The sequence below is a fragment of the Candoia aspera genome, chromosome 4, assembly GCF_035149785.1.
Source record: "Candoia aspera isolate rCanAsp1 chromosome 4, rCanAsp1.hap2, whole genome shotgun sequence".
In the NCBI taxonomy this organism is placed as follows: domain Eukaryota; kingdom Metazoa; phylum Chordata; class Lepidosauria; order Squamata; family Boidae; genus Candoia; species Candoia aspera.
Window position 1 is genome coordinate 38,103,818 of NC_086156.1, and position 144,179 is coordinate 38,247,996.

The following is a 144,179-nucleotide window of genomic DNA, read 5'->3' on the forward strand; positions in this document are numbered from 1 at the left end:
TCTTAGTCACTAAGAGTCAACACTGACTTAATGGCATATAATCAAACAATTATGACATCAGTGTTACTACAACATAAATAGAGCAAGATGCCAATCTATTGTTATCACAAAAGCTACCTGTCACTGTATTACTGTTAATTGTTTACAGGAAGTACTTAGCTGCATGATGTTGACAATTTGAGCTCTTTTCCTCTTCAAAGTTTTATATAATAGTTATCTTGATTTTAAACAAATAGCACAAAATGTATGTAGCATACTGCCTGAATACTTCAAAATGAAGCATAAATTTGCTTCTGAATATCTGAAATATTTGGAAATATATTTTGTGAAACAGATTCTCCTTCCCTGATAATGTTTCCTTTAAAATTAAAGGGTTTAAAAATAAGGTATGGTAACAACTACACAGAACAGGAGGGGTGTTGAATCATGAATAAACTTTTATATCTATTTAAACATGCTTTGTATTACCAAATGTAGCAGATACTTCTAAGTACTACATTGTCAAAAGCAACAGAATAAATCAGGTTTAGAAAAGAAAACAAGGATATTCTGACTTGGGAAGATATCACTAAATATGCAATCCTTTATTTATTTATTTATTTATTTATCTATCTATCTATATTTATTTATTTATTTTCTATCCTGCCTTTATTGTTTTTATAAATAACTCAAGGCAGCAAACATACCTAATACTCCTTCCTCCTCCTATTTCCCCCACAACAAAAACCCTGTGAGGTGAGTTGGACTGAGTGAGAGTGACTGGACCAAGGTCACCCAGCCAGCTTTCACGTCTATGGCAGGACTAGAACTCTCAGTCTCCTGGTTTCTAGCCCGTTGCCTTAACCACTGCACTTTGGGCTTATGCAAGTTCTATTATATTTATTTATGTACTGTATTTATACTGGTAGTTCTTGAGTTTCCCCAGAGTACAGTAAAAAAGGCAGAGGCTATGATTTGTCTTTTGAGGACCAAAATCCTTGCTGATATATTGAGAATTAGTTGGTTCAGTCTGATTCTATATACTCCTGATGACATAGATCATAGAATCTCCATGACTGCTAACTAGTATAATGTGTTATGCAAATCTCTAGGGATTTGCATTCATCAACAAATGCTTTCTTTTGTTTTAAATCAGTTACATCACTAGACTCTTCTGTGGCATATGCTATGAAAACATGAAATTGACGATTGCGTTTTGTCTCTATAGCAGATGAACAACCTCTTCCTTCCTTCCCTCCTTTCTCCCTCCCCCATTTTATATTTGGTTGTTCTGAAGGAACTAGTCCAAAATACCTTGCTTATTTCATAACAGTCCGTCCATTACTGATGCCCTTGTCTTTCAAAGTCTGAAAAAAGGATACACTAAGTTGGCGGAGGTACCCAATTTCAATTCTAAGCTTGTACTAAGTGGTCACAGTGATAATCATTTTATAACACAAACCCTTTCATAAGCACTGTGGAACATCATGCCCCATGGAGGTTAGTTTGGCCCTGACCCTACTGGCCTTTCACAAGGCCAACATGATCGCGACACCAGGTGAGGGGATCTGGATGCATAGCAGAGCCCATATATTGGTTCTGTTAACTGTGGATTGTTTTAGACCCTGGCTGTGGATTTTGTTGATTTCATTTGTATTTGTTTTTTTTTATTAGTTTGACTGAATTGTTCCTTGTATTTTTAAATTGTTGTAATCTGCCCAGAGTTGCTGTTGCTGTTATTATTTATTAAACTTGTATGCTGCCCAACTTTCAAGGACTCTGGGAAGCTCACAACCATGGAAGAAATTATAATAATGTCATGCAGTTGAGATGGGCGGCTATATAAATCAGATCAGATCAATAAATAAGAGACTAGCTCTGAAATGTCAATGCTAAAATGTGAAGGCTCAGAGTAGAAATTTTGCTGTATCTCCGTTGGTCACATCTGACACTGCAACAGGATCCATAACCGATTTTTTGCCACGGCTCCCGCCTCCCACAATTCCCAGCGCGAGTCGTCTGCTTCACAGAAAACACCCTTCGCTCAGGTCTCGATCTGTAACAACGGCCCGACTAGCACGTGACTATGTAAAGCGGAAGTGGTATGAGGACGGGTGCGGTGACGTGGCAAGAGGCGGCGGCAAGGCCAGAGGAAATTGCGTGTTTGTGTTTTGGTCCGGGAGTAGAAGGAGGAGGGAAAGACGGAAGTTGGAGGCCGCCTTCACCCCATCGTGAGACACGGAAGAGCCCCGGTTCCTTGTCCCCTGTGCCATAAACTACAGGACCAGGCGTTCGGCGGCACCCTTTCTTTTCTCAAGGATTCGCTCGCGAGGAACGGAAGTGGCGAAGAGGCCCCGGCTTTCCGTCACAGCCAGGTAACGATACATCAAAGCCGGACCTAATGGGGGAGGGGAAGAGGCCGGGGCTCGAACAAAACGGGTAGGCGCCTGCGCTGCACGCGCTCTCCCACCCCCCTTTCTTTTTGAGCTGCGTCCACATGCCTCGAATCGGCGTGGAAGTGGAAGGAGATGCGGCAAAGACGAAGAAGTGAGCCGTTTTCCATTTCACCCTCAAAATGGCGCCCCCACTTCTCCCACTTCCTCTTATTCCTGGGGCAGGGCTGCTGAACAACTGGAGAAATACATGGAGAAAGGCGATGTCCTAGCGCAGAGGGGATTTTGGAATGCGGGGAGGGCATCTTTTCGAAGACGGGATGAAACGCGAAAGCCAAGGATAGCTACGGGCTTCTATTTATCTTGGGGCTCCCATAATATAATTGTCTTTCTTTGATGAGGGAGGTTAGAAGGGCTGTTGGTATGCAAAATGCCCTAAAGGAAAAGGCATTATTCATGAGTTTAGGCTCCCTACGTTTGCAGCAAGGATGTTCTAAATGTGACATGGAATTATATGCAGGTAGAGAGGTAGGGTAAGAATGTTGCTCGTCGACTCGACATGCGCATTGATGTGGTTTTTTTCATCTAAGTGGCCTGTGGAACTGATGTGCGATTCAGACGATTGGAAATGGAAGGATTTATTTAATTCTTAAAAAAAACAACTACTGATTCTTTCATTGCTAGTCTCTAATTGCTAGTGCATTGCTAGTAACTTCTGTAGTAGATTAGAAGATGAATGTTTTAACTTCTGTAATATATATGCAAGAATAATGGTTTCAGATTATCTTTCTACACTTCAGGTGATACTGTATTTCTGTTTAAAACAGGCAAATTGCTATTTTAATTCAAGCAGTTAAAATACACTGAATTCTGTATTAATTTTTTTAAAATTCTTGTTACAACTACCTACCTAATTATTACTCAGTAGTTTTTTTTTAGTTGGAAATACTTTCCAGTGAATAAAAGAAAGGATTGCTAAATATAGGGTGGTATCCAGTTAATTTCTCCTTTCAGGTGAATGGTTAGTGTCAATATAGTGGCTGAAAATGGAGCTGTTTTAAAATAAAAGTCTCCATTTATTGTAAAATTTGCTATGCAGGTGCTTGGATGCATTGATGTAAAGTAAGAGAAAAGAACTGTTGAAATGGGATGGCTAGCGCCCTAAGTGATTTTGAGGGGCCTATTACACTCACGGACTGATTAAAATCTTTTGCCACTTAGATTTTATTATATTTTTATTTTATTTTATTGTATTGGAATGGTTTTAAATCTTAATTTTATTGTAAACCACCCAGAGTCCCCCATGAGGCAGAGATGGGTGGTTGGTTGTTAGGTAGGTAGGTAGATAGATAGATAGATAAATAAATGTTCTCATGCATAGGATGGTCCTTATAGTGTTGGTATTTGCATGCCAATCTTAAAATTAGAACATCCCTTTCTGGCATGAATTCATGTATTATATTCATTTTTTCACATAAGAACTTATTTGATAGGTGTTGTAATTGAAAAGCACCTTACATTGTGTTGATTTGATATATCTTATGATATATCAGTCAACTAAATGTCTAAGTCTCATTATTCCTAAATTGTTATGATATTTCAAGGTTGAATTAATTGTACATAAGGGTAAAAAGTGATTTTGATAAGTTATAAGAATCTTGGGGCACTTTACAATTTAAACTGCCACTAGTTTTTTTTTGATATTGTTCTATAATCAGGTTATATAAAATTAGGCACAAGAAATGCTGCACATCTGAAAATTCAAGATTTATTTACTTTGATTTTAATGAGGTATTGTTATCCTAAAAATAATTAAAATGTAGTATAATATTTACATTCTGTTTTAATATTTGTATCTCATTACATATTAGTTCAGATCAGTTTCCTGAGAATGTGCTTTTTTGCCTCAAAGGTTTCATAATCTTAATTTAGTTTATTAAATTAAGCAGGTTTAGTAGTTTATTAATACTTAACCTTTTTCTCAAGGTACAACTAAGACAACGTATGCATATTCTAGTTTCTTTCATTTTCCTTGCTTTTATTTCTGGATTACAAACAAAAGAACATGAAAAGACAGGAGAGAGGTCTCAATTTTTCCTTTCTATGAAGAATGAAAACCCAGGCAAAGTAGTAGAGTAGATGATGTTGATAGTTGTGCTTGTTCAAGTTCTGTCCATAATGAAATTGGTTCTAAGTAGCACTTGGGGTGGGGGAGGGGGGAGAGGCTAGTGAAAATGTAAGTACAGCATATTTGAGAATGGCGCTTACTAGCATAAATTAATGGAGTTAACAAATCTTTTGTATGCATTTAATGATGGTACAACTGTGCTTTAAATTTTAAAGAACTTTGTGAATATGTTTAGTATCTAGACTAATCAGTTTGTAACCTTTAGAACATCTAGCACAACTTTATAGTAAGATATCTGTTATAAGTAATAGTAATTTTTAAAACTGTATTTTCCTCAAACTTTTTATTTTTCTTGTTTTCAAGTGAAATTTACAAATGCAAACAATTGTCATAGAAATATATTTAAAATGATTCTTAGTAATCTCAATATAGCTGCAGTTATCCATTAAAAATATATCCATGCCTCTGTAGAATAGTTGTGTTTACTTGAGTAAGTGTGATCTCATGGGAGCATTGAACAACTGCTTTAAGAAGCTGATTCTTAAAGCAGCAACATCTTTTTTCAGGCAAAGAGGTTCTGTCTTTGCACAAGTCACAAAGACTTTCTACTCTATAATTGCAGTAAAAAAAAGGAGAAAAATGCATTTTGTTTGCTGATACTTGGGTATAATTAATTTATATTAGGATAACACTTGTATTATTAATTTCTTAATACTTTTGTTTGTGATTTAAGCCTTAAATATTCTTCTTAAGAAGGCTATGGAAAAAGGAAGCTAAACCATCTGATTTTAATTATTCTCTATTTTGCCTGTTTTTAACATTTATAAAGAAGAAATTAATAAATCAATACTTTTTAAACAGTAAGACCAGCAGAGGTCTTAATTCAAATTTAGAAGCATAAATAGCAAATCTAAGAATTAGCTTTTTGTGATCTGTTTTCAGTGCTGAGGTAGCAGTTTAAGAGATCCTTAACTTTTCATAGTAATTTTTAATAGCTTTTGTACAGTAGTATATATGTATATTAATAAGGCAGGAATAAACAATCTGGTGTGTTCAGATATTTATGGAATACTGTTTCTCTTTATAGGAAAATCCCGAGATTCAGAAAACAATGTAATTCTTTGTAAATTGCAAATGGCCATTACAGTAAGTGGGGAAACAACCAGAGTCATGTTACACCCATACGTGCAGTGCGGTATCAGTTTCATTTTACTCAGGATACAGAAGGTGGTGTTGAGCTGAGTAAGAATTGTTTAGTATATAACAGGATGTGAAGTAGTTGATGATCCAATGAAGTACTGAGTAATTGTCTGACTACCAAAGCAGCTAAACTGGATTTGCAGTGCAATATACATGTTTACTTAGGAATAAATTCCACAGTATTCCATGATCTTATCTTTGAAATGTGCTTAGGACTGAGCCCTAGTGCTAAACTATGTTCTAACATTAAATATGTGATCATGATAATCATATATTTATATTCTTAAAGTCAACCAGAAGTATTTTTATGCTTAAGATCAAGGGGCAACATTTTCTTCTTTCTTTGCTCTTCCAAAATATTGCAACTTGGAACTTCATCTCCTTCAGTATGGTTTTAAATTTATGAAGTTGTTGAATTTCTCTTTAAAAACCTGCAGTTATTAAAAATCCGTATGTTATATGTGATTATTCATTTTTTTCCACTAATACTACAGCAAAACATTTTGGAGGAGAGGAAGCCAGCACATCCAGATTATAGTCATCTTGCTTACTTGCTGTTGTGGAATGGAGGGAGGTCTGGGGACAAGGTAGGCAGCAAAATCATAATTTTTCAAACAAAATGAAAACTAGAGTAACTTAGGAAGTTACAGTTTGTTTATTTCAGGAGTGTCTTGGATTTTGGAACGCATGGGATTGCAGTTTCAAGCTAGAGCAGCTTTGCTTGATTTTCATAGCTGCAAAGAGATGTGAAGACTCAATGTGGTGTAGGTTAAGGTGTTGGACTAGAACTTGGGAGAGGAAGTTTTGAGTCTACCCTCAGATATGGAAACTCACCAGGCAGCTTTCAGTTAGCTGTGCTCAGCCCAATCTATCTCACTGGAGGTTTTGTAGGGATAAAACACAGAAAGATCCAACATAAAATGCCTTAAGTATCTGGGGAAGAAGTGGGATATACATCTAAAAATTATGATCATGGGAATTTGAGATAGATGAAAGCTAGCCTTTTCCTTAACACAGGATACAGTTTGACCAACAGCAAAATAAGTACCATATGTAATGTAAATAACAGAAGTTGTGGATCATTGTATTTAGAAAGATGGTGTCACGAGTATGGATGGTGAGCAGGAGGCCCCAGGGGGGAAAACACATGTGTAGTTTGAGCTACCATTCAAAGAAACCCAGAACAGACCCACCTTGAGGTTGGGGTTTATCTGTCTGGGTTTCCCACGCTTCTTCAGTTTGGTGGGATTTTCTGTCTACAATAGCAGTAGTAAAACACTAGAGACTTTCTCCTCATCTTGGCATGGTCTTTGCTTAGTCAGGACAGATGGTTCCTCTATTATTATTCTTCCATGATAGGTTTGGCTTTCTGTAACAAAATGCATTTAGGGGCTAGTGTAAATTAAGTATTATATTTTGGTTTTGTAGTATGCTTATATGTAAGCCTATACCAAATAAAAATGCTATATGCTGAAAAAGTGAATTACAAATAAACCCAAAGACACTGGATCTTATATAGGTTTCATTGGAAACCAGATACTGTAGGCCAGGCTTGCACAACTTGTAGAGGGGAAAGGACCACATTGGTACCTTAAAAATAATTGCAGGCCACAAAAAACAACTGGCAAGCCAATCAGCTGTTTGGTAGCTGATGGTAGCACTGGAACTGGCAGTGTTGGTGAGGCTTGGAGGCACTTGGTAATGTGTCTTTTGGGGCAAGGTGGCTGCTAAAAACTAGGTGGTGGTGACATTTGGCAGCAGTGGATTTGTTTAATTTTCAAAAAATGCCAGTGGGCTGCATAGGGGTGCTTGGCAGGCCCCATGCTGTGCGGGCCTGCTCTAGACAAAACGGCACCCACACCCTGAGACTACACCACAGAAGTTCAGTAGCAGAATATTTAAGGTTTGCCAGATAACTATCCTTCCTTCCATTCATCCATAAGAGTGGAATAGGAGCAGCATGCTTCTTAGAGGAAAACTTACCTGATTTCAGCTTTATTCCTTGCTTTTACTCATTTATAAATGTTACAATTTTAATTATTAGTGCATGTTTTGACTGATTGATTGAAACCATGCTATCAATAACTGATTGTGCACAATCTTGTACTGTACCTACTTATCTGGCTGTAAGTCCAATGAAATTCAAGGAGAAGTTTGCTTCTATTGTCCTTCCCATGCTTCCATGTAACCCATATCTGCTCTAGAAACTCTCCAGATTTGAAGCTGCAGTGAAAAAAGCAACTATTCTGCCAGCAAAATTATGCCATTATCATTGGATACAACCTATATAAAGATAATACTACAATATTTATTTATTCTTCAAACTTCTATGTGGATTGTTCTGTAGTAGTTGCTATATACAGCAAGTAACATTTAAAAAGAATATTGTAGAATAAAAATCCAGGAGACTTTGCAGTAATATGCAAGGGAGTAGATGGAATGATTAAAGAAAGAATCAGTCGTTTTATTCCTACATTTCCAAGTCATATCACAATATGTCTTCAGCAATGGACCACACTGGGAGAATGGTCAGATTTAGTAGTGCTGTAGTCAATTTACTCATTGCATGAATTTGTGAGGATAATATATATAGAAACAGGCCCTGAGCAAGGCAGCACTGTTGAATCAGCTTACCAAGAGATCTGAAAAATGTTATTGCTTAGGAAGTTCAGCTGAACTGCACATTTGAGTGTGGGAAGAGGATTAGGTTAAAAGACGCCTAGAGCGCCGCTGGAGGAAGACAAAAACCGAACACAAGTGAGAGCCGCGATTAAGGCCTACCTTGTGGCAGTAAGAGCGGCGAAGCGCCAGTATTTCTCCGCTCTTATTGCGTCTGCAGAATGCTGCCTGGCGGCCCTGTTTAAGATTACGATCCCTTTTAGGGAAAGGGGAGTCAGAAATCCATCTACAGGGCCGTGCGGAGAAATTTTCGGGGCACCTGCAGGATAGAATTGCTCGGATCTGGATCAAGTTGGACTCCAAGCATGAGACAGAGTCGGAGGAGATACCCAGGGAATGTACTTACCAGGTTATCTGGGACCAGTTCGATCCTGTTGAACCCGAGGAAGTAGACAGGATCCTTCAGACTGTAAATGCTACCATGTGCCAATTAGACCCATGCCCCTCCTGGCTGGTGAAAGCAGCGCGGGAGGTGACATGTGGCTGGGTCCAGGTGATGGTAAACACATCCTTGAGAAAGGGGGTGTTCCCAGCAGCCTTTAAGGAAGTGCTGGTGCGCCCCCTCCTCAAGAAACCATCACTGGACCCTACTATGCTGGACAATTTTCGCCCAGTCTCCCACCTCCCCTTCTTGGGGAAGGTGGTTGAGAAAGTGGTGGCTTTGCAGCTGCAGAGGATTCTGGATGAAATGGATTATCTAGATCCCTTTCAGTCAGGTCTCAGGCCTGGTTATGGGATGGAAATGGCATTGGTCGCACTTATGGATGACCTCTGGCGGGAGCGAGATGGAAGCAGTGCATCCATCCTTGCTCTTCTTGACCTCTCAGCGGCATTTGATACCATCGACCATGGTATCCTTCTGGACCGACTTAGGGAGTTGGGGGTGGGCGGCATGGTTCTATGCTGGTTCACCGCCTTCATCCAGGGTCGGTGTTGATAGGGAGCGAGAGATCCGGCCCGCGGCCCCTTCTTTGTGGGGTGCTGCAGGGTTTGGTACTCTCTCCGCTCCTTTTTAACATCTACATGACACCACTGGGCGAGATCATCCGTCACTACAGGGTGAGGTATCATCAATATGCAGATGATACCCAATTATACATCTCCATCCCAGGTGAAGTAAGTGATGCTGTGGCCACCCTTTCCGAGTGCCTGGGGGCTGTGGGGGCCTGGATGGGGGACAACAGGTTGTGGCTGAACCCCAGGAAGACGGAGTGGCTGTGGATTAATGGCTCCTCAATTTCTGGGAAATTGTCATCTTTAGTTCTGGATGGGGTTGCACTGCCCCAGACAGACCCGGTGCGTAACTTGGGGATCCTCCTGGACTCACGGCTCCTGCTCGAAGAGTAGGTGGCAGCCGTGGCTAGGAGGGCCTTTGTGAAACTTTGTGTTGTGCACCAGTTACGCCCCTTCCTGGAGCAAGAGGCCCTTTGAACAGTCACTCATGCCCTGGTTATCTCCCATATAGACTACTGCAATGCGCTCTACATGGGGCTACCCTGGAAGAGTATCTGGAAGCTACAGCTGGGGCAAAATGCAGCTGCATGGGTGATCTTGGGTTTCCCAAGATCAGCACACGTCACCCTTTTGCTCCGCGAGCTGCATTGGTTGCCAGTATGCTTCCGGGTCCAATTCAAGGTGTTGGTTATCACCTTTAAAGCCCTACATGGCACAGGTCCAGGTTACCTAAGGGACCGTCTTCTCCCCATCACATCAACCCGTCCCACCCGGTCATGCAGAGAGGGCATGCTACGGACCCCGTCTGCAAGAGAATTCCATCTGGCGGGGTCCAGGAGGTGGGCCTTCTCTGCAATGGCCCCTGCCCTTTGGAATATCCTTCCCCCAGAAGTGAGATTGGCTCCCTCCCTCCTGGACTTTAGGAAACAGCTAAAGACCTGGTTCTGTAATTATGCCTGGGGCGGGAGAGAGCGTAGCCATTCCTGGGGGTGGTTAGTTTCTTAGAAGGACCCTGCTCTGCTTGTAAATCATAAAGAACTTCCAGCCATCAAGGTTTTTATTATGTTTATTGTATTATGTATTATAGTGTTTTACAGTTTTATATATTTATTTATGCTTTATTGTAAACCACCCAGAGTCCCTTTTGGGAGATGGACAGTGATAAATTTAATAAATAAATTAGCCTGACATCCATATTTTTCCAGTTCATATTTTCCACACATTCTAAAAGTTATGGATCCCCTGCATGGAAGTTTTCTTGGAACATGGTTCTTTTTCTGAGAATTGATTAAATTTCACTTTTGCTTGTGACATTGTATTGAAAATAATATAAATAATACAATTATATAAATTGTAATTTATTCGGATGGCTATATTTTATAACTTAGGAACTCAGATGATCATTGAAAACAAGCTTATGTATCCTTGTGGACTGAGAACCATCCTTGTCCTTTGAACTGTATATTGGGTACTGAGGGAAAGTCAGGATAAAGCCTAAATTTGGTCTCAGGTTACATTTAATTGAAATGATGTATACTTAATATGATTATTCTCCATTGATGTATTTACTAATTTTCTCATTCTGTTACATTAAAAACTGCTATGTGTAACAATGTTTGGCGATTCTAGTGTGATGCTCACAACAATTTCACCATGTATGTCAACTATACATAATTAGAAATGTGAAAAAATAAAGGTCTTGAGTAATATGAAAGGAAACCAAAGGCAGTCACTCCTGAATGGAGAAAGGAAAGTAGGTAGTGGGATTTGTCTTCACCATTTACCTCATACTCTTCTCAGCTACAAAGTTACAAGGAAGAGTAGATGTTATTTAGACACTGAACTACCAAGAAACATGGAGCACTTTAGCACTGGATTGAAGAGACAAGCCAATCCCCTTTTCAAATGTAAATACAGCCAGTCCTCATTTAGTGACTGTAGTCCATTCCAACAAAATGGTTGCTAAGCGAACCACTTGACAGACACTGCAAAGATAGCTAGTTGCTGCTGTCCCGTTCAGATAAAGTCTCATGCAGCAATGCCAGAACTACTCTCACTTTGGTGTGTGGTGTTGTCAGGGGCAGAAATTTGGTCATAAGTGTGCACATTGGTTGGAAAATGATATTTTATTACCATTGTATTTGTGAACAGTCGCTAACTGAGGTAGTCGCTAAACAAGGACTGGCTGTATTGCTGGAGTCAGCGTTGGCCACTGCACTGGTGAGACATCTGGATTACTAATGCAGGGCTAAAGCCATATTTTTCCACTGCTGTTTTCAGTTGTATACCTCGTCATGACTTGGATTAGCGGTTTTAAAATGGATATGGTTGTGGTAATCACAAGATTTAGCATGGTTAAATTACCACAGCCAGCTGAATATTTCCCTTCTGCTTAAAAGTGTTCACTACATATTTTACAGATCTTCACGATAGAATGTTGTGAAATGAGGGACTCAAGGTATTTCCTCTCTATAAGGGTAGTGAAAGCATTAGTCATCAAAAAAAAGGTGATGGTAGTTTCTGAAACAGGGAAACAAATAATTACTTAGACCTTTCAGTTCTAACATTTCTGCTTGCTTGTTACTGACTTGATTAACATTTTGTAAGGCTTTCAATATAAACAGATTGTGATTAGCATAGCATTACCATACAGAGATTAATTATTTTGAATTGTGTAGTATAGTACTACTTGGGTCTCTAGTGTTAATTCTTTGGAGGATATTCTTGGAAATACATTAGTGTCCAGTTACATTTCCCTGTCCCTGTTATATATGTAAATGTGATTTGCTGTAATTCACTGCTGGTCTATCTGCTATCAAATATAAGTATTGTGTTTTGAAAACCAACGCACCCTATAAAGATAACTATAAATTTTAGTATGATTGTGCCCGAGATCTTTTCTAAAATGTGAATGCTGTTTTATATTACAGGCTGCCTTGAGGTGAAGGCACACTGAGATTCACATCCTGGAATCTTCTTTTTAAGAATCTGAAACAAGGGACTCCTTTCTAGTTTGGACATGGCCAACCGAGGAGCAACTAGACCCAATGGGCCCAATGCTGGGAATAAAATATGTCAGTTCAAGTTAGTTCTTCTTGGTGAATCTGCAGTTGGAAAATCAAGTCTGGTACTTCGTTTTGTAAAAGGCCAGTTTCATGAGTTCCAAGAGAGTACAATTGGAGGTGAGAAATCTTACAATTTGAAGTTTAATGCTTTATGCTTTTGAATCAGTAATGTGTGTCAAGGTAAACAAATTATGGCTTAATTGCATCACTGTCACAGGCTTATTACGTTATTTGTCTTGTGTAATTTTAAAATGATTTTGGATTCTTCTATTCACTGAAGTTTTTAAAGTATTTGGCTTAAAACTCCAGGTGACAAATTTTAGTGAAAGTTCTTTAAATAAGATACAGTTAACTGTAGATATTTTATAGCCTGCTGTATCTTACAGTTAAGAGCCAGTTTGGTTTAGTGGTTAAGGCATCAGGCTAGAAACCAGGAGTCTGAGTTCTACTCCCGCCTTAGGCACAAAGCCAACTGGGTGACCTTGGGCCAGTCACTTTCTCTCAGCCCTAGGAAAGAGGCAATGGCAAGCCACTTCTGAAAAACCTTGCCAAGAAAACTGCAGGGACTTGTCCAGGCAGTCTCTGAGGATCGGACATGATTGAATGGATAAAAAAAAATCTTATAGTTAAGTTACAGGTAGTCCTCACCAATCATTTGTTCAGCAACTGTTGGAAGTTATGAAGGTGTGAAAAAACAAATTTACAGCTCATTTATGACCTTCGCAGTGTCCCTCAGTCACAAGATCGCCGTTATAGTCAGTATACATTGTCCTGTGCCTGACCTCTGATTTTTTTCTCCCCCTCCCTGCTTGCAGAACAGAGAGATTGGAGAGAAAGGGATTGCAAGAGGGTAAGCTGTTTGCTCTTATATACATCAAAAGCAATGTGATCACGCTGACAGCCTGCGGTTGAGAGCAGTGGGAAGCTGTGCAAGCAGCTTATAGTACTCTCTTGAAATCTCTTTCTTTCCAGTTTCTTCGCTTTGCAAGAGGGGTGAGGAGGGAAAAAGCAAATGATTTCTGTAGGCAGTCTCCTTTCCCTGAACCTTTCCCACCGCTGGCATAATTGCATTGCTCTCGATGTGTAGAAGAACAAACAGCTTACTCTCTTGAAAGCTCTTCTTCTCCAAACTCTCTGCTGTACGGGGGAGGCATTTAGGTAGTGAGGGAGTTGAAGCACCCCTGCGGGTAGGCTGTCAGGTGCCTGAATTTTGACTGCATGACCATGTGGGCACTGCAACAGCTGTAACTTTGGGGACCAGGTGTAAGTATGTTCATTCAGTGCCGCTGTAACTTTGAATGGACGCTGAGTGAATGGCCGTTAAGCGAGTGCTACCTGTATTAGTATGCCACCATAGAGAAGACTCTATCTCATATGATATATGTTGACTAATGATAGAAAAATCAGACTAGCTTAATCAGATGTAAGAATGAGACAAACTACCAGGTCAAGGCAGGACTTCTTAAAAGTGGGTACATTACATTATGACTATCATAATCTATCCTCTTTAAGACAAGTATTACCTACTTCCTGAGCCCACTAGGAAGTGAAAGGCAAAAGTGGTTTGCAGATTGCTGCAAGTGGAATCAGTCCAATTTGATTGTTAATGTGCTTTTGGATCAGAATGGCATAAAACTGGAGAGAAGGCATTCGTTGTGATACCAGTGATGTTGTTTATGAGAAAAATTAACATGCTGGTAGTTCATGGTGTTACTGTTACCACTCTGTAATAGCTGCAGGGAGAGGTCCTGGAACAGGATCTAGGTGTACTATTGATACCATTTAAGAAAAGATGTTGTCTATGACCACAGGTTGAGGCACAATTTAAAACATGCTAGCTGTGTTATATTAGCAGTTTAATGCTTTTAATTCTAACTAGCAAATGAGTCTCTGTGTCATCTTTGCACTAACCTTAAGCAGTATATTGATGTTAATTCATGACTCCATGGTTGGGAGTCACTGTGTAGTCCATCAGTGTTGTGCACGAATACCTATCATTCTTGGTAAGGACCAGAAGTCTTCCTTTGGCCATGATGGTGAATGAGCTCTTATGTAGAAAGTAGGGCAAAACCTTCCTCCATTGTAGATGTACAACAGTGATTATCAACACTGCTAATCAATAGCCATTATACAGAAATGTAATACAGAATGTTACATTCTTTTTACAGACGCACAGACACACACAGAGTAATGGAATGTGGGAATGACCTTGGGAGACGGGGAAGAGATGCTGCCAAGGGAACGATCAGATAAGAGGGGGTGTAGCCCGCAACTGCATAATGGACAGAGAAAGAAGCTCAGAAAGGAACCTCCCTAACTTACCAGGCAGTAAAAGGGATGACAGGAGACTTGTACTTTCAGACCTGTAGGATTCTGTTAATGTAGCCTTACAGTAAAGTAGAACTGGCTCATCTGGTCTTGTTTTGGTCTGGTCTACCTGGGAAGACTGACACATACAGAGCCAAATTACCCTTTCTTTTTGAATAACAGTATCGTATGATCAAAACTCTAGTGTTTAATACACAGATTTATGATTATGTAGAGCAGGAAAGCAGTTAGTTTTCCAATTTTGAGTGGGCATCAAGGACTGGGTGGCAACATTCAACATTCAGCCTTCCTTCATGAGCTGGAATTTTTTATTAAATCTGTTTTAACAGTAAATGGATGTAAGACATCCTGCAAACAAGGAATTGGGTCCCTCGAGCCTTAAGATCTGATCTAGCTGAGGAGCAATACTCTGGCTATATATACAATAGTGGGATGAAAACATACAACCTGTTACTCTAGGACATTGCCAAATACCTACCATGGTGAAGGTTGCCTTGTGAGGTATCAGGCAGTAATCTTTGCATGTGGTAACCAATAAAGTTAGGGTTACCAGATGTGAACTGCAAAAAACTGGGCAACTAGTAGATGGTAGCAAAGAGATTTCTCTTTGCTGCCATCTTGTGGTTATGTAGACATTTGTAGTCTACATCTGGTTGCCCTAAAAGAAGTTGAGAGCCTCGTGTGGCGCAGAGGGGTAGGCGGCAGTATTGCAACTGAAGCTCTCCCCATGACCCAAGTTCGATCCCAGCAGAAGCTAGATTCTTGGGTAGCCGGCTCAGGTCGATTCAGCCTTCCATCCTTCCGAGGTTGGTAAAATGAGCACCCAGCTTGCTGGGGAAGGTGACAGCTGGGGAAGGCAATGGCAAACTACCCCGCTCTATAGTCTGCCAAGAAAACGTCGTGAAGGCGGCGTCCCCCCAAAGGGTCAGACATGACTCGGTGCTTGCACAGGGGACCTTTCACCACAAAAAAGGTTGAGGTCAGTTTTGTCCCAGGATAGAAGCGTATGCACAATATAACATGGATATTGTTTATTTCAATTTCCTGGGTCTTTTTAGTTTTGTCTGTTGCATTAGAGGCTACTGATATAAGCTGAAAAAGAAATACTTCATACAGTGTTTGGGTTTGCACAGTCTGCTAAATCATCATATCACTTGCTTCAGATTTCTTGCAATAAAAAACACAAGATAGCCATTGTGGTTTGTAAATCAATCAGAATTGCAGTTTATTCAATGAACTATGGGCAAAATAATAATAGTAATTTATTAAACTGATATGCCTCCTGACTCCCAGCAACTATGTCATAGAAAATACATCATAGGGCACTGTGTGCGAGGAAATAGTGTTACATGTAAACTAGACCACAGTGATGTATCAATTATTGGAATAATGCTCGAAGTTCTACATATATCCTGTTCTTTATATTCCAAATTTATAAAAACCATTGGATCTAATTTGTACCTTCCCAGGAATATGAAGTCTACCCAATAGACTTTATCTCTCATGATACTTCTCAGAATTAAAGCTTGTTCTCATGTGTTTTGTACAGTTACTCCTTTCTTTGTTACATAGTGCATAGCTGTAGCAATCTATTACCTCTACTTTGCTTTGGTTCTACTTGTTCTTCCCAGAATATCATATACCTGGATATAATAATTTTGTCTCTGCACTGAAATCATCTTTAAGAAAGAGATAATTTGCAGTAATAACTAAGAAAATAGAAAAAAAGTTGGAATTGATTGTTTAATTTTAGAAACTTGGGGCATGGCAAAGTGTCTCATAGGAAGTAAGGAAATAATATAGAACAAAGATCAGTTTTCTTTCCAAATAAAGGTAAAGTCTTTTAAGTCAAGCTCAGTGCCTGGTGATTCCATAGACAAGTTATTAAATGAATCTTCCCCAAATATATGGGAATGCAGATCTTATCATTAATAAGCTCTGCCCCTTATAGTTTGGATTTAGATAAGTGTCATTAGTACAAGATTAGGGAAAATAGATTAAACAAAGTTCTACTTGCTATATGAGAGATTGTCCAGTTAGGAATTGAATTTAGACTTGGCCTTACAGTATATATAGTGATACCAGTAGTCAACTCTAAAATGCAGCCTTGTGTCTATAACCCATTAAAATAAAGCATTGTTGTTATCATGGAATTTTTAATGGATTGTGGCAGGAAAGATTGTTCTAAGCCAATGGGACATGTGGAGAATCCCAATTTCTGTTCCTTTCTCTTTTTCTTTAGCTGCTTTTTTAACACAAACGGTATGTCTTGATGATACAACAGTAAAATTTGAAATTTGGGATACAGCTGGTCAAGAACGGTACCACAGTTTGGCGCCAATGTATTACAGAGGAGCACAGGCAGCTATAGTTGTATATGATATTACCAATGAGGTAGGTAAAGTTAATGTGATAGTTGGAATCTTGGTTCTAAATAGAAAATGTTGATATAGTATTTATTTATAAAATATAAATATTTTTCTTTTTGCATCACAACAAATATTTTTGCCTTCTTTTAACATTTAATGGCAGTTGTTCAATAACATAGTTTACTTAAGTTCAAACAATTTAGGGTATCATAATAGAGAATTTTTACCTCTTCTCTCTGCCACATCCCTAAGTATTAGGGGTTTTGAATATAGAATAGATTTCAGGAAATCATCATGTGCTATATATTGCCCTTAAAATTGGTGTTGTTTTTTCAGTTTTTAAAGCTGTTTGCATTGTGTGTTCCCAAATTCTGTTGTTACTTTGCAAAATATTGCAAAGGTCTGTTCTATATCATAGAACATGAAATATTGTGGTTTTGAACAGCCCAAGCTCTTCAAAGGGTGAAAAACATTGTTATGAGGCTATAGCACAAAAAACACATTTTGGAATTTTGTCCTTCAAAATTCATGAAGACAATTTCATATTTTTTATAATATTTCTGCATCTTTTGTGGGTTCTTGCCGTGTTTCCTTGTCCAAATTTTTATTCATGTGTCCGTTTTATGTTAAGATAATGAGAGAACATCTACATTATGTCTTGTTCTTTCCATGCTTTGCTTTAAGATATTAAAATTCTAAAATAAACTTTATGGACTGTAGTCGTATTTCATCACATGTATGGAGAATAAGATAAGAGGATATATAGGCAAGATATGGTGGAGTGAAATAAAAAAATTGTCAAAGGAAAAGGAAATGTAGGAGTGGTAGTTTGTGATAAGCCATATAGATAGCTGCTATTTGCAAAACATTTTCCTTTGCCTACATCAGGCGAATAACTTGGCTATTTTGTAGATTAGTTTGTAATTCTAAACAAATTTCCATTGATATTAAGAATTTTGTAGCAGTTTACAGTTATAGGAGTTTGTGAAATTAGGAGTTTATGTAACAAAAGGGTAGACAGAATTAAGTTAAAATGTAGTTTTTGGCATTGGATATCCAGCCATATCCTTTTATTGACATCTTATAAAATGGAAAAAGAAATGAGTTTTTTCTTTAAATACTTGACAGGAATCCTTTGCAAGAGCAAAAAACTGGGTAAAAGAACTCCAGAGGCAAGCAAGTCCCAACATTGTAATAGCTTTAGCAGGAAATAAGGCTGATCTAGCTAACAAAAGGGCTGTAGATTTTCAGGTAAGTTTTAGTTCTAATATTTGATCTGAAATTGTAGCTTTGATTAAATAATATATAGAAATGTGAAAACCTATAGTCGTATTATTACTTTGGTAGGATTCTGCTAGTTAGATCTTTATTTTGTGATTCATATTGTGACTATTCTTAAGTCATCACTCACTTCCCAAAACATCTAAATCCATTTACCAATGTAAAAATAAAATCTGGAATGGCAATGGCAGGGAAGCAAATGATTATAATCATTTATACCATCATAGTAGTACAAAAAGAACTATCAGTTCTTTCCCCCTCCTTATTAAGCAACATGTTCATATTTGTTACAATAATTGCAATTGATTACAACTGTCAGATGAAATTGAAGGGTGTAACTCATGTTATGCTATCACTACATAATTCTAAAGAGAAAGCTAAAAAAAATGTAGTCTTAGATGGTGTCAGAAGTTCTCTGCCAACATGTACACTATATTAGTTTACCTAACATGTATTAGTTAATATGTTTGAATAGATAGAATATTGCATTTGGACTATGGAGGCCATAATTTAAATTGTGACCCAGTTTTGGGGTACATGGGATGATTTTGGCCAATCCTTAAACTACTTAACAGGTTTATTGCAAGATGAAATGTGAGAAAATATATGCATACTTCTTTAACAGACAGGCAGAGATCTTAATTAGTGATAGCTATGGATAAAGATAGGACCAATCCGGAATATTAAGTGCCCTGAATAGTGCAGTTCTTTGCACATGAACACTGTTAGTGAAAGCATCTGATGTAAAAGGGTGGATTTGAATTGGAAAGAAAAATTAGAAGTGCTTCCATGTGCTTGTCAAAGTTTTCAGCAAAGCACACTCTTTCTTCAAGCCTAGTGTTACTATTTATATTGCATTCCCTTTAAAGTAAGGATGAATAACTTACTGCTAAGAGAATCCTCAGCAATAGGTTAACACATGTAAGTGCTGATGTGAGTATATCACAAATTTATAATATTTTACACATTTCCTTGGAATCTCAGCTATTACTGTCACCAGAGATTCAGTTGTATTCATTCTACAGTATTTTCAAAAATTAAGACCTTAAATGTCATGGTTGCTTGGTATTTATTTGTAGTGGGATTTTTTACCTATTTGAAAACTTCTTACCTTCTATCCCATTTCTGAATCTATTTGAAGGCCCATAAATCAGAACCATGACTTCAAGTTTGCATAAATTCCTGTATTTGCCCAATATTTGCATAATGCTAAATATTTAGCATTAGCATGTTTATCATTACACTATATTTTAGCAAGCACCAACCCAAATTGTATATAAAGTGCATTGGAGATTTAGAGATGAGTTCTGAGCTTAAACGTAAAGATAAACAAGCCCTTGAGTTGATCTTGATTCCTGGTAACTTGTCAACAATGAAGAAATGGTTTGTTATTCCCTTCTTCCAGAATATTTTTTAAATTTCTGGGTGTAGCCTGAAAACTAACTCTAAATGAATTCTAACAATGTCTGTAACTTCTAACAATTTTCCTTGGTAACGCTTGTGTCTTCTGATAAATATATATTCTAATACCCTAATTAGAATCTAAATTTCTTTCTCCTTCAATCATCAACTTTCAGATTTTAGCTTTGGAATAGTGAGCATTTATAGGTTCTGAGAAGAAATCATTCAGCAGCTTCATATTTCATTTTCTATTCCACCCAGTTAAAGTAGTGCTTTCTTAGCTAATTTGTATGCATTCTTGGTCATTTGCATAGGTGCCACCGCAAACCTTTAAAAATACTAGCTTTTGCTGAGGACAGTGATCTAACTAAACTAGACAGGTTAAAATTTGATCTTTAAAACACTGTTTTAGCTCGAGTCAATACTAACATTTTATATAACACAGAACTACCCAAGAAAAATAAATGGGCATTTTAAATTTACAGGAAGCACAGTCTTACGCAGATGACAACAGTTTATTGTTCATGGAGACATCAGCTAAAACATCAATGAATGTAAATGAAATATTCATGGCAATTGGTAAGTGAACTATTATTTAAAGGAACAGTTTAACAACATTTTTGTGATGCACATTTAAGAGAGAGCATTCACCAGAATCATCAGAATACAGTGGCAAACAACCTGAGCTCTGATTTCTGCTTGAAAGTAATAATTCGCTATTCTTAATCATAAAATGTAAAGCAGTTTTATACAATGTGCAGCTATTTACAAATTCATAAACTCTTTAAAAAGTATTGATGGAATGTAGAATGTTGAAATAAAGAGATTAACAAAGATAAAGTTCACTTTGAACATGTAACTTGATTTATCTTTAATGGAACACTTTCGTTTCTAGGTGAAAATACAATATTGATAACATATGATAATACAATATGATAATGCTGTGGTGGGCAGTTTATCGCCCCATGAATCATGATAACTTGAGGAAAATTGAGATTTATTAGGTAGAGCCCAGTAGAATGAGGCCTAAAGTAAAACCTTAATCTGGTGTTTCTTACTCCTTAGGCCTATTGAGACAAGCCTGTTGAATATGACTAAGCCCAAATCCAAACTTATATTTAATTCCAGTATCTGAGAATACAAGTTAGCTTAGCATTTATGGTGACAAATTCAACCTATTCCAATGTTTACTGGGTTTTGTTCAGTTGATGGAAGCTATATCCTGTTTGCTATTATGTTCAGTTGACATTTTTTTCATTCTTTTAAGTAAGGGCCTGTTGGAAAGCATTCCAGCAAAGCATCTACTTTAAAACTTGCCCTAAGTAGTCTTCAGTAGTGAGCTGTCTTTTACATTTTGCTGTGTGTATTTCAGAAGCGGTGCAATCCTATATTATTGAAAGTTAGAAAAGAAAATTAGAACTAAAAGTAACCCTGAAGGTTAAGATTTTATGAAACAGAGAAATCAATTTGAATGGGATTTAAGCCAAGCATAAACTATTATTTTATTCCCATGAAACCACATTAATTTATTTTCCAATTTTGCAGCATTATTCTACCATGTTTCCAGGGATCTCAGCAGTTTGCATAGAAAGACTCATTGAACACACTGTGCTAAGCCATGATTTTTTTCAACATTGTTTTTTAAACAAGCCACAGTGAACCATAATGGGCAAGTTTGATCTTAACACACACAAGCCATATTAAAGTAGCTCCATAATCTTTCAGGATCACTGCCAGCTTGATGTCTGAATGATATTTTTGAGATCTTCTCAGGTCTCTTTCCAGGTTTTAAGCACTATTTCGTACCTATTGTAGCAACGTTTGTTTTTGTAAGCAGACTACAAGGATTTTTGAGGATCTTTTGAAGAAGAAATTTATGTCTGCTGCCTACAAAAATAAATATGGTATGAAATATACGGTATAGTTATTAGAGCTACCTGCCAGTAGAGCCAAGTTAAAATACGGCGTTGTCCAGAAGCAGCATGTGAGGACCAGGTAAACCTCATCAACTTATGTGGAAGGTTAGCCAGATGAAAAACAGTTGAATATGCTGTACAGTTCTGCTATCTATGAATATACACAGGAAATGCTCTTTAAAAAAAAATACTATTTTTGCTATCTTTTTTATAGCTAAAAAATTGCCGAAGAATGAACCACAGAATGCAGGAGCTAACTCTGGTAGAGGAAGAGGAGGAGTAGATCTTACTGAACCAACACAACCAACTAAGAGTCAATGTTGTAGCAACTAAACTTTCAGCTGCTTTAAACTGTCTTGAATATTCTTCCGCTTCCTAACTTGTTAACAACAATGGCATTTGGAGTGTTTAACCTGGCCCAATACAGCTTCCAAAATCGAAGAGACTTATGAAATAGTTGTTTCTAATACAGAATGATTTTGTCTTAATTTTTAATAACATGCATGTATCACTGGCTGTTATGTTTCAACAACAGGGGGTGGGGTGGGAAAGGAAGCTAGATAAACCTGCTTCAGTTGAGAGGTTTATAACTGGATCACATGTCATTAGGAATAGAGACTGAACTACTCCATGGATCTGCAGCTAACCAGTTAGTTCCTCAAGTGTTGGATATTGGTTACTGTTAAAGTGTAATGAATAGAATTTGGATTCTCCATTTGTGGTATGGCAGAAAAAAAAGACTAATATACCTTCTGAATTTCCTATAAGCTTATTCACAGTATTTATGCAAAATGTTTATGTGGGTAACTACCATTTAAATATACATTCCACAGTTTCATAATTTAAGTGAAATATGTGCAACATTAACAATTTTATTGATCCTGTGCTTGCAGAACAATTGGTTTTCTTTAGTTGTTACACTATATATAAATTTGTCAAAACCCAGTTTAAAAAAAAAAAAAATCAAGCTTCACACATTTTTTCCTGCTTATAAAATGTCACAACCAATGAATTCAACTTCTAATGCAATGAAACATCTTTCCTAACAAACTGTTAAGGCATATCTTACAAAAACTAGGTAGCTGATTTTGATTTTAATCAGTGTTGACCATTAACACAATTACCTTTTCCCTAAGGATAAAATTGGTCAGAGCACTAACAATTATGTACATTCAACTTGATTTTAAATTGGGATATTAATGTACTGTAAATAGGGTACTGCATTGTAGTCTACATCTGTTTAATACTCTGTACTATTTAAGAGTTGCTTAAAAGTATACAATATGTACAGTTACTTTAAAGAGCTAACATTTTGTTTTCCCCAGACTGAGAGGGGGATTAAGTTCTTCCTTCATGGCTAGAACAGTAATAAATGATGCTCCTGTACCTGTGACATAAGTACTACTGTCTGTCTGTAATGAATTCTGCAACGTTGTTTTCCAAAGTCCATTTTATTTTGATCTGTCCAGTATATTGCACTAATTCTTTAGTTATTTTCATTATATGAAATCCACCAAGTGTCAGAAAAGATGATTTAATCTATTTAAATGTTGAACTGCTAGCAAAAACTTACATGTGCAGATGTAAATTTGCAGTAATTCGGGTTTAGCAAAGGAAATGACAGTTCACCAGTGTTTAGTTTTATATTGAGGTGCTCAGGTTTGAATAAAGTGGTATAAAAAGGAAATCATGGTAATCATTCTTGTTAAACAAGTGTTTATTTTTTGTGTATTATGTCAGTTTCTTACTCAGTTTTCCCCCATAAGCATACCATCAGTGCTAAATAAAAGTGGGTATGTTATCACATCCATTTAAGAGAGCTAGCAGAACAGAAACATTATTTCTAGAACCTGCTTTAAGAGCAGCTTTTACTAGGTGTTTAGTAATATACTTTGCTGCAAGACTATAAAATGTCCCAGAATCTGTTTCTGAATCTTCAGATGTCTGTAAAAATTCATGACTTTCAGATACCATTTCCTCTGCATTTTTGCTATTTTCTTTTTGAGTTTCTTCAGTACCTGCTGAAGTGTTTTCTTCTGAAGATGTAGCAACAGTAAAAAGTGATTCTGAAGAGTTTTCTGATGTTTGCTCTTCTGTAGAAATAGTACTTGACTGAAGTACTACTTTCTCTTCTGTGCCACTGTTAATTGGGAGCCTCAGCTGAAAACTTGGTTCAGTTTCATTTTTGTTGTCTAAATCTGATTCAGGAAAAAAATCACGATTCATATACCATGAATAGAATTTATTTTCCAAAGATACCTTTGAAGCTTTGGGTATGCGACTTTTCATCAATTGGGCATGTTGATATTTTGCCAAATAAGCAGAAAATAAAGTTAATGTTAATAGCACAACCTCACTTTTATCCAAAACTTCCCAAAGTCCATTAGTTGCTATAATAAGAAATTGACATGAGTTATCAACAGAGAAAGAGATTGTATGTGGTACGGGAATAACAGTTTTCTTCATCTTTGGGTTTCCATGATGGCCAAGGCCACGACTAGTTTTTATTAGTCCTTCTATTAGTCCTTTAGGCTCATTACTGCTGATAGATCCACCATTCTGAAGAATGCGTGCCCTTTCCTCTTTACAGTAAGTGGAGTGTTCTTTAGTAAGCCAATAGCTCTTTCCATTTTTGCATAAAACTGCATGAACATTACCTAAAATTTAAAAAATTCATTGTATAATTTTGAAGACAATTTAGCCAAGAGATTTTGATTTCAGGTATTGCTTTTACTGTACCAGTTATCTCTGTAATAGGACAGATAATGCTATTCCACATGTGATAAGGCATCATTTTGGATGTAGCAGTATAGATGTGTAACAAGCTGAATACAGCACTGTAGCGCTAAACCTCAGTGTGTGTTTGGGTGCCGGGTTTGTGTAACATCCTCCCATGGTTCGAAGTCAAAAGCTGATTTTTAAAAGCCATTTCAACTTTTCTAAAAGTCTGCACTAGACCCTAAGAAAATGTGTGGTTGCTGTTGAAAAAGGTGTCATGCAAAGGATCTTTGTTTATATGAGGAAATGCACTTTGCCAACAGGACTGGAACAAAAATAAGGGAACTAAAAGGAGGGTGAAGTATCAACATGCTTCAGTGAGTCACAGGTGTATAAATACAAAGCCGAATAAAATTATGGTGGTTGGCAGTACAATAAAACTACATTTAAAAAAACAACCCTAAGCCTGATTAGTGCCCTGTAATGGTTTTGAAAAGCCAGAAGCACTGGGGAGAAAGCAACAAAGAAAAGCAGGGGTGGTAGGACAGGTCCTTCAGCCCTTACAGTAATATAACTTCATTGATTAGCTGACGATATCAAAAGCAGCCCTTATAATTTAGTGTCTTGATACAGAACAGTGTTCCAGGTAGGAGTTGAAGTCCACACATCTTAAAGTTGCCAAGTTTGAGAAACACTGATACAGAACAACCTTTCTCAGATTGAGATCTGTGAAATATTTTGGAACTGCAACTGCAAATTCTCAGGCAGTTTGGGCAACACATTAGGTGCTACCTGGATGGGGAAGCCTTATATTCCTTAGTATAACTACTACTAAGGTACTACTGTGCTGTTAAATTCTCTGCTCTGAAACAGTGCTGTTTGGCCAGGTTGAGCATACATTACTCTGTTGTCATTATGTTGCATAATGCTTATCTGGCTAGTGTTTCTCAAATGCTACTGTGCCCCAAATAAGGGAAACTTATGCTTGTGCATAAAGTGAAAAAAAAAATGGTTTGAATCCAGGACAAATCCTTGGGTTCCAGAAGTTCTGTGGAACCATTTCAGCTCAGCTGTGATTCAGAAGAAATAAAGCCAAAAGTGCTTTGTTTGTCCCAGGCTTTGATCAAAATAAAATCTCGGGGAAGCCCAGAGTGATTTTACAAGATGGGCATGACAAGGCTGTGTATCACTCGTTTCCCTTGAGCAGTTTTCAGTGCAGTATATCCCAACAGCCTGCCTGCCCAGCTGATCTTCCCAACCTCCTGGTGGGTATACTGACCTGTGCACCTGTTACTTACTGTGACATAAAGAACAGGCTCCTAGCATGATTTATCTCACTGCCGCACCCAGCTCTGATTTTCCCAGTGCTTCTCTACTGCTGCTGCCCTTTTTTCCTACTCTCACCCCAGTCACAAACCACTTCTGCCTGGGACAGCTGTTTTTTATTCTCTGTACAAACCAAAACACTCGGGCCCAGACAACCTAAAAACAGCTGTTCTGGGCACAGAATGGCTCCTGCATGGAATGTTTTGCACATCCTTATTCAAAACTTAGCTGGTACTTACTGCAGTAGTTAAGCAAAAGTATTTGAAGCACAATGCACCCCAGGTGCTGAAACATAGCAATCTTTCAACAAAATATGCTCAGAACTTAGCAGGTAGGGTCAATTAGATCCCATTTTTAAAAGTTTTTACAACAAAAATTATATAGCATTTATTAATTTACCACTGTCACATACATATTCGCAGTGGGATATAAATGACTCTTGGCAGGATGTAAAGGTCTAGCATTGCAAGAGTAATAGATGGGATACATAGAAGGTACAGCCAATTCAACAATCCAGGTAGGCAAGATGGAAAATTCCTGGGGGCATCTGACTGAAAAACAGTATTCCGATTAGAGTTTGGAGGGAGTGCCTTCCTACCAGAGACTTGCCTACATTCACATTCAAGTTCAAATCTTTATTACAACTTGCCTATTTTTTTCTGTTTAAAATCCTGTCTATATCCTGGGCAACCAGGTTTTTATAACTACCCATACGGTAGGATTATATTGATGTGTCTAGTTCCATTTTTTTAAAATATTTTTTTACCAAATCCTTGTTTTCTAATGGCTCAATTTTCCAAAAAAATACCTTTGGCTAATACATTGCTAGTCTAAGGTAAATATGACTTGTTACAGTCTAATTGGGATCACTGATCAGTTCAAATTATGATTTGCCCAGAGAAACCAAAGATTTACACTAACCAGAGTTAGTTCTCATATGATGTAACTGAACTGAACTAACTATATATATTTGGAAAAAGAAACCCTCATAGATTAAAATATTAGGGAAATTATGCTGAAAAATTCAGGTTGGAACAATATATACAATAAATGACTATTCTAGAATTACTCCCTATTGCATTCTACAAGTATTTCACCTGCTAAAAGTCCAATACAGAATTCAGTGGTTAACGGTGGTGTACCATCCAGAGAAACAAAATGGGAGAGAGACAGTGGGGAACACAATATCCTGGATTTTATACATACCAATGTTAGCAATATGCATTAGTCCAACAATTTCATCTGAATTCTGATTGTTTTCAATCCAACCTGCTTCCTGGATCTCATCTTTACTATTTGCCAGCTGCTCATTATCTTCTGGCTCTATGATGCTCTTTTTCATTCCATCATTTATTCTTCTAAGTTGCTCTTCTTGTGGATGTCCTGTGAAAGAATTTGCCTCTTGTTCTGGGCTGTTCTCCTCTTTCCCATCATTCATTCTTGCAAGCAGCTCCTCTTGGTGCAGTTCCGTAACAGAGCCTTCCTCTTGTTCTGGGCTGTTCTGTTCCTTTCCATCACTTACTCTTCCAAGAGGCTCCCTTTGATGCTGTTCTGCAACAGAGCCTTCCTCTTGTTCTGGGCTGTTCTCTTCTTTCCCATCATTCATTCTTGCAAATGGCTCCTCTTGATGCTGTTCTGCAACAGAGCCTTCCTCTTGTTCTGGGCTGTTCTCTTCTTTCCCATCATTCATTCTTGCAAATGGCTCCTTTTGATGCTGTTCTGCAACAGAGCCTTCCTCTTGTTCTGGGCTGTTCTCTTCTTTCCCATCATTCATTCTTGCAAATGGCTCCTCTTGATGCTGTTCTGTAACAGAGCCTTCCTCTTGTTCTGGGCTGTTCTCTTCTTTCCCATCATTCGTTCTTGCAAGTGGCTCCTCTTGGTGCAGTTCTGTAACAGAGCCTTCCTCTTGTTCCGGGCTGTTCTGTTCCTTTCCATCACTTACTCTTCTAAGAGGCTTCTCTTCCTGCTGTTCCATAATTTTGCTTGCTTCTTGTTCTATGATGCTTCTTGTCTTTATTCTGTTTGTTTCAGGCAGCTCCTCCTCAAGTTCCATGAAGTTCTGCTCCTCATTATCATTTATTGTTTTAACTTCTTCCCCTTCTTGTTCTACTTGGTTTTGTTTTATGTTTCTTACTGTTTCTACTAAACATATGGCAGTTGTACAGCTACTCCAGCGAACTTTGGAAACTTCACCTCGTCCAAGACGTAAAAGCCTGTCCATTCTCCAAAAAGCTTTTGCACATGCTCTGTGAATCCATTCATAGTTGTTTGGCTGTGCATTTTGGCTTCTGACTCTTCTAATAGCAAAAATTTTCTCCCTTATTTTATAATCTGTCTTAAAGATTGTGTGAAAAGAACGAAGCATGTTTTTTTCAGCATCACTAATCTGATAAGAGGGATCACTGTGAGAAAGCTGGTCAAGAAGTAGAAGAGGAAGTTCATCTGAAGATAACTGAGCAGCAGAAATTCCATTGCTTCCATCAAAGAGTCCAAGTAAGCAAGTATCTTTCCTGTGTCCATAATTATCTAATACAATACATACATCTTCCAAATCTGTGTGCCAAACAGCATTTTTGTCTTGACAAATTGCTATGGCTTTAATCAGTGGATTGCTTACTTCTTTAATATACACCGAACTTTGAGCAACATTATCAATGCAGATGTATGGAGCCATTTTGATGCTCTCCTTAAGAAGATCAATTGAACAACCAATCTTTTCTATTTCTCGTTCAGGATACTGAGCAGTTTTTTGCAGCCTTAAAATGAGTTGCTTTCGCCGAAGAACCATTTTTTTAATATTTATAGGCTCCACCCATGGCCACTGATAATCCAGTACAGCTTGAGCTTGATGGACTTTTTTGTGATGAAAAAGTTGGGTAATGTGTACCATTTCTTCACAAATGGAACATGGAATTCTAATGTCTAGGCTTTCAATTTTCTTGAAATCAATGTTAATTACCTTTGTTAAATCTTGTTTCTCTGTGCCAGTTTCATAGTTTTGTAGTTCTGTTTGGTATGTCATTCTATGGGAGAGATTAAAAAAAATGTGTTTTAATTATAATTATAAAACAAATCTAAAAAATATAGGCTGGGATCCAAGAAGTCTCAAAACTAGTTCTGAAACACAGGGGTGTTTCCAAAAAGTCTGATATGGATGAGGCAGGGAAGAAATCTACTATTTAAAGGAGCTAGGGACCCCGCAAATTCTAAGTCAATTTCCTTGTAACTGAAAACAGCCATTTAGATTACAGCTCCTATTTTATATAACCTGTTTGGCAACCTATTGTGGATTCCAGAGTAATTATGAGTAACTCTTACAACTTTGTTATTATTTATAGTGAATTGTCACAGAATACTGCAAAACATAACTTCAAATACAAGTGCTGAAGATTAATCTTTTACCTATACTTAAACACTTTGTGTATAGTTCATAAAAAATGTATAGACTTGATCTGCAAATGCAAAGAATGGATTTTTAAAATCATTTATTATTATTATTGTAATGCAGGGAAAAAGCTGATACAAATACATATCCTTGCAGCTTTTATAATATACAATGCCAGTTCAGTGTATTTTGAAGAAATATGTGATTTGGTGAAATTAAAAAAAACAAAACAAAAACACAGGTTGAAATGGGATTGTGACTTTCAGCATTTGTTCCATTCTACAATGAATTAATTTCCAATATTGTTGAGCTTTGCAACATTACCACCATATACTGTATGGAAGAAAGATCGAATCTGTTAACTGCATTTCCAGCATTTTGAGGGAAAGGAGCCATTCATGATTGGGGCAACGTACCAGTGATAAAACATCTTATAGCAGTTATAACGTTACAGGTGAATTTAATATTCTTTTGCCACTGAAATTCCCACTGTTCCATTTCTATAACTGTATTGAAATTTTACATCAGTTTAATCATGCAAGTTTTAACTTGTAAAGGATCTGAATTGTATTTCACTAATCAGTGGCCCAGCTGATCAGAGGAAAAACAAAAACTTTTCCGAAAGACTGGAAACCTTATATGGAATTTTGCTGAAAGAAAGAAATGAAATGATGATTTATGGATCTGAAGATTAAGAAAGAAATTTAGTTTCTTTTTCTCTTTTTTATTTCTTGCACTTTTTTTTCTTTCTCTTTCTTTCCTTTTTTTCTTTCAATTTTCTTTTATTCTATGAAAAATTCTTAATAAATATAAATGAAAAAATATATCAATGGGCCCAGCAAATGTTAAGTATTACAGATTACAACATTTTCAAATTCAGTCAAATGCTTCAGCGTTCCTCCTCGTTGCTGTGCTACCTATTTGAATATTGGAATCAACTGAGTATGGAAGAGCACTGTATAGCAAAAGACTCAAGATATCTTAATTTTGTCCTATTAATAATACAATCTTGCAATTTAAACAGATTGTTGTCTTTCAGTTGAGCAAATTTCTTAGTATTTTCTTCATAATGAAATAGGCATTCAGCAAGAAAGCAAGAGGAGGAAATGTGGACATCGTTTTTTCTATATTTATCCCAGATGTTCAGTAAATTGCTTAATATTAGATAGTTTCTAAAAATTGTATATTGTTCATTGATATGACCGAAATGTATCAATGTAGCCCCTGTGGAAGGTCTGCCCCTCAGAGAGAAGGGTCCCCCCCCCCCCCCAAAGCATGATGAACCTTGTCCAGGAAATGAGGCCTTCACAGAAATTGACAAGCGTTCAATAATTCTGCGATATGGTGGTTAGTGACAAAGACGTTGCAAGACATTTAAGCTCCAGATTTTCTTGACTGGATAAAACTGCACCTGGCTCTACGTCAGCAAATCAGGATTCTTACCCATTTAAAGTTTGAGAATAGGTTGACATTGTTTCAGCCCCAAACCTCCAACCAGATTACAATTTCCTCTTTGTTATGATGGTTACTGATCAGATGTTATTGAGACACAATTTCTCAGCCTAACTTAGTTCACCTTGCCTGTGTACAAACGACAGGACAATTGGTAAGGTGTAATTTATCCATTCTGAAAATGTTCTAAACCCCCCTCAGCTATCCTTAAGTTATTTTTCAAACATCTGACAAAAGTAGCAAGTCATTAACTCAGTGATGGCTGGTTAGATGAGGGGATTGCCCCCAAACTCTAAATTTCTTTTGTCTAAATAAGCATAGAAATATCTAAGTTCTTATTTAAGCAGTAGTTACATGTTTTTATTAGCTATGGCAATTGCTAAATTGGAAGCACCATGTTTGCATATCTCAACTTCTACAATTCTAAATTCTACAAGTGAATTATTGGGTGAAGAAAATTATTGTTTCAATTTATGTATTGTTATTATTGCTACTATTAAAGTCTGTCATAAATTGATTGCCAGTCAATGTCATGTGGTAACCTACAATTATAATATTTTAAGAGATAAAAGGGTATGTCTCATCCATACTTAGTTGTCTCATCATATTATCATCTGGTCTTAAAGTAGTCTTCCTCAAACTGGAACTATTTAGGTATATTAGATCAAATCTCCAAATTCCTATACAGTTGAGGTAATGGCAACTGAACTATCACATATCTGAAGTACATTAGGAAGTGGAAGGCTACCTTAAGAAACGGGTAATTAGAATGGTTAAGCTTCCTGCATCATTTTCAGTTTTACTCTTTCAGAGAAAACAAGCAAATCTGTAAAAAGTACTTCAGATGTAGCCACAACATGCATTTACCAAAAGTTATTACAAAACTGTGCTTGTATTTTCACTTTTTCACCTAATAATTCTTAGAACTGATTTTTCTCGCATGGTCAGAACACACAGATTTGATATTTTCAGTGGATTATTTATGTAATCCCAATATTTTATGATGGATATATTCAAAATCTGGGAAGTTTGCTTTGTTGTGTTTTTTGTTTAATTCCTATTTGCTAACTTGCTGCACAGCTACTCCATTTGCAATAATCCCTTGAAGCTCTTTATATTATCTTTTGGTTTTCACCATCCTCAGTGCTATGAATTTCACCTGCAGTGTTCTTGAATACAAACCTCTGAGAGTTTTGAAGCCCAGAATTTTTTATCTTTCATGGAGAAATCATCTAAAAATTTAAATTTACTGTATGTAAGTAGGTAGAATCCAGAATCCATCCATCCCTCTCTCTCTCTCTCTCTCTCTCTCTCTATATATATATATATATGCTGGTACTTCACATTAGGATCATAGGCAGTCCTCACCATGAATTTAAAGTATTTTTGGATGTTTTCAGTGTGTATATTTATTTAAAAGTAAGCACAGGAACATGATACTTGAAACTTATTTTTGAAACTGAAATCTAAAAAGATGTTAACTAAATTGTAGAAGAAATTAAAAGCCTAACTGCTAAGGAGCTGCACAGTCTATATTTTTAAAAGTCTTTATTTAGTGCTGAACAATATCGCACCACAAAAGTAAAACTTTAGCTGAGTTGGATGTGCCCAATGAGAATCAGTGTGTGGCAACACCTGAGATTTCCTATCCACAGCCCTAGGACCAAAAAAAGGCTTTCATCATATATAGAAGATACTAGTGTCAACAGTCTCATCAAAGCTTTGTTTAGGAATAGATAATTAATGGCCTGACCTTGGACTAGTTAGCTGTTGTATGTGCTAACAGAGATTAAAATGCTCAACCTCCTGACTCATAGCAATTTAAGACAAGAAAAATAGCTATTTCAAGAAGATTATGTAAGACCGCAGCCATATGGAATGTTTCACTTACTTTCTAGTATGAGAAAACTTAAGCATTATGTTCTCTATGTTTCTAGATTATTAGCAATAAAACAAAAGTTACCATAAAAGTTATACTCTTATCCACAAAAGTTAATGTACTTAGAGCACTATCAGTATGTTATATTGCACAATGCAATGAACCAAAGATGTACTCAGGTACTATTTAGTTTAGCCTAGCACACAAGATTAAAAATAAAATAAACAGGCAAAACATCAAAAGAAAATAAAAAGTCCATTAAAAAGGTGGGGCAACACTATTTTTATAGTGTAGCAGAATTTGTTGTTTGATTGCTTTTATACTAATACAATCACTCCCCTTAACAATCTTAACAGCCTTTCCTACAAAATTAAAATAAAGAATAATAGTTAGGGAGAAATAATTTTGCACCAGTTGAGCATATTAATATCAAAGCAGAACTCTTTAATAAAAGACAGATACTATTTGCAATGAGAGCAAAACTGTTTACTTTAGATCCTAAATATAGTGTTAAGAAATGATCAACACCGTAATTCTATATACAGTTACGTCTACTTAAAAGTAAACTATTCAGTAGGGATTACTCTTGTCTAACTGGGAATAGCATTGTATTGTAAATTGTTTTTGCTTTGAATACAGGAAGAAGGTTTGAATATTAAGAACCAGAATATTGAGCATAATTAACTTTTTTCAGTATGATCAGGGAAAAGAGCCTTTAGGCCATCTCACACATAATTATACAGTAAAGGGTGCTTACATTTACACATCATGCTAGGTCCATGGTTTGCTAAACAAGCCACAATTACTAGGTTCAACAAACTATCAAAAAACTGGTTATGATTTAAAAAAAACAAAGGCTAGATTTATATGCTGCACTAAGACAAGAACAAACAAAATTCATTATGGCTAAGAGATACCTTGGGGATAATCCCTTTTATGGAAACTTGGCTTGACATGGAGATAAAGTATATCATATGAATAGCTGTGGAATGGGTTGCCTAATAGAACCCAGAAAATTACACCTTGAAAAGCAGATGTGCAAAGACTTATTCTGGACCGAAAGATATACTTCATTATAAATATTGCAGGACTCATTACTTTAATTCTATGTATGAAAGAAGGAAAGCCTCTTAAAATGCGCTTGCCCTTTTAAAGTATTTGAATTATATTTTAAATTTATTAGAAACCATCTTAGTTGAATAAAAGGATTTTTAAAGCAATTGACTTAGCTGATTAAACATTCTTGTCCTGGAGAACATGAGGAACAAACATGAAAATTCAGTAGGCAACAGGCAAAATATTAATGTACGATGGTTGTTTTTAAATAGAACAGCACTGATACTATTTAAGAAGCATGAAAAAACATTAAAAAAACAATAATTAAGTAGGGACAGTTTTATAAACTAGATGAAAAATGCATTGGAGCTAGATCTTCTTGGTGGACAATTGGCTAAAACTATTTTATTCTTAATCTGTGTTTTTGCCACAGAAGTGCAGGGAAAAATCGTTACAAAATAGGAATTTTAGAAAATTATGTGGACTTATGGATCAGATGTGGGGAGGCGGGGCAGAGAGGAATCAAGTTTACAAATCATGTAAAGGGGCCCAGTGTGAGTGTCCAAAGTCACCCAATGAACTTCATGGCAAGTTGAAAGTCAAACCCAGGTTGCTACATCGAATAAAATGTATTTCAGTCCCATTATACAGTTTGAGCAAGTGTTTCCATCTCATATCTCATATTATAAGGACATTGTGATAATGTCCTTATAATACACATTTAGAAGCTCAATTAAATCCTTTTAAAGGATTCTGATTTCAGTCTTAACACATGTAAGAATAAAAAGTGATGTAGTTCAATGTCACCTCAAAATACTATTTTTAAAAATAAACCTACTGAAATCTACTGTTTATTTCTGATTTGTCTTGTCCACTGTTACAGGAATATATGATTGTCTTTTGGCATACAGAGGCCTATCCAATGAGACTGGTTTTGTATATCTTCCCTATTTGCTTTTTTCTGCGAATGTGTTCAGTCTATATCTCTCTCTATCCAATCACAGCTTTCTTGAATTTATGCTTTTCACTCTGTGAAAATCTGTAAATCAGTACCTTAAGCTTCTAGAAAGTCGTATGTTCTTTGGAATTCCTTTCTCTGATACTGTTGCACATTAATACTGGACTAGTAGTTAAGTCCAGTGTTTACAATTATTACTATAGTAACCGTATCCTTAGCCACTGAGATATTGTTCTGATTTGTCTGTTATGTAGCAAGGCTAAAATTGGTGCTTCCTGTTTTGTTTTAGGCTTCTCCATTTCTATTTTTCTTAGAGGATATAAATCAAAATCAAAAAATATCCTTGATATTTGGACTTGAGATATGACTAGCTAATACTTATGCTATATTGTCTCTTCAACAGATTCTGCTGATAAATGCACAAAAAATGAAAGCTTAGAAATAAAATCCATCCACAAGTTTGGTTTGTCTTGATTTTCAGCATAAGCATATTGCAGCAATCTGCTCATTACTAAGAAAGTATTTGTGTTAATAGGATATATTACATCCAGCTTAAACCATTCTTTGAGGAGATCTATTAACACCAGTGGGATGTCAAAGGGCTTACAACTGCCAAATGTGCTGATTAGTGTTGGATTTAGGCTGGGGAGACTGAGGTTCAAGTCCCTACTCAATCATGGAGTTTAATAAATGATTTGAGCCAATCGCTTTCTGGTTCAGGCAATCGCCAGAAGTCAATACTGACTTGAAGGTGCGAACGCGCGCGCGCACACACACACACAAATTAGGGATGTTGTGAGGAAAAATTAAGCACCATGTTAGCTGCTTAGAGTTCTCTCTCCCCCTCTCTCAAAAAGGTGGCATAAAGATGCAAAAATATGTAAGATTAAGGTTTGTATTCCATACACGATGTGTTTTATATTAGATCACAGCAAAACTCTTTTCTTCTGTAGCTTTAGCTATAAAGCAGTAAACAACAGCCTAATCAAGGACCTACCAAGGAGAGAAGAACACCGCTACCAAAACTGTCAGGGCAAGCTACTGTATATAAACAGAGGGCAAACCCCACTCCCTTCTAGCACTGGAGATGTTGCCTAGTCGGGCAACAAAACATCTGCAAGCAAACAACCAAGCTCAGAGAGCACCAAGGACTCCACACTTAGCAATACGAATGTCATTTTCTCCCCCATGCCTGCCTATTGAGTAAACTAATTTCAAGTAGATTATTTATTATAGACCAGCCTTTCTTAACTTTTTGACCCTGGAGAAACCCTTGAAACATTCACACTCAAATATAAGCCAGAAGTTACAAAACTATTAATTTCATGTGTAGGCCTATATATATGCATTAACAGTGTTCTTAAACTAAAAATAAAGAATGAAACTTTCCACTTTAATGTGAAGTTGCCCAAATTTGAAATAAATTTTTAAATAAATCATGATCTCCCAGGGAACCCCTAGTGACCTCTTGCGGAACCCTAGGTCTCCACGGAACCCCGGTTGAGAAACCCTGCTATAGACATAACCACACAGTGTATAAGGTTATGACTGTTCCTTTTTGAACCTATTACAGTAATGGTTAAAATTATTGCCTTTGAGTCATCCTCAACTCCTAGTGACTGCCTGGACTAGTCCCTACAGTTTTGTTGGCAAGATTTCTGGCAGTGGTTTGCCCTTGCCTTCTTCCTCCAAGGGCTGAGAGTGAGTGACTGGCCCAAAGTGGCCCAGCTGGCTTTATGCCTAAGTGGGGGCTAGAATTCAGTCTCCTGGTTTCTAGCCCAGTGCCTTAAAATGCAATTCAAAGGGCTGGAGTCCACTTTTAGGAATGTTTGCTTTGGTACAAACCTGTCTTTTCTCATTGGAGACAAAGTGAATGGCAACCCCCCAAAAAAGTTTTTCAGTTGTGCCATCTCTTAGGATTATTTTTTCCTAAAAAAATGGACAAATACCACAATCGTTTGATCTCATGTGGAAAGTTTTTCGTAGTATTATTTTAAAGTATTATAGTTGATTACATTTAATTTACATACACAAAAATATTTACTTTTTGTAAATTGCCTTGGAAGTGTTAAAATACGGTATATAAATTTTAAATAAAAAAAACAGTACAAGACAGTTTTTCCTGTGTTACAGCCCTATTCCTTTTATATATACTTCAGTAAAACTCTACACATAAAATAAACATAAAAACACATTACAGAAACATATATAGAAACATAAACCCGCAAATACAGAACTAAACCTCTGACGTAAAAAACATATACAGCCCTCCTATTCTAAAATGAATTACAAGGCCATCCTACTCTAGATGTATTTTCAACTAATGTAAAGCCTGTCTCTTCAGGCCCTACACTTACAGTCCTGGGGCACCTTGAAGACTATTTTGACATAAGCCATCATGGACCAAAGTTTATAGCTGCATGGATTATCATCTGGGAAGTACATCAGCCCATCCCATTCGATCTAGCAGGCAAGGCATGTTACGGATTCCATCTACCAGGGACTTGTATTTAGTGGGTCCCAGGAGATGGAGCCTTCTCTGCCGTGGTGCCCTCCTTGTGGAGCAGTCTCCCCCCTGAAATTAGGCTTGCTCCTTCCCTGCTATCGTTTGGGAAGTCCCTCAAGACCTGGTTATGTTGTCAGGCCTGGGGGGTCTTTGGGAACAGGAGACATTCTTAGACGGCTCCACTGTGACTGACATTCTTGCTCTCTCTTGTGGGGTTGGTATATTTTAAAAATTTGTGATAATATTCTTTTTAATAATCATTTTATCTTTTTATAATTATTGTCTCTTATTTATTCACTGTTTTTATCTCGTTGTACGCAGCCCAAAGTCGCCTTGTGTGAGGTGGGCAGCCGTATAAATGTGAGCAATAAACAAAGCAACAAACCACTGGTAGGGCAAAGTGAAATAGAAAACAATGAGCCAAGAAGTCAGTGAAATGGACCATCAACCAACAAGAGCTAGTTTAGTTCTCATCTCAATGCCATCTCCTCCAGCAATTCATTTCAGGGAATGGCAACCTTTGTGTTAACAGGGGAGCTGGTGCTCTCTCCAATATACACATCCTTCCCGCTCTCTCTCTCCCTCGTGATTTTAAGAAAGTTCATCTGGAGGAAGGAAAAGTAAGGCTTTGCATTACCAGCTACCAGTTTTCCCTCCCTGCAATTTTAACCTGTTTGACTTCTTTAATTCAAACCAAGGTAGTAATACTGTTGAAGCTCCGCTCCGGTGTCTCTTCAGCGTTTATCTTCAACAGGTCTGCGAGCTCGCTTCCTACCGCAACAACTTTTTCGAAAATTAACAAAGGAAGATAACGAAAGAACGAGGGTTTCTTTTTATGCTAAAGACATTGCTCTTCAGAAGCACGGGAACGGCGGCGAAGTAACTTAGGTAGGCGGGGGCGCATGCTTGGCTGTGGCCACTACAGTGCTTGGCGCGCGCCCAAAGGTGGGAACGTGCGCGAGACAACTGTCCATCATCGGAGGGCCTCAGACGAGCGCTCCGGAGGACCTCGGAGTGTGCTGCGGGCCAGGATTGCCCCTCAGGCCTTCTACTTTTTGAGGAAGTGGCGCGCGCTGAGAGAACTTACCACTTTCGTTTCCGAGTGGTAGTTTGTTTACACAGCAAACACCCGTGCACGCACGCACGCCCTCACGAGCTGTGTGACATGGTATAAAGGCCGGGGATTTATTCGGCATAAACTGGGGTCTTGCAGCCCATCTACAGTACTCGTCTTCACGATACCAGAAGACTTATTTCCTGACAAATTGGAGAAGCCTGGATTCTCTAACGGAGGGGCTTTCGCAAACCCGACTCCCCACCCCGTCATCATAGCGCCGTTCTCCGCAAGACAATCTCTGGGCGTGGACGCAAGCGAGCAGGACGTAGAAAAGTATTATGCCCGGCCTGAGGTGCAAAAATGGGCTGTCGAAGATTACATGGCCATGAATGTGCTGCTAAGCGAGGACTGTTGGAGGCGCCGCTCTGCCACTGTTTTAGCTCCTGGGCGAGGGAGGCCCGGGCCGTGTTGGCAGTGGGACCTTTCCGCCAAGAGCGACAACCACGCCAAGCTCCCAACATGTCCGTCTTTCTCCCCCTGCTATCTCCTTAACGGGCGCCTCCGCCTTCTCTTCCCTTCCCCGGCAGGACCCGCCCGCGGTGCGGCCTGTCCCCTCCCTCCTTGGGAGCAGCCGGCGGCTGCAAAGCGGGGAAAGGGGAGGGTCCAGAGCGCTCGACGGGCGCGCTGAGCCGGGCACGGAGCAAGGCTGGCGTCGGTCACAACAGAGCAGAGCCTCCGGCCGCCCGCGCTGCTGCGGCATGTCTGAGGCTGGCGCGGCCGGGCTTGGCGCTGCCGCGGCAGCAGGAGCAAGCCTTGGGGGCAACGGTGGCGGCGGCGCCGGAGCGCTGCAGCAGGGCTCCCCGTCCGCTGGAGGGTTGCCTGCTTGTGGACCCGCCCGAGCTGTTATCGCTGCAGCCGCAGCTGCTACTGCTGAGAGCCCTGCAGGAGGAGGCAGTGGAGGTGGTAGTAGTAGCAGTGGCGGCAGTGGGGGGCTCGGCTCGGCTCGTATCGCGGGGAAGAAGGCACAGCTCCGCTCTGCACCCCGCGCCAAGAAGCTAGAGAAGCTGGGAGTTTACTCTGCCTGCAAGGTACCCAGCCAGCCCGGGGGTTGGGGAGGAAAAACGGGCAAGATTAAGGGATTGCATCGACGTCCAGCACAGAGGTCGCCGCACTTGCTGCTGCCCTTAGGGGGCGCCCAAAGATGTTGCTGTTGCAGTTTGCAGTTTGCAGTTGCCGTCAGAAGGGGAGGTGCGGGAGTGGTTTGCTGGGCTGCAGCCGACGCTTTTAGAAAGCGGAACAAATAGGCCCTAAAACGGAACGGCAGGGCCGGTGGTTTGTTTGAGCGTACGCGTGTGCGCTTTCCCGCTGGCCTTCCTATTTGTGCTTGCCATGGCAATTGTTTTCTCGTTGGAAGGTAGTGATTTGCTGAATTACTCCTGTTTGCGTGTGTGTTTTATAAAGAGCAATTAATTCCGATTAGTTATTCCTCTTTGCACATATCCATGGCTCTAATTTCCATTACAAAATTAGTGGTTTTAGTTCTGGTGTATCAGCTGGGTCAATTAGAATTCCATGTGCAAAATACAACATGTGCATTAAAAATATCAGGTGTCAAATACCAAATCACTTGAAAATGAAACTGCCGTGGAAATGGTTGTGTGGAACAACTGTGAATATTTAGGGTAAAAACTTTTTAGTGCTAGCCTTGGTTAGATCTTGACTTCATCTGTCCCAACTCTGGGATGATGACGCAAAACATGCTAAAATCTAGTCCTTATAACAATTGCCAGAGATATTTCCCAGTTTCCCCCTTCCTCTCCTTTGTTCAGTGGAGACACCTTTAGCTACCTCTCCGGAATCTCTGCACAGTAGTATTTTGCAGTTTACCTTTCCCTGTCTTTGTTTTTTTATCCTTACTTTGCAAAGCTTAGCTCAGTTTCTCCAGGGAATCATTTGTCATCATTCCATGTGACTCATTTCTATTCTGCTGCCCTTGAATAGGTTTCCCCCATCTGGTGTCCTCCAAGTGAGCTCTGATTATTACAGTTACCGTGGCCCTGACAATAATGGAAATTGCAGTCCAACAAATCTGGATGGCACCAGGCTGGGGAATGGGTCACCTGCTCCACTCTGTTTTGTGTCTTTAACACTCTGTTGATTGCTTTCAGAGTTTTTTTCCTCTTTGTTTGGTGATGGGATTGCAAGCTCTTTGCAATGTGATATTTTTTAAAGTTTCAGGTGCATCCTTTAACATGCACATTCCTAGTGTATGATATTTTGAAAGAAGTGTTTTTAGCTACTAGAAGTGTTCTCAGAGATGGAGTGTTTGAAGAGTTCTGCTCCAGTTCTTTGCGGTAGTAAGAAAAGAAACTGTTTTGGCAGCAGTCGGAAAAAGATACACCCCTGAGACAAAGCAGAACATCAGTGCAAAGTAACATGGAGAGACAAGAAAACTCAAGCCCAGCAGGCTATGCCAGCTTTTGTTTTCATTGTGTTACTTGCTTGGTAAAGTGCTGCCGCAACTGCTTCTCATGTAAACATAAAATTAGGCAGAGAACCAAAGTCTGCTTTAAGCAGCCACTGTATTTGTTCAGAGATAAACAATCCTGCTTTTTTTTTTTGCAGCAGGGGGAGGTTTGCAAGAAAGCCATTCCAGCACTCCCAATCCAGTTGTGTGTAGTGAGAGAGAGGAGAGTAAAGGAGATGCTTGGATTGGAGACAGCAGTTACAGCTCCTCCTGCTCACCCACCTCCTTCCTTCTGCCAGATCTTGGCAACAGAGCCTTTGTTTTGACAGGATGGTAGCAGAAGGAGGTGGAGATTGTGGCTTGTTCCTTCTGCAGCCTATGGCGGACAAGAACTCTGACACACACAAACAAAAGTGGATTACCAATTGTGTGAGCTTAGAAAGAGCTCAGCAGCCTGGAAGCACATTGAAAGGATATTTTTCCCTCTGTTTATATCAATGTTATTACTGCAGAAGGAAGCTAGGTCAAATAAATAAAGCCATACAGAGCTTTATTTATCCTATTATAGTTTTCAAGAAATTTTGCTCATTGCATGCATTCCTCCCTTTCCTCATTTTAATCTTATAGTAACCATGTAATGTGGGGCTGAGTGGTGGTGACAGGCGTAATACTGTCAAGACAGCTCAGTGTTGTGTGGGGATTTGAATTTTTATCTTCCGAGGCCCTAGTTTTCCACTCACGTTCCCTGTCTTTGAACAGATTTTATGTAATACTTTAATGTATTTTTTTATTTCAAAAAATGCATAAAATAGCATTAAAAGATGAAAACAGTCTCAAAAATGGTCAGTGTAACAATTAAGGAAAAAAATGGTCTAGAAACTATGTTATAAATAGAACAACTTCAAGAACTTTGACCTTGTTGCTGAAAAAGTCATATTCCTTGTAAAAAAAAAGACGAAATGCCGACAAACCTTAGTATCAACAACACATATGTACTGCTGTAAATCAGGGAAGGTTTCTCCTTCCTTTGTTGTATTATAATTTGTTTAACCAACTCTTTGCCTGGAAAATCCACAATCGCTGGTGTTTTGATAGATTCCAAATACTAGGCATATAGCCAAGGAGGAGAAAATATGTGTCTTTCACATAATGTGATTGACACAGAGTCTTGTCATCAGTGCTCTTGATATCAGCCTAAAATGCAACAAAAATAGAAGACCAGTCCATATAGGTTAATGTTTCAACTCCTGACTTACATCTCCAACAGCAGATGATTGTAAGTAATCTTTACTGAACATTCTAAGAGGCATCCAGTATGCCCAAAGCAAATTCTTGTATTAATCTCTTTTTAAAGTCATAGGAAATTAATTTCACATTGCTTAGTCCAACCCACCAGTGGTTTACCAAGACAGGGCATCCAAGCTCATTATTCTGAGGTCATATAACAAGCTAATACCAATTTCACCAGTTTCCTTCAATTGTCTAACGAAGAATCTCTGGCTTAGAAACTGGAGATAATTCCTCTAAACCTTTCACTACTGTGGAACAATAGAAGTAGCAAACACAACTGGAGCAGGTAAACTAACATATGATTAAATTGAATATACTGCCAAGGAACACTTAGGTTGCACTTAATAACGTAGGAATGAATTTGTAAATACAGCATTTTTTTGGAAGATAAGATTAGCAGCAGTTCTTGATAAATATTTAAATGGCAAATGATTGGTTTTTGCTACATAATGATTGATTTATGGAATGCAAAGACTGCATACAATATAACTATCTAAAACTTAGCCATTTCTAAATGTCTTTTTTAGCAGAACATTGATAAGTGTATCACAAATTGCTTGAAATAACTTGTACCAACACAGAAATCTAATTCTGATTACTTAGGACCACAAGAAATTTCCTTAAAAGTAGCTGCCTGATCATTATACTCAGTAAAGAAAAGTAACAAATGCAGAGAGAAGACATTTTGTTTTTTGTTTTTAATTTCTAAACTAACAATATAATTGTCTTGCTTGGTTAGTAAAAGTGACACAGATATTAGAAGTTAAATTGGCAGAATTACACAATTTGAAAAATATAGTGCATGCATAGTTCCTTGATACTTGATTTGGGCACAAGGAACTTAATCTAAAATTTAACTCTAGGGAAGCTTTAGGGAGAAGGAGAAAGTGGAGGCAGAGGTGAATTAGGAAGCAATATGTCCACTTAACTGCATATGCTTAGACTTAATTATTAACTGAGTTACATTAGGACATACAAGTATAAAAATAGATATTCTGTTTTAATCCCATTCACATATGCTTATGGAAACAAACTTTTTTTCTTTTGTTGACGAGTTACATTCATTCTTTTCAGGGATGTATATTATTTCTTTTCATTTCTCTAGGTAGACAAGCAGGATGTCCGTATTATGTTTAAATCAATGATACTCTAATAATCAGACTCTATTTTCATTTATTATAACCCAGTAGAGCTGGGCTATTGTGAGATTATATGGTTGGGTATTTTGGAGAAGTAAATTTTACTTTGCTTTCTTTATGATTGAAGAATACAGCTCTAATTGTTGGGCATCCCTTTGCTTCCAGCGTACATATACTAGGCATACCTTTTTCCTTTTGAAATCTTCTTTAAAATACACAAATTGCTGTTTGACCTCAGGATTCTTTAGAGCAAAGGAAAGTGACTTGTGGTTTGTGGAGTTTGTAGAAACTTTTGATAAGCCTACAGATTTCTTTTGAGATTGGCTGTATGCAGAACTTGCTGCGCTGGAGAACACCAACAGATTCCATTTTCCTTCCAGACTGGGCTGATACAGCCAGCCCCAGGAGTGTGAAGCTGCTCCACCCCCTTCTGCCCCTCTCTAACCCCTTAACCCATGTGTGTATGTGCATATGTATAAAGTAAAAAAGCAATGAGGGGAAATTCCCAGAGCAATCCCATTTCTGTGTGGCTGCTATAGGATTTCATCTTTGTGCCTGCAGCAGGAAAAAGTTATGATTCTTACCAATCCTCTCATCCCTTTTGGATGACACTGGCCCGGAGTTCCAGAACAAACAAGCAGTGTGCAATTTGACACTAGGAAGTGATCAGAAAAGGTATATCACTTGGGAAAAAATGGCAATTCTACCGATAAACACAGTTGTCAATATAAATGTACATACAGTACTTTAAGTACTTTTACCAAGTCCCTCTCTATTAGTTGTATTAGCATTCATTTAGCTTTGTAGTATAATGCAAAGAAGATATGTAAGAGGCTGGCAGTATTAATAAATATTAATAGAATAAACTCAATTGCTTGGTTGCTTACTGCTTTGTAGGCATAATCACATGAACTTGAATGAACATAAAAATATTTATAACCTTTTTAAGCAGTAAATGTCACTCAATTATTCAAGCAAGAATAGAAAAAAATATTCAGTTATTGCCCATCAAACTTTTAATAAAGAGAAGGAACAAAGCTGTCACATTTTTGTATGTTTCATTACAGAATAAAAGACTCAATGAGTTCTTAAAATCAAAGCTTTAAAAATTAATATTAATGTATAGCACATCCTAAAAGCTGGAAACTCTTTTCATACATAATTGCTAAGATTTTTTCACATTATGTGGCAACAAATTCTCCAGGGTCTGGTTCAGACAATCATATTAGATCTTGGGTCCCCAACATGGGGCTGTGGGCCCCGGTGGGCCTGCCAATATTTCCCTTGACACTTTCCAGGTTCTGTGCCTCACCTGATTTCATTTTATTCTTAAAAATAAATTAAATTTTAAATAAGGTGTCTGGTGTGGTCGTAAACAGGAGGTTGAAAGCTTTATTAGTCACATTTAAACTAACCTGTATTCTTTGTTATATCTAAATTCAGAGTCAGTTTAAATTAGTCAAACAGTAATTAGAAACAGGCTGCAGTATACCAAGTCCATCTAGCTCATTGGTCCTCCTAATTTAATACAAGTCTGCATCAATCTTTCCTAATTCATGTGCTCCAAATATTCTGGACTACTGTTCTTACCATCTCCTCTGACCATTGTCCATAGTGACTTGGGATTGTAGTTGCAGTTCAGAGCATTTTAAGAATATCAATTTGGTGATTGCTGTTCTACATGGATTCTTTGTGGCTTTGCAGAGTTTAAGATAGGCAACTTTTCTACCTGAAGATAACAGGGATTGAATAGGGATCTTTTGCATTGATATATTATCATTTTCTGATATCAGCTAGTTTACAAACTATATGTTTAGCCCAAATTTCCCAAGATCAGATGCAACTCAAATTTCTGGTTTTCAAAGCAGTTACATGTAGAAAACTGTGCTTTATCCCAACTCTTAATTAGAATAGGATCAAATTACAGTTTTTTAATTAATTGATTAGGATAAATTACAATTTTATGAGTTTGTGCATAATAGATAACTTTTTTTCTGAATCTATGGAAGAGGAGTGGAAAGGATGTTTGTATAAAGTAATTTTACTATGGCTTTGTGTGATAACCTTAGGAATAGGCAAATTCCTGATTTTTTAAATTATAGCTCCCTCAGTTCCTTATCTTTGACCATGCTGCTTGAAACTGATGGGGATTGAAGTAAAAAATACTTGTGGGGCAGCACAAGCTTAATTAGATAATTAAGCATAATTTGGTAGTTTTCAGATTATGAGCCATAGTCATGAAACACATTTCTCTTTTGTGTACTTATTCCAACAGGAACTAAAATTGTCACAAATCTTTCTTGATCTAACTCATGTACATTGTAAAAAATAGATACATAATTTATGCCAAAGAAGTAAAACTTCTTTAGAAGATTTTGTTTCACACTTACTCCCATGACTGAAATGCCACTTTGGGGTTGTCTCACTAATTCATTTTAAAATGTGCTAGATCTTGAGCAACGTAGCAAGCAATTTGGCTCCTAATTTGGGCAGTGTATCAAGCGATATGGTTCCTAATTCTGTGTTTTCAGAATTTGATTCACACCTTGATGGACCAAAGCCAATATGTTAATACTATGCATTCTAATTATTAACCCTTCATTGCACAATATTGATTTAAAGAATGAACAGTAAATAAAATGTGCTAACTGTATAGATTAATCATGATGATCTTTGAGGGCAGTAATTTAAATATACTTTACAACTGATGCTCTGAATTAAAAGAAAACAGCAGAAAATGTTCATCATGAAACAAATGCATAATAATTTCTTTTTCAGTGTGTGTTAGTCATAAGAGCCTCATTAATAAACGTTTCAGCTTAGTGAATGGAGTAACACAAAGTTTACATAATATTGAAGTTACCAGCTACATTATAAAAGACAGGAATATGCCCAATAGTAGATTTTATTCTGGTTTACAGTGTGGATGTACGATGCTCCTACATTTACCATGTCCACTGGTGACTGAGATGTGAGTCTAAAATGGAGTAGCTAGAAGTGACAGTTTAGAGTGGGAGCAGACAGATAATAGCTGGATGAGATTCACAGCAGAGAATTGGAATTTGAATTCAAATTCTCTGCTGTGAATTTCAGCCAGATATTATCTGTCAACCTAATCTATACCACAAGTTTAATACAAGAATTGCATGTACAGGTTGGTGTGCATATACAGTAAATAGACAGGCACGCAAACATAGATCTATAGGTATAGATACAAATATCTGGTAATGCTGTTCCCAAGTAATATGCACTAGGAATTTATGTAAAAAGACAAACTAAAATATGACATACTGTAATTTTCAAATAGATTTCCAGTCATTCTAACATATGCTTCTGGGTTAATCCGTATGTAACTTTGACATTACGTCTATGTGAATACCGAATTATTTCATAATTACTTACGGAAAAAATCAAAACTGATTTTAAAAAGAAATGTTAAAAACCTGGCTAATTCCTCCCTAGTTGTGCATCTGTAGATAGTATTAGAGGCTAACACTATTGGAAGATACTGCAATAACATAGTGGTAATATAGGGATAGCTAAATAGTGTGTGTCTGTGTGTTCCCTCTTTTTTAATCCATAACTGTCCATCAAATGCAGCATCACAGCATTTCTAAATTTCTGTTGCTGGCTTGTTTGGTTTACCAATCTGAGAAGATTTTCAGTGATAAGATTTCCAATTCAAAATGAAACAGCTACCCAATATTAAAAATTATGATTGTGTGTTTCATTAAGTATTTATAACACACAAAATTTAGAATACTGTAATGAAGCTTGATTTAGTAAGAGTTTTGTTTTTTGCTTTATTAATCAGCACTAATGTCTCCAACTTATAGCGCAATGGGAGGGCCAAGGATGCGGCCTCTGAAAACCTTTGATACAGGCCCCAGCACCCCTCAAAAAATCTGCACTGAATTGAAATTTGTAATGTGATGGAAGAGAACATTGGTTAAACATTTAGGGAACAGTCATATTCTGTGTTTAATTTTATTTTAATCACAGTGAAATGTAAATGCAATTGAATTAATTTTCGGTTTAATTTTTATCATGGCCCTGCCTACTTTTTCAAGAACACATTGTCACAGCATGCCTCTGCAAGGCCAAATGTAACAGGAATGGGTAACTTGACATTTCAGGGTCATATGTCGCCTCTAAACCTCCTTTTTTGTGCCCCATGGAACCCTCTTTAATCACGTTCGCTCAAAATTGGTAGTTTGGTTGGCCACTACTCTAAGAAGGAAATGCATGCTATGGTGTATAGTAAAGTCTTGCACAGGACTTCAGGTGATTTACAGTCAGATCAAATAATAAAAAGCAAAAGATTATACAATCTGAAGAGAAAACAGAATAGAAATAAATAAAATAAATAAAACACGTTCAATCCCCTTGGCCCATTCATGTGCACAACCTGTTTGCTTTGCCTCATTATGTCTACTGAAACTTGTCCCCAAAGTAACTGCAGTCCCTGACCATCAAAAGATTGCCTAACACCATCCTTTTGTGAAACCTGGCTGTGGACAGGTTACTTTTCTGCTGTATCTGAAGGAATCTAGATAGCTTTTTAAACCTTGTTTTCTGTGGTCCTCAAAATTACTGTCTGTGTTAGATGGAAGGCAAAGAAAAGCACTTCGCCGTGATATCCTATATGGCTGAACATATCAAATAATATATCAGGAATAGACTTAAGATAAATAAGTTCCATTGTTAGCTGAATGGTTTGGATAGAAAAGATTACTGAATCCAGACTTTAACGATAGCAATAACAAAATCTCTTCCCCTTTATATTAATAAGGATTAGGAAAAATTCATTTCTCCTAATGAAAAAATTGTGAAAGTATAAAAAAAAATTAGAATTAAATTCTTACACAGGAGGAAAAAAATTTAGAACAAACATCCAGAGATTAGATGTTCTCTTATAGAGGACACTTGATGCTTCTGAATTACTATTTTGCAACTGTGCCAGCTAGAAGTTTCCAATAAACTACAGCCTGATTTTTTTTTTCTGTCTATGATCTAGTTCTACAGCTTGCTACAGTCTATAAGCTAATTAACCTGGAACAGGCATAATATTTTTGCCTAAAACTGGCCAGTCACACTCTCACCCCAACTCACCTCACAGGGTGGTTGTGGGGAAAATAGGAGGAGGAAGGAGTATTAGGTATGCTCACCGCCTTGAGTTATTTATAAAAATAATAAAGGTGGGATAAATAACTAAATAAACTGGATTTAAACCAAGCCTTTTAGTGTAGTGAAATTTGCAATCTGAATTCTGATGGACAAACAATGCATTACTCTTAAGATATGACTACAACCCAAAGATGCTGTGTTCAGTTCCCCTGTTGTTTCTTATTTTACATATAACTTGAAATGATGCAGCACAGTGCTGTCTGTTCCAAGACACTGATTCTTTTAGGTGCTTCCTAATATCCTCACAACGCTTTCACAAGATAATTTCATGCATCCCTTTCTAATTAAAAGTAGAACAGTGATATTTTATTAAAACCCAGAAGAAAAACCCAGAAAAGACTCAGAGTGCTCAACGGGATGTCATTTAAGCTTCTGAAGAGGAAAGTGCTCACCATTGAGTAGAAAATATATTGGTTGCTGGAGTGAATAATCAAAGGGATACTTTTTCCGGCAGATCATTGTGTTTGAAGGTTACTTGCTGTCTTTGAAGAAAGTTTGAAAACTTTTGCATTAATTAATGAGAGGTGATGTGAACATGGTGCCAACCCTGCTAATGTAAGTGCAGTAGTTCCCAGTTGTTTTCAAATATAGTTCAAAGTACTTACTTTAATCTTTAAATGACCTGGATCTGCACTACAGTTAAAGTTCATAAGCTTCCCTTTGTCCTGAAGTTGGCAAAAAAAGGCCTCAATATGAGTTCTTACTCTGCCTGATTTGTTGTTTTAAAAGAACGTAGAAATAAAGTTGGGAACATTTAAAATATAGCCACTTTTTTTTAAAAAAAAACTTTCTCTATGCCTGTAGGAGAAGGGTTGGTATTCATTTTTGGCAGTTGAGCACTGACAATGACAATATTGCTACATCTGTTTGTTTTCATCTCTTAAGCTAATTATTGTGCAATACTACATTTTTCTGTAGGTACTTGGTCTTCATAGTTCGTAGATTATGGGATAATTATGCTACAAAATAATTTTTTGTATCTGAATAAAATTGTGTGTCTACACCTCATAAAGGCTTCTAATTTGTTTTTAGCAGCAATTGATTGTTTATAGACCTTGAAAGTCATACTCTCCATGTTTTTCTAACATTCATACTTGGGAAGAGCAAACAATCTGTGGGCATACTGTTCACCTAGAAGGGAGATAAGTATTTGAACTCATTGTATTTGCCAAATTTGTCAAGGTACAGATGCAGGGGGGTGGAGGGAGAAAACACTATTGCATTAATACAATTCCCAGATGAGTTCTATTCTGGAAAACTGCCATTGCAAGTGCTGTTTAGTAATAACTTCTAAACTGGGTGACCAAAAAAAAAAAAAATGGAGGTCAGGAACATACCTGATGTCTCAAAATGAGAATTATTTATCTTACCCCATTCATAGAATTTTATAAGGTTCAGACATTTTTTTCAACTTGTGATCCTCCTGTTTTCCTGCTTCTCTTTTATCTTTTTTATCTGTCCTACATCCCTCAAAATCCTGTTACAGATGCAAAAAAAGAGGGATTGGCTGTGCATTGCCATTTGATGGTAGGATGGGGAGACTTCCATCTGGGAGAAACCATGAAAATGCTTATTCTGAGGCTAAAATCGTTAAAAACATAGTACCTAGTTATTGCTGTAATGAAATTAGTAGATGCATCCAGTAGATGCACTAGTGGAAGACATCAAATTCTGCATGTAATTTATATGTTTTATTAGTAAAATATACTAAATTAGTTTTGTATGTTTTATATATTTATTATAGAGATAATCATGATGGAACTCAAGTTAAAATTCAAGGACTAATGCTAGCAATTATGGAGACTGCCATATTGAGAGTCAAGGGGAACTAGAAATTCACAGTGTCTATCATTCAAGAAAAACAGTGACTTTTAACATCCATACTGGGTTGGCTTTCCCAATCTGGTGCTCTTTAGGTATATTGGGCCTTCAACTCTATGAAGGGGTATAAATTGGGAAAGACTGCCATAGGTGAGTGGTTAAGTGAGCCCACCTACTCAGATATCGTAGCTTTTGAGTTATTAGAATAAAACCTTTAAAAACCTATTTTTTTCATTATTATTTCATCATCATTCAGACAATTTGGTGTCTACCTCTGAAAGACTGTTCCTAATGTGTAATAGTCATAATAATATGCATGTGTGGATAATTTGGTGCTTTTCAGGTCTTTGTGATTAAATCTGTCCAAACTAGTATGGTGAATTTTCCAGAATTACAGGGTTTGTAATCCAAAACATCTGCAGGGCATTGCATGGCCTCTCAATTATGTAATGTATGTATGTCTGTAATGGGTTAGATTAGCCATTTTCTGAGTAGGAGAGCTGCAATCCAGCTGACACACTTACTTTTGGGTGGGGAAAGGAGGGAGTTTTCGCTCCAACCTTTAAAGCCTTCACTTTTAGTAGTCAGAGGGATTTACAACACTTTGAATTGGGGTGAAGGAAGCTGCAAGGAGACTCAGAGAAATTCATATTTATCTTTCTGTGAACTGGAACATCGTAGGTAAAAGATAAGTTTCAGGTCTCTAAATCCCACTCAATTTTCACAATTAGCATAATATGTGTATGGGTATACGTGCATACATATTCATTGGTGGTAAGATAAAATGAGCAATGAGAGGAAGAAACACCTAATTTTTCAAAATGAGAACACTTTATCATATCTCATTCCTCACATTTTATGTGGTCCAAACATTGTCATCTTTCCCTGAAACCATCTTTAAGGGCAGTTCATCATGATTATAGAATAAAGGTAAATAGTGTTGTTATTGAATTATAAACATTTCACTATCATGTTTCTAGAAATATGCTAACAATTTGTATTATTCAAATCTGTATAATTTCCATCTGTCTTCTTTTTCTATTTTTTTAAATTATAGGCAGAGGATTCTTGTAAATGTAATGGCTGGAAAAACCCTAACCCACCTCCTACTCCACCCAGGGTAGATCTGCAGCAGGCTGTTGTGAGCCTTACTGAAACATGTCGTAGTTGTAATCATGCACTAGGTAAGTTTCATACTCCTTTAAAAAAATATTTTTGTGAGTATTATAGCATATAGCAGAGTTTCCCAAACTATGAGGTGTACCTCCTTTGGGGAGATGCAGACAGAGTCCAGGGGAGGTGTGAAGAACCTTTCAGTTACATTGTTACAATAAATCCACCGTTCCCAAAGTTTCATTGTATTGTTTTCATTGTTCATTTGTGTTCATTTTGGTGTTTGGATTTTTAGGGGAGGTTTATACATTAAGATTACACTAAAGGGAGGTATGAGGCAAAAAGTTAAGGAACCCCTGGCATAAAGAGTGTATTGGGGTATGTGGGTATATATGTATACATATAATGTTATTTTACTTATTTCTACAAATAGCTACCTAAGTGGTATAACTAAAAATATGCTGCAGCTAAAAATAGTACACTAAAAAAAAAGACTGGGTAAGCAATCATTCTTTCCCTTTCCCAATATGGTGCCATCCAGATATGTTCTACTTCAACTTCCAGAATCCTCAGATAACATCACAAACACTCCTATATGAGTAAATCCAGATGGTGTAGATTATAATGTCTTTCATTTTGCTGTATTCATGTGTACTTTGGGAAGATGAAGTTGCATTTATAGGTAATTCTAGATAAGCCATCAGTCCTGCCTCAAGCCTTGTTATTTATGACCAGTATGCTCTTATACACCGCCCAGTCATTTATGCTTTGTTCCTGTCTTCACACAGGGAAGGAGATAAAACAGAAAGTCATAATTACACATAGGTTTCCATTATGTCCAAAGACTATGTTTAATTGCTTTCCAAAAAAAAAAAAAAAAGAAAAGCAGCTTTTCAACCAAGGTTTGTAAAATCAAGATTCATAGTCTAACTTCAAATTCTTGTTTCAAGATAGTTTTCAACTCTGACTACTGTGGGAGCAATAAACCATGGTTATTAGTATAACAGGAACCTATGTCATACCATCACTTGGCTTACAAACCTTGCCAAAATGGAGTAAAGCCTGGACAAGGGGTTGTGTAACTAGCATTCTATTGCACATCATGCTTTAATAGGCTAAGATTCACAGCTTGTCATGTGTGAAAGTGGCTAGTGACATTTGTTATAATAAAAGTCCCTGGATTTTAATTATAATTAGCTTTGCAAGGACAAAAAGACTTTGGTGTTTTTACAAGCAAGTAGTCTCTGACAACTTCTGTTTTAAGGCAAAAAGATAAACTACTGAAGATAAGAACTCATGACAGAAGACTCTTCAGAGTTCCAACTGTGTTAATATAATGACAGCTTAACTAATTTCCTAATTAGCGTCCTGCTGTTACATGATTATAACTGCCATTTATTAAGCTTTTAAGACAAGAGCATTGTTTTGTTTAAGTTATCAGGGACATAGTTTGTATTAGTAAATATTCCCCCTCCCAAATTGAATGAGTTATTAATAAACAGCACTTAGGCATTGTCAGAAGACCTTGGTAGAATTTAGTAGAATTTTTCATTCCAAAATTATTGTAGAGACTACGGATCCTTGGTTAGTATCTGAAATAAAATTGTATCAGAGGAGGAAATCTGTAAGAAATCTTAGATTATCAGTATCATTTAAAGCAAATGAAGTAACTCCTTCCATTTCTAAACTGTTAACCAAAACATTCTCCTAGTAGCAGTCATATAATAAAAGATCAATCCCTTATCTCACTATTATAAGCTTGATTCAGTATAGTAGAAGAACAGTGTTTCCTCCTACAAATAAAGCTTTCATCAACCAAACAGGGAGAAGATCTAAAATAATGGTTTAGATAACGGTTGTAAACAGCCTGTTCGGTGGAAAAGAATGCAACAGTAATTTTCAGAGCCTCAACAGGCTTCACCACATGTTGGTTCCAGTGTGGTATAAATAAGTTTGACTATTGCTAATTTAAGACTGGCATTGTGTTGTTAGGCTCCTCAAACCTATGATTTCCCCCAGCTGAATTGAAGCCTCTGCATATAAAGAAGGAATAGGTCAGGAATGACTGCATTATGTATTTCCAGTAGCTTGACATTTTCCTTGAAAGCCTTAGATTTCCTTGTTTGTTTTAGCTGCTCACGTTTCCCATTTGGAGAATGTCTCAGAAGAAGAAATGAACAGGCTGTTGGGAATTGTGTTGGATGTTGAGTATCTCTTCACCTGTGTTCACAAAGAAGAAGATGCAGATACCAAGCAGGTTTATTTCTACTTATTCAAGGTAAATTGAATACTGCTCTGCTTAGAAAGTACATTGTAGGTTGCAACTGTGACCACAAATGCAGTCATTCTAGCCACACAGACGTCTTATGTTGGCAGATACAAATGTTATTTTTTTTTTTTAAAGTATGAAATTGTCATGTTTCATTATCCTTTTTCAATTTCTTTTCAACAGCTTTTGAGGAAGTGTATATTACAGATGGGGAAACCTGTTGTAGAAGGATCTTTGGAAAGTCCCCCATTTGAGAAACCCAGTATTGAACAGGTAAAGTACATATGTAGGAATCTGTTATTATGATTTTACTTTTATCTAATAGTTCTTTAAAAAATGACAAGAGTCTCTGGCAATACAAAAATATGATTTCCTTATGTTGATCAGGAAAGAAAGCTGTCAACATAAAGGTTCACATTAGGATAGTGTTCTCCTTTTCTTATGCTAGTAGGCATTGTAAATCTATTGCATGTATTTTAGAATTCAACTTGCACTTTCATCTGTATGTATAATGATGATCTTTAGTTTAAGTAGTACTCTTCTTAATGTATTCTTTTGTACATGTCTGCAGAGAGGCCTTTGTTTTTTAGTTCAGTGCCCCTGGAAATTGGATGGAAAAAGCATCTTGTAAATTGGAAAATCCACCATTAGCAATACAAAAGAGGATGTTTAAAAGGAATCCAGTAGATGATACAATTTGTATCACTACAAAACCCTAGGTAGGTAGCTGATATTTTTAGAAACCAAGGTCCTGATTCAGGAAGGTAACTATTGTTATTAGCTGTTATTACTATATAAGCATTTGTTGAATGTTAAGCATATAAAAAAGCTTATTATGCTAGGATGAAGTGTAAAATTGTATAGGAATATTGGTTGTTTCAAGCACCCGTTTGTGTTTGAGAAGATTCATAATGTCTTCCAACATGAACAAATATGAATATATAGATTAATTACATCAGATTATTTTGACTGAAGCTACCTTGACAAATGCAGTTTGGATTTATATACAAAACTGGAGCTTTCCTGGTATTTACTACAGACAGGGAAGATTCACTGAAATGCTCTGGCATGGACAGTAGTGGGAGCTACAGGCCCATAGATGCTATTTGAATCTGCAGTGATTAAATGAGATCTCCCCTCCCCTCCCTGTACTTTTCTACACATTGGAAGGGAGATCTTAAAACTTCAGATGCAATAAAAGAAACTACACTTACAGACTTTAGCTGCTGGCTCCAGAGTTACTAGATTTAAATACTGTGGGTATGTTTTGTAAAATTGGGTATGTGTTAAGAGCACCCTAGCCTTTGGATGCTAATATTCTCTTAAAAACAACTGAAAGGCATTCCTGAACATTGCAGTTTATTATACAGAAATTGCCTACCTGATTATTGATCATTGGTTTGTATACCAGCATAAAATCACTGTTAGTTTTTATGGTCTAAAGTTCATATTTAAGCATATATTGTGGACTAAGAGTAATTAGTGATGTGCCATGGTGACTAGTCAAACTATATATTATAAAGGTGATTTGGTCTTTTTCCTAAGAAAACAAAGAACAGAATATATTTCCAACAGCATTCATGCCTTAAAAATGAAATATGAATGAGACCTAAGCTAGTCAGTAAAGATGCAGTGAAATTTTCAATAGATAGTATTTATTAGGAAACGATTTCTCCACTGATTTTATATTAGGTTTTCACAACTCCTCTCCTTTCTGTTTCTTCTTTAAGGGAGTTAATAATTTTGTGCAATACAAATTTAGTCATCTACCATCAAAAGAGAGACAAACAATAGTAGAATTGGCTAAAATGTTTCTAAATCGCATCAATTACTGGCACTTGGAAACACCTTCTCAGTGGCGACTAAGGTCACCTAATGATGACATTGCTGGCTATAAAGTAAACTATACAAGGTAACTATCTTTTTTAGTTTTTTACTTGTATCTTGAGATAGTTCATAGTAGATAGCAGATGCTAATGACTCCTTGCATATCATGTGATACAGAAGGTAAACACACTGGAATAAAAATGTTTCTGCCTTTACATGGTGGCTTTAGAATGATTAAACTATGTGAAGAGCATGTCTCTTAGTAGATTTAAACCATAATTCTTAAAAGCTGAACCTTTATATTCAGATGCAGTGTAACTGACAAATAGAAACTAGGAAATGGCAGCGGACATAGGGTACCGCTCCATTTCTGCCAACTGAAGGTCCAGCTTTTAACTAAACCAGAAAGTCCAGTGGCATATTCTTCATCAAATGGCAGTTAGCAGTTACTTTATTTATGTATTTCTCACATTTATATAGCTGCCCATCTCAGTACGTGACTCTGGGCGGCTCAGAAACAGTTAAAAACAATATAAAACCAGCAAAACAATACAATTTAAAACAATAAAAACAATATAAAACCATATAAAATCCATATCACAAAATTCATAGCTGAGGTGAGTACATCCATCCATAACAGTCAATACAGCCACTGCATGGGCTGTACCATGCTCCCAGGTCCCCATGCCCATTGGTAGAACCATGTTTTCAGGGCCTTGTGAAAAGCCAGTGGGTTTGGGGCCACTCTGATCTCCAGGTAGATGATGTTCCACAGGGTAGGAGCCACGACAGAAAAGGCTGTCCTCCTGGGAACTGCCAGACAACAGTCCTTAGCTAACAGGACCCAGACCATGCCCCTCCTGCCGAGCCTGATGGAATGTGTAGATGTAATTGGGGAGAGGCAGTCTCTCAGAAAATCTGGGCCCATGTCAAGAACGGCTTTATAGATCATCACCAATACCTTGAATTGCACTAGGAAGCAAACTGGCAACCAATGCAGCCCACAGAGCAGAGGTGTAACATGTGCCGATGGAGGGGCACATATAACTGCTTGTAAAGCCATATTTCGCACCAGCTGAAGTTTCTGAATACTCAGCCCCATGTAGAGCGCACTGCAGTAATCCGTATGAGAAGTGACCAAGGCTTGAGTGACAGTGAGTAGGGTCTCTCAGTGCAGGAACTGATGCAATACATAGTTGAGCAGAGGCCCTCCTGGCCACAGCTGCCACTTTTTCCTTGAACATGAGCCATGACTCCAGAAGGACTCCCAAATTGTGCACAGGTTCTATTTTGGGCAGTGCAACCCCATCTATTACAAGAGATGGAAAGTCCCAGAACCAGGGGGCCCCAACACCCAAAGCCACTCAGTCTTGCTTGGGTTTAGCTGAAGCCTGTTGTTCTCCACCCAAACCCCCATAGACTCCAGACACCAAGACAGGACCTCCACACCATCACTTAATTGCAGATGTAAAGCTGGATATCAACAGCATACTGCTGGTACTTCACCCAGTGCCATTGGATAACCTCAACCAGTAGCTTCCTATAGATTTTAAACAGGAGCAGAGAAAGTACCAAACTCTGTAGCACCCCACAAAGCAAGGGCTGAGGATGGGGCCTCTCCTCCCTGATCAACACTGACTGGAACCAGCCCAGGAGGAAGTAAAAGAACCAACGCAATACACTGGTGCCCACTCCCAATCCCTGGAGCGGATCCAGAAGGATTTAATTTATTTAATTTATTATTTAATTAAATTTATATCACCACCCATCTCCCCCAATGGGGGACTCTGGGCGCTTTACAATAAAATAGAGGTAAAAACATATCCACCTAAGTTATAGTTAAAAATATAAATAGGAAAATAAATATAAAATCTAAGCGGATGTAGAACCATAAGAAGGGGTGCTATGGCGCCAGCCACCCCCCGGTGGAACTATTACTCTCCCCATCCCATGCAAGGCAGCAGAACCAGGTCTTCAATTTCTTCTGGAAGTCTGGGAGTGAAGAGACCCATCTCAACTCCAGGGGCAAGATATTCCAAAGGGCGGGCACCACTGCAGAGAAGGCTCACCTCCTGGACCCTGCTAGATGAAATCCCTTTGCTGATGGGGTCCGTAGCATGCCCTCCCTGCCTGACTGGGTGGGACGGGTCGATGTTATGGGGATGAGACGGTCCCTCAAGTACCCTGGTCCCATGCCATGTAGGGCTTTAAAGGTCATAACCAACATCTTGAATTGGACCCGGAAGCAAACTGGTACTCAATGCAGCTTGCGTAACGGTGTCACATGGGCTGATTTTGCAGCACCGATGACTGTCCGCGCAGCTGCACTCTGGATCAGCTGAAGCTTCCGAATACTCTTCAAGGGTAGCCCCATGTAGAGCGCATTGCGGTAGTCTTTGTGGGAGATGACAAGGGCATGAGAGACTGTTCGGAGGGCATTTCTGAACAGTCACTCATGTTCAGATACCAAGGATACCATGGTCAGTGGTGTTGAAAGCTGCCAAAAGCTCATGAAGAACAAAGATGGAGGTATCCAAAAGCACGACCAATCCCATACCGAGACCTGAATCATAACTGAAAGTGGTCCAGATAATCTGTTTCCTCCAGGATCCTCATAAGCTGCTCTTCAACCACCACCTAAAAAGGGAAGGTTGGAGACTGGACAGAAATTGTCCAGAACTGTTGCATCTAGTGATGGCTTCTTGAGGAGGGGGCAGATACCAGCTCTTTAAGAGGAGTTGGGACAACCTCCTCAAAGAAGAATTTACCATCGCCAGCACCCAACCACACATCACATCCCAGGAGGCCTTAGCCAGTCAGGATGGACATGGATACGGGTGGCTGAGCTAACAGCCATGAGGACCCTGTCCACTTGCTCAGGTCCAACAGGATTAAACTCCTCCTAGCTAACAGAGTAAGAGTGCCCCAATCACCTCCACAGGACCTGCACAGGAGTCTAAATGGGAGCAGTTCCGAGCACTTTTTTCTGACAGATGCCCAGCAAATTCTTCTGAACGGTACTTCTGAGCCCACTCAACCCAAGAGAGCTGGAGACACCCTAAACAAGGCTGCCAGGCAGCTATACCCAGATGCAATAAGGGCAGAGAAATACTGCCATTTTGCTACCCTTAGTGCCACGAGGTAGACCTTAATAACGGCTTTAATCTGTGTTTGATCAGGTTCATTCCTCATCACCCTCCAGCAGCGCTTCATCCGTTTCATCTCCCTCAACTCCTTGGTAAAGCAAGGAGAATGACAGGTTCCACAGTAGGAGAGAGGCCACAGGGGTGCAATCTGATCCATGTCCCCACCACCCTCTCACTGCAGGAAGCAACCAGGGCCTCGGTTGAACCATGGAACAGACCATCAGGAACAACCCCAAGCTCCCCCTGAAACCCAAATGGGTCCATTGGTTGCTTGGGCTGGACTGATCAAATAGCTCCAGCCTCCCTGCAGCAGGGACCAGTGTCAGAGAACTCCATGGCTACCAAGGAATGATCAGACCATGATGGGAGCAGCTGAGATCTCCCCTGGATCCAGATCATACTGCCAGTGCTCTGACAGCAAAACCAGATCAGGCGTATGACCACAGTCACATGTTGGACCCTGGATTACCTGGGATAGGCCTACAGCTACCTTGGTGCCAGCTATTATAGGTTGGGGAAGGAAGGGGTCATGCCATGAACTTCCAAGCTGCCTCTGACCCCGATCCAAGAGGAGGCAGATTGAAGTTTCCCAGGATCGTAAACCTGGGAAGCTCCACTGCCAGCCCAGTTGTGGAGTCAAGGAGCCCAGGCAGGTAGGTTGCTACGCAGCAAGGAGGCTGGTACAGAAGCAACAGTCCCAAAACATCCCTGAGCCCAACTTAAGGAATATGGTCTTGCATCTGGTAATCTGGGGCACTGCCCCAAAAGCGATCAGAGACTCTTGGATTACGCTTGCCACTTCCTCATTCCTGCCCTGAGGTCTTGGCTCATTCCACACCTGAAACCCAGCTAGGCAAAGCTGCAAGAGGGCCCCTGAGCCCGGCCAGATCTTGGTAACACATGCTAGGTGAGCCCTCTCATCTGATTTGATCACAGATGAGGGCAGCCTTATTATAGTCTGACTTGGCATTAACAGCACCAGTCAAAAGCCTGGGCATCTGAAGGTCTGCTGACTGGGAACGGGGGTAGAATCCAGACTGCTATAATCCATGGCCAGGGCAGCCCCATGTCTCCTATCATACCTCCCCTACCCATCATCACTGTGATGTTCTGACCCACCCCTAGACCCCCAGAAACCCCTTCTTCCCCCAACCTATACTGGCTGGCCCCAAAAGTGGAGGATCCCCACGCCATCAATCATATACCTAACACCCCCCTGGGGGGGTATCTGAATCCTTGGAGCAGCTCAGCTCACACTCTCAGTACCCCATTATCCCCAATGGTCCCCCAGTCCAAACAGCAACCAGTCCCCTTCAGGCACCCCCAGCCAGAGTCTTCTCACAAGCTTGGCAGGGAATCTGGTTTATAATCTTCTACTATCTGGTTCATCTAGTAGATTTTAAGGAGTCCTCTAGGCTATACAAATCTGCAGAATTTAAATGTGATCTGTAATTCAGTTAACAACATACAAAATAAATATTTGGAAGATCATTAAATGATCTGCTTGTTTAGAAGATTAAGTAAAGCATTTTGTAAAGTAAACCATTTAAGTGAGTTTGATTGAAATACATTGCATAGTAGTTCGGGTTAATTGAGTTCATATTTTGTTTTTTCCTTTGCAGATGGTTGTGTTACTGCAATGTCCCCCAGTTTTGTGACAGTCTACCTCAGTATGAAACCACACAAATTTTTGGGAGAACACTGTTGCGCTCAGTCTTTACTGTTATGAGACGACAACTTCTTGAACATGCAAGACAGGAAAAAGACAAACTTCCTCTTGAGAAACGAACACTAATCCTAACACATTTTCCCAAGTAATTTCTTTTAAAAATTATCAACTTTCTGATTAATTTGAAAAATACGTATTCCTCTTATAGTTACCAGGTTTGGGCTGAAAAATACCGGATAACCACTTGATGGTAGATAGAGAGAAATATAGGAAATTCTCTTGGTTATCATCTAGTGCTATCCATGGTTTTGCAGTCCAGATCTGGTAGATTTGCTCTTTCAGTATGATCACTGACTTGTTAACTGAAATAGTCTCTCCTTACTGCAAAGTCTGACGGGGAATACATCAGATTTTACTTAACATGGAGAGCTGGATCAAGAGGAATTGCCTTTAACAAAGAGTTAAATCACTATAGAATGACTCTGGAAGAATGTCCTGTGTTAAACTTCCAGAACCATTCTGTAGTGATTTAACTCTTTGTTCTGGTTAATTTTATAAAATGGGATCCTCATACTAAGCCATAATGTGGTTGCTTGGTTTTGGCTTAACATGCTGTTTGAACTCAGCTAACTGTGGTTTATTCAGTAAGCTGTGGCTTTCTGTGAAGTGTGAATTTCATCATAAAATATGAACCACAAATAATTGTATATCTTTAACAAAGGAATTTAAGTTCTTGCTATCTTGAACTTGGATCTGAAACACTGGAAATCTCTTGGTGTTGTCTGAAGCTATCCAAAGAACTCTGTGTGTGCAAATGAATGCTGTGGATTTAGAGCTTGTAAATGTAAATTCTCATAAGTGGGGAGAAAAGGCTGTTCAGTAGACATGGATCAAAAAAAGCAAAATGGCAGAAGCATCATCATGATGCAGGCCTCCCTCACCCCCTTTGTACATGCATGTGAAGCATTTTTTTTAACCCCTCCTGGTAGAACCCAGTGCTATTCAGTATCTTGATCTTAGGTCTGCATTTGCCTAGGAATTAGTCTGATTCACCTCAGTGCTACTTGCATCTGAGTAAATATGTATAGACTAGCAGAGTACTGTAGGGGTGTTTGTAGCTTATCAAGGCAAAATTGCTCAGAATAAAAAGCTCAGCATCATCAACTAAGGGTAGGGTTGATCTTGCTGCAAAGGTAGATTGCTGCTCTAAGTTCTAATTTGTCAGGATATTTTATATATAAACATGTAAGTTAATACAGCGGAAAAATGCTCATATATCTGAAGTAATGTGTGCATCTATACCAGCCTGCCTGTGTATTAAGGTATTACAGGTATTCTTCTCAAAGTATCTACCAGTCAGGTCAATTATAGTTTAATCTGGATTCTACTAATGAAATACGGTTAAAAAAAACCCTTAATGCATCTCAGATTTTCATAACCAATGATAAAAAATTGGCTTGGGCTGGGATCCTGTGTTTTTACATTTCAAGGGAAGACTTTCTGATTACAGAAGAATTTAGTTTTTGAAAATGTTTTTTCAGAATATGAATCTTTCCATAACCTGGTTCTACAAGAATTTTGTGGGTGAATCAGCAATATTTTGAGGAAGAATCACTGTTGAGGAGGGTGATGAGTCCACTTTTCCCTGATACTTTGGTTTCTGGGACAGCATGATTGCTCTCTTGTTCTGGGTGCTTGGAATGTACCACCTTGCAGTTAATCCAGGAAAAGAACAGTGACCAATGAAGCTACTACTGATTCAGCTTCTTTGTTGTTTGTGGATACTCCCGATAATGGTGGTCATTCCGTATTTCTATGGGATTTTGTGCTCCTTCTAGAAGGTATCTCCAAGTCTTAAAAGCTACCTTGATTTCTAATTTCTTATCACAGATGGAACAGTGTTGTTAGCTTTCTAAAATAATAGGCACAAGGGTATAAAGTATGGCAGTTTTCTGCAGCTTGCAGCAAAATGCCCCCATAGTAGCATCTGAAGCATCCATTTTAGTGAGAAATGATTGGATATTGCAGGATAAGCTGAATAGAGAGAACTTCCTTTAGCTTTTCAAAAGCTTTCTGAGCCAGTGTGTCCCCAATAAATAGTGTTTGCTTATATAGTACATTAAAGGGGCTCTGAGCTTAGCAAAACCTGGAATGTGAAGGAGCAATAATAGTTTACAAAACTCATTAGCCTGTGAATGCTCTTGACTTTCTGGGGAGGTTGCCAGATTGGATAGCTTCTACTTTGTTAGGATCCATCTGGTTCTGTGTTGGTGAGATACAATATCCCAGAAAATCTGAGGGGGTGCTTCAAATTCACATTTCTGAAACTTAACATGGAGGTGATGCTCTTGGACATGCTGCAAGACTACTCGTACATGAGTTTCACATTCTGTAGGGGAAGATAAATGATTAGAATGCCTTCAAGATAGATTATATAAATTGATTCATAAAGTCCTGGAAAATGTTATTTATCAGATGCTGGAAAACTACAGGTACATAGCATAACCTAGATAGCATCACTGTGTGTTAAAGGTAATTGTCCCGGGTTTGGAAAGAAATTTTCCATTCACCACCACCTTGGATGTGGAGCAAATTGTAAGCACCACGGAGGCTCAACTTAGTGAAGAAGCATGTCTTTTGCAAATGCTCCAAAAGTTCAGTGACTGGGGCAGAGAATATCTATTCCAGATAGTGATCTAGTTGACAGCCTGATAATTGTTGCAGTTTCACAGTTCCCATTATTTATTTATTTTTTTACAAGCAGAACATTGGCAGGAGCAGGTGAAGTAGAGAGATAGATGAATTCTCTGTTAAGGTTCTTGTTGATAAAGTCATAAAAGCCCCAGTTCCAGCTCCAAAAGGGGTAGATCTGCCCCATTGGGCAGGAATCGGGTCAGTCAGTCAGTTATAAGGCCAGTTAGATGGTAGCTGAACAGCCTCCTGCTTGCTGAAATCTATGAAGTTAGCATACTAATTAGAAAGGGTTGGTGAGCTCTCTCCACCTACATCAGCTGCAGGATGCGTAGCTGGTATATGCCCCACACAATTAAAGGAGCTGAAACAGGGTTGCCTTTGGTCAGATGATGTGGGTCATGGGTTGGTACCAAGGTAAGACCTAGGGCCACAGGAAAAAGTGAAATACAGGAAGAATTTGAGGTTTTCCAATGCTTTGCCAACTCCATTGCAACTAACTTTAGTCCAGGCAACAGGTCCAGGTAACACAGGCCTGTCTTTGGATTCCACTTGGAATGGAGCTGTACTGGACATCTTGTGGATCTCTGTGAAGTACTGGTCCGTGAATTGCCGGTGGATCCAGAATCAATTATGGCCTGGGATTATAAGGTTGGGAAACTAGAGATCTGGATTATCACCAGTACTACCAGGTGTTTGCTGAGCATTGGTTCAAGAGCTGGGGCTGCATAGATGGTCTTGTCCTGGTTCAGGAGCCCCTCTAAACCAGGGCCATCTATTTCTCTGATACAAAAGAGTACAAGTATACACTAGGGTGCTTTCATTTGCCTTCTCTTCAGGTGACAGATCAGGTCTGGCTGTTTGTAGGTCCAGCTGATGTTTTAGGCATTTGGTGCTTGAGGCTGGATGGCACTGTGCTTGTCATTGGTCCAGATGCTCATGAATTTGCAAGCACAGATGAATTAATTCTTGCAACATGGAAGGGCATTCCACTCTGGCTAACTTATCCAGGATGCCATCTGCAAGCCCCTCCTGGAACTGGGTGTATCTGAGCAGCCTCATTCTATTTTAGTTCTTGCATGCCAAGAGCCTGAGTCAATTGCATATTCAGCCACTGTTCAGCCTTCTAGCCATAGCTCTCTAATGTGATGGCTTGCCATGGTGGATTTAGTAGGATCTTCAAACGTGAACATGAAGCACCTGATCGACTTACTGTAAAGGGAGTAGCCCATTTAGCAGCTGAGCCTGAAAACAGGCTGATAATGAACCTGACTTTAAACTGCTCTATATCGAAATCTGCAGGCCAAGGGTTCACACTCAGTTCCCCAAAGCAAGAGCTTGGTCAAGAATGCCATCAAAATTTTCAGGTGCTGAGACAGGATATTTAGGACATGGTATTGCCATCTGTATTGGCAATTCTGCCAGCTGAGCTTTGAGTTACTCATTTTTAGCCAGCAACTGCTCCATAATGTTGGCTACAGTTGAGGGAAGGAGTCAGCAAACAGTCCTGTGCCAGCAGTTACAAGTTCAGGAGGTCATACTTGGATCAGAGTTCTTTATGGCAGCTATAAATCTTACCACAGTGCAGAAATGCAGAAGCTCAGGAAAAACAAGCAAGATTATGTAAGAAGCGAAGGTTCCATGCAGACAAGTCCAAGATTCAAAGTTGAGAGTTGTCTTGTATCAATCCAAGGATCAGAAACAGCACATTCAAGAAGTCAGATTCAAGGTTGGAAAGTTACTTGTCAACAGAAATTTGACTCCCAAGCCTTCTTTTATAGCACTGACTCGGATGTGCCTGTTTTCCTAAGTCACCTCTTCCTTTACAGGAGCCTCACTGGACATCTGTTTTACTTACTTGATCTTACTTCATATATGAAGGCTTAGGATCTTTTTCTGCTCAGATTGACCCCTAAGTCAGATGTTGTTGTGTTTTTGCAACAGATATATAAGACTTCCCTCGTCTAAGGACAGAAATCTGAGAGCCTACCAGCTCCTGAGTTGCAAATCAGAATCTCTCAAGCCTTGCACTTCCACTTCAGACTCTGATTCATCAGGCAGGGCCATAACAGAATTGCTCTGGCTGGCCAACACCATCCTCCTGTCCTTCCGATTTGTTGAACTCCAGCTCCCATGGGCTTCAGTTCCCAGAATTCCCAACTAGCGTGGCTGAGACAACACTTCTGGAAGGTATGAAGTTGGAGGAAGGCTGAGCTACATGCTTAAGGAGTATGCTTAGTGGTTAGTTTCATTAGGCAGTTAATCACATGACTGATGTAACGTTAAGGAATCTTAACACCTCTTCCTTGGAACAATAGCTTTGAATGTCAAGCATTGTCCAAATTTGGTTTGTCCATATTTGTCTTTTTTCTTGAGCTGACAGTATCTCTTACCAAGAACGTTCAAGGTGCAATAAGAGAGTCGATATCCTAGAATAGCGGTCTTCGACATAATGAGCCGTTTTATGGATTTATGCAAAAAATTAGCACCGTTCTATATAGGTTTATTTAAAACTGACCAATTGAGTACAGTAGATCTTCTTCCAAGGACAGTGGCTTTAGCAGTACCAGCCTTACAGTATAAAGCTAAACATGTGTAATCGGAATTAAATCCCAGGTAGATCAGTAGATCACTCCCTTGTGTGTAGGATAGCAGTCTTAAAATGAAATTTCATAGTGTTGCTCAAAAGTAGGTTGCATTATGTTTAGTGGGTTTAATTCCCAGAATAATACACATAGCTAATATACATATTCCAGCTGTATGGGAGCTTTTGAGTGGGAGGCATCCTCTCTTTTGCATCAGCACAATGTAAGAAGAATACATTTTTAATATTTATTCCTGCAGCGATTAATGTTATTACGCTGCTTTACTAAAGGAGCTGGCTGTGTTGGTGGAACTGCCATTTAGAATTCTGGGTGGGTTCTTATTTTTCAAAGCAGAGTCTTCAACAGACAACCAAGGAAGGAATGAAACAGGCATGCTTTAAAGTAGTGTCGAGGTGCAATATCACTTTCAAAAGTTGTAAGATTTAAATATCAATTTAAAAAGTTGGAAGAGTAACGGCTGCCATTTTGGTATGTCAGTGGAAGCTCAACCAGTCTCCAAAATGGTTCTGTTACTTGTCGTGTCCTGTGGTATCAGCTAATACTTGTTTTCAGAGCTTGTTAAGATTAGAAGACCAAAAACAAAGCTTTCAGGGTGAGCCTCAGTTTATGGTTGGTTTGTTTATTTGTACAAGTGGTTTTATTTCTGGTTTGTTCCTGAAGCATTTTCATTCTTCCAGATTTTGCCATTTCTTCACTGGTATCATCCTTTGGGGATTTACTCTGGATTGTTTGATGTGGCTTAATTTCTCTTAGCTATCTTGTTGCATTCCTGTAGAGAAAAAAAAATGCATGGATGTCTTTGAAAATACTTATATATGAAACCACAATATTAAAACTGTTTAGTAATTTTGGCTATGAAATTTGTACTTGTGGTTTATTTCTCTACTTCCTTTGTTCCAAAATAAAATTCATGAAACTCTAAACGCATATTTAAGCAATAAAATATAACTTACACTGATTTAGGGTAACAGTTGTTTAATAATGTCTTTGGGAAAAACAAATATCCTTAAAATTCAGACAAATTCTCTGCTGAAAAGCAAAATCTAATGGTTTGCTGGGATTCCACCTAGGGGTGCTTTTGCTGCCATCTAGTGGTCCTCTGGATGTCTGCACCACAAATATATAGCCCTAGCTTCCATTCATCTCTGAGAAGAGCAACCATATTCTCCTCCCAGGTCATTGACCTCTGGGCCACCACATTCTAATCAGTCATTGCTTATAAAAATGTCTAAGTACAGGGATTTGTTAGATGCAGATAGAGGAAAAAACCTTATAGTCCGAAAGACAGTCCTTTTCATCTGTTACAGATGAATGCACTGGACATGTAACATTATAGTGTAATTGTGCTTGTTTTCTTCCATTGAACACAGTGATTTAATTGTTATTTTATATTTTGTTTGGGATGGGAGAGTGTTAAGGAATTAGCAAAGTGGTGCTGTGGCTCCGTCATGTACCTAAGCACAGCCGATGTAAGTAACAGGGAAGTTTAATTTATTTATTTATTATCCCACCTTTATTGTTTTTATAAATAACTCAAGGTGGCGAACGCACCTAATACTCCTCCTCCCTCCTATTTCCCCCACAACAACAACCCTGTGAGGTGGGTTGGGCTAAGAGAGAGACTGGCCCAAGGTCACCCAGCCAGCTTTCGTGCCTAAGGCAGGACTAGAACTCTCAGTCTCTTGGATTCTAGCTCATTGCATTAACCACTAGACCAAACTAATTTACTTCTATTATTATTAAATTCTTAAATTTATTTATGGTCCCAGGAATATGGATTTACTTCAAAGTAAACTCCTTGGAATTAAACAGGACCTATTCTTACATAACTATTTATAGGACTGCATTTCTAAGCATAGTTATTTAGAATTCAGTAGTATCTGTTCTTCACGTTAATCTTTCATTCAGCTTCCGTGACAGTGGAAGGCAAAAGGATTTCCTTTATCTGTTTTTTTTGGAAGAATAGTTGTAATCATAGAATCATAGGGTTGGAAGGGACTTTGAAGGCCATCTAGTCCAATCCTCTGCCCTGTGCAAGAACCCTTATACCAGTTACTTAAGGGAAGTACAGAGTGTGGCATTGCTATGATGTATCTATAGTTCGGTTACTTAAAAGAACGATAAACTTGGGGAACACAGCCCATATAATACTGGCAAGCAGTTCAGAATTGAAATTGGAAAGGCTACTCTGATCCCATAGATAATCTTTCTGTGTATAACTAAGGTGTGTTTAGAAAAGACAGGACTTTTTTAAAAAGTTGATATAAGTACCTCTAATTTAGCTCTTAGTCTGGAGCCCCCATATACACCATTCATGCATACATACAGTACATAAAAATATGAAAGCCAGCATGTGTAGTAGTTAAGGTGCTAGACTAGAAGCAAAGAATCTCATGTTCTAGTCCTTCCCTTAGGCATGGAGGCCAGCTGATGACTTTAGCCAATCAATCACTCTCAGTCCTAGACTGGGAAGTCAAAAAACATCTATCTACCAATCCACATGGTGGATTATAGTCCATAACCTTCAATAAAGACACCTTCATCCCACAGTAGATTGGTTTGGGCTGATAATATATATTCACATGGATGGATGGATGGATGGATTATGTGCCATATACGCCATCAAATCAGTGTCAACTCTTAGCATAGATAGATTTTCTCCATGATGATCTGTCCCTATCCTGGTATTTCAAGTCTTCCATTGCCACTGAATTCATCCACCTTGCTGCTGGTCATCTGCTGCTGCTTCTACCTTGCTCAGCATTAGAGCCCTCTCTAGAGAGCTAGGTCTTTGCAAGATAAGTAGGATAATTTGAGCCTAGTCATTTGTGCCTCAAGTGAGAACTCTGGCTTGATTTGTTGATGATCCACTTGCTTGTTTTCTTGGCTGTCCATGGTATTCTTAGGAGTTTTCTCTAACACCAAATTTTCAAAAGCATCAATACTCTTTCTATTCTGCTTCTTCAAAGTTGAACATTCACTTCCATAGAGAGTCACAGAGAATATCATTGCTTGCACTATTCTGATACTTCTAGGTATAGATGTATCACAGCATCTGAAAGTCTTTTCCAAGGCCTTCATGGTTATTCTATTAAGTTCTGGTCTGTGGCATATTTCTTGATTGCTTGTTCCTTATACTCCTTCCATCTTTGTTTGACCTTCTTTGAGTTGGTTACTATCTCTCCATTGATATCCTTTAGCATACCAGTTCAGGGTTGGAACACCCGCCTCCATGATGAGACAGCACAGCAGGACTTGGTGAGGAGAATATATTCACATATATGTACTATATGTATATGCATACGTATGCGTAGCATATGCGTACACACATATACAGACATACACACACACGTTTATCCCTTCCTTCTAGAGTCTGTGCATTACTCAGGGCAGCTTACAACAAGTTGAAGTAAGTAAGGCTGGTCTGTCCACTTTTTATATGTAGCTATTATGTAATTTTGGTCTAGCATTTGGATCCTAAAATGCCCATAACTTTGGAACCATTATTATCAGAGCAGGTATTTCATAAAAAAATATTCCAATTAACCCACCTTGAATTGCTGCATGTTGTCAGAATGGGGAAAACAAAAATAGTAATCTTCGAAAAGAAAAGAAAGAAATTGCAATACTAACTAATAAAATAACTTTACTTTTTTAATACATTAAGGTACTCCAGGGAATGAAGCCAAATAGGGACTGTACTCTTCTATGGTTTCCATTTTTAGTCATTAAAAAATAAGCTAATTTGACTATACTGTTTTATGTCACAGAATATGTTTCTGCTTTGTTATCTTTCTGCAGTTATCTCTGTAATAGAACAAGACTCTGGGTAGATTAGACTCTATATGCTAATAGTGCTTTGCCTTCTGTGTTAAGGTTCCTGTCCATGCTGGAGGAAGAAGTGTACAGTCAAAGTTCTCCTATCTGGGATCCAGATTTCATAACTTCCTCTTCTCGAAGCAGCCAACTAGGCATCCAAACAGGTAAGTGTAATATAATGCAAAACAAGATGAGGACCAAAACAGATGTTATATCAATTGCATGAATGCATTTAACTTTATTTGCAGTAGAAGGGCAGTTTTGTGCCACTTATGAATGCACAAACATTGTCTTGTAAATTACACTGAATATCATTTACACAGGCCTTTACAATTATGATTCTTGTGTTTTGCTGTAATTTTTGTCTGGATAAAATTTTGTAGAGTAGTTCTCGTTTAATAACAAACAGACAAGAGAACATATAACTAGATTTTTATTTAAATTTTTTCTATAGAAGCAGAGAAACATTTAATTGAATTTACAAAATACTAATACAGGAGAATATATATAGCTCCATTTTGAGCTGTGGGTTCTTGGTTCTCTGAGCTTGGTTGTTTTCTTGCAGATGGCTTACTACTAGGCTAGGTAACATCAGTGTGAAGGAAAGTGGGCTTTGCTGTTTATATGTAGTAGCTTGTGTTGCCAGTTTTGGGAGGAGCGTGGCTTCCTCCTCAGTGGTTCCTTGATTAGGGTATTGTTTCGTCCCTGATAGTTTATTTGGTGCTGTTTTCTATATCTGGATGTTGGCTGCAGGAGAATATGTGTTCTAGGCTGTTGGTTTCCCTTCTAGGCTTTTGATTGTGTCTTTTAAATGGTATGTAAATGGGGTTTGTGTCTACGTGTCTTTTGATAGCTGATTTGTCTGAAAGCCAGACTTCCAGGAATTCCCTAGCGGTTTTTGATTTGGCTTGATCTATAATGTTAACAGTTTCCCAGTTGAAACTGTAGCTGAGTCTGTCCATGTGTTGTAAGATTAGGGAGTTTTTGTCATGTCTTATGACTGCCAGTTGATGTTCATGGATGCAGTCTCCTAGTCTTCTGTCTGTCCTACATAGTGGCTGTTACAATCCATACATTGTATGTTGCAGATGGCTCCTATTCTTCTTTGGCTGCTAGGTCTTTTGGTTCACTTAAGATGTTTTGGAGGTTTTCTGTTGCTTACTGTGCTACAGTGATGCTGAGTGGTTGTAGTAATCTGTTCATTGTCTCAGCGATGTTTCTGATGTATGGGAGCGTTATTCTTTTTGTAGGCGGTAATGGTTGGGCAGTGTAGTTTGGCACTTTTTGATGAAGTTGCTGAGTATCCGTTGTGTTGGAAGATGCTCTATAGGTGATCTGTTTCCCCTTTTTGGTATTCTGGATTACTGCAGTGAGTTTGTGCTCTCTGAATAACATTCTTATATAGCTGCTCTTACCGATGGTTGGGTGGTTGTTTTGGTAGGGAAGCACTAACGTGAGTTGTGTTTCAATGAATGTGGGTCTCTAATTTGCCATCGTTTCCTCTGCTGATGAGGATACCCAGAAAGGATAGTGTGCTGCTTTCTAATTCTCTTGTAAACTTTATTCTTTTGAAGATGTTAATTGTCTCATGTATCTTTTCTAATTGTTCCTTTTTTGTTATGAAGAAGGTGTCATTTAAGCAATAAACAGCACCAGGTAAACAGTCAGGGAGGAAACAATAACAGACACAAGGAACCATCAAGAAGGTAGCCACTCCCCCACCAAGATTGGCAGGGCAAGCTACTATATATAAACAGCCATCAAACCCCACTCTAAGCAAACTAATGCCCTGGTAATGAAACATCTGCAAGAAAACCAAGTTCAGACAGCATCAAGAACCCAACAATTTACTAAGTACAATAGTTGGCCTGACAAACTACTGGAAGCTGCTATAATGGCTCCTTTTAAATAAGCAACCATTTGTTAATACTAATAATTAGCAATATGTACAATTTAGGTAACAGTTCCCTCAAGAGCCTGAATCATTGTGTTGTGATTCTGCCTGTAATTCTTCAGTTCAGAGCTTCACTTGCTTTCATTAGGATAATTCTCAAATATTCGGATTGTCTCAATTTAATTCAAGGCATGATACCTGAAAAACAACAACTCTAAATTCAAAATGAAAACTGGACTAAGTTAAAAAGAAAGAATGTAAAGACTTAAAAGCAATTTCTAAATTGTAGATATGGACAAGTAGGATGGTATCCAGTAAACATATTCATTCAGATTGGCTGAAAAGCCTGTTCATCTGGAGGAATCAGACGTATTGAAATCACTATGGATTGGATTTTGGACAAAACCACTAGACAGATGTTTCTAGTCACCTTCAGCAGTACTGAGCAGACGGACCGATTTGCTAGATAGCCCTTTTGCGGTGGAGGGTCACCTCTTAACATATATCTTATGAATAGATATTCAGATTTTGGGATTTCTGGTTAATATTTTCAGGTGGAAGACCCGGGAATTATTTTGCCTGAGATCTTACTTTAAAAGGGCTGCTAATCAAGATTTTCCATACTGATGGTTGGTTAGACTCTTACCTCATCCTGGAATTATTGTTATATGTATCATCCTTTGAAGTTATTTGATGCTGCATTGGCGTTGGATCTTGTTTCGAGTGCCTTAACTCTATCCTTCTTTCTCTGTGATCTTAGTTATTACCCGTCCTCCTGTGGTAAGATCTGTTTCATATAGTTCAAGTCCTTCATCTTTAGAACAACCCAGTGGAGGAACTATGAGTCCTGCTTGCAAGACTGCTTCTGGCCTGGACCCAAACCTAGGTAGTGTAAATAGCAAAGGACTTTTATCTGTTTTGCTTACCTTAAACATTATGGACTTTTCTGCAAAATCAACTCCAATACAATACATACAAAGTGAATAAGAATAGAGCTGTGGATGGCTGTTCCCCATATTGCTATGTCAATATGAGTTTGTGGTAATAAACTACTTACACAATTCCTGTAGATGAATGAGGTATAGAGTTATGATGAAGCAACTATAAATGTCTTAGTGATTGTGCAGAACGGTGTCTCACATTGCCTTCAGGAAGATCTGTGGCTTACTTACATATGGAAACAAGCCAGCTATCAGTTAAAGCTAGGACAACAATACCATCATGAAATATCTTAAATAGATTAATATGCTAATGAATAGTGTTTACTGAAATTATGGGGTAGCCAGGAAAATACTAATGCAAACAAGACCACATTGTGTGTAACTGATTCATATCAGTTTAGTTTTCTTACTAAATAAGAATGCTAGATAATATGGCTACAAGCTATACTGAGGGCCAATAATTCTGTGGAATGACTAATGTTTTGTAAATGGGGAATTACTATGATCAACTATGTGAATGCTAAGCTGAATGATAATTATGGTATTGCTCTGTTATTCTCTGAAAAGTTTTAGTGGTTTGGATTCCAGATTCAGTTATACTTAAAAGTAGCTCCTTGAAATCAAGATTTAAGTTTGACATGTCTAACTTCAGTCTCACTGATTTTAGTCAGTCTGCTATAAATAAGACTAAACGTGGGTCCAGCTCAGTGTGTTTCAGTACAGCGGCTTCATGCTGAGATTTTAGTGAACTAAATTTGAACCAGGGAGTAGTGTGGTTTGTTCTGGAACTAGCTTCTTTGAGTGCATGTTTGCCCTTGAGTGGAAGCAGGATACTTCTTTCTCAGAACCAACCCATATATACATAAGATATAAAAGCCCTCTTATATTAGGTATCTAAAATTAAGAAAGAAACTTTCCCCAGGCATGCATATTTTAGTTCTAGAACTAGTCCTGGTATAGCACTGGCTTAAATCAGCACTGTCTTGAATCTCCCCATCCTTAACAATAACTCAAAAGGGCCTGCTGAGTGCCCCCTTTACAACCTTGTAAAGGCTACCGACCTTCTTTGTTGTGGTCCCTGTGCTCTGGAACTCCCTACCTCCAGAGGTTTGTGTAGCTCCCTCCCAGCCTTTTGTAATATGTTGGGGGCTGAACCCTGATGAGGTGGTAAATATACCTGACTTCTGAGTAGCTTTTACCTGTGTCATAAGAAGTTGTTGCTGGATGTAATTTGTTTGCTACTGAAGTTCATAGTTTATTTGCTTCAACGATCAATCATTTTTCACAGCAGGGAGTAATGTAATTTGATATTTTCTGTTCTGATAATGTAGAACATTCGGCTTTTGTTATTTGTTAAATAAATCTTTTGTTGCAACTTCATTATTCAGGAGAAAAAAGAAAAATTAATGAATGTTATTCTGTGGAGAGTGCTAAGAAGCCACGGGTTGTAGGAGATATTCCTATTGAACTGATCAATGAAGTGATGTCAACTATTACAGATCCAGCAGCAATGCTTGGTCCAGAGGTGAGAGATATACTTTTCACAATTAATTAATGTCAAATATGAGGATAGCACATTAACTTTACTAACTACAGGTTATCAGTAGCTTTACTGTCATACTAAGATACTTTTTTAATTTCAAGAGTATTGGGGCTGATTTTCATTTGAAGGCAATTTTTCACTATTAATACAATTCACAGAATTCAACATAAATAGGTGCCTCATATTTCTGGGACTTCAGTTCCAAGAATTCTCACCCAATATGACCATTGCTAAGAATTCTGGGAGTAAATCTATCTGGAAGCTTCACAAATTGGGAAGGCTTCTCTAAGCAATGTCTCTGTAATATCATTAAAAAAACCCACCTTCTTTATTGAAATTAATAAAATGTATCAAAATGCATCAAGCTGCTAGTATTTTTACATATACAAAATATAAGTACTGTACATATACGCTAGACAATGACAAGTTGAAAAAAAATAAGTTAAAGGATTTTGTTTTTTTAATGGCATGGCTGGCATGTAGTTAGTTTAATTCAAACATTTTGTCGTCTTGGATAAGACTCAATTTTAGGATTTTTCTAAAAAAATGTGCTATATTTAGAAGGGGAATTGTTCATATGCATTATATTTTATCTCCAATCATATGAAGAAAATTAGTCAAAATAAAGTCCCATCTCAAGCAAATTGGTTTTCATGGATTTAGAGTAGATTTATTTAATTTATAGGCTGCCCAACTGCTGAACAATTCTGGGCGGCTTGCAGCTAAAAATCCGGCATATAATAAGAGTACCAGAAGAGCAAAATACAAAAATAAAACAAATCAGACCAAAATAGAACAAAACAAAAAGGGACTCCACACCCTGTCCCCAAAGCCTATAAATTGTCCTGTAGTATGGCTTATCATCTATATTGCCATTAGATTATCTTGAGGATTTGTGGGTATCAAACTGCCCTCTTCATCTATTTGATTTAGATCCTTTTTTCTTCTTTTCCCCTCTATTTCCACTCATCATCTTCCATTCAGCATAGTTAAGCATTTTCTTTTACCTGTAGTCTTTTGGCTCATTTCTACTGAAAACCTGCTCCCTAATTGTGGATTATAGGAGGAGGAGAAATATCTGAAGAAATATAGACAGTGGATCACAAGGTTTTCCTACTGCTTCTAGGCATTATCAAGAAATGGAGAGAAAATGTGACCCATGTACCCATCACTAGATCTTTGTGTCCCAGTGACCTTCAAGACATAGCAGAGTTGTGAGAAAGGAGGAAGGGACAGTATTTATGTGTTTGCCACTTTTGTATGAAGGTAGTCAGCTGAGTTGTCAAAGAAGGCATAATTTGGGTAGTTCTGCTAGTTCTCTAAATCTTTAGAACATCTATTTGTCCATGTCATAATTGTTAACATTCTGTGGTTGATAACAAAGTAATTCAGTGGTGTTCTTTCAAATGTAAAACAATCAACTGGCTGCTGGTTATTTAATACTAGTTAGAGTTACGGATGTAAGGAGATGTATTAAAGGACCCACACAATGTTGAATGATTTTTTAAAATTTTTGAAGTAGGAGTTGTGTGACCTTTTTCAATTTTTTTTAAGTATTGGGTGTAAGCTGATGGACAGAATTATTTCCTTCTATAACAACAGCCTATAATGGCTTTTTAAAACTTTTTTCATATGGTAAACATCTAGCCAATTAGCAGCTATTAAATATTTAGTCTGAATTGCTTAATATTTTTCAGACATGTTGCTTACTCAGTTAGAGATGCAACCTTAAACAGAAGTATGTGCCATCAAAACAAATGGGGAAGATTTCCAAGTCTATTTACTGACATACATCTTGACTATATGTAAAAAAAAAAAAAAAGAAGGATCCTCAAATAAATACTGAACCTTTTTTCATTCTTTTTTTTCATAAAGCAGACTAGTTTTCTATCTGCACACTCAGCCCGGGATGAAGCTGCAAGGTTGGAAGAGCGTAGGGGAGTGATTGAATTTCATGTGGTTGGAAATTCCTTAAATCAAAAACCAAATAAAAAGATTATGATGTGGCTGGTTGGCCTACAGAATGTATTCTCACATCAGCTACCCAGAATGCCAAAAGAGTATATTACTCGTCTAGTCTTTGATCCGTGAGTATCATCTCTCTTTTTTTCCCAAAGGGGAAGGAAGAACAAGAAGGGGATAATATTGATTGAATGGGTTCATTTTTAGAAGCTGAAAGCAGGCGTTTAAATCCATGGTCTGTGGATTTGAGACTTGGAACAACAATAGTAACAAAAAGGAAGATGAAAAGTTAGGTGGCTAAACAGATTCCCATTTGACGAAGTATAATTGTTGTAATATATGGCATTCTTTGTGAGAATTCTGACCAAGTTTGGACAGGCTAAAAGATGGAGCTAAACATCAGGATTTGCATTCATTGACTCACTGGAAAGTTTGTTCCAAATAATGAGAAATAGGCATTAGTTAATCTTTCACAGATGGAGACATTTAGCATTGGAACAGGAAGGAGGACAGTTTTGGCAATTCTTGCTCCCCTCCAGAATGTTCTCTGGAAGGTTGGTGTAGGAGTTGCAGGTGAAGGTGCCTTCTATTGTGAGAAAGACACCACCCGGTAGTAATATTACTGTTTGGCTCTTCAAAATTACCAGTCAATAAAACGTCGGTAATATTGTAAAACCCTTTTTAACTACTTAGCAACTATACTTGTTTTTAATTAAATATAAAGCCCTTCAAGATGCAAGACTGGGTTATTTGTAAGGATTGCCTGCCTCCAGTTGTCTCTGCTTCTGATCCAGCAGGATGGGCATGCTTCAGGTTCCTTCTGTGAAACAATGTCACCTATTGGGATCTAGGAAGTATCTTCTCTGTGACAGGATTTGGGCTTATCTTTGGAACAAGAATGCCCATGACCTTTAGATGGCCCTTACCCTGTTGGCCTTACATAAGGCCTTGGAAATCTGTTTTTTCCCTTGGGCATTTGGTCAGAGTATTGTAGAACCTCATCCTGAAATTACTTTGAATTGTAATATATTGTGGTTTGGCCTTGATTATCCTGTATTGTGGTGTTTTGTGTATTATGTTACTGTTTTTAATGTTTTTAACCATATGCAAGCTGCCCAGAGTCATTATTTGCAAGTTAGGTACCCATATAAATAATCTAAATAAATAAATATCTTCACTAAGGAACCACCAAAACTATCATACATTCATCTTTTAAACAAAATAAAAACTTAAATTCATATTTTTAATAAAATAAAAGAGAAACAGTGAGCCAACATTTCTCAAAATTTTCATACTTTAAACAATCCTGGCTATAGATCCTGTAAGAATGGCCCTAAGATGGAACCTGTTACCTTCTAGATATTGTTGAAAATTCTTCTGTGAGTCCCGGCAGGCATGGTCAATAGTCAGGGATAATGGGAGTAGTCCAACTGCTGCTACGTTAAACTATTTGCTAATTACTAGAGAGGAAATCATTACAAAGGTTTGTCTCATATGTTTCAAAAGATTTGAAACATTTTCAAGATAATTGTTTTTGTGGTTGAAAATTTATTTAGTAGAAAAATTGTGTAGAAAAGATTGGCAACGAAGGAGATCTGGCAGAAGCTTAATTCAATCAGCCAGGGAGAGGGATTCTTCCCTCTTCTGCCAAACTACCAGAGGACTAGGAAAACCGCTAGCCCCCTCACTCAGTCAAGTACCAATTCAAGCCTGGAAGGAATATTTTAGAAGGTTGTACATGGACCCTGCTAGTAACATAAATGAGAGTGAGATCGACCTGAACCAAGTTCAGAATTGGCCCCCTGTCTCTGTGTGAGAATAACTGGATTGATTGAATCCCTTAAGGTGAACAAGGCTCCTGGTGTTGATTATTTTTCCTGGAATAATTAAAAAGAATCCCAGCTGGTGGGCCTTTCTGCTAGCATCCCTATTTACATTAATAGACCAGACTAGTTATGTTCCAAAAGATTGGGGGCTGGCAATAATAGTCCCAATTTATGAAAAGGGCAATAGGAATGATCCATGCAATTACAAGTTTATCAGCCTTTTGAGTGTTGTTAGCAAATTATATGCTAAACATTTAAATCACAAGCTCTGAGACCAGATAAAGACAGAGGACATAATCCAAGATGAGCAGGCAGGATTCAGAAATGGGAGGTGAACAGCAGACCACATTCTGGTGCTCTGCCACCTTGCACAAAAATATACTCATAAAAAGAAATCCTCCCTCTTTGTGGTCTTTCTAGATTTTAAACATGCCTTTGACTCAATTTCCAGGAATGCCTTTTGGGAAAAATAAAAAAACACACAACTATTAACAGGCACCTCCTCTTTCCGATTCAGAAGTTATACTCCAACACTACCTTAAGAGTGAGGTGCAATCCCCAGGGGTCCTTCTCTGCCACAGTAAGTGTTCAGAAGAGTACAACTGGGATGTATTCTTGCTCCCTCTCTTTTCAACTTGTACATCAATTCAGTGGTAGTCCTTCTTCATAATCCAGATTTCCACACACCTAAACTAGCATGACACAAAATCCCTATACTCCTCTACACTGCTGCTGCTGCCATAATTTCACAAACCCCTGTTGGGCTGAAAAGAGCAATAGCAGCAATATTTTGGTACTGCATACTAAGTCACCTGGTTCTTAATTTTGATAAATCTAAAATTCTGGTCTTTGCTAAGACAGCCACCCAACAATCCTGGAGAGTAGAAGTGCACAAATTGGAGTAGGTTACTGCATTTAAATGCCTTGGGGTGGTTTTCCACTCTAAAGGCACCTGGAACACGCACCAGAATCACATTAGTGCAGCTAGCTCTTAGGTCTACAAGTGCTATTAAGCGCTTCTTTTATACAAACAGAGGACAATTAATCCCTGCAGTATTTAAACATTTTGAGGCCAAGCCACTGGCCCAAGTGCTTTATGGGGCACAAGTAGGAATTTATGTGAAGAAGGATGCACTGGAAGCAGTGCAAACAAAATTTTTGAGATCAATCCTTGCTGCACTCATTAGAATAGCAAACACCCAGTCAAGGCTTGAGACAGGAATGCCTGCAATCCAGGTAAGGGCTTGAAGGAGGATGATAAACTACTGGCTGAAAATCCAATTCTTCCCAATCGGACTGACCCCTTTAGTTTTAATAGATAATTTTTCTTCTCCATGGAAACAGGCCATAGAGCAGAAGTTGGCATTATGGGCTTATTCAGTAAAGCTGTTTCCATCTTGAAGAAATTAGTTATTATTCTAATATAGTAAGATGGGACAGGAGATAATCAGAATATTTTATGTTGGTAAACTACCAGTTTTCTGGGCACTTTCTTCCCTTTTTGAAAATCATATCAAATCTAGTATCAAATCTATGCAAAAGTGCTTTTATTTATAATTACTATGGCTATGAAGGCACCAGTGATGCTCACCATTAATGGGTGTATCCTTCATATGACAAATGTTTGTAACTACAGGAAACACAAGACCCTTGCATTAATAAAGGATGGTCGTGTGATTGGTGGTATCTGTTTCCGGATGTTCCCATCTCAAGGATTTACGGAAATAGTTTTCTGTGCTGTGACATCTAATGAACAAGTCAAGGTAAAACCAATATCAGTGGCATTATAAGACAAATGTATTGTATAATATGCAGGTATAGTTGGATTTTGTGTGGCCCCATAGTCCTGAACTTGATCAAATAGAGAAAATTGTTCTTCTGCCCAAAGTGCATTGTATTCTTCTACAGAAGGCTCATTACTAAAATTAATTGCATCCAGATGCAGAACAGAATTCTTGTTGCAAGTGTAGAATGACTGCTACGTTAAAAAGCCCTTGAAAATATAGTTCATTAAAAATAATATTCATTGCATTTTTGTCACCGTTTTGTCATGGGTACGAAGTCACGGCCAAAGACAGTGCGAAATGGCACCTGACCAGTACTCTGATGCACTGCATTGTTATAGGCGACTTCAGCAAAGGGGAGAAGATCGACCCAATTATCCTGCTGATAATTAACAAAAGCATGTAAATATTGCTCCAACGTAGAATTAAGAGCCTCTGTGGCTCCGTCAGTCTCAGGATGCGACGCAGTGGATAGGGCTTGTTTAGTGCCCACCAATTTCATAAAAGCCCGCCAAAAGTGTGAAGTAAATTGTGTGCTTCTGTCAGTCACCAAACGGGAGGGGCATCCGTGGAGCCTGTACACGTGTACAAAGAAAAGCTGGGCAAGCTGCTGTGCTGAGGGAATGGAAGCACATGGAATGAAATGGGCTTGCTTTGAGAAAAAGTATTTGACAACCCAAATCACAGTTTTTCTCTGACTTGGAGGCAGATCCCCGATAAAATCCATAGAGATTTCCTCCCAGGGGTGAGAGGGACTGGCTACTGGTTGGAGCAAACCTTGAGGCTTACCCACCTTCCGTTTGGAAGCAGCGCAAACAGGACAGGAGGCAACATAGTCCTTAACATCCCGCCTTATTGTGGGCCACCAAAATTGGCGCCTAACCAAATGAAGTGTTTTAACAAACCCAAAATGCCCCGCTAGTTTGTCATCATGGCAACGGAGCAAAATGTCTTTGCGCAAAACTTCAGGCACATAGAGGCGATCATTCTTCCAAGCAAAATCCTTGTCAAAAGTAACATTGTGTACATTTGCTTGTAACCAAGTGTCAGATTTCAGCTGGGAAAGAAACTGTTGTTGCAAATCTGAGGGAACTGGCAACCGTCCCAGACGGGGTGAACCTGAAGCGTCTGGGCGCTGTGCACGAGTCTGGCTGCGAGTGACCGCTGCCAGACTCAATTGCGGTTCCGTCCAGAGAGTCCCTATTACATCCGGCACAGTGCTGGAGTCCTGGGGTCTGCGGGACAGCGCATCAGCCAGAAAGTTTTTCTTCCCTGGAATACATTTCAACTTGAAATTAAAACGGCTGAAGAATTGTGCCCATCTGATTTGCTTTGGGTTAAGCTTACGAGGAGCACTGAGTGCTTCGAGGTTTTTGTGATCAGTCCAAACCTCGAACGGATGAGTAGCTCCCTCCAACAGATGGCGCCAAGTGTCTAAAGCAGCTTTAACAGCAAAAGCCTCTTTTTCCCAAACGTGCCAGCGCCTTTCAGTCTCAGTGAATTTACGAGAGAGATAAGCACAAGGCTTTAGGCACCCGGATTCATCTGCTTGCAGGAGGAGAGCTCCAATGGAAAAATCAGAGGCATCCACTTGCACCATAAATGGTTTGTTCGGATCTGGATGCTGCAAAATGGGTTCTGCTGTGAACAGTTTTTTAAGCTTGTCAAAAGCCAGCTGGCATGCAGGCGTCCATTTCAATAATGCCCCCGGATTCTTTGATCTCCGGGTGTCCCCCTGCCCCTTGGTTTTAAGCAACTCAGTGAGGGGGAGGGCGGTGTCTGCGAACCCCTGTATGAAGGACCTATAAAAATTCGCAAAACCCAGAAAACTTTGGAGTTGTCTCCGTGTACGTGGTACCTCCCATGCCAAAATGGCCTCAATCTTAGCTGAATCCATTTCAATACCTTTGTCTGAAATTCTATAACCCAAATAGTCAATTTGAGATTTATGAAAAGCACATTTAGGCAATTTCGCGTACAATTCAGCTTTTCTCAGTTTGCTGAGCACCTGTCTGACCAGCTTTACATGCTCTTCCATTGTTTCAGTATAGATTAATACATCATCCAAATATACTAATACACCTTTGAACAAATGGTCATGCAAGACCTCATTAATCAATTGCATAAAAACCCCTGGCGCTCCCGCCAACCCAAAAGGTAACACCTTATATTGAAAAGAGCCTAGGGGGCAATTGAAAGCAGTTTTCCATTCATCCCCCTCCCTAATGCGAATGCGGAAATATGCCTCCCTCAGATCCAACTTAGAGAATATTTTCCCTTTTGACAGGTGTGATAACATATCTTTGATTAATGGGACTGGATATTTATTGATACTGCATTCAGCCCACGGAAATCCGTACATAGTCTCAAAGTTCCATCCTTCTTTGGTCTGAATAGGACAGGCGCCCCTACTGGGGAATTTGCTGGTTCTATAAAACCTCTAGCCAGATTTTTATCCACAAACTCCCTTAGCATTTCCAGCTCTTTCTGGGTCATAGCATAAATTTTTGGCTTAGGCAACTTTGCATTAGGGAGAAAGTCTATGGCACAGTCAGTCTTTCGGTGTGGCGGTAGCTGATCCGCTTCCTTTTCACCAAATACATCTGCAAAGTCCTGATATTGCTCCGGCAACCCTTCTAACAGAGCGGTAGGGCGGTGCGGAGCAGCCACTGCTGCCCTCCCCACGTCCCCGCTGTCCAATTCATCCCCCTCCGGGGCTTTATAAAATCCATCTGCAAAAGTCACAGTCCTGTGCACCCAGTTTATATGCGGGTTCTGTTGCACAAACCAAGGCATCCCCAAAACAACAAACGGACCCCCCACAGGCGCTACCACAAAAGGCAGCTTTTCCCAGTGACTTCCCACTTGCAATGCCACCATCCCTGTGGAGTGAGTTGCCGGTTCTCCTCCCACCGTAGAGCCATCCAATTGGGTAAAGATCATGGGGCGTTTCAACGGAAACGTGGGAAGCTCCAAGGTAGCCACCACGTCCGGGTGCATTAAACACCGCGAACACCCTGAATCCATCATCGCCCACAGTTCAACAGTTCGTGTGCGGGACCCCAATTTCACCTTCACTGTCAGCGTAGGGAAATTTCCACTCACCGAAGCGTGATCGCGCCCCTCCTCTACCACCTGCCCAGTGGCGCCTCTTAGGGCAGGTGGCTGGCGTTTCCCACCGGCTGAGACGGCTCGAGGTCCCCTTCGTCCTCATAGAAAGGAATGCTCTCCGGCTCCGTTTCAGCCATCGCTGCCTTCATCTTCCTGTGCACAGAGGGGGATTTTCCCGACGGCTTTGCCGGGCGCTCTTCAGACTTCTTCTGCGGGCACGTCGCTGCTCGGTGTCCCTCTTTCCCACATCGCAGGCATTGCCCTTTTGCAAACTGGCTCTCTTTTTCCTCCTGCCAGGCCGTCCTTCCCGCTCTGCCAGTGGTCCCAGGTGCCTTGCCCATCTTTGTCATGGCCATCTGCTTAGGGCCCCTCCTGGTTTGCGCGAACTTAGCCTGGGCTTGCTCGACATTCGCCGCCAGCTGTATCCAGTCGTATAGCGTGCCCGGGTCCGCCCTTCCTAACGCCCATCTCAGTAACTCAGGTCTCTGTCCATCTTTGAATATCTCTATTAGCGTAGTTGGTGACCAATCGTCCACTTTCACCGCTAGGGCTTGGAATTCGAGGGCATAATCAGCCACGGACTTCGACCCCTGGAATAGCTCCCGCAGGGCCACCTTTGCTTTCTCCTTTGCTAACGGATCAGCAAAGTGCATTTTTAGCGCCCATAAAAAGTCTCTGAAATCATCCAATTCCATCTCGGCTAATTGGACAAACCAATCAGCTGCCCTCCCCTCCAGTTGGGTAGCTACAGCGTTTATCTTCACCCTCTCCGAAGGGAACAGCCTCCCAAATTCCTCCATATAGCTTTTTGCATTAGTCAGGAAGAAGGACAGTTTTGTGGGATCCCCATCAAACTTAACATTGAAATCCCTATACCTGGCTCTTTGTGGGCTGCTCTTCCTCTCTTTCCCCCCAGCTCTCCTCCTGGGCTCTGGAGACCTCTTCTCTCGAGGGGGAGGGGGACTCGCAACTCCGACTTTGGGACTTTTCTTCCAATCCCTGCTTCGTCCCCTCCCTGCATTTTCCGCCCGCCGTGGGGGCGATGGGGACGCCCGCCTGGGACTGCGCGGTGGCGATCCCCCCCAGTACCTCCTCCGGTCTTTCCTCCTCACGCTCGGGGAGGAGGAGGGAGAGACAGATGGGGACGACCGTCTGTAGCGATGTTCCCTTCTTCCTCTGTCCTGACTGCCCCTCGCAAATGACATTCTTTCCATCATCTCTTCCAAGGACTTTACTCTGGCTTCTAGCCTCTGGGATTTCTCACTGGCCTTGGAGCCGTCCGAATCACTCCTCTCCCTTATGGCCACGTCTGGGGACAGCGGATACTTTGCCTTCACAGGTGCCTGGGGCGCTCCGGATAGGGTTCCCTCATCCTTTCTGACCACCTTGGACTTTACCGCTTTCGCCGTGGCTGAGCTGGCATCCGAGGCTTCCGACAGTTCCTCCGATTCAGGGGTGAGGGTCCTTTCCCTTCTTTGCCTCATGGAATCCGTCTCCCCCATGCTGGAATCCTCACTCTCTCCCGAGCGGGAAGTAGGTTCAGTCATCACTAACTTTATTTCCTCACAGTAGCACTGGAAGGAGGTTAGTGGTAAGGGTTTTATGATTCTCAGCTTTATGTAACGATTGCCTATTCTGACATACTCAGCCTCACAAGCAGGTTCTTAATGAAAACTGATTTATTGAAAGAATAGTATGCAAATACGAAGGAAGCTGAGAATGAGCAAAAGCGCGCCAAATACAAACTAAAAACCCTCGCTTCAAAACCAGCCCCGCCCTTCCTCCCTCCTAGCAACCACCCCCTCCCAGGTGTTAGCAACCGTTACCCACCTCGGCCTGAGAAAGTGACCTTGAACAGAGTCACTAACCCAAACATACATTCCACAGTTGCAGTAAGAAGATTAGAGCCTGGCATGGCTGGAAATTTCCACCCCGCAAACACGGGGTAGAAAAGTGACATGCGAAACGTTACGATGTATACAGAACATTGAAACGATGAACATGACACATGAGTGCAGTCTGCTTTTTAAAAAGGAACCAGAAGGCTGAATAAATACATGCCAAAGTAGCATTTTCTTGTGACTTATTCCACTTACAACTCACAGAGGAAATTATGCTTTCTGTGCCAGCGGTAAATGTAGTATCTGTATAAATCTTCCATCTTCTTTCCCGTTCAGTCCCAATGCAAATAACAAAAGAGGGAAATAAGGTAAAAGGGACTAGGTAGGAAAACACAATTAGAATAATTTTTATCTCTGCAGATCATGATTGAAGTATACCTGAAGTCACAACCTATTGCAAGGAGGGTGGGTAGTATTATAATAATGTGAATTATAATGCTGGAAAATCTCTGATGACAATAAACTATTACCCAACTTATAGCCTCTATCTATAATAATGGACTGATAAAACATTTAGTTCTATCAGGAAGATACATGATAACTATTGATCATTCAAAAAGTACTATACGTTCAAAGGGCAGAACATCTAACCATTAAATAATAAACTTTGAATGAACCTTGTTTATTCATTTAGTTGCTTCCGACTCTTCGTGACTTCATGGACCAGCCCACGCCAGAGCTTCCTGTCGGTCGTCAACACCCCCAGCTCCCCCAGGGACAAGTCTGTCACCTCTAGAATATCATCGATCCATCTTGCCCTTGGTCGGCCCCTCTTCCTTTTGCCTTCCACTCTCCCTAGCATCAGCATCTTCTCCAGGGTGTCCTGTCTTCTCATGATGTGGCCAGAGTATTTCAGTTTTGCCTTTAATATCATTCCCTCAAGTGAGCAGTCTGGCTTTATTTCCTGGAGGATGGACTGGTTTGATCTTCTTGCAGTCCAAGGCACTCTCAGAATTTTCCTCCAACACCGCAGTTCCAAAGCATCGATCTTCCTTCTCTCAGCCTTCCTTACGGTCCAGCTCTCGCAGCCATATGTTACTACAGGGAACACCATTGCTTTAACTATGCGGACCTTTGTTGTCAGTGTGATGTCTCTGCTCTTAACTATTTTATCATGATTTGTCATTGCTCTTCTCCCAAGGATTAAGCGTCTTCTGATTTCCTGACTGCAGTCAGCATCTGCAGTAATCTTCACACCTAGAAATACAAAGTCTTTCACTGCCCCTACGTTTTCTCCCTCTATTTGCCAGTTATCAATCAAGCTGGTTGCCATAATCTTGGTTTTTTTCAGGTTTAGCTGCAAGCCAGCTTTTGCACTTTTTTCTTTCACCTTGATCATAAGGCTCCTCAGTTCCTCTTTGCTTTCAGCCATCAAAGTGGTATCATCTGCATATCTGAGATTGTTAATGTTTCCTCCAGCGATTTTAACTCCAGCCTTGGATTCCTCAAGCCCAGCATGTTGCATGATGTGTTCTGCATACAAGTTGAATAGGTAGGGTGAGAGTATACAGCCCTCCTGTACTCCTTTCCCAATCTTAAACCAGTCCGTTGTTCCGTGGTCTGTTCTTACTGTTGCTACTTGGTCGTTATACAGATTCTTCAGGAGGCAGACAAGATGACTTGGTATCCCCATACCGCTAAGAACTTGCCACAATTTGTTATGGTCCACACAGTCAAAGGCTTTAGAATAGTCAATAAAACAGAAATAGATGTTTTTCTGAAACTCCCTGGCTTTTTCCATGATCCAGCGGATATTGGCAATTTGGTCCCGAGTTCCTCTGCCTTTTCTAAACCCAGCTTGTACATCTGGCAATTCTCGCTCCATGAATTGCTGAAGTCTACTTTGCAGGATCTTGAGCATTACCTTACTGGCATGTGAAATGAGTGCCACCATTAAATAGTTTGAACATTCTTTAGTGTTTCCCTTTTTTGGTATGGGGATATAAGTTGATTTTTTCCAATCTGTTGGCCATTCTTGTGTTTTCCAAATTTGCTGGCATATAGCATGCATTACCTTGACAGCATTATCTTGCAAGATTTGAATTTAAGAATGAACCTTAATGCTGATCTATCCTTGCTTATTGCAGGACGCTATTCTATCCTGAAATGGTGTGTCTGATTTTCTGGTTGCTTATGCTGGTTGCTTAATCAGCAACTTAACCAAACAGAACAAACAAGCAAACTTAAACTCAACAGTAGGCTAAGTCTAGTGCCTCAGCAGTCTAAGCAAATAGAGGGCAAAAAGTCCAAAATCAAGAAGAAGAAAGCTTTGGGCTAAGGCAGGTGAACCAGTAATGAAACTTACACACACACGGACACACAAACACTAATGATACAGGAAAGAAACAAAACATGGGGGAAAGAGCAGGTTGAATCAAGTGCCTCAACAAAGGCAGAAGAAAAAAAACAAAAGCGAAGCAGTGGGGAAATCCTTCCAGTAAGTTACAAAGTGAGCTCAGATACACATTCACCATTTGCCTGCAGGTTCCCTTATTTATTCTCTCTCAGGAAAAAGGTGCTAGTTATAACTTCCTGCTTTAGTTAGATTTGGCTGCAGACTATTACTTTGAAAGTAGTTTTTGGAAGCAGGATTTAATATGGCACATGCAATTGGAAATGAAAGCTTGGTAACCACTCTTTCTGCCAGTAGACAAAAATTCTGTTCTCACACATGTTTCTCAGGAACTCACAGTATTTCTGTATTTAAATTGTTTTATAACTGCAAACCCTTGAGCAGCAAGATTTTAATACGTTGCAATCCTCATATGATAAACTGTCGTCATAATTCCTTTGCAGGGTTATGGAACACATTTAATGAATCATCTGAAAGAGTATCACATTAAGCATAATATTCTCAACTTCCTTACGTATGCTGATGAATATGCAATTGGCTACTTCAAGAAACAAGTAAGTAGAACTTTGGGAGCAATTTTCAATCTGTGCAGCGAACTGAAGTTTGAATAACTGTTAGAAGCATACCGAAGACATTTAGAGTGACCTTAATATCTGAGGGAAAATATAGCTATTCTTTGAATTTAAAGACTATTATTTATAAACACCTGACCTCCTAAAAAAGGGCTTCTGGCATTTTAGGCTAATCAATTTTATTATCGTATAAGCTTTTGTTATCATATAAGCTTAAATATTAATCTTTAAGATGCCACATGATTTTCGTTTTGCTACAAAAGATGAACTGGGCCGCTAAAGAAACTAAAGTTTTGTTTTGTTTTGAAATTCTGGCTGTTTCTATGTAATGACAGTTGATTCCTGGGTTGTATTTTCTACTGCTGCTATGTGACTCCTCTGTATAATATATTTTTCTCCCTCTTTTTGTTTTTGAGAGTTTCATGACAGTTGCTACAGGAGTTGTAATTATTTCTGTGATAGTAACTGCTGATGAATTACATGGTGACCTTGAAAAAAATTATATTGTGTATCCTGTTTCTATGATGCATAGTGTGATTTTGTCATGAACTTAAATTAAGGGTGGTGGTGACTGATATGTCTGGTTGCAGAGTTGCAGCCTCAAAATACATGAAGGAAAATATCACTAATTTAAAAAAATCACAATGACTTCAGTAAGCAAGTAAAAGTACATTGGTTCTTCTTTCCTTAGGGGTTTTCAAAAGATATTAAAGTACCAAAAGCAAAATATGTAGGCTATATTAAGGACTATGAAGGAGCAACTTTAATGGGATGTGAATTGAATCCAAGGATTCCTTACACTGAATTTTCAGTCATCATTAAGAAACAAAAAGAGGTAAAAAGTGATTTTTTTTAAAAAAAAATGCTAATCAAGTGTTGTTTTTAATCCATTCATTAACACCTGCAAAGTTTCTTAAGAATAAGGATTATTCTACATTATTTTTTGCTTCCAGGGACACAGTACAAAATGATACTGTGCTTTTTTTATGGGTGTGGAAAACTCCTAAAAGAAATTCATTGGCTTGAAACAAATGTAGAAGGATGACTCTGTATTTCTCTCTTGTAAGTTTTCTGAGTGTCAGTTGTAAAACAACATTTAATGATAACATCACAATGGATTTTTTACTACAGCTTGGATATCATTACAGGTAGTCCTCGTTTAATGACTGCCTTGGACAGCAACCATTCACAGTTGATGAAAAAGTAACTTTGCAATCAATGCCCACATTTACGACCTTCACAGGGTCTTTCTCTCTCGTCACATGTTCACCATTACAGTTAGTACGCGTTGTCCTCTGCCTGACATGTTTTTTTTCTTCCCTCCCCCTTGCACAGCGGAGAGATTGCCTAAGGAATCTATCTCTTCCTGAGCTGCTTTTGTCCCCAGTGCAGCTCATCCCTAAAAAGTGCTAACTGCAAGTTAACAAGTTCAGCCCTGTGACCTTAATTAGTTGACAAGAACCTCCAGCTGGCTTGCACTGCTGCCTGAAACTGACAAGACCCTAATTAATTTGAAGGCTTTTTTGCCTCTGAAGCGTCATGTGGCTTGCAGCATGAGCACGCTAAACAAACAACTGGTGCCAGCACATTACTTTCTATGTGTATTTTCCTATTGTGTACCTGCTTACTCTCTTGCAATTCCTTTTTTTCCCAATGAATATAAATAGAAACATCAATTTTCTTCTTGCTAATTATCCCAGCAATGGGGTAAGTGGGGAATGGGGGGGAAGGGCTGTAAGATTTGCCCTTTTACCCAGCTTCCTTGGGGGTCGAGTTCCGGAAACCATCCCTGCCACTTGGGTTCACCCAGGTGTTTGGGGTTGTATCTTTCTGACACTGTAAGGCAATTTTTTTTTATGCTGCCCAAAATCACTTTGTGCTAGAAGGGTGGCCACATAAATTTGACAAATAAAAATAAAGGAACGCTGAAGTAAAATCGTAAGGAGTCAGTCATAAGATTTTTGACTTAGCGCTTTGCTTAACAACCGAGTTGCTGGTCCCAGTTGCAGTCACTACATGAGGACCATCTGTACATAAATGGAGTGTTTACTTCTGTGGTGGAGGAAGAGTAAATCACCAACCTTAGATGAGGGAAACCAGTTCTGAATCCTGTCTCCCTATCAGTGACTTTGGCTGTTTTTTAAGCTGGGAAGTCATAATCTTGAAAGTCCTAAATGTCAGTGCCATGAAGGCTAAGCACAGAATGAGACAGGAGAAGCCTTGTCTCTGCCCAAAGCAGAGCAGTGTTCTGTTCAAGGTATCAGTTTACATAACAAAGCTGCTCTTCCATCAAATTATCTCCTAACTGGCTGAAATGCACAATAGACTAATCTAGTGAATTGTCCCACCACTTTCCAGTGAGGGTTTTAAAACAGAGATCTTCAGATACATTGGATCTCCATATGCACATAATTTTGAGCAAAAGGTTTTTGCTGTCCCCTGTCCACCCTTTCTAATCCTGCTCTTCCACTATTGCTGTTCTCTGTGCCTGACCTCTAAGGAGGATGGGGAGGAAATCTGCATATAGGTGGGGGGAAAAACAGTTGATTGTGAGCATCTTCCTGGATGTCCAATCTATATGAAACTGGATTTTGAACAGATCTGGAGAGCCCAGTTAAGGTTCTGATTGGATGAAATACAGAATATTTGGACTCCTTTGGTTATCAGTAGCTACAACTATACATACTCAACATTCCTTCCAGTATGGTGAGAGAAGTACCTGGTGCTGGCAGGACTGTGCCAAATTAAGCTAAGAAGGCCTGTGAGAAGAGGAGGGCTAGTGGCAGGAACAAGTAATTAATATTGGAGCAGGAGAGTGTCTCGGTCAGATCTGGGTAGTGCCATACACACAGAGATATTTCCCCCATCCACACAAATAAAGGATCTCCTTTGCCGTACTTGCTTCTTGGTTCAATTTAAAGTGCTAGTTTTAACCTACCAAGTCCCTCATGGCTTGGCACCAGAGTTCCCATAGGGAATCTTCAACTGTTTTTGTCCAGTCTTTGGCCCATCTGATTCACTCATGGGAGTGTGAGAAATTGCATCTGGTTCCCCAATTTCATGATGATCAGATGTTGCTTCTCAGTGGGAGTGCCTGTCTTATAAAACAGCCTCCTGCTTGAAATTAGATTGGCCTACTGCATAACAGGTTTTCTGTAAGCTTTTAAAAACTGAATTACAGAATGTGAGATGACACCATTCGTTTATTGTTATTGCTGCTTTATTTTATTTTACCATTTTAATTTCATATTATACGGTATTGTTAACTGCTGACAGTCCAAGGATAGCTATGGGAATAAAAAAAATTAAAAATTATCGTTATAATGGAATACAACCTGTGTATGTGTGTTATATGCTTAGTTACTTATATGCTAAGTGAATAATTACCCATGTTGTGGATCCAACTGTAATTACAGGCAACTGATCATGCATGACAGTGGTGTCCCTCAGTGTCATTGTCAATGAAAGAGGCAAACTGGATAAATATTGTGCATTGTAGACAGATGACTTACGAACATCAGCATCTTAGATATTTATATAATTCAGATCCATATGCCTTCAATCCCCTCTAAATACTTACTTTTTTACTGAACATTCACTTGTTCACTGTCTCAGTCTTAAAATAGCTACCCAGAAGTATGAACCTGTTCAAAAATAATCTCATTTAAATGAATATGATTGCTTTTTACAGTTCTATTTTTGTGCTATCTTTGTTCCAGATCATTAAAAAATTGATTGAAAGAAAGCAAGCACAGATTCAGAAAGTTTATCCTGGCCTTTCTTGCTTCAAAGATGGAGTACGACAGATCCCCATAGAAAGTATTCCTGGAATTAGTATGTATCCTGTTCCTATTAGCTGTTTAGTTACACTTGCCAAGGTCTTTTTTAATGATTATCCCCTTTTGCAAATATTGATTGGTTTAATTTTAAGATACTGGATTCTCTTCTCCAGAAATGAGATAATTGTAGGTTATTTATAAAATTTATTTTAATGGCAATTAACTTAGGTATTTTAATTGTATATCATGCCATGGTTCTTTATTTTCTTGATATTAGCCAACAGAAGTAATACACAGATAAATACTATTATTGTTACAGTGCTTTGGCAATTAAAAATAAAAACTGATGATCGAATTCTGATGCTTTCTTGACTGTTGTATGCAAGTATTAATTGTTGAGGATTTGTTCTTTTTTAAGGTATTCAGATATATCTGAGTATGGCTTATTCTCTAAAGCAGTGTATTTAAGATTTAAGACTACATGTTGTAACTTGCAATTTTTAATTTGCCTTTTGCTTTAATTTTCTTCATTGCATAGGAGAGACTGGCTGGAAACCAAGCAGTAAAGAGAAGGGGTAAGTAAGATAAATTAATTAAAAACACTTTCAGATTGAGTACTGATGGATTCCTTAAAAATAATTGAATCTGTATTTTTAACAGAATAAGAACATTTTAGTCATTAATAGTTTATAATTGGTGGCTTTTTGGCTTTTTAAAAGAACACTGTACAAACCATACATTTTAATCTTGCCTGCATTTTGTTTTAAGTAAAGAACCCAAAGATCCAGATCAACTTTACAGCACACTAAAAAACATTCTACAACAGGTCAAGGTATGTTTTATTCTATTTTTGTAAATTTCATGAAATGGTCTGTGATAGGGAACATTGATCAGTAATACTTTTTTTCCTAGAGCCACCAAAGTGCTTGGCCTTTCATGGAACCAGTGAAGAGAACAGAAGCTCCTGGATATTACGAAGTTATAAGATTCCCCATGGGTAATGCCTTTAGCTTTTTAAGAAGGCCTTTAAAGGGAAATAAATTTTTAAATATGGAACTATAATATTGTCCTGGTCCATAAACTTTGCACAACTGACAGAGATTTTTTTTTTTGTGCAGTGTCACTATATAGTGATATCTGCATAAGAAGAAACAGCTATGTAGGAAGATGATCTTGAAGCATCTTGTCTGAAAGAGTTCATGCAAGAGATTTTCCTATGCTTGGGGTTCACCTCTGTCGTCATTATAAATTCACTATAATTCATAAATTTATAATTTATAAAGAATGGTTCAGTTGCAAAAAACGGATACTGATAGACAGACAGACAGACAGAGATAGGTAGGTAGGTAGGTAGGTAGGTAGATAGATAGGGATAGTGTAGTGGTTAGAGTGACACCTTTGGAGTGGGAGATAGATTCAAATCGCAGCTGTACCTACCTTACCAGTAGGGGTCCTTGGGCAAAGACCCCCTAACGCTTCACCTGCCTACCTCAGATATGAGAGTGACACGAACTAACAGTCTTGTTGGCTCGGACATTGCCCACATTAACACGGTCCACGTCAGATGTTGGGGAACCAGGACAATCTGATGATAAGTGGGCTACTGGAACAAACCATACCTGGACAAGACAAGAGAACCTGGAATTGATGGAATGCTGCTACAACAAGAGACCTAATGAGAGGGGATATATGAAACATATGAGGGAACTTTGGATGGACAGAAGACCTGCATCCACACTAACTGAAAACAGCTGGTTACCCAACGCTTCAACATAGTGAAGAAGCTGCTGTCGCAACTTGAGGTAGACCAACTATACATTATATCCCAGACTCAAGAAGACCCAGAATAACTGGAGGTGCAATCAACACCTGAAGCTGGAACATCACTGCTACCCCCTCCACAGAGCACAGCAGATATGAGGCAAAAGATCATGGATAAACTAGCTATAGTCAACTCTCGAGACCGATTACCAAGGCTCAGTGGAGAAGTACCATCAGATAGTATGCTAGAAGATGCCAACAGCCCTCACGACAATCCCTACTATCACCACAACTGAAATCAATGAACTAGTATACATTACAGTCACTGTTCTCCTGGAGATGCTTGGGTACATGATCAAATACAGCAGTACATACCCCCCCAGAAAATGAGGTTGGAGGCTAAGATCAAGGCAACTCAGAGAAAGTCAGCTGGTGGAACTACAGAAGGTTGTGGAGATTAAGGATAAGACTCAGCTACTGAAAAAATACAAGGGCCTGACTCCATCTGAAGCCCTAGAGACTGCTAAACAAAGGCTCACAACACTGGCTACCAGGATAAGGAGATACACTAGAGAAGCAGAGGCCAAGAAGATAAATGCCCTGTTCACCAAAGAACCATCCAAGGTGTACTCCCAACTGCAGTGCAACAACGCAGTAACAGCAGAGCCACCAGCAGCAGAAACTGAACAGTACTGGAAGAACATATGGGAGAAACAGAAGATACATAACACCAGTACAAAGTGGCTGCAGGACCTGAGAGCAGGCCACAGAAATCTCCCAGAGCAGGAACCAGTCACCATCACAGTAGCAGACATCCAACAGCGGGTCAAGAACATGAAGAGCTGGACAGTACCTGGCCCAGACATGATCCACACCTACTGGCTAAAGAAACTTAACAGCAGTGCATGAACACCTAGCAGCACAGATGAACCAGCTGCTAGCAGCAGGCTCCCACCCAGACTGGCTAACGTAAGGTAGGATAGTGCTGATCATGAAAGATCCCAACAAGGGAACAACACCATCCAACTACTGGCAATAACCTGCCTCCCCACAACATGGAAAGTCTTACCAAGCACCATAGCCCCCAAGCTGCAGGACCATATGGGCCAGTACATGAGCACAGCTAGAAGGGCATTGGGAACAACACCAGAGGCTCCAAACACCAGTTGCTCATAGATAGAGCAATCGCCTGAGACTCAAGGTCTAGAAAGACAAATCTGAGCACAGCATGGATTGACTACAGGAAAGCCTACAATTCAATACCACATACATGGATCTGTGAATGCCTGGCACTATACAAAGTCAACAGGACACTCAGGACCTTCCTCAAGAACTAAATGGGGCTTTGGAAGACAACACTGGAAGTCAACTCAAGGCAGCTTGCACAGGTGGCCATCAAGTGCAGCATATACCAAGGTGATGCACTGTCCCCACTGCTGTTCTGCATGGGCTTGAACCCCGTCAGCCAGATTATCACAAGAACTGGATATGGATACAAGATCAAGAGTGGAACTACCATCAACCACCTCTACGTGGATGACATCAAGCTGTATGCTAAGAGTGAATGAGACATCGACTCACTGATCCACCTGACACAGTGAGGACCTTGGGACGTCATTCAGACTAGAGAAGTGTGGCCAAATGGTAGTAAAGAGGGAGAAGGTAGTTAAGACTGATGAGGTGGAACTACCAGCAGGCCACATAGCAGACATACAGACCAGCTACAAGTACCTTGGTATTCCACAGAAAAATGAGAATCATGATGAGGCAGCAAGGAAGACAGCAACATCCAAGTACCACCAAAAGATAAGACAGGTCCTGAAGAACCAGCTCAATGGGAAGAACAGGATCCACATCATCAACATGTATGCCCTGCCAGTCATCAGATACTCTGCTGGTATAGTGAGTTGGCCAAAGGAGGACATGATGGCTGCTGATGTGAAGACTCAGGAGCTTCTCACAATGTATGGAGGCTTCCACCTCAAGTCCAACACCCAGAGGCTGTACACCAGGCAGAAAGAGGGAGGGCTGGGTCTGGTGAGTGTCCAAGCCACTGTCCTGGATGAGACCCAGAGCATTCAGAGTACATCGGTAAGATGGCACTTAAAGATGAACTGTTGAGAGAATGTCTGAGGCGGCAGCAGCCGTGGAAGAAAGATCACACAGAGGAAGTGCCATGGCAAGACAAGACCCTGCATGGGATGTACCATCAACAGATAGCTGAGGTATCTGTCATTGGGAAATCCTACCAGTGGCTGGAAAAGGTTGGACTAAAAGACAGCACTGAGGCATTGATCATAGCAGCACAAGAACAGACACTTAAGCACCAGATCCATAGAAGCAGGGATCTACCACACTAGACAGGACCCAAGGTACAGACTGTGCAGAGAGGCCTCAGGGACAGTCCAACACATAGTGGCAGGGAGTAAGATGCAGGCAGGAACAGCATGCACTGAACGGCACAACCAAGTAGCTGGCATTGTGTGCAGGAACGTCTGCACAGCCTATGGGTAGACCCCTCCCCCCTGAAGTCCAGATGGGAGATTCCACAGAAGGTTGTGGAGAATGACAGGGCTGAGATTCTGTGGGACTTCCAGATCCAGACGGACAGGCAGATACTGGCCAATCAACTAGACACTGTGGTAGTAGACAAGGACCAGAAGAGAGCGGTGATGATAGACATAGAAGTGCCAGGTGACAGAAACATCAGGAAGAAGGAGTATGAGAAGCTGGAGAAGTACCAGGGCCTGAAGGAGGAACTAGAGAGGATGTGGAAAGTGAAGGCCAAAGTGGTCCCAGCGGTGGTAGGGGCACTTGGGGCTGTGACTCCCAGGCTGGGAGAGTGGCTCCAACAGATCCCAGGAGCAACATCAGAGCTCTCTGTCCAGAAGAGTGCAGTGCTAGGAACAGCCAAGATACTGTGCAGAACCCTCAAACACCCAGGCCTCTGGTAGAGGACCCGAGGTTGGGGAAGACACATGCCACCCCCTAGGGGTGAGAAGGGAATTGTGTGTGTGTGTGTGTGTACATTACATTACATTACATTATTTATTTATATCTATATCTGTATATCAATTGTGATACTATATAGCACTGAAATAATTGAAATCTCAGTGAACACACACTTTTTCACTAAAGGGGGGGGGACACATAGAGCCAGATGATATTTTAGTAATAAGATGATGTCATTCTTACACAGATCTGAAAACTATGAGTGAACGACTGAAGAACAGGTACTACGTATCTAAGAAATTATTCATGGCAGATATGCAGCGAGTGTTTACGAATTGCAGAGAGTACAACCCACCTGAAAGTGAATATTACAAATGTGCCAATATACTGGAGAAATTCTTCTACACAAAAATTAAAGAAGCTGGATTAATTGACAAATAATTTTCTTCTCATGCAATTAAGATGCCTAATTTAACAGCAGAATATGCAGTTCTTTCATTAGATTTGAAACTTGTGTTTATTAAAAAAAACTTTCTTAACTAGCACTTTTAAACATGTAATATAGAAGAGTTTATTTTATTAAAGTATTTTTAAATGTACACTTGCATGCCCTTTTGCAGTGTATTCAATTTTTATTAGATGTATTGCACAAACTGTTTGGAGATTTGGAAAGGGTAAATTTCCAAGCAGTGAATATTTAAGCTTAATGTATCAGACTGAAAAATGGCTTTTTATTTTTACAGCAAAGAATTTAATGAAGGGGGAAATGAGTTATATATATATATTTTAATGAAATATTCAGCTAAGAGAAGGTGCTATGAGAGAGAAAGAACTACTTTAAGCTATAAGAATGGAATTCCCTTACAGGTAGTCCTTGACATACGACTATTTGTTCAGAAACCATTTGAAATTATGATGGCACTGAACGAAGGGACTGAAAACCAGTCCCTGAAGTTAGGGCTGTTGCAGCACCTCTGCAGTCACATTATCAAAAAATCGGGCGCTTAGCAGCCCACCTGCACTTAGAACCACAGGGGCACTTCAACTCTCCCCACCCACCTCTCCCCCCCTATCTAGGCCCTTTTGGCTCCCTATACTCTGCTGCCCTAGCTGACCTTCGCTGTCTTGCTCCTGCTACTGACCAAGCACACCCAACCTGGCCCTTCACAAGGCAGCTGCTGGCCACGTCAGGTTTTCTTCCCAAGGTTGCGCATGGCAGTTTCCTTGAGAGACCTATGGAACATGGCTTCATGTGGCCAGCAGCTGCCTCATGAAGGGCCAGGGTGAGCACGCCTTGTCAGCAGCGGGAGCAAGAAGATGAAAGTCAGCTGGGAAAGTGGAGCACAGGGCGGCAGGGGCCTTGGAGTGAAGGGTGGTAAGGGTGACCGAGTGGGATGGCTGGGGCTTACCATGGTGTGGCAGCTCTGCACTGCACTGTTGGGGCTTCATGGGGTGCGGCAGCTTTGCATTACGCCGGTAGGCCAGTCTGGGGCTGGGCTTCATGCAGTGCAAAGGGGCATCCTGGCGCAGCATGGGTCTGGGACTTTTTGCCTTTTGCAGCCCCAGAGTGGTGGTGCACCAGGAAACCCCTTTGCACTGTGCGAAGCCCAGCTCCAGCCTGGTCCAACAGTGCAGCACAAAGGGGCTTCCTTGCATATTACGGCTTTGGGGCTGCTAAAAGCTTGCAGCCCCAGAGCTGCAGCACACCAAGTAGCCCAAGCTGCAGCATATTCTTTCTCTGGCCTGCCTTAGCTTCTGCTGCACCACAGCAACCCGTCCCCCAACTCCTGCACAGCCTGCGCTAGCTCTCCCAGACCTCCCCCCTTGCGCAGCACCCCTGTGTTCTTTACTGGAAATCCTGACTCTCCCTGCTTAACGACCCACATCGTGGGGTTACAACAGCAACTGGGAGTGTCATCGCTAAATGATGTAATCATGTGACATCGCGCTATATGACTGCATTGCCTAGCAACAGAAATTCCAGTCCCAATTGTGGTCATAAATCAAGGATTACCTGTATAGGGTGCATGTTAAACTTCCTATATGAATTTGATTCTTAGCATTTGCATTTCAAGGAAAATGTAGCATTATTCTGACTTAGGTCAAGTTCTGAAAAGGACAACAAAGTCTGTTGATCCAAACTGTTGCTTAGTCTTTTGGTAGAGTGAATAAATTTAAAACAATACTATTTCTACTATTGAACCCAGTCTAGCAATAGCTTTGTCTTTATAGATTTGTATGGACCTTTATGCATGAAAGCCATTTTGCCCTCAAAAGTACAATTGGTGCTGCAATGGATGGGTGGAATGGACAAGAGTTTGGATTTTCATACAGGGCTTAGCCCTGGGTATATTATATATTGATTGATGCACATACACCTAAAGGATACGTCCCTAAAGAACGTGCATTTAACTGCACAATGTGATCAGTAGTACCTGATAGGAAACCACATCTAATCTTAATTAGATGGGAATATCTCCCCCACTTAAATATAGCAGGTGCTGATATACCCAATTTTTTCTCACAGCTATTTGCACATTGCAAAGTGGTAGTAGACTTAAACATACTTTGAATATATGCCCTGAAGTCTGAAGTCATAACTAACAAGATTTGATTTTAGTGGTCAATTCAGAGCTTGACTGCATCCAGTCCAATGCCATGTTGCCTACAATTTGCATTTGGCCATAGGTGACATGTTATAAAAGCAGGTTTGCGTATACTCTTATCCCATTATTAACATATATTAACTTCCACACAGACTGATACTATACTAGTTTATTAAAATTCTATAATAAAATTCCTAGAATTTTATTAATCCCATATATTTTTGAGTTGTTTCTTATACTATACATAAGAAATAAACTTCATTTGATGTGAATAGTTTTTAGGGAAGCCATACTCATTAACCACTCAGTTCAACAGTGTATCTCACAACACTGGAGGGGAAAGTAAGATACCTCTAGTATATATATTGAAAATTTACTGAAATCTCATATAGTCTGTTCATGCTGAAATATTTCACTGGTAAACTTGCAGACAGTAACAAACTACATTACAGAAGGTTTTTTTTTCCCCGGCACAATGCCTATAGTAATGTTTATTCTGATTAGTTGAGCCTTGCTAGAAGGAAATGGTACAAAATAAAATGGTAATATAGAAATGCCTTAGTGCTTTATATAAATCAGAATGGGCTTTGTATTTAAGGTACAATGATGCAAACTTTGTTTTAGAATATTTAAATAGTAATTTTCAAGTATTTTGTAAACTGGGCCAACAGAATCACCTCTAAAGCTTGATATCCTGTGAAAGTGTTATTTTCAAAGATTCTTATTGTCTTGAAATTAGAGTCTCTTCTATATTGAGAACATTTTGGTTTCTAATTTAAAGATTATTTTCATAGATATTGTGCAATAAAGTTATATACAGTACGTGTTTTAAATACTTTAACTGAAATTTTACATTTGTAAAATTATTTATTGTACTGGTATAAAATGGTTTTAAATTATATGTATAATATTGATCTTGTGTGCTATTTTGTAATTTGCATATAAAAATACCAGACATACTCATTGTTTGTGAGCACCTTTCATTTCATGAAATGATAAGTATGCCATGCTACCTTCAGGTAATAAGAACTGGAACTCACTGTGCAGTAGCAAATCCTATGGAACTGCAAATTCTCCTTTTCCTGTGGATTAATATAACTTTTCAAATAAAATCAGAACATGTTATTTATGATTTTTACATTCTCCTGTAAAACATACCAGAAAAACTAGTGAAATGATTCCATAGGCTTACAATTTAAAGATACAAAAGAAAAGAAAAAGCAATTTAGGATGTAACTTTTAATGTTCTTGTAATAAAAGTAGTGTTTACAAAGGGTCCTGCTTTTTATTCTCTTTGCTGCAAGTGCTATCAGAAGGCTGATAGTTGCTTTGAAGTAACAATGTGAATAAAAATACTGGCATATATGTCACAATATGGAAGTTGGACAGCTGTGAAATATAAGCCAATCCATATTTACTCAGAACCCCTATACAGTTCACTGGTGTTTATTTCTAAATAGGTGTGTACAAGAATACAGACTGAGATAATTTACAAAGTATTAGAACAACTACAAGAAAATGGAGGTTGAAAACACTGCTAGAATTGCTAATTAAACTAAATTACCTTTTATCAAAATTAAACATTTTATTATAAATATCATATAAGTAAATAATAGTTCAGAAGACACTACAAAGTTTAACTTTATTTTTAATAAAATGTTTTACTGATAAAATTAGCTGTATTTGACACCAAATCATCTGAGTTTCAAATCAATTATTTTCTTCTATCATGTTCAGGAAATAGAAGTAACTCCTACTAAAATGATAATAGGTTATTTATAACTAACTGAATATGTCATCCATAAATTAAACAGGGAGGCAGTGTATGTGTGTTGTAAAATATTAGTATTCATAAATCAAAACCAAAAAACATGCAAAACCTCCAACTTTAGAATTTTGGTTAATATACTTTTCAGCATAATAAAAATGACAAGCTAAATGTGCCCCATAAAAAGATTTTAATTACAACCAACAAATGCTTCATTGTATCTGGACAGCAACTTTTTATTAAGGGATTTGGTTCCCTTTTTCTCTTTAAAAATGGGAGAATTCAGGAAGGTGGTATCTGTAAATGGGTCTCCTCTTCTGAGTTTCCTATCAAAACAAATTAGCAAAATATTTTAGTAAAAACACATAAATTGGAACAATTCAAATTATAACAAAATATTTGAAATTAATGTAGTTCCTACAGTTGAAAAAAACTATGATAAGACTATGTAATTGACTTTTGAGAGAATCCAGAAACAAAAATACCAACCCGCTGAGACTTGGCTCCTTATAACTCACATAACTAGTACTTCTACGTCTCTGGTGAGAAGTATCTTTTACTGCAGTGCTGAAGGCTGGGTGAGAAATTCTTGTTTGGTACGAAGTTGATACAATGTTGGTAATATCACTGAGATGGTGATGTTTCTGAAGTGTCTCAGATGATTCATCTGTTGAAAGAACGTATTGTCACTTTCAATTTGTTACCCTTATTATTCGCCCCCCGTTTCGGGCAATGGGTAATCTGAATGAAACTTTCATTCAGCTTTAAAATGCCAATGTTATATAGGTAGTCCTTGACTTAAAACTATTTGTTCAGTGACCGAAGTTAAATGGTGCTGAAAAAAGTGATGACCAGTCTTTGCACATCTGACTGGTGCATCATCCCCATGGTCACCTGATCAAAATTCAGGAACTTGGCAACCAGCATGTATTTACAACGGTTGCAGTGTCCCGGGGGTCACACAATCACCATTTGCTACCTTCCCAGCCAGCTTCCAACAACTAATCAATGGGGAACAGCATGATTTGCTTAACGTTATTCACTGAACAGCTGCTGCAAAAAGGTCGTAAAATTGGCCTTACTTAATGACCACACTGCTTAACGATGGCTTTTCTGGTACTTATTGTGGCCATAAGTCGAGGACTACCTGTACGGAATAAAAACAATATTTAGTCCTTCCTGATGGGGTCACGAAGGGTTGGACATGACTTACCGACTGAACAACAACAAAATCATGACCAGAGGGCCAGTTTGGTGTACTAGTTAAGGCATCAGGCTAGAAACCAGGAGATCGAGAGTTCTAGTCCTGCCTTAGGTACAAAGCCAGCTGGGTGACCTTGGGCCAGTCACTTCCACTCAGCCCTAGGAAGCAGACAATGGCAAACCACTTCTGAAAAACCTTGCCAAGAAAACTGCAGGGACTTGCACAGGCAGTCTCTGAGAATCGGACACGATTGAATGGATTAAAAAAAAAAATTATGACCGCTATACTTTGTTCATTTAAAACAAAAATTCAGTGCTTTGTTAGCTATCTCCAAAGTATGTACAATTTTGTAAACCTATGCTGAAGGGCTAGAGCAGGGAAATAATATGCTTGTGCATACTTATTTTAAAAAATCTTCAAAAATCTTTTTAAAAACATTAGAAAACAAAGCATAAACATTTCAGAGAATCTGCATCTACGTAATATTTTTTACTGCAGTACTGGAGATTTAAAACCGTATTCTAATCATCTACGTTTCTATACCAATCAATGTACACATTTTTTCAAAGTACAGTAAATATGACCTTCAAGCAACCATTTTCTTACCCAAATGAGATTCAGGTGTTTTGATATTACTGTTTTTCCCCTCAGCATTTCTATCATGTTGCTCGCAAACAGTTCTCTTTGATCGTGGTCTTGTGCATACTGGGATTACATCTGTTCCAGTGTTTAAAGTTTCCTTGGATTTTGATTTTTTTGAGTAAGGCACATAGAGACTATCATCAGGATCCTCTTCTGAAACAGATGATTCACCAGTACAGATTTCTGCTTCTTCTGTATAATCTCTGTTATCAACATGTTTCTTCTGTTTGTTTTGCCGGAAAGGTGTTATATGAACAGATTCCTCACATACAAAATCATAAGCATCATTGGAACTAATGGATGTATCTGCTTTTTGTTTAGAACTAGTCTGCTTATTGCAGTTTTTGTTCTTTTTGGATCTTGCCCTGGGCACATTTTCCGTGGTTACTAATTTTCTCTTCTGACCCTTCTCTTTCTGAGTCTTAAGGCCACCAATTTTATTAAAATTACTTTGTTCTAAAAAGGCTGTGGCATTTGATTCAATTTGCATATCTGATTCTCTTTCATCAGTGTTTACGCCATGCTTGTCCTCCAGATTAATAGATATTTCTTCACATTTTTCATTATTCTTCCCTGAACATGTCTTAGACAGAGTTTTGTCTTCTTTGCAAAGATCAGCACTGATCTTTGGACTACCATCATCTGATACAAAGAGTTCATTTGGGGGATTAATTCTTAAATGACGACGACGGGTAGATACATTTCTAGGTACAGAAAAACCAATTTGCCTGTCTTCATCGACTGAAGTAATTCTGCTCCCAGAGTCTACATGATCTAGATGATCTTCACAAGAATAATCCTGGCAACCTGAAAATTTAAAATAAGCAGCGATGACAACCAAAGCTATATTTAAAGAGAACTAATTTACTATTTCTATAGAAAGTTAACCAAATGCACAATTTATTAAACCATACATTTCCACAATGTATCACAAGTTCTACTATCTTGGAAACAGTGAATATAGTTCATAAAATTTCTTAGATGGAAAAGTCATAATGAAATACTATAGTCCTAATAAAATTATTCTAATCAAATGATACATGGAATACTTACAATTAAATACACTGTTTATTCAATTTATGCCATCTCTTTGTACTAGCAAGACAGCTAATATGTAGAATGTTATGAAACAAAAACAGATTCTAAAAAGTTAAAAATATAAATTTAAACCAACATTTCAAAAGCTAGGAAAAGAGATGGGTCTTTAAAAATTGTTCAGATATCAAAACTGTGGGCTAAATATAACTCCCAAGCAAGTGCATTCTATAACCTGGAAGCAGCCCAGCAGGCAACATGCCAGAAAGACAGGTTTCTGGTAATGGGGCATCTTCAAAAGGGCCTGCCCTAATGATCTTAATACCCAAACATTCACCATGACAGAGGCATTTTTATTGTCTTTCATTGGAATCTTTTAAGGCTTTGAAAGTTAATAGCATCTTAAACTGTGTCAAGTAAGCAGTTGGCAAGCATAGGCATCATGGCACCATCTAACAATCTAGCTGCTGTTATGCACCAATTCCAACCGACAGGCACTTTTCAAGGGAAATCTCACATATAGCATATTGCAATAGTCTGGATGGGATAAAACTAAGACACAGATAACTTGCCAAAACTGACTGGTTCAGGAAGGTCCTTGAGTACAGCCTTAATTGCATAGCCGTAATCTGCAAGTTCAGTGACAACTGAGGATCAAGAAGCATTCCCATTGTGAACCTGCTCTTTCAGGGGGCATAAATCACCATCCCAAACAGGCTAAACTCAATTCCATATTTCCTTCTTGTCTGGATTTAAATTTTACTTACTATCCATCATCCTGCCCACTATCAAGTTTAGGCAGTGTTCAAGGGTATTAATCACTTCCTTGGGCTTACTACTGGCTATCTTCAGCATACTGATGGAACTCCACTACAAATGACCTTTCCCAGCAGTTTCAGATAAACAGATGGGGGACAAGACAGAACCTTGTGGCTCGACAAGAAATTAATAAACCAATATGTAGATCAAAAATAGTATTTTGGATAGATCTTAAATACAAGCAGTTGTTATAAAAAAGGTAGAAGCTTAACTCTTCATGGCCCCATCCATATAACTTTCTTGGCAACAGTATAGAAGTGGTTTGCCACTGTCTTCTTCCAGGAAGTTTTTGGAATACCTAGTCTATCTTACAGCTGATAGTCCTTGGTCTCCCATCCAAGTACTAACTGTGCTCTGGACCCAAGCCCAAACCAGTTGCTGTCATCCGTTTAGGGACCCGATATTAATCTGTCTATCACTGTAGGCTAACACTGGGCTTTTGCAGAAATGTGAGATGGCACACCTAAATTAAGAGAAAACTTAACTGTATTTTAACAAAACAAAATTCAGTTGTGATAAATAGTGGTAGGTATAGTGTTCAATTTTTATCAAAGAGAAAACGTAGTGTAAAATATTATCTAAAGTTGATTTAAAAAAGAACCACTGTTGAGAAGTTACAATATGGAGATACACAAAATAATTATACAAATATAATTAAGTATGAGAGAATATAAATATCTTGCTAATATATGTACTACACATCATTACCAAATTCCTGACTTTATTACTAGATGCCATATTTTCCCATTTTGACAGCACCCCTCTCTCAATGAACAGGACTGAAAAGGAATTTAAATTATGGCTTTCAAATAAGGACGGAGATTTCAGTTTTATCACTGGGTATATATTTTAAACTTCTACTTCCTTATGGAATTCAGATGATTGAGTTCAAAAATTACTATGGGCAAAATTAACTATGTGACACTTTTGATGTGATAGGGTAGGTTCCTTTATTAGTCAGAGTTATATTTCCAGCACTAAAAGTTGCAAGGCATTCTTGGAAAATGCTGGACACAATATTGTCCTTATCCACTAAGATCACATTTTGGAATAATCCAGTTTGAAAATTGCAGGTATATCTTTTTGGGGGAGGGGGGAACTTGGTGTAGTGGTTAAGGTACCAGGCTAAAAACTGGGAGACTATGAGTTCTAATCCTGCCTTAGGCACAAATCCAGCTGGGTGACCTTGGGCCAGTCACTTCCACTCAGCCCTAGGAAGCAGACAATAGCAAACCACTTCTGAAAATCTTGCCAAGTCCAGGCCGTCACAAGGAATCAGCACCAAAAAAAGTTGTTCAAAAATACAGCATTCCAGTACATTCAATTCTGACATCACTATTTGAACTGCATTATAGACATATTAGCAGCATCTAAAACTTGTGAATTATCATTTGTCTGGAAATATATTTTGATCAATTTTAAACCTACAGAAAATTAAAGGTTTTTAAAATGGATATAAATCATTTGCAATAAGGAATATTCCATACTGATAAACCAATAAGGGCCTTAAGGAACATTATGCATGTTTCTTAGCATCTTAAAATATTCCACAACTTTTTTCATATTTACTGGACATCACAGAGAACTTAAGTTATCAAACACTTTATCCTGGAAAAGTAAAATGATTGTGGGGACACACACACAAACATATATATATGGGAGATGGGCCGTGATAAAAATATGATGCTCCCAGTTTAATATTGATGCGGTTTGGGGAAAAGTAATAATATGACTGTGATTTCTGAACTATATACCAAAATTTTGGAATGTATGAACTCATGAACTATGGATTTATTGATCACTGGGCTTAGCAAAAAAATTACTTTGTAATGATTCAAAAACTGCACTTCCCTAGATTAATTATATCTATTTGCTTTCTATTTTTGATTTGGCCCTCTATTGATAAAAGTCTGATCAATATTATTCTGGTTGGGCAAAGTTTAATGCTGTATTAAAAAACTGAACTTGTTGTAAGTATAATTTTTTTGTACTGAAAATAGGACAGATCCACTTCCTATTCAGGTCTGACATCATATCTATCTATCTATCAAATTTGTCACTGCCCATCTCCTCCCACCAGAGGGACTCTGGGCAGTTTACAATAAAATAATAAAACATTAAACATATAATTACAATATATAGAATATAGTATATAAACGAACATTAAATATAGGTAAAAATAAAATCCAGATGGTAAATTATCTAATTCAGTCCTTGTGTGCAATGAGCAACTTAAGGCACTAGCCATCCCCAAGCGTGACTATTCCCCTCCCCGCCCCAGGCCAAGCAGCAGAGCCAGGTCTTCAAATTCCTCCAGAAGGCCAGGAGCGAAGGGGCCAACCTCAACACCGGGGGTAGGATGTTCCAGAGGGTGGGAGCTACTGCAGAGAAGGCCTGCCTCCTGGACCCCGCCAAATGGAATTGTCTTACCAATGGGGTCCGCAACATGGCCTCTCTGCATGATCAGGTGGGATGGGTTGATGCAATGGGGATGAAGCGGTCCCTCAGGTAACCTGGCCCTGTGCCATGCAGGGCTTTAAAGGTGATAACCAACACCTTGAATTGGACCTGGAAGCAAACTGGTACCCAATGCAGCTTGCGTAGTAGAGGTGTTATATGCACCCTTCTAGAGGCACCAAAAATAGGCCATGCAGCTGCATTCTGGACCAGCCGTAGCTTCTGGATACTCTTCAAGGGTAGCCCCATGTAGAGCACATTGCAATAATCTATATTGGAGATAACAAGGGCACGAGTGCACATTTGAAGGGCCTCCGAATCCAGGAAAGGGCGTAACTGGTGCACAACACGAAGCTGTGCAAAGGCCCTCCGGGCCATGGCTACCATCTGCTCCTTGAGCAGGAGCTGTGAGTCCAGGAGGACCCCCAGCTTACGTACTATGTCTGTCTGGGGCAGTGCAACCCCATCCAGAAACAAAGATGACAATGTAGCGGATATGGAAGAGCCATTAACCCACAGCCACTCTGTCTTACCAGGGTTCAGCTGAAGCCTGTTGTTCCCCATCCAGACCCGTATAGCCCCCAGGCACCGAGAGAGGGCAGTCACAGCATCACTTACCTCACCTGGGATGGAGATATACAATTGAGTATCATCAGCATATTGATGATACCTCATCCCGTGGTGACGGATGATCTTGCCCAGCGGTTTCATGTAGATGTTGAATAGGAGAGGAGAGAGAACCAAACCCTGTGGCACCCCACTTTACTTTTCTAGAATCCTAATAGCTATTTTTGATATACTCAAACTGAATATTTTACTCCTTCCTTTTCATTAGCATATCACAATTCACCTTTTAAAATTTCGGTTTCAAAATTATAGTTTGAGCCTCTTCAAACCTTGAGAATTATTTCAGAGTAAACAAGCAAATGATTAACCTGCAATTTGCACAAACCAACAGTTAAAGCTTTCACCTGAGTTTTACGAACTTAATTTTGGTATTACCCACCTGTATCTGTCTGAGATGCTGGAGGTGTATTCTCAATGCTGTCATAGAAATTTGATACAGAATCTGGGTAAATTCTACTCAATTTATTTTGTGTGTCATCTTTATCTTCTTTACTTACTTTTACAGCAAGAATGTGCCTTAGAAGTGTCCTACAAAAGATAGTTGGAATGGATTGAATTAAAGATAGATATATACACAGTGTGTGTTTGTGTGTGTGTGTATAAATATATAAATAAAAAGCAGGTTTTTCCACAGGAGCATAATGTATCAAATTTCTTCATTTTTTCTAACACTGCTTCTTAAATTAATTTTGAATATTTCAAATGCAGTATCTTTCAGGAACATGTATTTAAAAAAAATGAAATAAAAGAAGACTTAGTAGTTAGTTTCTCAACAAATGTAACTTTTACTTTCATGCATTTTTAATGCAAAAAAAATCTCCTTATGAAGTTCAAATCTTATACAGCTTTGTAAAATACAAGTGGTTCATAGTCTCTGGTGAATTTTTTGTAATACTTAGAAGATTCTAGGATATGCCTAAATTCATAGTTGCATTAAAAATGAATCAAAATTAATGAAGTATAAATTATTCTTTTTTAATAATTGAAATGTTATACCCAATATTTCAATATTTGTCTTCTTGCATAGATCTTAGAATACTTATGTCATTTTTAATTTTTAGAATTTGTATTTTATAGTTCTTATTATCCTGCACAGATTCATGGGATAGTACCCCGGCTGATCTCTGAACCATGGGAATACTTTCAAGGTTGTCCTTATTAAATCTGTTATTAAACAAATCTTGATTCTGATACATCAAGCTAGTACAGACAGAGGAAATATAAAGAAGAGAGTCCCTGAAGTTAATCCTGCTCCCCAGTTTAAGGATACCAACATTACAATTCTGACAATCTTCAATCATCTTACACTTGGAGAAAAATGTACTTTTGGGTGAGATGGGCGGTAACAAAATGTGAATAATAAATAAATAAATAAATAAATAAATGTGGCATTATGTACCTTTAATAAATAATTAAAACAAAACCCTTTCTATGTAATATGCTTTGTTATTTCCCCCCCTGGGATAATAAAATTAAAGAAGAGCTACTAATTATGACAAAACTCCTATTTTCCCCTTTGGGGGAACATTCAAATAAATTGAAAACATTCAATCACCTTAAATCTGTTTCCAAATAAGTTTACTTGGTGGAATTTGTTTTTAACATTTCTTCAGGGCCTGGGTATTTTTGATACTCCTTATTCTGCATAGATTCTGCTCATCCAATCCAAGGACAGAGAATGCCTCCTAAAGGTACTCAACTATTAAGGGGCGTGACAGGAAAGCCCCCCCCCTACCCCCAACTAACAAAACAGGTGTTCTCTACTGGAATTCCCTTCCTCTGGATCAGCTTATACTTGTTGTCTACACACATCACATCGTACCACATCCCTGGCAGGGTTGTTCTTACGCTCCTGGCCTTCTGGAAGTTGTTAACAACTTGGCTATTACAAAAGGTCTTTATGAGTAGTAGTATGACTTTTACTAAAATTTTGTATTTTGTTTCAGTTATTATTGGATTCGCTGTGGCTATTGTTTTATACACTGCTTAAATTAGCCTTGACTGAAGCAGTTTATAAATTCATAAAATAGGATTTGAAAAGCAATTGCTTGTTTAAAAATCTAAATGCATGAAGTATACTTACAAAGAATCATGTTTTTTTAAACTTCTGGAAGCACATTCTTCAAGTTCAGAGGCGCACTGAATTGTATTCTATAGAAATTAAAGACATGCTGAAAAAATTATTGGGTATCCATAACGGAGTCAGATATCTGATAAATATGCATAGGACAGTGGTTCCCAGCAGCAGCTTGTAAATCAATTTACTGGAAGGTAATAGACTTCTGCCACTGAATAGTCATGTAGAGGAATTAACAACATAGTAGAACATGGTGTTACAACGTGGGCATTTGTAACATGATCCTAGCCATATGCTCAATGGTTGTAAAAAATAGAAACTTCCTTTGCAGTTCACATGTTACACATCATTCAGCAAGTCTCATGTTTTTAATGCTGAATTAATGCCTTCAGATAAGGACATTGAATTTCTCCTGTTTACACATCTTCATTTTACTTTATGATCACCCACCAGCATGTTTAGGAGTTTGTTTTCCACCTTGTTACTAACTGTAATATCAGACAATTAAAATATTAAAAAACATATCCTGTATTATCATACTTGATTTTTAGTGCTGGTACTTTACTTGTGCAAAAAATAAATATAAAGAAAATAGGAATCGGTATGAGGTTTGTAGAAGAAGGTAGGAGAGCTGCCCTACTTGGAGTCCAAAAGGATTTAAACAATTAAAAGTAAAACATACACCAAGACAATCTGTTATTGAAACTTAGTCAATACGGCTCTGCAACATTCAGATGTCAGAACAGGCCATCTGGAGTTTTCTGGAGATGGTTCAAACTTGAATGCTGGAATCTCATTTCAGGTTTGGAACATTTTGTAGATCCCAACAGGTCAAGACCTTTAACTTGTAGAAACAAGTATTTTCAAGTAGTCTGAATTGATAGTTCACATCTACAGACTACAAATGCACATATTAACAGGAGGATAAAAGACTTACCAAATCAGCAGTACTGACATCATTTATGGGATCAAGAATATTTGCTGCATTGAGTAGGTCTTGAACAACTTTAGAAATAAGCTTCTTCACTATCATGAATCTATTCTAATTGAAAACAAAATAAAATAGCTATAGAAAGGCATTTCATAAAAAATCTGTTAGCATTCTTAAGTTCAATGAGCTTTAGACATAAAAGTAAACAAAATAATAGTTTCTTGTTTATTATACAAAATATCTACTGTCACAGCTTACTAGGGAGGCTGTACTGATACATAACACCAGCCATAATCACTATGACTTGAAATTAAATGTATTAAAAATGATATTATTGCAATATAATGTTAAAATTATTATGTATAATTTCTTATATAAAACAATGTTAAAGCAAATACCTCAGCATGTTCTTTTTCTTGCTGTAACTTAAGCTTTCTTTGTAGGACAAAAAACTGAAACTTCAAGCTCTGATATTCTTTTTTTAAATGCAATATAATATCTTGTGCTTCCCTCATTTTACTCTTCTCTTCTTCTAAAGCCAAAGCTAAAGCATGATTATTTGCTTGGAAGCTTTTCAGCTGCACCAAAGAATTATCTAGAAAAGATGAATAATTTTAACTTCCAAAAATTCTATTTTGGGGGGCAAAAAAAAAGGAGAATATTAAAATATTTACCTGCAATTTTACTCTTAATAGGTAAAACCTGGTTTGCTTTACCCAGCCTTGCCCATTTTTTATTTCTCTTTTCTTTCATTCGTTCTTTTATATCCTCCAAACTGTCTTTAAATGACTTTTTCAAACATCTTTCTTTAGCCATATTTCACCCTTAAAAATACAGAAACTGTTGTATTTAGACATATTTAAAATTTTGTCACCAAGTTACTGTATTTATTCATTTATAATACCTACATTTTACAGCAATGAAGTATTTTTTACCTTTATACTTGAGAAAAACCCTATTTAGCATCTTAAAATACTTCTGAGAAATCTCTTCATGAAAGCTTGCTCTTCAATAAGACTTAACAATAAAAAAAACTTTTTAAAAGTTAAAATTTGAAAAATACTGTACGAATTGATTTGTACTTGTAGTCTTAGATATTTTGGTATCCATAGCTTCTTTAAGGCGATAGCTAAAAGAAAGCATTTATTACAACCAACATATTAATATAACGCCATTAAGAAATTGGCAAATTATTCTGTAATCAACTGCTGGACACAAATCTCATGACCAGGATGCTGCTTGAATTCTGTAAGAATGCTCTGTCAGCTTGTTAATTGCACAAATAGACAGTTAGGAATAGAGCTGGACATTATTAGTCCAATGCATTGTAATGCCATGTAGCAAATGAAAATACAATCTACACAACACAGAAAAATATTGCTGCTTATGTAATATAAAACAACGCTTTATTCTGCTCCATATGGCTAATAATCGTTTTATTGTAAGCTGCCCAGAGTCCCCCTGTTGGGGAGAGATGGGCAGTGAATGAATGAATGACTTAATAAATAAATATAAAATAACATAAAATAAAATAAATTTCATTTGAAAGATGAAAAAACTGTTTCAATTTTTCTTATAAATAAGCCTTAATATTGCTTTCCCCCCTTATAATCTTCATATCACTAGATCTTTATATAGATCAGGTGACTGTTTCAGGTATGACAAGGGTCTATTTTATGACTACTAAGAGTCAAGCAAAAGTGTAGTCATGTGCACATGAATGAAAACAATCAAACCTTAGGTTTCTAGATTTCTTAGAGAAACTATCAAATGTAATACATTTTTTGATATATTAAGACAGCTTGTTTTTGTCAGGTACAAAACTAACTAAACGCTTCCCTGTTTTCAGAACACAATTTCATGGAGAAGGAATTATTGCTTTAATCAAGTGACCACTTTTGCAATAATTTAGGTACACAGTAAAAATTCATAATGCCAATTCATAATGTGAACTTTATTGTCTGAAACACACTGTATGAATAGTTCTATAAATACCAGAAAGCTGTAAACCAATATACACACTTCCCTGAGAGAAACCCCCATTCAATACAAAGGAGCCTATTTCTGAACTGGCATGCTTGGGATTGCGCTCCACCATAGCCCCACTGAATTAAACGGGTTTTAAAAAGCAGGTTTAACAATGGCTGCTGCACAAGGAGGGAGTTCTCCGGAAAAAAAAAATCGAGTTATTTTAAGCCCTGTTCTGTCAGGAACAGGACGGGATGTTTCTCTATCAACTACGTCCATTCCCTTCCGACTGGGCCCTTCGCAACCACCGCCCGCAAGCACCGAGGGACCGCCAGCGACCTTAAGGGAATCGAACCCGATTAAGCACCCCTTCGCGCGCGGCTCGCCGTCTTCGTCCAGGAGCCTCTTTCTTCACTGCAGGGGAACCAGCGCGCGGCAACGCGGGGACGCCACGGCCGTTAGCTCCTTCCTACTGTTTTCGACTTCCTCCGTCCCCCTCCACAGCTTCGCTTCCCCCTTGTTCGAAAGTCTCCGCTGCCTGCCCTGATTGGCTGCCACGGCGCAATTGGAACCAGACGGCGCATGCGCACGCTCTTGCTCTCCGCCTTTGTTTCCAGATCTATAGATTGAATTTGTCAAAGTTCCTTCCTCTTTTGCTTGTGTTCGCCGAAGCTTTTGACCCTTCTAGCTTTCCGTCTCAGCTTCCCTTCACGAGGCATGGGTTTGCTGTGTAAATAAACTGCTACCTGGCTGTAGCCGAAGGTGTGGATGGAGGTCGTTCGTGGGTCTGTCCAGAGCAGCATTTTCTTCGCTGAGTTATTAAATGCGGTACTTTGCAACAGTACATCTTCTGCAATAGATTCAGGGCATATACTCTGAAAAAGATTTCGCGCTTTTTGTACTAAAAAAACCCGTTTTTAAAAACCTTTCATCTCTACTTCCCCCCCCCCATTCTCTTTTCTCAAAATTGGAATGAATAGGAAAAATGTTTTCCCAGTTCCCGCTCCAAACCTGCATGCAGCAATTCATTTCCAGCAATTGTTTCTGAGATAACCACGAAAGAGCAAACTTCAGAGTTAAGTCAGCCTGAAGGTTGCAGACTTCACAAATTTAGGTGAGGGCCATGTTGGATCCCTTTAAACCAGATGCTTTACCTTAAGTTCATTGTTAGTAATAGTATCAGAATAAAGGGTTCTATGGTTTGGAATACAATACAAACAACACAGTGAATCTGAAATCTCAAATGAAATATGTTCAGTAGAGTTAAAAATAGTGGCAAGTGTGTTTTCACCACTTCAATGTTTATTAGTGTGTAATGTGAACATGGTAATGTCTGATATTTTCATAATATCTTTCTGCAAGGCTTTGGCTAGCCATCCTTCTGATCACAGGCAAGTGGGTGAAAATATTCACTTTTGTTTTTTCTATTATTTTCTCTAAGGCATTTTTTGATTTCTCTTTATAAAACAAACATTTCAGAGTCACAATAAACCATAGTATGGTTTACCATAGTAATACTATTTTGTTTTGCCCTAAAATACTATTTGAGCCCAGTTGTTGCCATTTATAAATCATCGTTGAATCTTAGAGCCAGGACTAAATACAATTTCCAGTTCTCTATGGAGCCACACTTCCTGGAAATCATCAGTTTTCTGTCATTTTAAGGTGAGAAACACAAAAACAATATTATAGGATGTAAAATAGAAAGGAATCTGCTGCTGTGCCACTGGCACAAACTTGCATGTTTTGCAAATAAAGTGGCTCAAATTCATCAAATCTTGACTGTTTAAATGCAGGGATGGAAGTATGAGTGGGGGATTACCTTGTAGTATTATCTGGGATTTGTCCAGATCTGTAGACTGTGATGGTTGGGTTCCGGTATGAACTATCCATTTCTTGATCCAAGCCCCTCTTCGCTCCTTAGATGGTCAGGAGAAGGTCAGTAGCTGGAACTGAGAAGCTGTCCGTACCTCTTTAGCATGCTTGAAAGAGGCAGTGGTATGAAGAGGCCTTACCAGAAACTGTTTTAGGCAACCATTACTTTTTCTCCAATCTGTTTTTTTTAGAGAAGGTCATAGAAAAGGTGGTGGAAATTCAATTAGCCACATAACCCTAAACAGTTTATCTAGGCCCCTTTCAGTCAGAGTTCGGGCATCGGCATGGGCATGGGATAGAAATGTCATTGGTTCAATTTGGATGGGAAAAGTGTATTCTTCCAGATTCTAGTTGAAGTCTCAGTGGTGTTCAGTAACCACTGACCATGATATTCTGAACTACCTGCAAAGGTTAGGGGTTGGAGACACTGTTCTGTAAAAGATTCAGTTCTTCGTAAGGAGGAAGCAATGGTCAGTAATGGTGGGCAGAGAGAGGTTGGCTTGCTGGGATTCATGGGGTGGGGTGCCAGAGTGTTTGGTCATCACACCCTATTTAACATCTGCATGAAACTTCTGGGAGAAAAAATCTATCAATTTGGTGTGATCAGTATGCTTTTATTTATATATTTTTATCTGGCTGAAGATGTGGAAGTTTTGACTAGGTATCACGTTATGCAAGGCTGGCAAACTTAGGAAACAAGAACTGTTTAGCTTTCTGGAATTGTCTTTATTACAAGTAGGATAACAGTCAATGCACTTTTCCTGTTCAACTTACATCTAGTGTGATTAAGGTGGAGTTACTCTGAATCTCCTTCTCACAGTACCCCCCTTTCAAGGGTCGTTTAGACATTACATCACACTTGATATCTAAAGGCTATAGGAATTTGGATGGGACGAAACAGGCTGAAATTAAATCTTACCAACTGGTAAGGTTTGTACAGAAACGAACTGGTTCTCTGCCTGCTCTGGCCATAACTTGGGGTCATTTCCCCTGAAGAAGCAGGTATGTGACTTAGGAGACTTCTGGGCTCATGGTTGGGCCCAAATATCTTTATGATTGTCTCTTCCATATGGAAATGGGCTGTTCTGTATGCTCACCCTGAGTCGGGATATTAAGTGTTTCTCACATATGGAAAATGAGAGGGACAGAGGCTTGGCAATAATGTTTTTCTGTGGCAGCCTCCACCTTGAAGAATAGCACCCCCCTAAAAGCCTATTTGAAATTATTCTGGAAGGCTGTCAAAAAAGAACTTTTTCATAGGGCCTTTGAAATAGAATTATTGCTGCTAACGCCAACAACTGGCACCTACAGTTGCTATGTATTATTGTCCTATTGTCAGGATATAGAGCGAAGAACCACGCTGAGACCAAAAGCTCTAGCTTTAGTGTTTATTGTTCTGCTCTACAGTACCAAATCCTGCTAAACTGAGAAAGCACCAGCAATTCTTACCAGAAAAGCCCAGAAAGCTAAGGCATTTCTCTTCTGGATTTCTTGATAGGAAGGTGAAGAGAATCAGTACTGCATGTGCATTTTTCCCCCTGTATAGGGCCACCCTCTCCTTCACCAGCAATGTCCATAACATCTATTGGTTATTGTTTTATTTGAATATTTTATCTTTACAATTTTATTGTATTTTGGTTTTACCTGGTGATAAGTTACCATGAATTCTAATTTGGCAGTGTACAGATACAATAATGAATAAAGCTTTAAAAAGTGAAAGAAAAATGTCCCGCTTAACTTCTGGTCATTACATCAGTGCAGTTTCCATGGCATAGTTACAAAAGTTTTTTGCCATTGGTTCTTTCCTTGACTTTTTAAAAAATTCCATAGGTGAGCCACTAGCACTCCCAGATAGCCCCCATCCAAAGCACTAACCAGAATTGACCTTGCTTCTAAATCAGCCAAGGTTTAGGTGTTAGCACTTGCTGAGACAAAATAGACTATAAAAATGAAGAAAACACAAACTATCCTGCCTAAATAGGCTAGTACACCCAAACCTGGATCAGTAAAACAAGTTCTAACAGGGCTGTAACTTTGTGTGAGCAGGCCTCATGGCTTGCGCATTCATCTGTAGTTCTGTTAAAAGTGGCCCCTATTTTGTCTGGGCTTGCCCAGGCAAAGTGAGTAGAAAAGCCTAACATAAATTTTGAGAGAAAGTTGCAAATTTTGTTCCAATCATCTCTAAAAACCATCCCCTAGCACAGCAGCTTTATTTATTACTTGTTACTTGTTATTTATTATCTGTTTATTATTTATTTTTATTCTTAAGGGAGTTTTACAAAAATTCATTTTCTGTTTTGAGTGGGTCACAATATCACAATGTTTGAGAATAATAACCTTAAACCATAAAGCATCATTGACAAAGTATAATTGCTGTGTTCCAACAAAATGCAAAGCTGAAACCAAACACATTATGTTATGGTCAGTCTCATAAAGCCTTTTTAGGACACATGGATGCAGTTTCTGTTGGTAATGCTCAGATTGGTAGAGACTTGGTTCATGGAGATGAGTGTACAAGCAGTGTTAAGATAAATTTTAAATTATGTTTGTATACTGTTGGTACAATTCATTCAATAGATGATGAACTCCACTACAGAACTTTGTTGGTGGAAAGAGCCATGCAATTCATCATCTTGCAGCCCTTAAGCATCTTCAAAATCCATTCCATAAGGTCTCCCAGGAAATGTTGAGGGTACTTGAGAGGCTATGGAGAAGACATTAGATTTTCTTTGGAGGTACAGTGTGGCATTGGATTTGACTAGAAAATGGTTCAAAGTTTCCCCTGCTGTGGACTAGATTTGATTTGATCAGTATTTTTCAGTCTTTTTATTTTTTTTATTCAATAAGTGATACCTTGTTCAAATTATTCAAATATTAGAATGCTACATAACTGTTGTAAGCATGAACAAAATAAACAGCAATAGTGTAATAATTTCTATTACTGTTTATTTTGTGCATAAACAGTAATAGTAACAGTAATAATTTCTATTGCCAAAATGTTCTGTGCTAGTCTGAGTGCACAGGACAGTACAGAAACTGAAATACTGCCTAGAGTTTGTTTGTTTGTTTTTAATTCCCAAAATCTAATTCAGCACAAATTGAAAGGTAAAAGTAATCAACTCAAGAATGAAAATACCAATCTTTGAAGCTGAGAGATAAAGCACTATACCACGGACATAATAAACTGTGGACAAAGGCAATCAATGAAGGAAAGTCAGATCTGTTGAAATCCATAGTCTTGTTTTAAACAGAAAATGATTACAGCAGTGCCGAATTTCTGTTGCTGCAGTTATCAAAATGTTAATGGTTGACTGCTTTTGAAACACTTGTCTTCAAGAAGCTCAGCACAAAGTCAAAAGGAATTGACAGTCAGGCTCAACAGACATTTGGTTCTGGTACCTTTTAATAATGTGAGTTTTACAAGATGAAATTATAATTTGAATGTAAGAGATTATATGAAAAGAAAAGGGATAGAAGAAAAATCTTCCCTGAAGCCTGATTGATCAAGCCCTAGTGGCTGACAGTGTCTCTTTTCCCATTTTGTTGTTTCAAATTTACAAAAGTATACAGGTGACATGGTATGGCAACACTAGGAGATGCTAACATTATGTACAGTTGGGGTGTTCCATCTAGATGTTATATTGAAGAAAACGGGAAAGGGAAAATTAGGCCAAGGTTATGTATAGTATTTTACTGGCATATTGGCCATCAGGACTCTGAATACTTTGGCAGAAAATTGATATATGTGGTAATAATTCAATATATTCTTTCAAGCTCATAATATGATCAAAACAGATCACCCAGTTTATTCATTTATATTCATTTATCAACTCCAAAAGGTTGATAAAACCAAACTGTTTCTTACAGTTTAAGTAAATAAATCATGGACTATTGATTATTTGATCAAAACAACTTTTTAGAAAGTTATTAAAAGTGATAAACTCTACAATATGAAATACCACATGTTTCTCTTAGGTTCAGTGAGGAGAGGATATATATATTTTATCTGAAACGGTCAAATTCAAACGTGTTTGTTTGATCTTGCTTACGGAACAGCAGTTTTTAGAAAGGTCACTTGGTGGAGCTAGATTATTCTCTAAATGAAAGGTCTAAATGTAAAGCAGACTGCCTTAAAGGCTGACAGGTTTGTGAGAAGGATTTCACAGCTAATTACAAAGATGATGTTCAGAAATAACTTAGTGACAACTACTTTCCCTTGGAGTGGATGCAAGATGGGCTGATCCTTCAATGTAAAGGCAGCGCTACGACCCGCCGTTAGTCATTCCTCTGGTGCTTCAAGACAGAAGAAAGCAAAATCTAGCTCAGTTCACTGGCCAAGAGGTTTTTGGTTTTCTATGTATCTATATGTTTATTTTTGTTTTAATGAAGTTGCATAATATTAAATTCCATGCAGTCTTTCAGTTAAAAGACAGGGTGAACACAGTAAAAAAAGAACATGCAAAATACCTAGAATGGAGAAGGTACTTGTTAGTCATTCTTCTTACCCACAGACACACTAGTTAGGTGAAACTTTTCCATTTCACTGGTAGAAAAGATACAGAGTGCTCCTCTGTCAATATATTCGTTATTGTGAGACTTCCAGCTTGCCATGACTTACTGTCTAGCAGCACATTATACTTGTAAGGATTGCCTATTCTAAAACACCATCAGACTCATAAGCAGGATCACAAAGGTATCTGATTTATTAAAGAATAGTATGCAGGATCACAAAGAAAGCTGAGAATGGAAAAAGCACGCCAAATGCAAACTAAGAAACCCTCGGTACAAACGAGATCCCTCCCCCCGTAGAATCTTCCCAGGCTCACAAGCCCAGGTGCTCCTAACAGCGTCTGGTGGTCCGCGGGAAAAGTCCTTCAGCAGAGCACATAACCCAAACACATTCCATTGAAATGAACATAGATACAGAGCTTGGCACAAGGTTTCACAGCAGCTCCCTCCCAACAGAAACGCGCGTCAGCACCATGGCATGTGAAACGTTACAATGTACAGTGCACATTGAAACAGTGAACATGACAATACTGCTCTACCATGCTTTTTATGTGCTTTATGCCAGAGATGAGATTGGAAACAGGGTGTCTCAACCAACCTGATGATTTCCCAGATCTCCTCCTGCAGCAATGGTTGTAGCATATAGGTCATGCCATTTGCCATTGCGTTACACCAGTTTTCATGTCAGGACTTACTCCTATGTGATCCATGGGAGGGTGGCAAGAAGCAGGGGGAAACAAATGACAAAACATATGTAATGACCCCATTGCACAAAGGTTGTGACTTATATGCTTGCATTAGACATCAGGATGCAAATACATAATACTGTCATACATGGGTTATCATTTTGGTGTCATTACAGTTTACTGCCAACACTGCTGATTATCCCATTAACCTTAATATCAAATATAAACTAACATTGATAAAGATTATCCCTATGTAATATTTTAGTGGTGAAGATGTGTTATCCAGGTATCTGTCAAGTAAGATGGAATACATTTGGGAAACCTAAATATATTATTCTGTAATAAATGAAAAGTGGGATATAAAATTAGTAAATAATTTTAAAATACTTACTTTCACAGTAATTTAGTTCTTTCATATCTAGGGTTAAAAAAGTCCAACTTCCATATATGATGGATCAGGCATTGGCATAGAGGGACTTAGAGTGGGCTACTGGCCATATGTTGTAGAGTGGTCCAAATGCTACTTTAGTATAAAGTATTCATTTTTATATTTCAAATTTCATCACTGCTCATCTCCCTCAAAAGATCGCAGCTTTCCTATTTGTATTTTGTTTCTATTATGATTATGTGGAAATGTGCTTGTCAAATCAGTGTGCTGTAAGCAGTTTCTGCTTGTCTTAAATATGAATTAGGATGACCTCTGATCCTGTGTACTGAAGATATCTACTAACGGAATGAGAGACTGGGTAGATTTCTGCTTGTATAACACATCCTTTTGCTTCATGCATCTCCCACAAGAATTATTCCTTTATTCTCCAATCCATTTTCACTGATATGAGTGTTTCTACCAACCTGCCTCTTATTTAAATTCCAAATAGTTTAAACTGGATGAATCAAAAAGGAAATTAGAAACTGGAAGGTAAAAGCTAATGTCAGTTTTGAGGTTATACAACTGAGAATGGAAGTTCAGTTAACTTGAAAATTAACATTCTACAACCATGCTTTACTTTAATAATTGCCTTTAGATATGTGTCTGTATTTGTATGTGTGTGTGTGTATGTGTGTATGAAGTTGCTTGTTACATGGAAGAAAAGACAATTCCATGGCCTGATGCCACTTCAGGTAATGACTGATTTGTTCAGTAGATAGATAGAATTTAAAGGGGCTGTCTCTCCCTGGTTGTTTCTACCCATCCAGTCCAGCAGGATGGTCATGCTTCGGGTCCCGTCGGCTAAGGAATGCCAGTTGGCAAGGTCCAGAAGGCATGCATTTTCTCCTGTAGCACCTGCCCTATGGAACACTCTCCCTCTGGAGATTAGGATGGCCCTGACACTGCTATTAGGTGAAATATTTGCAGGAAACTTTCTTTTCAGCCCTAAAGACCTGGTTCTGGGCCTGGGGCCCTGAGTGTGTGAAGGGATCCATCTCCTGGCTGTATTAGCATTTGTTGACTGTGTTATTTCCCTGGCTGCTAAGCATTTTGATTTTTATATTTATGATTTTAATTGTTTTTATTTAATATAAAAGCCACTTAGAATCACTTGTTGAGATGGGGGGGGCTATACAAATTGATTAAATAAATAAATAAATAAATGCAAAGAAAAGTGTCTTTGATTAGGGTGACATATAAATCTTGTGAGGTAAAGTAAACCATATTTCTTTGCATTGAAGGAATAGACAACTTTCAGCAGCTGAGCCTCCACTTTTCTAAATTCTTGTTTTGGCAGTGAAGGATCTGGTGAACAGGTTGGTGGCATAATGGCAACACTAGAGTAGGAGGGGAAAGAATTGTATTTTATTTTTGAAATATAAAAAATGACTCCTCTTATTCTGTCCATATTTCACATTATTTAGACTTCACTTCTGAATTTTTTGCTACATTTGTTCTTGTTTCTCCTTGTTTCATGTCACCTGAACTGTGACCACCTGCATGATAAACATATGATTCTTGTCAGCTAGAATACTTTAAAAATGAATGGTACTTCAAGAAAGAAAAGTTATATTGCTGTTGGAATAATAATGTGTGTTGCTTCTCTTTTTTACTTGCTCAGACTGAATATTTTTTAAAAGAAGATTTGATTTAATAATAGCACTCTAATTGGAGTACCTACATGTCCTCATTTCATATGACACTTTAAGTGACTTACAAGCATAAGGAGTCAAACTGTTCCTTTCCTTTTTTAGGTTCTTGCCACAGTTTTTTGTCATATACAAATGTTACCTGTTCTTGCAGTCTTCATCTAGTTTAAAAGGTAGATACAGTTAATCAATCAGTAAATCCCTAGACTCTGTAAATTCATTCAGTTCCAGATGTAGGTCAATTAAATTTGGCACTTGGGTAGTTTGCAGGAGAACATCTATGCATGGACAAATCAATCAAACAAATCTATTTTGAAAGGGTTTGTGTTGCAAAGCTTTTGAGTACACTGTTATCTTGACCTCAAGTGAAGCTTCTTAAAATTGCAGTTACACTGCAAAAACATTCATTCAAAATTGTATGCTATTGTTTCTAATAGAAGGTTATAAGTGTTCAGTGATTAAAAAAAAAAAGGCCTGGGCTGTACCTTAAGTGAAAAAACTCCAAGTATACACCTCGAGTAAATGTGAATTGCTCCTCCTTTCCTCCAAATAATTCAGCATCCATGTTTCTTACCTTCTTCATTTGGTTCCTACAACAAACCTGGGAAATAATATAGGCTAAGTGCTAGTGACGGCCCTACTGAACTTGGCTGAGTGGTTATCCAAGTGTGGTTTTGCTCACTAATGTAACAACTCTGTCAGCAGAAATGAAAATGAGTATCCTTTGTTTGTACTGTTCTATTACTCATTGTATAGAGGTTATGTATATATCTATTGCATTTACTCCAAAAGACAACCCTAATGTTAGGAAGACATCCTCAAAAGAAGAATAGATAGAAAAAAATATAATTACAGACAAAAAAATGATGCAATTCTCATAAAATACTTGGAATTGGCAACCTGGGGTATCCTCCCAATAAATGTGTGCACACCACACCTTTTTATATGCACATGCGCTCACATGAACATTACATGCACTCGCATTCTCTTTATTCCTTTGGGCAGAAACAGCAAAGCAAGGAGGAGGAAAATGGAATGGAGATGGGCCAAAGAAAGTAGCTGCACTGAGAGGGGAAGAGAAAGTAGAGGGCAAAACTGAATGGAGTTAAGCAAATAGGAGAAAGTAACTGGGCAGAGAAGGAAGGAAAACAGCTGCATTTAGACACTATTACAATTCATTAGCAGGGATGACCCCACCTTTTCCAGGTGGCTGGACAGGATAATCTCCAGAGGCCTCCTCAGCAGTGCTATCTGTAGCAATTTTTTTATTTCCTGCCCATTCATTTGTTTTTGGCAGTATTCTCAGCAACTGCCACTCAAACACTTCCCTTCTTCCAGTTTGCAGGAAGTTACTTGGGAGGATCATCTTCCATCAGATAAATACAGTATGTAGATGGTGAATATAGACTCATATTAGCAAGGTCTAGTTTACAGGGATTGTCCTGTCTACGCATCAATGGTGGACAGGTTTTTTTTTTCTTCAAGGTCACATTCTCTCAGGGATATTGTATCTGAAGCTCCGTAAGAGTTGGCTGAATAGCCTGAAGCAAACAGTGAGCAGGGCTGCAGTCAAAAGTGGTAGGGCCACATTTTTTTCTGACACCCCCTTGTATTTCTACTATCCTTCTCTCCCCTCTTCTTCTTCCTCCTCTTGTCTCCTCTTTTTTCTCTCTCTACAAAGCATGCTTGTAGATGTCTTTCCAGATAAGGCTGAGGGTTGCATGTGGCCCTAGCAGCAGTTTACCAATTCCTGGAGAGGCACTCATTTATTCTTCCCTGATTGCAATTTTAAAGGAAAAAAAGTCTGCCTCTCTGTATACTAATATCTTGCAGTTGAATCTGTTTTTTTAAAAATATCTAGATATTAAAATCTTTACATACTCTGACAAGCTGGGCAATATTCATAGGCTTTTTCTGGGGAAAATGCTGATTATTATTTACAGTGTTACCCTTGTTTAGATTTAAATTTGATTAAAATCATATTTAAAAATTGTTGCATAAACACTGTTTTGACTGCACCAGGCAGGGTACAATGAAAGGAAGCTAAGAATGAAAGTACATAGCTATAGAACAGAGCAGTATACATTATAGCAGCAATTGATGTCCTTTCTTCCCATAACAGTTTTTAACAGTTGCCCTCTAGTTAATAGTTCTTGAGATTCTACCAGTCAAATAACTGTTTATCTGTGAAAGCCTGAAGATGGAGATTTAACTGCTAAAATCATTAGCTTTCATATCGTTCCTTTTCAAATTAGATTTAGAGGCATTGACCATCAAGTCTCAGGAGGTCATGAGTAGATGAGGTACTTCAACTCAAACACCGTTACAATTAATTTACTCTTGCAAACGTGTAAGCTAGCTCTGAAGGCCAATAAAGTGTTTCAAGCAACAATAAGAACATTAGTTAGTTTTAATGAGAACATTATTGACTGCTGACACACTGAGGAATATATTAAGGCTTTGATTTTGTTACAGTGATTTGTTGCAAGCACACTGGAAATAAAGCAGATAATGCAGAAGGCTAAGTCTTTATTCAGTTTGCTTCATGATCATGATCCACACTAGATTTGCCCCATTTGCATCATATCAAATACAGTGATCAAGCCAGTTAAGAATTGTTCCAATAGGAGAGCAGAAAGCTCAGGCTGATTGGCAATTATTAAGATGGCAGTTTCCACAGTTGGATGGAATCTGAAAATGCAACCTTTTATATTGATGAGTGAAAGCCTTTGATAGTGATATATGGAAGAGCAGTGCCTTGTCACTTCTAAATTGAATGAATTTGGGCCTGTATCTCTTCAGGAACGAGGGTCCTGACCCACCCATTTTGTGTGAGCAAAATCCTGCATCACATTAGCTGGCAATTGACTATAAGAACAGGGCTGGGCATCCTAAAATCCCAAGGCTGCTATGTAGAATGCAAATTCCTTTTTGTCATTCCTAGATTTCTCTTTGATCACAGGTGGTTTGCTGAAAATGGGCAGCATGGATTTCTACCATAGGGAGGTGGTAAATACACAAAATAGTAAAAGTTTGAATATGAGCTACAAATTTTCCCCCAATCCAGGAAAAAAAAAAAAACACCCTGGCTCTCCCATTTATGTATATGAAGCATCTTTGCATTTTGATCCTACTCTCTAAGGCCCTTGCCCTCCTTGAGAATGTTTAGTCCAGTTTCCCAGTATTAAAAGGACAGCCCATCCCTCTGTAGATGAATAGCCAGGAATTCAGTTCACTTCACTTTTGGCCACAAGCATATATGCATGCCTTGGAATGAAATATCAGAGGATATTTGGAGGAAAATCGATAATTATGCTCAGAAATGGCCTTGATTACATACAGGAGTAGTCACCAAAGACAGCTCAGGGTCCACAATAGGACATTCTTAGCAACTGGGTTGGAAATTCCTGGCCTTAGAAAACTCAATTATGATCCACTTTCTGATGAATATTACTATGTTTTTTTGCTTGCCTAATTTTTTGCTTATCCTTATGAGACTACATATGCTTATTCTCCAAGTGATCCTCTTCCTGGTTAATTTGACATTGCTTTGTGACTTGTGTTTTGTATTTGGTTCTTTAGCTTAGCTTAAAGTCTTTCATCTTTGCTGGATGCCTTGGTTTTTCTTTTTTCTCAGTGCTGTGACTTCCTGGTCTTCTGTCTCTTGCTCCTTTATAAGATCATATATTTTCTCTCTTTTCTGGGTTATTTCAACTTGGATTTAGAGATATGTAAAAGATTTCCATTGCCATTGTTGTGGCCAATCCAGTGGCCTAACTGCGTATGTGTGTATGTGTGTGTCTGTCTGTCTGTCTATCTTATGATCAATGCCCAGATGTTCTTGGGATTAAAGTTCATATTCCAAGTTGTGCTTTGGAGCTAACAGCAATACGACATCCCTTCTAGTTGCCTTCCCAGCAACTTGTGTCATGTTGAGATTAGGCTTTATTTTATACAGGATAGATATTATCACAATAGTCATTAATCTACATTTTATTCCACTAAAGGTTTTTTTAACTTTATTTGGTCTAGTGGTTAAGGCAATGGGCTAGAAACCAGGAGTCTGAGTCCTAATCCCGCTTTAGGCATGAAAGCTGGCTGGGTGACCTCGGGCCAGCCACTCTCTCTCAGCCCAACTTACCTCACAGGGTGCTTGTTGTGGGAAAAATTGGAGGATGAAGGAATATCAGGTATGTTCACTGGCTTGAGTTATTTATAAAAAATAATTAAGGCAGGATAGTAAATAAATAAATAAATAAAATATTATTTGTTCATCTTTTATACCTTTACAGTATAACTGGGTGGAAATATTTCTACTTTCTCTTAACATGGGACAGTTACATAGGTGGTGAACTTTCCAGTGGTAACACTGCAGAACTTTGCAGTGATTTCATTGAGTCAGTGTGTCCTGTTCACCTGGAAAGAAATACATTTTTTCCAGTGTTTGCACTAGATTCATTATAACCATTATTAAGCTTGTTGTAATACAGCTGATGACATAGATGTTTACATCATTATCATATGTAACTGAAGCTATATTTCAAATGCTTATCAGTATATATTTTATGACATGCAATGTTGGGAGGATTCATTTTGACTTGTCTACTTTAGATTATTGCTGGATATGTAAGCACTACTCAGTTGGGGTTTTTCCCCCCACCTCCTGGTCTTGACTGAGGAGCTGTCCATTGCATGTTTACCATATGTCTTTTGTCTATAATTCATTTTAACTAGGGAACTTGAGTATTAACCTGCTTACAGCAATAAGATTTAAGCATAAGGTCTTCTATATTGTTAATCAGCATAATTTTAATAAAATGACCTCTATTGTTTGTTTATATTTGTTAATGTTTGTGTGCATCTTGTTAAATGTATCAACACTCAGCAAATGTATAAATATATTTATTTCCTGAAGCCATGCTTTCTGACCAAGACCACAGCTGATGGGCAGTTAGTAGGGAAACCACTGTTTGAAATTATTTTCAGGATCATGGCTTAAGCAGACTTGATGGAATGAAGGAGGAAGCCATGTAACTTCCAGGTTTTTCCCAGCAACCTGAGTTCCTTATGTTGGTGGCAACCAGAAACAAATCATCTGTCTCCTGGCAGCTCATCAGTCTCATCAGAACCTGGTCTGCAGGCCACAGGTTGTACACCCATGAAACAGAAGGAAATCTGTAAAACGGAACACAGTAGCAGTAGGCGAAGTAGATATGCCTATGAATGTAGTACAAATAATATTAGCTATAGAGAGCCATTAAATTCAACACATCTCTTAACAAATGCATCTTATATGGCAGATCCATTGTATTTTGAAAATCTTCACTAAATGTTTCACCCAGAAATTTAAGATTTTCCACCAAACAACAGGTTGTTTAACAATAAATAAAGGTATTCAGAATATATGATGAATGTGTGGTTTTCACTTATCTCTTTGGCATAAGACAAGTAGAATTTTGTAGCCCAATAGCATTTGTTGAAGAAAACTTATATGTCACTAAATATATGAGATGAATGGACCAGAATTTCCTTCTTCATGATAATAGTCAGAGCTTGGATTGTAAAACAATTTGAATTATGGACTAACAGAGGATTCAAGCTGAAAATTAAGATTGTCAAATATTATTTATGCAGAATGAACTGTAATTACAAGTGTCTAGTACCAATTAAAAAAAGTAATTTCAAAAAAGGTTAGTTATTTAGTTATTCAGCTGTCTTTTCAAAGCTAGAAAAGCTCAGGTGAAAATGTGTTAGGCAAGGTAATGTCTCTAGATTCAACGCAATTCCAGCAAACTGAAAATGGCAGGCATATTACATCTGAACAATGCATGTACTTTACAAGGCATATTCTTGGATTGGATTCAGTCATGCAGCTATATATGGAAATGGCACACTACCAAAATTTGCTATCTACCATAGCTGTTGGCCACTTAAATTCTCATTTTTCATCTTTTCCCTTTAACTCTATAGTTTTTAATTTAAAATAAAACACATATTTCATTAATAAGCAGGAAATGTTGCAATCTGAGTAAGTTGTTGAGTCTCGATTACCTCTGTAAAATTGTTGAGATAGTTCATTAAATATACATAATTATTGCAATATTATTCAGACCTGGATATTTTAAGCAATATCTCTTTATTTGAATTATGAACACGAATCTTGAAAGCATTTATCTTGTCTTTGCTCACTGTTTTGACGTTAAAGGATTTACCATAAGAGGAATATGGCTGGACAAAAAATCTCACACCCAAATATCTAGAATTAATGGTTATGGAAATATGCTAAGTAGATATAGTCTGGTAATGTCTCAAGAAAAAGAATATATTCTCATTTTAGTTGTGAATATCAGTATTTCTGTCTTACAATTAATATTCCTTAGTTCCCATCTGTCCCATTTTACTCATTTGGTTCCATTTTTCATGCCCCTTTTATTGCCATTCTTATCTTGTTACTCTGTGCTTTGCAAAAGCAAAATTCATTATACAAAAATGAGCATAATATGCCACTTTAACTGCAAATTCTAAATTTGGATAAGGCAATACATATATGCACAGTACCCAGTGAACATGGCTGGCATGACTATGAGGTTTTTCTGGTTGGTCTTCCTGTTATAGTTGCTTAGGGTACAGCAGATATTATCAGAACTGGTTTTAGAGAGCCAAGGAGGCGCTCTGGTTATTGTGGAAGGATGCTGCCTGGATATGTCTCTTCCTTACAAGTTTACACATCAGTCAGATTGCAACCCCAAAGCTCCAGTCATATAGCTTTCCTCCTTAATGGAAATAGTGTTTTTAAATGGAAATTCAGGCACTTTTACTCATGTTGTCAAATCCACTTTACAAAATAAATAGAGAACGCAAGAAATATACATTTCTCTGGGAGGTGCAAATCCAACCACATTGACTTTTCAGCACCTCACGACCTACTGATACAAGGGGCAGTTGGGTATAGATAGAGAGTTAAGGATTTACTCAGCATCCCTTTTGTCACTCTGGCTGTTCTTTGTCTAAGAAACTGGTAATCTCAGGTGATTTCCTTCTGCCTTTCTTCCCAGGCATATACACATGCATAACACTTGTTCTATGACTTTTTTCCTGGTAGAATGAAGTTAGCCATTTGCTAAGATTTGCCTATTCTATAATGTAGTTTCTTAAATAAATCTTATTTTGGTTATTGTTACAAAATCTGCTTCATTCATCATTGCTCAGATTAGATTCCTGTTCTTAGGAGTGCTCACACATGCACACACAACAGTTCAACCTCCAATAAAATCATTATGTTAAAGGTATATATGCTACAAGTCCTGTCAAAATGACATTTACAAGTACTTATTTAGAGAATTTATATGGCTGCCCATCTTAAGCAAATAACTCCAGGCAGCTTACAAACAATACACAAAAGAAAATCATATTATAAAACCTATGTAAAACAAGACATAAAAATACAATTAGAAGATAATAATAGTACAGTAAAGCAGGCACTTTGTGACCAACTTGCAACATCAAAACACATGTATCAGGCTCCACCAATAACCTGGCCCCAGTGCCTGAGGGAAAGGCCAGGTCTTCCTGGCCTTCCAGAGGGCCAGTAGGATTGGAGTCATCTAGATCTCAGAGGGAAGGCAATTCCACAAAGCAGGTGGGTCTCACTAGATGACTGTTTCACAGAAGGGACTTGAAGCATACCCCCGTCCTGCTGGATCTGGTGGGATGAGCAGAGACATAGATACTACACTTGATCTTAGCTAAAAGGCCAAGAAGCAGTGAGCAGAGACCATTGGAGTCCTACAAGTAACCTGGCCCTGTGCCTTGCAGGGCTTGATAGGTGAATTGCCTACTGGAGCTAGTACAGCTACATTCTGTGGCATATGTTAACTCATTCCTTTTTAGAATAACAGACCAAAAGTCTAGGCAAAAAAATCAGTTTTATTTTAGCCAAGAATCTAAAGAGACTGCGGTGGGGTCAGTGCCTTGGAACACTCTAATCACATTTGGTTCAACTCCTTGCATTTTTTAGGCAGGTCCCACCTAGGGTTAAGCAACAGATCAGTCCAATAACCAATCTGAGCATATTATCACATGCCCATGAAAGACAGTCAAGAGGACCTTTGCCTATTTTAGGGCCTCTCCAATGATTTGTGTAGGGGCTGAATCCGCTGACGTGACAATCAGTGATTCCCAGGCTAGAGAAAACCATTACATGAACATGTCCAAGCTGCCCATATCAGCCCCAATAATTGTCTGTCTCTCAGTTCTTTGAAAATGGTTGAGTCTAATTAATTTTGAGTCGTGGAAAAAGATTAAATTGATATTTCAAAATATGACAATATAGTCTGGTGGTTAAGCTGTTGGACTAGAACAGAGGAGACCCGAGTTCAAGAAAACCATCAGCCATGAGAATGCATGACTTTGGGCTAGTCACTCTCTCAGCCTGACCTACTTCACAATGGTGCAGTTATGGGGAAAAAATGGAGGAAGGTATGCTACATATGTCACTTTGAACTCCTTTCAGGATATAAATCTAACAAATAAATAAACAATTAGAATTCTTTCTTAGGTTTGACACAAAAATGACTGGCTTTCATAAATAATTTAACAAGTAAATATTATGATACTTTTGACAAAGATGGCACATCTGTGCCAATTATAAAAGTATTTTTTTTCAGCCTACTAATGATCATAATCTGAAGACCGTTGTCCAAGAAAAGGACATTTATTTATTTGTTTGTTTGTTCGTCAAATTTCATCACCGCCCATCTTCCCCAAAAGAGGGACTTCAATATCAAACATGCAGCCACTTCTGTTTGTTAGTATCAGGTACTGTATATTGCTGCCCTACTTTGCCCAAAGATTACATACCTGCCATTAGCCTCTCCAAGATGTGTGTGTCAGTCAATGCAGCGATTTTTTTTCTCCAGTACAAGAAGGTAGGTGAGAAGCGTGTGTCCAGTTAACCAACAAATTAATAAATATTTTTGGTTAAAAATATACCAGCCACTTCGACTGTCTTATTGTTATCAGTAGTTCAAAACAAACCTTACTAGCTGCACTTTTTAAAATGATAAATTATACACCTGATTTTCCCTGACCTATATTTTTCTCAGTGGATTGAGGCTACCGTTTTCAGTATAATAAGGACACATGATTGGACTCCATGGGAGTGTAACTCAAAATATTTGAAGGACAGTGGTGTGTCTGTTCCTGGGGTAATGGAAGCTGCCTACTACAGTCATTTGGGCAACTGTATTAGACTCCAGCACAATTTAACTTTTCTTTTTCTCCAATTACTTAACTGAGACACGTTCCCTAGGACTCATTCTTTTGATTGTCAGTGCTACTCTTCCTCTCTTCCTCATCTACTACTTCTACACAGATCATATATTTCAGTAGTTTTATTCCTATCATTGCAGTTATCCCACCATGACTGCATTATACCTATGGTGTTCTATGTACTTTCCCATTAAGTGTATTAGTGTAGGGCAAGTGGAAAATGGAAGAGTATCAACCGCTGAATTTTGTTTAAAGAAATGAAGCACGCAATATATGAAAAAAAGGGAGGCAAAAAATAGGCGCACTGGGATTAAACCAGAAACACATTTAAAAATGTGATAAACGCAGTTCACCAGATAGCTAAAATGGTACCTTTAAAAATGCTAAATGTGTAGGTACTTTTACAGGTTTCAGCTTACAATGTCTTGAACCAATCTCCTCTGACTGTTATGGATTGGGCTCCAATACAATATTTTATATCAGACACTGATAAACCTACAGATGTTATGAATAGTCTACAAGTGAATATGAAAGAATAATTACTGGTGTAAACTATTCACCGAATTTGAAGAGCCTAATCAGGTTTTTCTCTCACTCCTGATAAGGGGAGGAAAAACAGGAATAGCAAAAATACACACTCCAACCCCTTATCAACTTAATGGGAGAGAGATATTTATAGGTGTGTACAAATAAACGTGTCTTTCTTTTTCTCTTTGTTCAGTATCTATAACTCAGGTACTGAAGATGGATTGGAATATCTGTTAGTAATCATAGTACAATTTTTAAAGGTTCTACAGTTGAAATTTAGCAATGCCAGGCTTCTTCGATGCTGCCTTCTGCAGAGTATTTTCTTCAGATCCTCTGAATAAGGATTAAAAGAAATTGCTCACAGATTTCCGTGGAAGTAGATTTGCTAAATCCACAGAAATGAAGTCTGTCACAGTATGCTGCATCACTGAACGGAGACTGCTACTGCAGCTTCCATCTTTTTTGGCCACGAAATACAAACATACACAACTGGGTGAGAAATTCCTTTGGAAGTAAAATGTTTCTGAAAGTTGCTTTTCAAAAATCTACACCTAAAAAGGCTGCATCAAGGACTTTATATCATAAGGAAGGACGTCAAGAGAATTGGCTTTTTAGGATTTCTGTGCATTAGTAAAAGCTTTAAATGCTGTGGAAATTGCAAATGAAAATAAATCCAGATTTTAAAACTGATCTTTAAAAAAATATGCTAAGAAGCACCTATGAATTTAAATACTGTCCTATTAATATGGACAGTAGAATGAACTGGATTTATAGTAATCAGCACATCCTGGCATATAATCTTGTTTATCACTTTCAGTAAACTGCAAGGGAAGAAAAGGTAGCTGGTTCCAACTGAACAGTGACCAGCCTGGATGGGCAAGATGATCTAGATCCTTCACTGTCAAAAAACCAACCTTCTGATATTAGGCTACATGAAACAGTCACAAAAGAGAAGGATTCTAGTTCTAGCCCTGACAATTCCTGATGGCAAGGATGACTGAGCTGCCAAAAACTAATATACCTCAATTCTAACAATAGAGTACCAATGTTGATAAGCATTACATCACCAATTTTTTGGAGCAGGACTTAAATGTCCTTTTGAAGAGAAATTAGGTAGACTATTTCTTCACATTGTTTCCTGAGAAATGAGAAAATCCTCAGCAATTTCTGAAGGGCTGTTTTCCTTTTAGTAGTGACAATAGTCATATTACTACTACAGTACTACTATTAATAATAATAATGATATTGATAATAAAATAATTTATACGCTGTCCAACTCCCAGTGACTCTGGGTGGTTTACAAATTGCTTGAAACGTTAAAAACAAAAACAAAAGACAAAAAAGAATGGTAAAGATGGCAGGATGATAAAACGGGATGGAAACAAAGAAAACAACCCACATAATCTAAAGGGGGCTTCAGTCACCCTCGTGAAAGCCCCTTTGAAGGAATTCCTTCTTTATAGCAATTTATCTGAAGAACTGGAAGCCAGGGAGTTTCCATATCAGACTGCTGGACAGCTAATCATACAATGAAAGAAATTCACACCTCATAAATATGGCCATCTCATAGCTGTGTAAGTACAAGAACGAGGCATTTCACCACATTCCACAACACTGGCAAGAAATTTCAAGAGTAAATTCTTTTTCATCAAATTGAATGAGAACTGGGAGGAAAAATATACAAGAATTTCTTTGCTTGATGCTGTTGAATACTTTTTGCTTGGGCAAGAGAACAATAAATATGTTACTATTTATACGTAATATGCTTTAGAACATCTAGTAGGTTAGTGAAGGATGGAAGCCCCATACTTATGTTTGGCTCCATGAATCGTTCAATGCTTGGAAGGAAAACAGAAATGCATAAGGTGGTGTGGTTCCCAAGCTCTGTGCATTGTACCAAAGATTAGAACAGGGTCTTTGAATGTAGAAGGCTTCATGTGACTTGGAACATAGCTGGGAGTCTCATTTGTGACTACAAGTCCTATCCATGCATAGCCCTTTCAAAGATATTTTGATATTGAAAGCTGGAAGAAAATTGTTCTGTTTTTATCTCTATAATTGCTTTTCTGAAGTTTATCCCTAGAGGGTGCTAGCATAAAGAAGACAGAAAAGGAAAAATGAGAGAAAAACTGTGGGAAGGGAAAATATATAAAAATAAGCATTTTTTTGATATACAAGTTTTGTCTGTTGTTTCCTCCTTACCAGAAGTACCAGGGAACTGATAGTAAATAGTTCCTTCCTCTATTTTCCTATGATTAAAAATAATTGTAAACCTCTACCATGTGAAATAGGCCATATTATTTATAATAAATTATAATTTTATTTATATCTTCAATTTTACTCTGAACTGTAGCATTCTGTCTGCATCTTTAGCCTTATAAAGCTGCTAGATGAATGTATATATGACATGTCTCCTGTATCTCATGTTTTTTTTCCTCCCCTGATCATCTCACAACATGCTGTTTTATTTTGAATGAATTACAATTTCTTGAGACATGGCTATAGATTCACAGATCAGTTTGCATATCATGAATTAGATTTGGGATCAGTGAAACAAATACTGAGAAGAACTTAATAAGCTGTTGGCCATATCCTATCAACAAACTTTAATAAGGCAGAGCTAAATGACAACCACTACCATCTTGTTTTCTAATCAGTGAGCCTAGAAATGAGTGGATTAATGAAACCAAGAATAGTAGTAAGTCAGCTGGTTATGAGCACATAATCTTTTAAGATATGTACAAGAGAAAATGTGTCCTTATGAAGTATGTATTTGTTCTGTTCAGCTTGTACAATGCAAATAATTAATCGATGTAACTTCAGGTTTGTGCTCTATTATATGTAGCAAAAGCCAGAGCTTTTGTTAGATGGACACCCAAACATATCATTTGCCTGAAGAGTAACATACTTCTCTATAGAGCTCATTGGTTTCTCTCCTTTCTAATTCTAAGCTGAATTTCAAGGAACAAATTAGTAAATTTATCATTTTCCTCTAATAGTGTCATATGGACAGTTTGATGAAATAGCTCATTATAGTCAATGAAGTGAAATATGAGTTCCATCAACATATTTTCATTAAATGGGGTTACTGGAATTAGTTTTCTGCTATCAACAACCATTGGATACAAAAATAAAATTAAGCAGGCTATTAGCAGATAAATTCAATTCAACAACTGTCCCAAGCCAATAGAGTCAGTGTAATCTGCTGAACTCTACCACTATAGTCCTAGTCCCTCTTAAATGAAAAAAGGTTGTACTGCAATAGTGCCTAGTATTCTCAGAGAACAACTGCCAATGTGAAATTCAGAATGCCTATTGTGTGATTAAAAGATCTGTGGATTTTAATAGATTATAGAGAAAAGTTTACAGTAAATTTTAATTTTATTTTTGTATCCAATGGTTGTTGATAGCAGCTTAAGTTCAACTAACTCCAATTTAAGTTCAAAACAGATGCATTAAGCTATGCAGCATAATCACTTGCCTGATTGATTATGGGCCATCAAGTCATTGTTGACTTTTAGCAACCATATAATTAGATTTTCGCCATGACAATCTGTCCCTAATCTGGTCTTTCAGGTCTTCCAACGGTGCACTCATTGCCACTGTAACAGTCCACCTTGCTGCTGGTCATCCTCTTCTCTTTCCTTCCTTTCCTTCAAGTCATATGCCATGGCAGTGTTAATCCAATTCATCCCCTGCGCTCTGTTGATAATAAATGTTTATATGCTCCCAATGAGACAGAAACCCCAGGTTATAGCCTTGTGGACTGAACTGGAAACTTATGCTGCTGATCTTACAGGTAGTCCTCACTTAACAACCACAATTGGGACCAGAATTTCCATCTCTAAGCAATGTGAACATAAAGTGAGAGTCATGTGGCCACATCACTTAGCAATGGCGATGTCATGAGTACTGATGGCGAGCAGGAGGGGGCCTCTATCCAGGGGGGAAAACGCATGTGCAGTACTGAGGAATTAAGCAGCCATTCAAAGAGACACAGATCAGACCCGCCTTAACTTTTGGGGTTTATCTGTCTGGGTTTTTCCCACGCTTCTTCAGTTTGTTAGGATTTTCTGTCTTATGTAGCAGTAATAAACACTAGAGACCTATTCCTCATCTCAGCGTGATTCCTGACTGTTAGGACAGGCAATTCCCCTTGCCATCGTTAAGTGAATTTTACTGGTTGTTAGCTGAGGACCCACCCTAATCCAAGCCATTCTGGGCTTGGTCTCTCCCAGCCCTGAGCCTCAGTAAAGTAAGGGACTGCCTCCAACTCCTCCCACTTGCCTATCCCCTCCATCTCTGCCTTTTTGGCCACACTGTACCCTGCCTTGCAGAGCGGCAAGCAGCCCCAGAAGCACACGGCTCTGGGGCAGCTGCCCGGGAAGCTGCAGCTGCCCCAGCCCAGTCCCAGCTGCAGTCGCCCTCACCACCCTGCACTCCAAGACCCCTGCCACCCTGTGTTCCACCACCCCAGCTCACCTTGCTGTTTTCTTGCTCCCACTGCTCACGAGGTGTGCCTGGCCTGGCCCTTTGCACCAAGAAGCCCACAACTTAACCTCCCTTCATGCTGCTTTCATAGACTTCAAAGCAGCATTTGATTCTATATCCCAAGCTAAATTATGGGAAAAACTGGAGGCCTCCTCAATTGACTGATGACTATTATTTAATACATATGCTACATGAAGGAACCTCACTCAAAGTAAGATGTAACCCCCAGGGTCATCTCACCATGCCATTGGAACTGAGAACGGTTTGAGCGAGGCTGCATACTGGCCCCTCTTCTATTCAATTTCTATATCAACTACATGGTAGATCATCTCCACAACACAAACTTTCACTCCCCAAAACTTGCTGGAAGACACAACTCTGTTCTACTCTATGCAGATGATGCAGCAATACTTTCAAGAACACCTGTTGGCCTTAAATGAGCATTGAGAGCACTAACACATTACTGCAAGGAAGACCAGCTAGAACTCAATTATCAGAAAACTAAAATAATGGCATTTGCCAAAAGGCCCAAGAGCCACTCCTGGAACATAGATGGCCACAAGATTGAGCAGGTCTCCTGTTTCAAATACCTGGGGATAGTCCTCCATTCTGCTGGCAGTAGGAAAGCCCACGGGGACTGTGTTGCTGAAAATGCAGAGAGGAGCTCATCTGCCATCCTTAAATTCCTTAAGACAAGAGGTGGCCACTATATACCTGCAGCACTCAAATTTGTAGCCAAGCCAATAGCACAACTTCTTTATGGGGCCCAGCTGGGCCCCTTCTCCAATTTTGCACCATTAGAACTTGTACAATTCAAATTTCTATGATCAGCCCTTCAAGTCCCAAAATGTGTCTCTTATGCCACCCTGTGACTAGACACAGGCCTCATGAAAGTGGAAGCTAGAGACTGGGTGACCATACTCAACTATTAGCTCAGACTACCCTTTTTTCCCTTTGGCCTTGCCCCATTAACTATGAGTGATGGTTTTCAACCCACATGGAAACAGGCACTGGCAACTAAAATCTCATCCTTGGACTTCTCTCCAGGTCTTCTACGCATCATGGAATATGATCAGGCCAAAGCACCCATTAAACAGCATGTAGCAGACACAGAGTACCAATTGGATCGAGCCAGGACTCCAACCTTGTTGGCAGCGAATCCAGCAGGTACTCTGCCTCCCCTATGGCATACTTAACTGAGTTTAGTTAAGTATGCCATAGGGGAGGCAGAGTACCTGCTGGACAGTACCTAGACACTGGAGGGCCTTTACTCTGGCATAGTGTCATGCGCTCCCCTCAGCTGTCCTTGAAGACCAATACAGGAAGTTTCCTCACCCAGAGAGAAGATGCCTCTGTGACTCTGGACACACAGAAACAACAGAGCATGTGCTTCTCCAGTGCCTGTATTACAGAGACATTCATACTAGCCTCATCTCACCATTACTGCATAAATACTGAATGCACACAGGACAATTCTACACCTCCCTACTGCTTTCAGATACCAACCCTGCTACAACATACAGTGTTGCCAGGTTCTGTGCAGTAGTGCTTAAAATTTGTTGTATTCGTATTCGTCGTATACCTGTGCCATAAACTAGACTTAATGAGCATCTAGTCCACCATACTAGACTGCTCTGTAATTTGATATTGTCTTCTACATACTAACCTTTATGTCCCCTACACCCATCTAATGCTTCTTCCCCTCCATTTAGATTCTTTTAGACTCTTGTTTTATATATATTTTTAAAAGACACTGATTTATCGTCTGTGCTTTTTAATTGACTGTTCCTTACCCTCCTTATGCTAGTCTATGACTATAATAAAGATTTAATTTGATTTTGAGTTATTTCTCTTCTGCTACAAAAGTGTCTTCCTAGAATATCTAGAGCTTTTCTAAATCCATAATCTATGACCAAGTTAGGCAGCTTTATCTCTAGTGTGTCCGGCTTCTTTCAAGCTGTGTTGTAAGTGAATGAAATGTAAAAGAGGAACATTACATAATTTCCATGAGGGGAGAGATCCTGGGCTGGTACTATGCTGTTTCTTTCGCTTTCCCATATCATTTAAAACAGAAAATCCTTACTCTATGCCTCTGCCTTCATATTTGCCTCACCCAGAATAGCATAGATTAAATTAAAAAAGAGTCCAAAAATTCATTAAAAATCTATTAATATAATTGAACAAAGGAGAGCAGCGAAAACATGTGTTGCCAGGATGATGACTCAGGCTCCTCCTCCCGTAAAAGAGAAATGTTACATAATTTTTGCAGTTTTCTTTTTTGCTGAGAGCTGATTGGAAAATAGCCTTTGTTTATTCATATTATAATAGTGCTGATTGACAAATCACAGTAAATTAAAGCCAGGTTAATTAATAAAATCCATTCAGATTTTCTATTCTGTACTCTGTTATAATCTTTATAAGGCTCTAAAGAAATTACATGGAAGTAATAATTTGTTGGCTATGTATTCCTTTCCAGAATCATTCCCAAGCTGAATTTAAAGTGCTGATATTAATGTTGAGTCCAGGTTGTTTGAAGGACCTTTTAAATTTTGCAATTTATCCCAAGCCTTTGATATTCTTTACTCAGGCCCATCATCAAAACATCCCAGACTCCTAAGCATTAGAAATGGGAGATTTTTCAGTAGTGATATCATGTTTTTGAAACTCCATCCCAACATGAGAAGACAGGATAACCTGGAGAAGATGCTGATGCTAGGGAGAGTGAAAGGCAAAAGGAAGAGGGGCCGACCAAGGGCAAGGTGGGTGGATGATATTCTAGAGGTGACGGATTTGGAGGAGCTGGGGGTGGTGACAATCAACAGAAAGCTCTGGCATGGGCTGATCCATGAAGTCACAAAGACTCAGAAGCGACTGAATGAATAAACAACAAAATCCCAACATGTGGTCTCATCTTTGTAAATTTGTGAGAATCGCTTAGATGTATGCAATTTATTTCAAAATATCTTCTATTCAAAATGTTATAAGTATTCTTTGCTGCTATTTTATGCTGTGTTATGTTATTTATGTTTTTAAACATTGGTTGTGTTTTTATTCTGTTTTAATAGTTAGCCGCCCAGAGACATGTATACTGTATGAGATGGGCAGCCATACAAATTTATTAAATAAATAAATTGATGGTATCTATGCTATCTATCTATCATCTCAAAGCAGTAAAACTAAGCAGTTAAAATATAATTCCAACATTTTCAGTATTTTGGGTTTCTCCATAGACCCAATTTATTGGCCCTTTAGTTAAAAAATGGAGGAAAAAAAATTACATTAATATAGGTTTCAGTAAGAAAAAAGTCCTCTGCTTGTCATGGAACTTCCATCTCTGTTAGCATCAGCAGATAATCTTAACATCTGTGTAAGAATGAAAATCTTTCTTGGTATGTGTTATTTACAGGATTTGTTTTTGCATAATTAGAAATAAAGGCAAAATCAAAGAAAGTGCCAAAACTTGTAATTTTTAACTTTAGATTTGGGTATATTACCTCTCCTGATATAGCAAATCTAAAATATGGAAAGATTATCATGTCTGAGATCTGAATTAATAAGACTAAAGCATGTAGGAAAAAAAACAGTGACATCCTAAGGGGGAAAGCATCTTTCAGTCTAACAAGCACTAACTTATTCATAGGTTTATTTATTGACACTAAAGAAAAGTAAAAAGCAAGGTGCAATGCTGATTTTGAGCATCTGGGAAATCTTCCCATAAACTTTCCATAAAGGCATCATTGCTTTAACCTCTATTTAAGCAAACTTCAGTTGTTAGACAGGTCTTACTGCAGGCACATCACAAGTATGACAAGTGACTTTGGCCTTGTGCCATGCACGTCAATTCATATTAGGCAGCTTGGGTGACAGACAGGAGTGATATAAAATGTCAAAGGAAACACTTAATAGAATGTAACATTTGTGTTGAAATGCAGTTACCAAAGCTGTAGTTTAAGACAATGTATACTATAGAATTTTTCTCAAGGTGATTAGGATATATTTATCATTGAATGTATAAACTAATGGGAATTTGTAATTTGTCTAAGAATTTGGGGTACATGAGATGAATAAAATGTAGGCTATTCATCACCATTTAGAAAAGGAAGTGAGCCAATGGCATTTGTATGAGTGATATTATTTGTGTTTGTATTAGTGGTATTGTTATCACAAATCTGGACAGGTTCCTATAACTTCCTTCCAAGATACTTAAGTAGTATTCTTAAGATCTTTTTAGACTCCTTGTCTTGATTAAAACACTAAATTCCTGTGTCTAATATTCTTTAGACAAATATATCTGAGGAAGCTAGAACACATCATTAACACAATAGGTGTTAATTTATTTTTGTAATATCATTTGAGTGTTCATTACTCATTTTTAGATCAAGGTTTGCCAAGGTTAATAAATCTTTTACTGACACATAGACATCATTTGTAGTATTTCAGGAATGCTGAAACATATGCCACCTACTTGGCCTCCCCCATGCTTAACTTGCCATTGATACTCACATTAAATTTTATGACCTCTCTTAGCTGCACAAGGAAAAGGAAGATCCAGGCATTTTAAATAAATAAATGTAATAAATGTTTAAATAAAGAAACATGATAAAGCCACAGCATATGTTATAACAGCTGCCTTGAGACCAAATGTTTGGGTATTCTTTTTTCAACAGTCCGTTTTTTCTAAGTTATGTAGTATGATTCAGCCTCAAAATGGGCAGTTCTGAGCATTCTGGCCTGAAAACACCCATAGTACTTCATCTTCATATATGCTCTGGTTGTTGCAGATACAGTACTGAACAGTTTAAAGAACTGTGTGTCATAATTTCATAGTTTAAATACAGCTTTTTTTCTTTACTTAGTGACAGTGCAATTAGGAGAAAAGCACCATATGTCTATGAATATAATTGTTAATGGAAATAGCACAGAATTTCATGTGACTTGTTCCCACGTACATATTTATAGGATTATTTCTTAGAAATGGTAAGAAAAAAATAATACAGAAAACAATAAACCAATATGGTAAATCTCAATGTATAAACAGCCTATTGGGACTTTTTATGAACACATAGCAGGAGCAAAGTACTGCAATTAATTCATTTTATGACTCCCAAGCCATTTAGAGTGGTTTTCAGTGAATGAACCCCATACTGAATGATATAGCGTAACATTGAACTATCTGGGATAGTGCTTTAAATGTTTTCACTACTATTTAAATGGTTTTATTTATTTATATTCTGGCCTGTTGTATCCAAAGGGCTACTGTATTTTGTTAAAGATCCACTCTGAGGATCATAATATAAATTCAACAGGCCATTAACATATATGTTTGTTTCTCAGTACCAAAAGGAAGCAATACAGTCTTCTCTTCTTACCCTGTTTCCTATTAGCTATCCGTATCTTCATAATAATCAGGGGAAAAAAGAGTTGGTTTTTTTACTCTAGATTTAATGGTTACATAGTCCAGGACATCCTTATATCCATATCCTCAACCAAAGGGAGATTCTTTGCTCTACTTGAAAAGGCAACCCTCTTAATCTCCTAGTATACTATTTTACACATTAGGCAAAGATCTAACTCTCTGGAGAAGGCTCTAATGGTTGGAAAGGTGGAAGGAAAGGGATGAAGTGGACGACTAGCAGCAAGGTGGAGGGACTCAGTTACAGTAGTGATGAGTGCACCATTAGAAGACTTGAAGGACCAGGTTAGGGACAGGTTGTCATGAAGAAAATCTAGCTATGTGGTGCTAGGAATCGACAATAACTTGATGGCACATAATCAGTCACACCATTTTACATTTTGACACTCAGCCAGCTCTGACATTTTTTGGGTACACTGAATTGTAGTGAAGAGAAAAACCCAAGAAAAGAATATATATGTTGAAATGTGCTATAGAAATTATGATGTTGATTATTAGTAAAAACAGCAGTATAAAGGATTTTTGGCCTGTTGTAGAAGATTTATATGTTACTGGGCACTGCTAGTCAAGCTGAAAATAACTTCTTTTCAGGTGTTCCAATAATAGTCTCCTTTATAAGCCTTTCTTCAGTTCAGGATTTGTACATGCGAACTTGCTGTTCATACAGGATTTATACATTGCTGATAAGAAGTATAAAAATAATATATATATTTCTCCTTTTTTATTACTTCCTAAATGTAATCTTAGCTATAACATGATGGCTGCAGCCATCAGGATATAAAGCGGTATATGAATGACACAGTCCAACTTTAGCAAGATTGATTGCATATTTTCAGTTGCACGACTGAGTGCTTGCCTTACATATTTTATTTAGGTTGTTACACTTGCTGGCTCAGCTGGGATTGGTGAAGTGATAAGCGCATGATGCTATATTTGATTTTAAAATCTTGCTTCCCATCACAGAGGAAGGAAGATAAAAAAAGGCAACATTGAAATAACAGCTGGAACAGTACTAAAGGAGATGAGGCTAAACTGAGGATATTGTTCTCTCTTACAGTGCAAAGCCTTGCTTTGCAAAAGATATGCCAGAATGATGAATACACTTCTAAAACAGTGTGATTTTTTTTCTGGGGATGAGGAGAGTGTGTATCCCTTCACATCTGCCCCACATTTCCCATGGCAAAGCCAGATCCTGTGGAGTTATTAGACTGAAATCTAAAAAGTAAAATAAAAAGGGATATGTTGCTTATTGGTGACTCTGATATTTGTAGCTAGAAAAAATGATGTAATAGTGCAGTTCTAGAATTCCTGGAGGTGAATTGGCAGTGGGGAAGCATGTTCACCATAGTTTTGATTTGAGGCATGTGTAATCTTCTGAAACTTTCATCATATTCTCAGGCTGGGTAGCTCAAAAGCAGTGGGCAGCATATCAGAATGAATTAGATTGTGGAGGATGAGAAGCAACCAATTTGCTTACAGGCATCATCCTAGCCTGCCTTTCTACCCCACCTGACTTGATATTTTTTTAAAGATTATTTTAATTTTTTAAAAGTTTGTGAGGGATGGTAGAGGATAGCTGGCATAGTGCAAAGCAAAACGAAGTTAAATATTTCTAAGAATGTGTAAGGGTTGAGCCTGAATCAGACTCGGAAAATAAAACCTATGCTGAGTCAGGAAGGGAAAACAAAACTTATTGGGGAGGTTTTGGGGAAATAGAAAGCAGGAGTGACTCTGCAGAGCGGAAAGATTTGGAGAGGCTGATTGGGCAGAATCCGGAGGAGGGTTTGAATCCTCCAATCAGTGCTTGAGAGAGGAGAGCAGAGAAGCACGCCAGGCAGAAGGCAGCCCGATAGGCTACAGGGGAGAAATGGTGCAAAAAGGATGGGTTAAAAAGGCATCAGCGCAAAAAGCAAAGTTGCCTGAGACAACCGATCCTTCGAGCTGCCTGCGTTCGCGGAAGAGTCCTTGCCAGGAAACAGAGCCTTGCCTGTAGCCAATAGGGAATCAGTACCAGCTTCTCCTGCCTCTGGGGATCCTCATTTCTCACACCCTGATTCAGCTGAGTTGTGCCTTGCTCCCAGCTCCGAGCCTTGTCTTGCCACCTTAGCCAGATCCAGCCCTCTGCATCTCTGCTGCATCTTACTGCCCCAGCCAAGTTCTGTCCTACCTCCAGCCCCAAGCCTCTGCCTGTCGTCCCAGCCAGATCCAGCCCTGCCTCCAGATTCCAGCCGCATCTTGTCGTTCCATCCAAGTCCAGCCTTGTTCCCAGCTCCAAGCATCTTGCTGTTCCTGCTGTGCCTAGTGGTGCCTCCAGTTTTGAGCTGAGTCCTGCTGATCCAGTTGCGCTGAGTCTTGCTTCCAGATCTGAGCCTTGTCGTTCCAGCCGCACCTCATCTTGCCTCCAGTCCTGAGTCTTGTCTTGTTGCTCCAGCCACGCCTAGTCTTGTCTCCAGTTCCCAGCTGAGTCCTGCTGCTCTAGTCATGCCTAGTCTCACCTCCAGTTCCGAGCCTTGTCTTGTCGCTCCAACCATGCCTAGTCTTGCTTCCACCTCTGAGTCTTGTCTCTTCACTGTAGCTGCACCTAGTCTTGCTGCTTCTGCCAAACTTACTCTTGTCTCCAGTCCAGAGCCTTGTCCTGCTGTATTGCCAAGAACTGGTTCTGCCCTCGATCCTGCAGACTTACCTTGTTCCTTCTCACTGCCTAGGTGGACTTGACTATCAGACTTACTGAGGACTTTCTTCTGATGTAAATAGTTGTTGAAAATAAAGAATGATTTTATAATTCTGTCTGGCCGCCTTTTAGTCTGAACAGGACAGAATGGCTCTGGACCCACATAGATCTACAGGCATCCTTCAGAACAAACAAATAATGAACAAAAAGGGTGAGTAATCTGCACCCTGGTGCTTAGCTCAGAATAGTATCCACTTGTCTTGACTTTTTAAAAAATAACTGGATCTGGATAAGCTGGATCTGGGATTTTACCATCGTTGGTCCTGGATGGAGTGGCATTGCCCTAGACAGACCCATTGTTCAATCTGAGGGTCCTGACTCCTGCTCAAGGAGTGGATGGCAGTCATGACTAGGAGGCCGTTTGCTCAACTTCCTGTTGTGTGCCAGTTGTGCCCTTTCCTGGACCATGCGGCTCTTCAGCTGGTGCAGAATGCGTCTGCACAGACAGTTATGTGTGCCCCTAGGATGGTGCATGTTACATCTCTGTTCCATGAGCTGCATTGGTTGCCATTTACTTCTGGGTACAATTCAAGGTTCTGTTTTTGACCTTTAAAGCCCTACATGGCATGGGATCAGGTTATTTGAGGGACCGCCTCTTCCCAGATACATCTACCTGTTCCATCAGTCAAGCAGGAAGGGTATGCTGCGGGTCCCGTCTACTAAGGAGCTATATCTGGCAGGACCCAGGCAGTGTGTCTTTCCTGCTGTGCCCCCTCCCTATGTAATATCAGTCCCCCAAGGTGAGATCGGCCCCATCCCTATTTGCCTCCCAGAAAGCCCTCAAGATGTGGTTTTTCCATCAACCTTGTGAGTTCCATGGTGAGCCTGCAAGATGGTTGTGTGATGTTAAGTGATGGTTGTCTCTCCTGCTATCTTGAGTTTTTATTTTTAGTTTCTGTTTTTACTTGGTGTTTTATGAGATTTATTATTTTTTATGTAATGTATGCCGCCCAGAGTCACATTTTGTGAGATGGGCATCTATGTACATTTGTTAAATAAATAAACAGTAA

The 144,179-nt window shown here is 38.6% G+C and overlaps 4 protein-coding genes across 10 annotated transcripts; 2 read left to right on the top strand and 2 right to left on the bottom strand.

Moving 5' to 3' along the window:
* The first annotated feature begins 2,133 nt into the window (after positions 1 to 2,133).
* On the top strand, positions 2,134 to 23,380 carry RAB5A (RAB5A, member RAS oncogene family). Of its 3 annotated transcripts, XM_063303875.1 has the most exons (7): positions 2,134 to 2,354; positions 6,195 to 6,287; positions 12,264 to 12,515; positions 16,969 to 17,120; positions 18,224 to 18,346; positions 20,263 to 20,356; positions 21,908 to 23,380. In XM_063303875.1, the coding sequence occupies exons 3-7, from the start codon at positions 12,353 to 12,355 to the stop codon at positions 22,024 to 22,026; spliced, it is 651 nt and encodes a 216-aa protein (XP_063159945.1). In that variant the 5' UTR covers positions 2,134 to 2,354; positions 6,195 to 6,287; positions 12,264 to 12,352; the 3' UTR covers positions 22,027 to 23,380. The 3 variants fall into 3 exon arrangements, with proteins under 3 accessions (XP_063159945.1, XP_063159944.1, XP_063159946.1); XM_063303874.1 differs by lacking the exon at positions 6,195 to 6,287; XM_063303876.1 differs by lacking the exons at positions 2,134 to 2,354; positions 6,195 to 6,287 and adding an exon at positions 2,508 to 2,526.
* Positions 23,381 to 23,465: 85 nt separating this feature from the next.
* PP2D1 (protein phosphatase 2C like domain containing 1) lies at positions 23,466 to 28,759 on the bottom strand. The gene is made up of 2 exons (XM_063302031.1): positions 26,944 to 28,759; positions 23,466 to 24,356 (listed from the first exon to the last, which is right to left on the bottom strand). Exons 1-2 carry the CDS (start codon positions 28,757 to 28,759, stop codon positions 23,473 to 23,475), a joined length of 2,700 nt encoding a protein of 899 aa, XP_063158101.1. The 3' UTR covers positions 23,466 to 23,472.
* Positions 28,760 to 38,345: 9,586 nt separating this feature from the next.
* On the top strand, positions 38,346 to 99,022 carry KAT2B (lysine acetyltransferase 2B). Of its 3 annotated transcripts, none has more exons than XM_063303879.1 (18): positions 38,346 to 39,118; positions 50,992 to 51,118; positions 53,180 to 53,325; positions 53,500 to 53,589; positions 55,047 to 55,228; positions 59,912 to 60,103; positions 69,132 to 69,238; positions 71,729 to 71,854; positions 73,298 to 73,434; positions 75,328 to 75,539; positions 78,877 to 79,003; positions 86,833 to 86,943; positions 87,653 to 87,796; positions 90,681 to 90,795; positions 91,279 to 91,315; positions 91,514 to 91,572; positions 91,653 to 91,737; positions 95,701 to 95,848. In XM_063303879.1, the coding sequence occupies exons 1-18, from the start codon at positions 38,789 to 38,791 to the stop codon at positions 95,717 to 95,719; spliced, it is 2,346 nt and encodes a 781-aa protein (XP_063159949.1). In that variant the 5' UTR covers positions 38,346 to 38,788; the 3' UTR covers positions 95,720 to 95,848. The 3 variants fall into 3 exon arrangements, with proteins under 3 accessions (XP_063159949.1, XP_063159947.1, XP_063159948.1); XM_063303877.1 differs by having other exon boundaries at positions 38,349 to 39,118; positions 91,509 to 91,572; positions 95,701 to 99,022; XM_063303878.1 differs by having other exon boundaries at positions 38,349 to 39,118; positions 75,331 to 75,539; positions 91,509 to 91,572; positions 95,701 to 99,022.
* Positions 99,023 to 99,489: 467 nt separating this feature from the next.
* SGO1 (shugoshin 1) lies at positions 99,490 to 112,096 on the bottom strand. 3 transcript variants are annotated; one of them, XM_063303882.1, is made up of 9 exons: positions 111,943 to 112,096; positions 110,294 to 110,443; positions 110,018 to 110,214; positions 109,626 to 109,730; positions 108,695 to 108,762; positions 106,991 to 107,139; positions 101,638 to 102,480; positions 100,317 to 100,494; positions 99,490 to 100,153 (listed from the first exon to the last, which is right to left on the bottom strand). In XM_063303882.1, exons 2-9 carry the CDS (start codon positions 110,433 to 110,435, stop codon positions 100,018 to 100,020), a joined length of 1,818 nt encoding a protein of 605 aa, XP_063159952.1. In that variant the 5' UTR covers positions 110,436 to 110,443; positions 111,943 to 112,096; the 3' UTR covers positions 99,490 to 100,017. The 3 variants fall into 3 exon arrangements, with proteins under 3 accessions (XP_063159952.1, XP_063159950.1, XP_063159953.1); XM_063303880.1 differs by lacking the exon at positions 111,943 to 112,096 and having other exon boundaries at positions 110,294 to 110,941; XM_063303883.1 differs by lacking the exons at positions 110,294 to 110,443; positions 111,943 to 112,096 and having other exon boundaries at positions 109,626 to 109,725; positions 110,018 to 110,083.
* Positions 112,097 to 144,179: the final 32,083 nt, after the last annotated feature.

Coding starts and splice junctions, on each gene's coding strand:
- RAB5A (XM_063303875.1), top strand. CDS start 12,353: ATGGCCAACCGAGGAGCAACTAGACCCAATGGGCCCAATGCTGGGAAT. Junction 12,516..16,968: donor CCAAGAGAGTACAATTGGAG/GTGAGAAATCTT, acceptor CTTTTTCTTTAG/CTGCTTTTTTAACACAAACG. Junction 20,357..21,907: donor TGAAATATTCATGGCAATTG/GTAAGTGAACTA, acceptor TCTTTTTTATAG/CTAAAAAATTGCCGAAGAAT.
- PP2D1 (XM_063302031.1), bottom strand. CDS start 28,759: ATGACATACCAAACAGAACTACAAAACTATGAAACTGGCACAGAGAAA. Junction 24,357..26,943: donor AATGCATATTGCTAACATTG/GTATGTATAAAA, acceptor GAATTTTTTAAA/TTTTAGGTAATGTTCATGCA.
- KAT2B (XM_063303877.1), top strand. CDS start 38,789: ATGTCTGAGGCTGGCGCGGCCGGGCTTGGCGCTGCCGCGGCAGCAGGA. Junction 87,797..90,680: donor TCATTAAGAAACAAAAAGAG/GTAAAAAGTGAT, acceptor TCTTTGTTCCAG/ATCATTAAAAAATTGATTGA. Junction 90,796..91,278: donor AGAAAGTATTCCTGGAATTA/GTATGTATCCTG, acceptor TTCATTGCATAG/GAGAGACTGGCTGGAAACCA.
- SGO1 (XM_063303882.1), bottom strand. CDS start 110,435: ATGGCTAAAGAAAGATGTTTGAAAAAGTCATTTAAAGACAGTTTGGAG. Junction 108,763..109,625: donor ATGTCAGTACTGCTGATTTG/GTAAGTCTTTTA, acceptor TAATTTCTATAG/AATACAATTCAGTGCGCCTC. Junction 100,154..100,316: donor AAGGAGCCAAGTCTCAGCGG/GTTGGTATTTTT, acceptor TTGTTTTGATAG/GAAACTCAGAAGAGGAGACC.